Genomic DNA, 130,951 nt, shown 5'->3' on the forward strand with positions numbered 1-130,951 from the left:
CGATATTTTATACAGTGGAGAATATCGGCACTATTGGACTTCCGCTGTTTGTCGATGCTACAATCAGGCCCGATCGGCTTCACTGATGACGTGCCCGGGACCTGTCTACTTCCTGAAGATGACAATTCTTCATGTCTTTCGTGCTCAGGTGGCCTTTGGGCCTCCCAGGCACCTTTCCTCCAGTGGACTCTGTCCCTCAGCCTCCACGCTCCTCTGCTCATCCTGAAAATGAATTCACATGCACATCTCTGAGTGGCCCAGCAGCACATTAAGCCCCCCCCCACCCCCCACCTCTCCAGTTCAGGAGGCATCCTATTGGAAAAAAATGTCCCTTTGCGGCTCGCTGGCGAAACATCAGTTTGACCTTTTCCTCTCTGCTGCGTTCCCACCACCGCGCTGCTCATTGGTTTAGATCAGGGGTGGGCAAGCTTATTCTTAAGTTCCTCTGAGGGTGTACAAAGAAAAGTCAGGTGGGACTCCATTGGAAAAACCTTTTTTTTTGCGCACATGATGTTTGGTTTTCGAGGTTCGTGTGGAGAGTCATCAAACTTCGCCGGAAGACGACACCCACGCGCAATGTTTGCTCATTTCATATTGCCTATCTGTCTCGCAGATGTGGTTTTAATTTGGTAGCGAGCCAAAATGTTTCTACTTTTGATCGTAGGGAAAAAAAAAAAAAAAAAATGACCCAAAAATGGCCATCTCAAAGCAGAATGGCAGACTTCCTGTGGCTTTCGGTGTACGGCTTCTGAGACTTGTTGGTGGGTCTACTCATGATCGACACGCCTACCAAAGGTCATGGTCCCAAGTCTAATTGACTTTGGGGGCCGAACTTTACAAAATACGACTGTTAAGAGTTTCACGGACGACACAAACCAGCCATTCGCTCTGGTGTCCACGGCTTTCTTAGCATGTCATTTGTTGCTATGGGCTGGTGGGGAAGACTTATTGCGGTGGGGGGGTTTACGCAACGCTGGCTGCTTGGCGGAGGACAGAGCAAGTATAATTGGGGGCCATTAGGCCGCTCGTGCGGAGCCAACTTGTAGATTGAGAACGCGGTGACCGCACAGTCCCACCGCCCGTGCCCGTGCCCCCTACCTGCCTGACTTCCCCCTGCGTGACCCTCCCCGCACGCCACCAACCTCCCCGTGTCCTTTGTCTTTAAAGAAACCTTGACTCGAGTCATGGACAGACTAAAAAGCCATCAAATAAAATTTAAAAAAAAATAAAAAAAGGCACGTTTATGGCACTTGGGGGCAAGCACTTACCTGCCTGACACCACCCGCACTGCTGAGAATTATTTCAATTCAGTTGTTTGTTTCAAACTCAAGGTTCATTAAAGACGCACAGTTACATTTCTACTTCTACGATCACTAATCTACTTCTACTGCGCAAAATACCTCTTCGAGAACTATACAGCGATTTATGACAGTGTTTTATAAATAAGGATGGAAATGTATTCCAGTAAAAATTCACAAGCAGCATCTAAATTGCTACACCGAAGTAATTCCTACGGCATCAATGAATGCTAGCTAGCAAGCTTGTAATATCACAGAACATCGACAAACGATGCACGATTCGCAGTTCGGTTTCCAGAACAAACTGCGTCAACTCAAGCTGAAGCTCAACGAACACAAGACAAACGCGACAAAAAATATTTGCGGTTGTGACAAATAAAATCGAACCTTATGTGAATCAAGGTAAGCTCGGCTAAGATCGAAGTGATAGTGTGTCAAGCTTAGCTAAAATAAATGCTAACTTCAAGTAAATCACGCTTAGCTAACATCAAATTGAGTGTGTTAAGTTTAGCGAAATGAATGCTAACTCGACGCGATTGAAGCTAAGCAAATATCAAAGTGATAGCATGTAAAGTTTAGCTTAAAGTGATTCATGCAATGCTAAGCGCTAATCGATTGTATGTTAAGTTGAGCTAAAATAAAAATCAAGCTACAAAATAGTTTCTAAACCATTTTTTGGAAACACCTTCAGGCACTCCGCCACCAGATGGAGGCAGTCAACTTCACAACATCCGGCCACCGCCAGTTCGTGTGGTTTTCTCACAGGTGTGCTAGCATATTTTATTTTCTGTGCAACTATTTTGTCCCATTTTCTTTTCTAGCCATCGCTCCAGAGAAAGTGAGTGAGAGGAAAAGAAGTAGCAGATGTTGACCAGTGAATTAAAGCTTGAACTCAAGGAAAAACGAGCGTTTTTTTGAAAGACGTTCGGGTTTTTTGAAGGTGAAAAGGCAAAAAAAAAAAAAAAACTGTGATATATATATTTTTTTACGTTGTTATTAGTGTAAGTTTTATACAGTAAATTCTGTACAAAACTATTTTTCATATGAATAAAAACATTTTTGGGGGGGGCGGTCTGGAACGGATTAATGGCATTTCCATTCATTTCGATGGGAAAACCTGATTTGAGATCTTACTCGTCTGAGTTAAGAGCGCGGTTACGGAACTGATTAAACTCCTAAGTCAAGGTACTGCTCTATCGTGGCTGCGGAGTGATTCCCAACACAGCCTCAGCGTGGGTCCAAAGGTACAACAATGACTTGCTTTCATGGAGCCGCCATCATTTTATGGTTTGCGCTGATAGCACACGACGCACAACAAACGACATACACGACAACATACAGTATGTACACTACATTCCATTGGATCACATAATCATACCACCGTGTGTTTGCTTTTTTCCGTCGTTCGTTGACGCAAAGGAAATGAGCCGAAGTCTTCCTTCCTTCCCTCCCTCAAACGAAACCTTCTTATCTGAGCCGAACCCTTTATGGACCATCGCCTCGGCGACTCGTAATCTCATCAGCTCGTGATCCCGCTGGTGTCAAGGATAAAAATCATCAATTCATCATAAACACATGATTTCGACAAGCACGCAGAAGCAGAAAACGCGCTGCACTTAAGTAGGAGTACCGATGGTCACGTGCAACGAGACTCTGGTAAAAGTGGAAGTGCTGACTCTTACTTACTTATCTACTTAAGAAAGTACAGAATCTCTAAGGTTCTTCAACATAAAAGTACTCATTTATTTTTACTGTCAATGATATGCAATATACCTTTTTGTTCCCCTAGTTTTGCTAACTTTGTGAAGAGCTAATGACAACGGAAATAGTTGTTCAAGACGCCACCAGCAGATGGTGCCAAAGCAATATCTTTTTATTCGACACGGCTTCGGCCTGAGCACAAAAAAAACGACGATTAGTTGTCCACTTTGTAAGTCCCGAAGGTCTCGTTCGATCAAGATCGAAACCGTGGCGGACTTTTCCTCTCTGCACTCCGCGTCGCGTCATCGTACGCGGGGCTTGAAAAAGTAAGGAGCCTATTTTGACAAAGCGAGACAGCGGTTTTCAAACGTAACGAGTAAAAAAAGTCGTCTGACAAATAAACGCTCAAATAAAGTGCAGATACCTGAAAAATCTACTTCTGCCGTCAAGAAGTATTTGGACTTGGTCGCTTGCCAGCACTGAAGCGCATCAACTTATCAGAAACGCGATTGATACGAGCACGCTCCAAAATAAAGTCACTTTGCTAACATCGAGAGAAAAGTGCGCGTTTGTTGAAAATGTCCCCTGAAAAACCTCATCGGCCGGTTTCGGGCGGCTCTCATCTCCCGTCCGATGGCGGCATGTGACGTTGCGCAACATAAAGCCATAAAGCTTTACGAGAGGCCCGCGCGACGTCGGCAACCGAGTGCTGATCGGCAGATTGGTTGTTGGTGGGAATTTGCTTGAAAATGCCGTTAGGGGTGTTTGTTTTCCGTCTTGTGTCATTGGAGGCCCAACGGAGCCTTTCGTCAGAGGTTTTCATGTAAAACCGTTGCGGTTTGAGTGGCTATCATTTCATCGCAGACATATTCCAAATAGTGGCAATTATGCTGGGACGTTGTTGTCGCTCAACATTCTTGCGGCCCTGCTACTGAAACCTTTTGGGTCATCTAGAGGGAGAGGAAAAACAAGTGAGCTCCATGACTCAGTCGAAAGAACTTCATCACGCCGAATGCAACGCAATCCTGTTGGCCATATGATCAGAAAAAAAGATATTAATCATGGTTTTCTTGTTTCTTTTCTTTTTTGTCTCGACCAGTTAGCATAGCAGCCGACACAGCTAGCATGTACTCTTTAGCAAAAACGCGAACGTTTGTATTGATTTGCGAGCCTATTACTGTAATAAGAGAAATACTCAAATTAGGTTCAACTTTCTTGAATTGTCGAGAATTAATCCAGCGATATTTTTGAAAGGCGGTGGGTGCCTCGAGATACGAACGGCGCGACTTAGGACTTTTACAAGTTGGACGTTGACAAAATGTTGCTGCGTAATCTGTCGTCCAATTTTGGAATGTCCAACGAGCTGGTGCAAGTCAACAAGATATTGCAAAATGTCCCCCCACCCCCCCACCTGAGGCCCTTTGGTTCCTTCCTAATCTGTTGAACGGCTCCATTAATGAAGCTAATGGCACGTGAGCGATACCGCACCTGGAGCGAAACCGCACGGGGTGACCGCCTCGCACCCTCGCTCCAGCGTGCAGCAAAGCAGACCGGGTAGGGAGGCAGACGAGGGGATGGGGTGCGGTGGGGGTTCATTTATGAAGCATGTCCGTCGTCCCCCCCCCGTGGGTGCCCTACACACACAAGGACAAAAAGCACACAGTCAGTCAGACGCGATCATCCACCGTTGACTTATAATAGGACGTCCATTAACCTTTAAGTTTGTATGAAGCCTGTCAGGCTTGGCTAACTAGCTAATGTGTTACAGATTTTGTAGTTTGACAGATTGCAACACTGTAAACTCACAACAGTGGACAGCGACTCCAAAAGTTGTTTTTGTCTATATGCGTGAGTGAGTTGTCAAAGTTGTATGTCAGTCACCACAGTGGAACCCCGACAGAAATAGTCCACTTCTGTCTTTCTTCAGTTTGACGCTTGCGGTTTTGAGTTGTTGTTTTTTATTTTTATATATACTTACAGTGGCTGACCAGTAGGTGGCAGCATATGGGGTGACACACTCGCGTCCACTGTAGTGACTGATGTGCAACTTTGACATGAATGCTCATACATACGGAAGAAAAGCTGTTCTATATTTAAAAAACAAAATAGTAATTGTTTAACATTATAAGAAGCTCTCGTATTTAATTTATTCACAGCGAATTGAAATTTTCCCTAGTACGTTATGTAGCGTGTGACGTACATCTCAATGAATTTGTTTGCAAAGGGACGCTTCAGTTAAGAGGACAATGCTGTCCTCTTGTGGTCAGTGTTGGGACCACACGGAAAAAGAAGTACCCACCACCTCACCCCGAAAACGACACATTATGAGAAAAAAAAACATGATTTTTAGATCGACATTATGAGATTAAGTAGTTTCTTTGTTATTTTACGAGATTAAAGCCGTAACTTAAGTTGTATTTTACAGGAAACAGTTCTATCACAGGACGCCACACTTCTTAAAGATGTAAATTCATCATAGTATGAGACTAAATTCTGACTTTTTCAAGGCGTAAAGACAACGTAGTATGGCATTGAAGCTGCACTTTTGAGAATACAAAAGTGATGTGACAAAGTATTAAAGAGTCATCGTTCTACAAGAATAGCCTTATTTTATCATGAAATGACGTTGTCATTACAAAAAGTCGATTTTTTTTGTCTGAACAGTCTTTTTTTTTTAAGAAAACAAGTTGTTGAATGTTTCGAATAAGGCTACAGTCATTTCTGCACAAAAAAACTCATATTCCAAGATTGTAATAAAAATTGAACAACGAAAAAAGCAACATTTGAACAAGTGAACTTCACACCACCTTTTTATTTTTTATAAACATTTTTACACCATATCGCACACGACACCACTTCAACAGATTACTTCTATTCCCGTGAATGATTCCACTGACATGTTCATTTCAAGAAACAAAACCTTTTCAAACGACGCATTTGTGCTACGTTTTCCGCAGTAATGCCCCCAACAACAAAAAATAAACAACATGCATACTGACAAAGTAAATGACGCAATTTGCCAATGTTGGCCGCCCACGCATGCGTTTTTAGTTGGCATTTTGTTTCCTTCGGCATTTTGTTGACCCTTCCGACGAATGACTCATTTGTTGCGTTTAAATACGCCCACTATCATCCCTTACTGACTTGTTCTAATAATGTTTTCCTCCAAAAGCAACTGGGAAGTCAGAAGCCAGTAATTGGGATGACCAAGCAGTGAATCTATTGTAAGGCTAGGCTATGTTAAGCTAAGCTAAGCTAAGCTAAGCGGCTAGATAATCATTAGCTTCCTGAAGGGAAAACTAATTGAAAACTGTTTGCTTACCTCGTTGAAAAAGAGATGATTTAGATATTTTTCAATCTTAGACTATGTTATTGTTGGATGAAATATTGGATAGAATTTCTGTTGAAAAAGTTGATCCAAAAACATTAGCTCCCCCTTGCGGAAAAACAGAAGATTTAAACATTTCGGATCCATGTTTGTTAACACTAGCCTCACTATGCTAAGCTAACTGGCCAAATAAAGTATACTGATAGCTTACCTTGTTGAAAAAGAGATCATTTAGAGGTTTATCATCTTAATACTAGGCTACACTAGGCCCAGAATCAATATGCTAAAATAAAATATCCAACCGAATAAAAGCATAAACTTTCTGTGTTTAACTTGAGAACAAGACACTTTTTTTTTTTTTTTTTAAATCTCACATGAATGCGAAACTGACTCGGCAACAGTCGGGCTAACATTGGCCAATGACACACAGCGGGTGTGATGTACAACCCAATTCCAATGAAGTTGGGACATTGTGTTAAACATAAAAACAGAATACAATGATTTGCAAATCATGTTCAACCTAGATTTAATTGAATACACGACAACGACAAGATATTTAATGTTCAAACTGATAAACCTTTTTTTTTTTTTTTTTTTAGCAAATAATCGTGAACTTGGAAATGTATGGCTGCAGCACGTTCCAAAAAAGCTGGGACAGGCTCATGTTTACCACTGTGTTACATCACCTTTTCTTTGAACAACATTCAATAAACGTTTGGGAACTGAGGACACGAATTGTTGAAGCGTCGAAGGTGGAATTCTTTCCCATTCTTGCTCGATGTACAGCTTCAGCCGTTCAACAGTCCGGGGTCTCCGTCGTTGTCTTTTACTTCATAATGCCCCACGCATTTTCAATGGGAGACAGGTCTGGACTGCAGGCAGGCCAGTCGAGTACCCGCACTCTTTTACGACAAAGCCACGCTGTTGTAACACGTGCAGAATGTCGTTTGCCATTGTCTTGCTGAAATAAGCAGGGGCGTCCGTAAAAAAGACGTTGCTTGGATGGCAGCGTATGTTTCTCCAAAACCTTTACGTACCTTTCAGCATGAATGGTGCCTTCACAGATGTGTAAGTTACCCATGTCATTGGCACTAACACAGCCCCATACCATCACAGATGCTGGCTTTTGAACTTTGCGTCCATAACGGTCCGGATGGTTCTTTTCCTCTTTGGCCCGCAGGACACGACGTCCACAATTTCCAAAAACTATTTGAAATGTGGACTCGTCGGACCACAGAACACTTTTCCACTTTGCGTCGGTCCATCTTGGATGAGCTCGGGCCCAGAGAAGCCGGCGGCGTTTCTGGGTGTTGTTGATAAACGGCTTTTGCTTTGCATAGTAGAGTTTCAAGTTGCACTTACGGATGTAGCGCCGAACTGTATTTACTGACATTTGTCTTCTGAAGTGTTCTTGAGCCCATGTGGTGAGATCCTTTACACATCGATGTCAGTTTTTGATGCAGTGCCGCCCGAGGGATCGAAGGTCACGGGCATTCCGTGTTGGTTTTCGGCCTCGCCGCGTACGTGCAGTGATTTCTCCAGATTCTCTGAACCTTTTGATGATGTTATGGACCGTAGATGATGAAATCCCTCAATTCCTTGCAATTGTACGTTGAGGAACATTGTGCTTAAACTGTTGGGACTATTTTCTCACGCGCTTGTTCACAAAGAGGTGAACCTCGGCCCATCTTTGCTTGTGAACGACTGAGCAATTCAGGGAAGCTCCTTTTCTAGCCAATCGTGGCACCCACCTGTTCCCAATGAGCCTGTTCACCTGTGGGATGTTCCTCCACTTTCTCCGTCTTTTTTGCCACCTGTCCCAGCTTTTTGGCAACGTGTTGCAGCCATAAAATGATTATTTGCTAAAAACAATCAAGTTTATCCGTTTGAACATGAAATACCTTGTCTTTGTCATGTATTCAATTAAATATAGGTTGAACATGATTTTCAAATCATTGTATTCTGTTTTTCTTTATGTTTAACACAGCGTCCCAGCTTCATTGGAATTGGGGTTGTATGTAACAATTGGCTGGCTGTGTACTCGTTTGAAAGAATAAGTAAGCTATACGAAGCTTAGCTAGCTGGCTAAAATATTGACTTTCTCCAAGACTTCAACATTTTCAACCCTCCATGTCTGTAATAGTCGGCCTACTTGCAGTGCTATGCAGAGCTAAGCTAATTTTCTGCTGCCAAACTAATAAAAATTGCCAGCTTTTCGGTACTAACAATAACACAAAGGCCACTGTTAACAAGTCAACAATTATTCTTTATTTCGATTTTTCTACATAGTTTTGGTTTTTTAGCAACAGCTAACTGTAAATGATGTGCGATTGTTCTCGAACCGGATAACGCCAACTTTTACAACGGCGACGACAACAACAACATGCTGGAGGCAAACAATCTGTTTAAGAACAGGAAGACTTCCCTATTAAAAAGAAAATTCACAGTCAACGCTAACATTTAGCTTGTGTCAGCATTGCTAGAAAGGTCAGAATTCGGATCAAACAACAGAGTCAAAATACTCGGTCTTTGCGGTCCGAACTAAGAAGCGATGCCACGTTAGACCACACGAGCACCTGATGCGAGCTAGCTGCAGAATTTTGCAATGAAAAATCATCTTACGGGACACGTACGATACATAGCGTGCGCTTGTTTCGTTAACATACACGAGGAATGTGAATTGTGCTAGTCGTCTGGAAAACCCGCGGAGACGCAGAATGATCAAAAGTCTCGCAATCGGATAGTCGAACGACGCTGCGAGACGATCGGATCTCCAAGCGACAAACCAAAGCGCTCGAAAACGTCATCGCTTCACATTGCGGGGGGGGGCAAATAGTCGCGCAGAAACTTACAACGAACAGTCACGAGTTCAGCCATCATCTGCCATAGCAACAAATGAGTGCCAATCATTACGATGGGGTGATGTTTTGCCGACAAAAGATGAAAATGACATTTATCCGCGACATTCAAAAGAAAACAAAAACCTGCTCCATTTGGTAGAAGTGTGGCAAACCTTTTTTGATTTTAATCAAATTAAACCAATGAGTGCAATCGCTAAGATGCAACGATGTTTCGATACAATGACAAAGACGAAAACTGTTGTACCGATTATGTTAAATCAACTCACGCAAAAGGGAACTCGGGGCATTTTCGAAGAAATTGGAGCACTGTTGTTTTGCATTATTAAGGAATTAAATAAGCGCTAATCATTATGAAAATGCTCCGACCATTTGGTAGAACCTGTCCAAACGTATTACCGTTTTTTTTTTTTTTTTTAATTTAAATAAGCAAATTAGCGCTAATCATTATGATAAGGCGCTGACATGACAAAGAAAATTAAAATTGCTGTTTAGGATCCCGTTCAACGACAAATTGCAAAAGGAACATTTTTAACCGACATCTTAATCCAAATTGGAGCACTCGTTTTTTTTTTAATGATTATTAAATAAACAAGTTAGTTTTCATTTTTTGAGGTGTGACCGTTTCTGAATACAAAAATGACGAAAATTTGCGTTTGCATTAATTAAAAAAAATTTAAATGACTCAAAATCCTCTGACGTCTTCTACCAAACTTGGGCACTGTAGTTTTGTATTAATAATTTCAGGAAATAAATGTGCGCTAATTTGAATGTGCGGATGCTTCAATATGACAATGATGTGCGCTGTTCAAACCAAATTGGAGCACTCTCGTTGTTGTTTTTGAGTTCAAACAAATAAATCAGCTCTGTTTAGTTGTGGCAACGTTTTGACACAAAGAGTAAATCGGCGTTAATGAACGCGCTCATCGACAAATTTCAATGAAAACAATGCTACAGCCATTTATAGAACATATCTGATCTTTTGAAAGTTTTGTATTTGAATTAAAAAAAAAAAAAGCTTTATGATTAAGATTGGATTGTTTCAATACTACAAATAATGATGTTAATTGTCAAATTTGGAAGGAAACTTGGAACAGATCCAGAATCTTCAAGCAAACTGGAGCACCGCCGTTGCCAATCGTGACCATGTTTCGACGCGACACAAAAATAACGTCAATCCAAAATCCTCAAAAGGGAATGGGGGACACACACACTTCCAAAAGTTCACACGCGGCGATGCTCTGATTAAAAATCCCGCTACTCAATAAGTTTCAAATGAAAAGCACTACATTCAACAGCCTTCCTTTATGACCCGATCGGGGGCCGCCATTTTACCTCCTCAACAACAAGATTGACAAAACCAAAAAAAACGCGTTGCACTGAAAAGGCAACCGCCAACGCGTGGTCTCGGGCGTACGCACGAAATTAAGACGTCGGCCACGTAGCGTCGCATCATTTTGTTATGTTGTAATTATTCTTAGAGTACGAGATGCGTTAGCCTCCAAATGCTTCGAGGAGAGAGAAAAATTAAATACAAAAAAAACCAGGAAAAACGGGGTAAAAAGGAAACTTAAAGGTCTCAGCCCGACTTGAAGAGCAAGATGGCGACTTGGCCCAAGTAGAAGTAGATGAAATGTTTGGTCTCGTGAGTCACGTAGCTGCCGAAGTTCCGACCCACGATGCAGTGCCAGGTGGGGTTGTACTTCTTGTCGAATTCCTGACAAACCAGCACAAGATCCACATCGGCGTATTAGATTTCTCAAAAAGGATCCGTCTTAATGCCAAAGCTGCGCATCAGGCACCACAGTGGGGGCATTTGTGACTTGTCACTTGTGCTTTTCTTTTACATGCATGCGCACTAAGCAAAATGCTTTTGAGTAACGGTTCACTCTCGTAGTGACGGATGCACAACTTTGACACCGACTCAGCCACGGAGAAGAAAGTAGCTTTTGAATTACTGTCCGCTGTGGTGTCGACAAAGACCGAATCTTGCAGTTGAGAGCTTTTTGAACAGCTGTCCGCTGTAGTAAGTGATGCACAACTTTGACAGGACAGCAAATGCTTCTGTGGTGACTGATATCCTGCTTTTTGTCTTGAAAAGCGCTCACCTTCTTGATGTAGGCGGCGATGTCCTTCTCGATGTTGTACTTCTCCATGGCCTGCGTGGCGCAGTCCACTGCGTCCTGCTGCATGTCCTCGGACATGTCGGCGTTCTTGATGACGGCCTTCCTGTCAGTCATGGCGACGAGGAGGAGGAGGAGGAGGAGGAGGAGGAGGCGGCGGCGGCTGGAGGCTGCGCGAGGAAGAGGGAGCACGCACGCACGCACGCACGCACGCACACTGTGACGGAGTGCAAATCGACACACGCGACATGTCCATCAAACGCACGCTGATTATTAGCCCGACAGAGCTAATCGTGTAGCCGTTATTGTGCGTATATAAACTTTGGTTGTTGCTTTTGTTTGTTGTTTTCTAAACGCGTCACCGACATGACTTGGTGAAACTTGATTCAGGTGAAGAGAAACGACTCGGTCAAATCATCACATTCACATTCGGTGTCGCCGCGAAAAAAGAACGACGACCACACGTTAACGGAACACACGAGTTACGTTTTGGAAAGACAAAAAAACAACACCATTGAAACAAGACATTCAGTTCGATATTCTCCTTGCAATGACGGAAAATGCGAGCTTACCTTTGCTTGACGCGGAGATGAACGAAGCGTCCCAAAGGTGCCGCCCGTCTTCTAATTGCAGTTGATTTTGGCCCAAAACGGACAACGAGCGAGTTGTAGAAAGGTACGTTTGCGTTGCCCTCCCACACAGCGCCCCGCCCCGCCCCGCCAATAGGAGGCTGCGGCCTCCTATTGGCCGAGTCGCCGCCTCGCCGCGCTGCGCAGGCGTCTTCCAGCAGCGCCTCTATGCCGGCATCTTATTTCCTCCCATAATGCAACAGCCGTCCGTGGCGTCCGTGAACATTTACAAAAGACTATTTTGCTAACATTCCGCTCATGATTCCATTGATTCAATGTTGCATAAATACACATTTAAAACCCTCTTCGTGGTTGCGCTAGCTCGTTTTTACCATACAAAACGGCCACGATAGCTTGCGGCTAAGAAAATTAAATAAGAGACGCATGATGGATCTTTTTCAGGTGTTTTATTGAAAACGCTAGAAGAAAAAAAGGTTAGATTATGCAAAGAAGTCAACATTGAAACTAACTCCCCCGTATGAAACCCTCCCCAAATTTTGATTTGGATTCCCTCATACCAGGCATCTACGATTCCATCCTTTGATCCAACTTCCTGGTCCTCTGTTTTTCTCTCGTCAATTTTCTCGCCATTATCACTGAAACATTTTTATGAAAGATAGGCAGGTGGCAGGCTATTTCAAAATAAAAATAAAGAAAAAAAGTTGCTCCGGGAGGTCCCCCGTTAATTAGTTCTGAGAATTTTGTTGGGAAATCCTGGAAAACTGATCCCGTTCCCGTGCATCCATCCTTGCCTATAATCCCTTTCCTAAAAAATCGATCCAGCTCCAAAGGATTGCGATCCACTGAGCCACTCCTCTCCAATCAAAACCTTGAAATACCAGGAAGAAAATCAGAGGCAGACCGTTAGAACAGAACGTACACAAAATTGGGGGCAAGGCAAAAACAAAAAAATGCCAGAAAGAGCAGGATAGCCACACAAAAAAAAAAATAAATCCCTAACATTGCATCAAGTCTGATTTGAAAATCAAAGATGTTACACTGCAATCACAACACTTTTTTTTTTTTTTGTGCGTGTGTCTGTGTTACAGGCCAGAGAGGCGTTTGAAAACTATGACATGCACGACAACAACAAAGCAATGACGTGATTGACGGAATGTGAAGCATACCATGGCCTCCATTTGATGTCCTATCCTGACCATACAAATGAAATGCGCTCCACCACAATTGGTTTTTATTCCCAATCACTTTAATCCTTCTCTTCAGAAGTCTAAAGGAAGACACAAGGTAAAATACAGTTAAAGCGTTGGTGTCTCGGTTTGGCCAAATATCCAATGATAAGAAGCCTTTTTTCTTTTTTTTTCTTAAAAGTTACAAAAGCATTGTGCGGCTCAACATAATTGGGAGGGGGGAGAGAGAAGGGGGAAAAGGGGGAGGAAGAAAAGAAGGGAGGGAAGAGGGAGGGGGCGTACATCTACAGACCAAGTTTAACCACAAGGACAAAAAAAAAAAAAAAAGGAGCCATTAAAAACTGTTTTGGGGATTACATCTAGGGTTGCAAAACGGCGGGAATTTTCAAGAGTTGCAAACTCGCCGTGGGAATTTGGGGCGGAGCAACGCAATCAAAGCGGGAAATGACCAAATTGAAGCTTGGTTCTTCTTAAATGTTTTCTACTTTGGCGATCATGTCGAAGAGGAGACGATGTTTTCATACAATGAAGGCTCTAATTGCCGTGACTGGTCACGTTAATTAAAAACAAATAAAATAAAAAAAAAACTTCAAAGGACATTCGAAAACGTTCGGACATCTTTTGCCAACCTCGAGCACTAAATTTTGTATGACTAATACAAGAAAATACAGGTGCACTCGTGAAGATGTTTTTAATATGACAACGATAGTCGATGTTAAAAGGAAGCAAAAGTTCAAATAGTCAACCAAATTGTTGTTTTTGGTTAGAATAGCAAAATTGATTCTAAATGTCCAGATGTTTTTATGCCAGTCATTATAAAAAATGCTACAACCATTTGGGGCAAGATATTGTAACTTTTTTCCTTGATGTGAATAAACAAATTAGTGCAAATCATTAAGATGTGCTGACGATGCTAATCGTCAAACGTTTCCAACATCACCAACCAAACTGAAGCTCTGTCGTATTTTTGACACGACCGACAAATTTGAGCACTAAAACTGGATTTCACGCAAATACAATTGAATATCTTGCCTAACCCTCAATTAAATGCAAATGATTATTCTCAATGAATCTAGATGTTTGTTACGCTTGAGTAATATTCACCTTAACCTTGTTTTTGTTCTTCAATTAGACTTTAATAGAATATGTAAATATTGATAAGGTTCTGCTCACAACTCCATGGAAATGCTTTTTAAGTGTATTTTGCATGGATGTCGTCTGTTTAGGGCAAGACAAAATGTTGGCGTTTATGCTCGATAACGATACCTTTCCCAAATTCCTCTGCTCCAACTTCCCACGGAAGCGCACTGGACACGTTCCGGAAGTGTGCCGGAAATTCCCCGGCCCTTTGGCAACCCTAGTTACATCACAGGACGGAAGGGGAGGAACGCCACCGGGTTTTCTAGGAGCGGGATCGGGATCGAGAGCCGCTGTGTCGCGGCGAGTAGCGTGGCGACGCCCGTCCGCGTCCTCGGGAGTCGCTGCGGCTGCGGCTGCAGCTGCGGCTGGGACTGCGACTGCGACTGCGGCTCCTGCTCCGGCTGCCGCGACTGCGCGAGCGGGATCGTCCGTAACTCGGGCTGCGGGGACCGTCTAATTTCACGCGAACGTACGCCGTCTCTCCCTGGCGGCACACAACACAACTGCACATTGTAGACGGAAGGGCGCAAACGAGGACGAGGGCCCGGGCGTGGCCGAAAAGGGGTACTCACCTCGCTTGGCAACACCCACACAAATCCACAGAGCCAAGAGACCAAAGCGCTAACAACATACCTCGTGCGAGCGGAATTTGGAGTTGTCCAGCTTTCGGACGGCATAGGTCATGTCTTCCTTGCGCACAAACTCGACGACGCCGGTGCCGTCTCGGTACACGTCGGCGTAGCACACGTCGCCCGCCTCGCGCATGTGGTCCTTCAGGTCCTGCCAGCTGCCGCTCTGAGGGAGCCCTGAACACGCAAGACAGCGTGCGAGAACGCCACGCTTTTCTTTAGAGCCGCAACAATGACTGGATTAGTCGAAAACAGACCGATTATCAAATTAATCGACAACTATTTTGATATTCAATTAATTGGGGCTTCAAACCAGGATTAGGGTCTCAAGGTAAACAACACATTGACAATAACTACGCATCAAATTCATATTGCACTTACACGACAGTTAATGATGCCAAAAGCTTTCCCACAAAGCCCGTGGCGCATTTTTAAAAAGTATACGACGGCAAACGTTGAACCCCTGGGACGGGAAAAAAAAAATCTATTTTTATTGTTTTCTAACTCTTGTTTGTTTCCCACTGCGCTAACATAATCACCCTGATACGGATTTGTCACATCTGCGGCGGCAACAAAATGCGCGGCGCTTTTTATAGCATCAAAGCATATTTGGCCTCAAATATTTTGTGTTGTCTCACGCTGCTGCCACTCATCACACACACACACACACACACACACACACACACAAATCCTTTCATCTCAAATGAAAAGCACTTCAAAGTTGTCCAATACATTATTTCATTAATAACTCCTTGAGAGTGTACATGTTAAAAGTGAAAAGTTTTTATTGAGACAACTAAAATTCAAACAGGACACGGCGCGACGAGTCGTAGTTGGCAAGACAACGGGGCGGGCTTACCGGACACAATCACCCTGTACTCGGAGCGTCTGGACGGGGGGCCGTAGCGGCCTCTGTGGGCTCCGCCGCCGGCCCCGCCGAAGCTGCCGCCTCTGGTGCCCCTGCCGCTCCGGGGGAACTCGACGCGCAGCCGGTAGCCGTCGTAGTCGTACCCGTCCCGGCCGTACACCGCGTCGCCGGCGTCCCTGGCCGCGAAAGCGTAAGTCGCGGCGGAAACGGGAGCGTTAGAAGCACGTATTGTTGCATGTGCTTTCACAAAGGGTTTGAACTTATACATTCAAAAACAAATGTCCATTGTTTTTTCTTTCAAAAGTGCCCCCCCCCCCCGCCGCATAATAGTGGTAATGCGGCCTTTTGCGATGGCGCACACGCTCAGTAGTTGTCATGCGGGTGGGAAGAACATCACCTCATCGACGTTAGCACCAACGTTTTGGAATAAAGCGCTGCAAGGCTAGTAGCCTGGTGGTTTACGTGGAGCCTTCTATTCCGACGAGCCCAAACCGAATGAAAATGCTCTATATGAACACCTCGATCAAAATAAACGGGCCGAATGCGAATGGAATTTCATTCAGTTTCACACAGTTGTCGCCAAACCGATCAGAAGTAAAATGTCACCATTCGGTAAAGAGCGCATGCTTCGTCAGGATGTAAATGCGCAATGATGCGCACGCCGTAAATATGGCGGCACCCGACAGAGATCTTGTTTTTAACTACTTCTAAGTTGTTTTTAATTAAGCTTTTTTTAAAAATAAATCTATAACAACAATCAAAACTACTGTGCCGGATGGACGAAGGACCTCCATGTTGATATAGGACACGACGTTCACGACAACGCGCGCGTGTCCGATGAAATGTAGCGCACATCGCGCAGACGCCCGATCGGAATCGATCACGTCGCATGCAAACAGCTGACCAGAGATCTTCAATCGAAATGATTTCACTCGGAATGACAAAAGTAAGCCCGGCTACCGCGCGCTCGGTCCGCTGAAGACGAGGCCGCCACCTGTCAATCAAATATACGTTAACGTTCGCCCTGCTCCCATATTTTTGGGCCCAGCGACTGTTTGTGTATGGAGCATGGAGAATTTTGCCACATTTGACGACTGGCGAGTGTTACTGCTGGGACAAGTTCTCTACAACTCCAATGTAGGGAGGTCCCAATCCAACTTTGCCACTTCCGATCCAATACTGATATTGCAACGTTGACTTTAGGCCCATATCGGTCCGATCCGATATCAGCGATAATCACACATCGCTTACTAATTTTGTAATATGGAATGTTAGAAAAGGTTTGATCAAGTCAGAAAACAAGAAAAATACAACAACAATAAGAAGAAAGAGTACAGTTGCATCAAGTCAAACTTTGCGTATTATCAAACTCGGTATGTTACTAAATCCAGAAAAACGACCGTCGTTTTCTTTCCATTTCACTGTGCCGGAAACAGGGTACGTGAATTTAGCGGCGGTCGACTAAAATCGCATTTTCTCATTGTTTCGCGCAAAGTAATTATGATTTTTGACATTTTCAATACGGTTGATTTTTTTTTTTTTGGGTGGTTCTGACAAAGATGAAATTGTTCCTCGATTTTGGCGTCGAAGAAAAAACAAAATCATAATAAAAAAAATTAAAAAAAAATCACACATTCATAGGATTCGTGCACGACAGAAACATACGCGTCGTGGATTCACGACTATTATTCTGGTTCTCGGCGAATTTTGAAGTGAATCTCACAATGCGCTTGCTCTCCGTTTGACCCGGAAAATGAGATTGCTGGAGCGGATGCCATGGCCAAATCTGAAAATATTAAACATCACATTTTCAACCGATAAGACTAACAGCCGGGCTTTTATTTATTATTATTATTATTTTTAAACCAACGAGTCAAGGTTTTGGTCACAAATTCCCTCATTTTCATAGATTTCTGAGCAGAGAATTTTCGGCATAAGAAGTGGCATCAAATGGTTAATCACGATCGGATTCTTAGAAAGTAGGGCCCATTGTGTTCGTGGAACATCCAACGAGATCCTCCATTTTGATTTAAAGGCATTTTGAACATTTTGGTAACATAACTACATGACCAGTCATGCACGATTGCCTATTTTACACATACAAAGACAAAACCTTTTAGCGAGCACTTTTGCCATTTTTTGTTGATAGTGTGACAGTACGTTAAGGAAAACTTCGCCACTTACGCTACGAGGCTAAGCAGAATCAAACAATAACGACGTAATAAGTGTTTGGTCTGCTCCTACGAGAAAAATGCTAGCAGTTAGCCACAAAATGGCGGCTCACTGGCTGAAGGCAGCCAAGCTCAGCGAGCACCAGCGCCTCACCTCGGGTCTTCGAACTCAATAAAGGCGAACGGCGGGCCTCCTCTGCGGTTTTTCAGGTCGATGTCCCGAATGGTGCCGTACTTGTAGAAGACCTCCTCCACGTCTTTGGTGCGGATGTCAGGCGGCAGGTTGCCCACGTAGATTCGGCAGTCGTTGTTCCCCGCCGGGCCTCGCACAACGCCAGACATCGCGCTTCGTGGACGGGGCTCGTTCGCTGCTGCTAACTCGACGAACTTCTCTCAAAATCCCACCGGTTGTGCCGTCCCGAGCGGAGATAAGACGTTCAATTCCCCGCAAGAGTGGGGCGGGGCGGAGGTTCAGTCACGCTCCGTGTGGTTGTTTTGTTTGCGTTGGACGGCGACGGCGACGACAACGACGAGCATCTTCGCGCGTGTGCATCAGCCTTCCTTCACTTTCCCTTCCGACGCGTTATAAAAATTCCCACATGGGTTCCAGGCAGGACACGCCCCGCTGCAACACGATTGGCTCCTGCGTCGCGGAAAAAGGGTAGGCGACGCAGATGTGAAACATGCGTCACATTTGTACCAAATCAAAACAAATATCTTTGTTATGGTTAGGTTTGGGGCTAAGGTTGTTCTTAAAACGGTTTAGGATGGGTTAATGTGAGGATTAGGGTGCATTAGGGTTAGTGAGAAACATATTAACGCCGCCACACTATAGTCGTTTTTTTTCCAGCCTGGAAGCGGTAGCGCGTGTTCAACCGGGATACAACAGCCAATCATAGTGCAGAGCGTCCTGGAGCCAGTAAAATTGGAGCAGGGCGTGTCCTGCCTGGAAATAAAGTGGGAATTATAATACCGCCTCTCCGACACTCACCGGACTTCCGGAGTGCAGCGGAGTTCACGAAAATTCAACTACTTCCGCGTAACAAAGTAATCCGCCGCGTACAGCATCGAGCTAAACAAACAAAAATAAATTGTTCTGACAAAGAGACTTCAGAACACACACACATATATATATATATATATATATTTTTTTTTTTAATCTATTCTCAGTAGCACCTTCCTACAGCCAGCAGAGGGAGCGCCCACTTCCTCAATGAAAATGCAACTGTTAATAGCCACGCCTTCAAATCCTAATTGCGTCATTCATTTGCGCCACTGAAGTGCAGTGAACGCCTTTTGCGAATTAAGAACATTCCATGAATTTGCTCCCCTGTCCAAAAATTGATAAATGGTGTCATCTGGTATAAAAGATTGATCACGAAAAGGTTGTCTAGAATGAAGCCCATTTTACCTAAATGATATCATGCGATAAAATTTTTTTTGTTTAAATGTAGTTTTCATGGGTTTTAAGCGACTGAAAGTGTCAAGGATGTAGCCAAAAGGTAAAAGTTGATCTGAACAGTATATTATTGATGTTACAGTTGGAAATGACGAAATCAGACAAAAATCCTCACCCTTGGGAACTTTCCTTGCATTTGCATTAATGCAGCTAAAATTGGTCAAGAAATAAAAATACATAAATAAAAAAGAGGGACACAAATGTTTGTATGTCAATATGCCAACACTTTTATTAGGATTTTTTTTTTTTTTTGTCATCACAGGCTGCAAAGAACACCGCATTTGATGGGTTTTAAACTACGGTTAGGCTTTTAAATGAGGGTTAGGGTCTCCAGCCAGCGTTTGGGTTATGTCTTTAAATTAGGATTTCAAGTCAAAGTTAGGGTTTTAAACAAGGGTTATGGTTTTATAATAGCACCTACTATCTCAATTATGGTTTCAATTTGACGTTTCAAATCAGGGATAGGGTTGCAAGCAAGTACTATGGTTTTAAATTCATATTTAAAGCCATGGTTATAGTTTCAAATTCAGGTTTGAAGACACTTTTAAGGTCTCAAGTTAGGGTTTCAAGCCTGTTTAGGTTTCAAAGTAGGGTTCAAATTAAGGTTTCAAATCAGGGATAGGGTTTTAAACCAGGATTAGCGTTAAAGACAAGTTCAGGGTTTGGGTTGCAAGGTAAGCTTTCAAGCAAGAGTTACGCTTCTACATTAAGAGTTCAAGCTGGGGTTATGGTTTCAAAAGTAGGGTTCAAAGAAACTTCCAGTTAGGGTTTCAAGCATGGGTGTAAAAAAAAAAAAAAAAAAAAAAAAAAAAAAAAAAAGGTTTAGGGTTTCAAGCTGCTTTAAGGACTCAAACAAAGCGTTGGCGTTTCAAATGAAGGTTTCAAATCAGGGTTAGGCTTTCAAAGTAGCGTTTACGATCTGGATTGTAGTTTCAAATGTTTGAAGACAAATTTAGGGTCTCACGTTAGAGTTCCAAGCCTGCGTTAAGGTTTTAAACAAGGTTTTGTATGTTGGTAACATTTAATAGAAATCGCCAAGACTTTTGTCCTGGCGGTCAAGACAGCAGGATAAACAAACGTGTTTTCCGACATGCGAAGGGACTCGACGGCACGACGACAGGTTTGTACGGCGTCCCGGCGTCAGGGCCGTCGTCTTCAGTACGAGTAGCGGGATCCGTAGACGCCGTGCGCAGAATCGGCGTAGTTGTCGGCGCCCTTGTACTTTCCTCGACACGCCAGACTGTTGACCTGACACGCGCGCGCGCACACACACAAACACACACAACACGGGAAACATTCGCTCGCGTTAAGGCTTCCGAAATGCGGCGTCGCTGTACTTGCGTAGATTTTTCAGGCATCTGTGCTTTACTTGAGTATTTATTGCTACTTGCGCTCCTGACATCTGAAAACAGAAGCCCGTGCTTTCGACTCCTACGTTGTCAAAAACTGAAAAAGCCAACATATCCAAATATTGCTTGGCTGCCATCTTGCGGCATCTTAGGGCCAAGACACTTTGTCGAAGTGAGGGGGAGACGCTCGATTTCGCGATGGGCTTTTGCCGCCATCTTGTGGCGTCTTTGACAAGGAACGCTGTTAGCGCTTGCGTGTCAAGGAGTCGAATCGGTGTTTGTACTTGATCGTTTTTCTGTTTGCAAATGAAGAAGCCGTTCTGTACTCGCGCGCCCTCTGACCTCGGCCCTCTTGACGAACTGCTCGGTGGCGGCCTTCTCGTTCTCCTTGTGTCCGCGCCAGGCCCGCAGCGCCGAGGCCTGCAGGGCGCGGCCGAAGGAGAAGGTGAGGGTCCAGGGTTTGGCCAGGGGGCAGTTGACGACGGCGTTCAGGTGCGCGGACGCCTCCTCCTCGCTCTGGCCGCCCGAGAGGAAGGCCACGCCTACCCGGGGACGCCACGCGTTTAGTCGAGACCTTTTCGCCGCCGCGTCGCCGTTCGGGTCGGGGCGGACTTACCCGCCACCGCCGGGGGAACCGTGCGGCGCAGGGCGGTGAGGGTCGCCATGGCGACGTCCTCCGGGCTGTACTTTTTGCTGCAGCCGTGGCCCGGCGTGACCATGTTGGGTTTGAGCAGCGTGCCCTCCAGGTACACGTGGTGGTCCGACATGGCCCGGTAGACGGCCGACAGCACCTGGAGTCCGAAAAGCCGCGTTTCGTGATTTCGTACGACTTCGACCCGCCGCCGACGGCTCGCTCACCTTCTCCGTGACGTACTGGCAGCGCTTCAGGTCGTGATCGCCGTCCGGCAGGAGCTCGGGCTCGACGACGGGCACCAGGCCGTGCTGGAGAAGAAGGAACATTCAAATTCGAAGTGGCGAAAGCGCCGCTGCCTCGGTCACGCGACAGAAAGTTTGGTTTTGCAGCGGCGCCATCTGAAGTCGACGCGACGCCGAGCTGACAAGTTTGATGAGCGCGCTCACCTGCTGGCAGATGCTGGAGTAGCGTGCCAGGACGTTGGCGTTCTCCGCGATGGCCAGCTTGGACGGGTTGGCGTCGCCGATCTTCATCACGCAGCGCCACTTGGCGAAGGAGGCGCCGTCTTTTTTGTACTGGGCGCAGCGCTCTGACAAGCCGTCCAGTCCTGGGGGGAGGGGGGGGGGTGCAAATTTGACACACCTTGAGAGTTGTTGTTTTTTTTTTTTTCCTGGCGAGGAAGAGGAGACCACCGAATGCCGGCACATTTGCAGCTCTCACCCTGGGTGGCGGTTTCGCCGCAGGTTCCCGCCAGAGGAACGACACCCTTGTCAACCTGAGCAGCGGAAGACAAACGCAGGCGCGTGAACTCCGACCCCTGGGCAATCGTCACGCTGTCCGCCTGCGAGCGGCGTGGATGATCTCGGCAAAGGAGAAGCGCTCGCTTGCAGATTGAGACGGATTTGCGGGCAGCGGACCTCGGCATTCGCGCGGATTTTTCTTCTTCTTTTCAATTTGTCTCCACTTTTTTTCCCATTTTGGGGGGGGCGAACAGACAACCCCAAAAACGCTCGTTGGCGGTTTATCCTCACCTAGTCAAGATTTTCTGTGATTTAAAAAAAATACATCTTTTTTTTTTTTTTTTTTCCCTCAATGCAATTATAACGGGTGGCAATTATTGCCAGATTTTCACTATTAGCACTATTAATGCTAATAGTGAAAATTAGCTATTAGCTATTTTTATTTATTTTCTGGTCTTTTTTGGGGGGCGAGCCAACTCCCGAAAGTGTTTTTGGCAGCTTCTCCTCACTGGAATTATAACGGGCATGAAACTGTACCGAAAAAGTTCATCTCATTTTTACGGGCCGCTAAAAAGCGGAGAGTCGCCCGTAAAAATACCCGGCGGGCCTTAGTTTGGACAGCCCCTCCCGAACCTAAGCGTGACCGCACCTTGACGCCGACCAGGATGCCTCTGTCCCGGATCATCTTGACGAAGCTGACCCCGCCGTCCGAGTGCTGGTAGAGCGTCTCGTGGAAGAAGATGACGCCGCCGATGCAGCCGTTGACGCGCTCGTCGGCGCCGAAGAGGATCTGACGGAACTGACGGCGGTTCTCCTCCGTGTTCTCCACGCCCACCTGGGCCAGACGCTTGGCCATGCTGCCTGCCGCAAAAAAGGCCGCGCTCCAAAAGCTCACGCGCTTCCCAAACCAATCGAGTCGCACCCGGCGAGTTGTCGACGTACCCACTGACTCGTCGGCGGCCAGGATGCCCTTCCCCGGAGAGACGATGCGCGCGGCGGTCTCGTGGAGTTCCTTCTTCTGGGCCTCGGACAGGCCGGCGAACTGGTGCGTCATGTCGACCGACTGCGGCGCTACCGGCAGAAGAGGGCGCTGCTGAGTCATCGCGTGGAATACGATCGAGAAAAACGGAATCTCTTCGAGCATATGACTGTGATCGAAATGATGAGGTGAGTTGGAGCGAACACACGAACTTATATTACGTCGGAAACGGAGTTCCACACCTGCGGTATCGGTCGACCGCGATATAGCAGGCGACGTCAAAAGACGATTCCATTTTTCATTCGTTCAACATCGATTTTTAACCGCGTTCATATTATTTAGTATTGAACGATTGACATCAAATATGGTCGCCAAGTTTGATCAAATACAAACATCTACAAAGATTGTACCATTTCAATAGTGATAAACTAATCAGTAAGTTTTTTTCAATGCGATAAATTGTTAAAAAAATAAAAAAAAAACACCCAAACCCTTTATTATAGAAAATCAAATCCAATAATTAAAAATGTAAAAAAAGCAACAAGAAACAAATTAAAAAAAATATATAAAATTCCACCATCCATTTTCCGGAGCGCTCCTCCTCACGCGGGTCGCGGGCGTGCTGGAGCCCATCCTAGCCATCTTGAGGCAGGAGGCGGGGTACGCCCTGAACCGGTCGCCAGCCAATCGCAGGGCACACAGAAACTAACAACCATCCGCACTCACATTCACACCTACGAGCAATTTAGAGTCTTCAATTAATGCATGTTTTGGGGATGTGGGAGGAAACCGGAGTGCCCGGAGAAAAGCCACGCAGGCACGGGGAGAACGAGCAAACTCCACACAGGGGGGGCCGGAGTTGAACCCGCAACCTCAGAACTGCGAGGCAGATGTGCTAACCACCCTGCCGCTGGGAGAGAAATTGCAATGAAAAAAAAACAATTCCAAAAAGAAATAACAAACACATAAAATGGAATTCAAAATTAATAACAGGAGAAAGAGGCCAATAAACACATCACACATTACACAAATCAAAGATTTTTAAATTGAAAAAAATATCCGGATTTTCCGAAATAAATGAAATATTAAATATACACATTTTACCTTTACAACATCTAATTTGATTTAAAATGAAAAGTGCAAAATTAGGCCAATAAACCCATCCATTTTTTTCCCCACAAAATAAATTACACAAATATTTTTAAAATGAAAAAAATATCCGGATTTTCCAAAATAAATGAAATATGAAATACACACATTTTACATTTACATCTAATCTGATTTAAAATGAAAAGTGCTAAATTAGGCCAAGAAACATCCCGCTTCTAGCTTTAATTCAAATGAACCGAATCAACTAAGCTAAAAATGAAGTCAAAATGAAAACATTTTCCAAAAATCTAATTTATTTTAGGATTAAAAACTGAAATGATAAGACAATAGACACGTCCTATTTTAAGATTTTACAACAAAAATTATATAATATCTTGAAAATTAACTCAATGAAAAGTGACTCAAATAATGAAAAAATAAATAAATAAATAATAATATTAATAATACAAAAAATTCCGATCTAATTTTCAGTGAAAACCAGCATTGATATATAAAAGTAACTACTGCGATGGCTTAAAATGCTAGTTGAAAGTTTACTCACTTGGTCATTTACTTTGGGGGAAAAGAAAAAAAAAAAAAAAAAAAAGCAGGAAGCGGTTCCTACCTGACAGGAAGTGAAGCTCGCGGCGGTTCTCTGTGACGGGACGAACGAGGACGATGGCGGCGTCCTTTTCACTGCATCCGGTGCTGTGGGCGGAGCTTGCGCGCCCCGTCTCTCACGCCATATAAGGGCACGACAATTCGGCAGAAAAAAAAAAAAAAAAATCATTTCAAAAAGCCAATTAGCTGTCAATTAAGTGCGACATTATCAACCGTTCATGTTAAATGTGGCATTTATTCAGACGTCCGTGTGCTAAGTTGTTGAATCAAAGAGCCTAAAGCAACCCAATTCGGGCCTTTAGCCGCGTTGCTATTTACGGCTACGCTAATTAGCTCAAATGCCCCCTGGGAGGCTGTGGTCAACCCTCCTGCTAATCGGGTCCTCACTCAGCCATCCTCACGGGACTTTCCAACGCTCGCAGCGCAATTCCGCAACTTCAGGTTTCAAGTGTGCGCGAGGGATAGGAAGTCAGAGCTTTTGAAAAAAAACAAAAATGGCGTCACACAGAAGGTACTTCCGGATGTCAACGATCGCTTCTACTTGTTCGCACAGAAATTGCGGGTTGAGCAAATTCGGATTTGTTTCTATGAGGTGTGATGACACTCGTATCCGCAACTGAGGCGTAGTGAGCATCTCCAGCTTCATAAATTGGATCCCGGTCGGTATCGTCTCGGATGTCGAAGAAAAAAAAAAAAAAAAAGAAACAAACCGGGATGACGAAAAAAGTTGGGAGTCCAAACATCGGTCAAATATATCAAAATTTCATGACCGACGATAAATGACGTTCACTTGTTCTAACATGCAGATGCGGACAATGCGGTGATACATTTGAAATAAATATGAATATGGAGAGCAATAATGAGTATATTTGAGCCGCGGACAACGAGAGTGGGCCAACTCCATTTTTTGTCATTTTGCAGGAGAAGAGATTTGTAGTTGTATGGCTGCAGTAAAAAATCTGGGCGGTTTATATTTTTGGTGTAACACACGTTAAAAGATCTGACAAAACCAACCGGCAATGTCTTCTCGTCAAAACTCACCTTCAGTTTCATTGGCGTGTTCTTCACGCATCGGCAGTATTTTTTTTCGCACTTTTACCCACAGCTGAGGAACCGTCGTCCTCTTAGTTGCTGCCGAAATGAGTTTGACTCCGAAACGACGTCTGGGCCCCACCCACGGCGGGTCAAGCGTGGCTGCGCGGGCGCCCACGCTGGAGATTTCGTGCTGCTCCCATTCACGAGTGCGAAATAGATCAAGAACAGCAATTACATGTGGACGCTTCCATTGGGACGCCGTCGCTGTCAGACAATTAAAAGCACGTAATGACCCTGCTTTATCTAGCGCTCCTATCGAGGCCGCCCTCATTGGCTGGCTGGCTCGGCCTCCTCTAAATGGGTCGGCTCGAAGTTAGCCGTGACGCACCCTCGGAATCGTAGTTAGATGATTTGCAATTGTTGCGTTTGGTTGTCTTTTCTGTGCGAGGCGGCAGGCGTGCCAAAGAAGTGGGACGTGGCTGTGCTCAGAACGAGCCAATCGCATTTGCACTCGTGTGAAATGGGAGTCGGCGCACACCTGCGACCATTCAAAGTGCGTCTGAGGAACCAAAAACTAAAGTTCAGGTGTTCAAGAGGGCTTTTCCTGACATGTTTTGCTTTCTAGGCTCTTAGGATTTTGCACTTCTATTTGGAACTGTTCGCAATTGGCCCCAGTTCCAGCTGAAGATAAACAGCCCGCCCAGACGCAGGCTGCTGTCGCCAGCTGTCGTGTTCTTTTGGTGGAGAGCAGCTGGAACTGGGGCCTCAGTCAAGGCGGAGGCAGGAATCGTATACAGTTGGCACAAAACGTTCAGGCCTCTGCTGGAAAGAAAAAAAAGATGTCAGGAAAAGCCGACTAGAACAGTTGAACTTTTGTGGTTGTTAATCAGAGGCACTTTGAATGGTGCCGGGTGTGTGCTCACTCCCATTTCACGAGTTTGAATTTCACTGGTTGATTCTGAACACAGCCACATCCCACGTATGAGGCTGTGCACACTTTTGCAACCTCAGTATCTCAGTTTTTTTTTTTTTTTTAACGTACCCTCTTAAAAACAATTGTTTTCGTAACTGATTTGTACAGCTTATACTGTAGGCCACAATGGTGGAAAACAAACCATTTATCTTAGGTCTCAGTTTTTTTTTACATCCATTTTTGATATCCACTATATGCATCATCAAATGTTTTATATTTATAGAGGTATGTAACTAACAAGAAAACGAGAGGTGCCTATGGGTGAAAAAACAGCCATTGTGAAACTTTCACAAACTGTTCCAATACTTTCGGAGGGGAGTCTACATACGTAAATAAAAACAAACGGCAACTTTAATCAATTGACTTTATTGTATAAAAGAACAAAGTAGAAAATTCCAGTAGAAACGTTTTACAACAGTAAAAAACAAAACAACAACTGGATGAGTTCAGTTGATGGGCTGTTAACAATGTCGCCCAACGGGAAGCGATCGCGTCATTAGCAAATGCGCGGCTAGCTAACGTATCAAAGCAAAGTGGTTGTGGTAAACATGCTAAACGTCAACAAATGCCTCAAAACAGAACAAAAGTCAAAAGTGCACTTTGATCGAGAGCACGTCCAGATTTCTTTGCGTGTCAATTCCTGCACTAGTTACGTCTTTCCATCAGGCTAATGTCGTCTGCTAATTTGCGGCTTCCCGTTTTGTCGCGCGCAGCAGGAATGTCCGAAACAAAATAAATTAAACAGCATCATAGAAAACAAGACGAACCACAACGACAACAACAAAAAGCTACAAATATGCTACTGCAAAATAAATTATCTATCAAACAATCATTTTAAAATGTGGTGAAATACTTTGCTGGGACCCAAATCAAATTGTTTTTTTTTTTTTGCTTGAAATACATCTCAAATCCACTGGATTTATTTTCTAACCATCGTCGCAAAACTTTTTTGGGGGGAGGATCGGTAACGAGTATTTACATTCTCGAAAGTCACAAGATGGAGGACCAACATTGCGTGCGTGTGTGTGATTGGTCAATACAAAGGCACTGCATGTGTACAATGAAACCAAACAATTTCATGTGTGGGGGGAAGCTCATCTGTGGAAAAAAGCTAATTTAACAAAACCGAGCTAGCCATTAGCTTTAGCATCAGGTGTGGAATTTCAACATTTTTGATTCCACTTTCACAGTTGACAAAATAAAAAAACAAAACAAAAGCAACAAACAGGCGGCAAGTGCCGTCCGCGGTCCAAACCAGCAGACGCACCGACGCCTTGCACCCATCTCGTGCTTGCCATGGTAACCCAGCCGGGCCTACGCCATCCTGTAGAGGGCGCTGAGGGTCCGCGCCGCCAGGTTGAGGAAGCCTCGGCCGGCGTCGATCCAGTCTTGCCAGTGGGGGGCGTCGTGCTGGAGGGGAGACACACACAGCGTGTTAGCATGTTCGGCAGCTAACATGCTAACCGTATTAGCGACCCACTCGGAGGACCTGAAATGGAGACGACACACAACTGCACAAGGCCAACACGTGTCCCAACAACACGCGTGTATCATCTGTGTGTGTATTATTTTGTGTCTATGATTTTTTTGTGCGCAGATGATTTTGTGTTTGTCCGATAAGTGCAACAATTAATCGATGAATCCACAACTTTTGATAATTGATTAACCATTCAGACATTGTTGGACTTAAAATCGTCTGCATCCTCTGATGTCAACCTCTAAACAGTAAATATTCTCTGATTTCCGAAGTCCTTCATGAAAGAAGACTGATCTTCTTTTAAATGAGGCTAAATGGTTTTTGACCGAAAAAAGGTAACTGCTAGCATGCTCATGCTAATCTCGCTAATCGTTCAGCATTTTGCGGTCTCAAATTCTGTACACCAAATTTATACCATACACTCTAAGGATTGGAGTCCATCACTTATAAATGAGAATAAAAAGCATGTTAATAGTAAAAATAAAATCAATAATAATAATAATAATAATTATAATAGTGGGGGTGGGGGGGGGGATTATTATTCGATTACTCGACTGGAATGGATTCTAAAATGAGTTAATAGTGACAACCCTAACACGAGGACGGTCAAAAATGTCTATAGAACACACACACACGCACACAAACTATCAGCCTAGAGCACGTAAACAAAGATGATGTCATCGCCTGCCTCCCTCAGACATGCAGCGTCTGTGCGTGCGCGTGTGTTTGAGGTGGGGGAGGTGTGAGGGCGTCTGTTGACAAGTCGTCACGCGAGGAGAAGGAGGAGCGGCGAGGAGATAAGGAAGACAGCGCACTATGACAACGTTTGGTCTGAGCAAGCTGAGCTCATTCATAATAAAGTCAAGACCACACACACGTGTGGGAAGATGAGTTACTGATTACAACAACAACAACAACAACGTCCACGTGCCAGCCTAAAAGTCACATGGATGCCAGTCGCATGTATCTTACAATGACCTTTGAACCCTCACTCCATTTGTCCGCCGAACACACGAGAGAATCGCAGCATAATGTCACTCTATGATGTCACATTGTGACGGGACACTATGATGTCATGAGGGGTGTCACATCATGACGTCATGATGTGATGTCACACTATGACGTGACACGATGACGTCATGCTATGGCGTGAAGCTGTGATGTCACTCTATGATGTCATGTCCCAACGCCACGCCCCGACGTTAGGCTAGGACGTCACATTACGTGATGTCAGAGGTCATGCAATGATGTCACTTCAACACGCTACGATTAGGGCCCGGCAGATTTTTTGGGAGGTCGATTCTGATATTTGGCAGAAAAATATTCCGATAACCGATTAATCCGCCGATGAAGTGAGAACAATATATAAAGAATGACATGAGTTTTTTTTTTTTTTTGGTCCCTTAACGCTTACAACAACAAAGATATGAACATTCGACTGCTTTCCAGTACTTTGTCCTTTCACACTTTTATCCAACTGAGAAGCATTTTTTTGATTTAGGCCATAAACGTAAGCAGTACAGAAGCAACATTATGAGTGAAGTTATTGGCAAAACATTATTTACGCGTGATGCCCTTTCACATTAAATCGCATTCCTTCAACTGTTATTTTCTTTGCCTTGAAGTGACGACTTGAAAGTAAAAACCAGAGTCGCCTTTGTCAGATGTCAAAATGTGTCCTCTTTGGGAGAGTTGCAGATGAACTATATGACGTGCAGGAAGAGAGCTCAACTGAAACGGGAGCCATCTTTTTGGGTTTCCATTAGATCGTTTATTGTTTTGTGCAGTGTGGCTGTTTTGGTTTTATTCTGTATTTCCTGTATTGTTGTTTGTTTGAATGTCTTGGTCTTATTTTTTAACGTGTAAAAATAAATATCTTTTCACAAATTCAAATAGATTTTTAAAGAATTGCAAAAACTTGATTTGAAAAGGGCTGAAAATCATATTTCCCCCCCCAAAATGAAAACAAAAACCAAACAAAGATGTTGGCCATTTGAAATGGGCTCAATACTATTTTCAAAAACATAAAATAACAAAAAGAAATTATTATATATTATAAAATTAATTAATTTTGCTAATTTTAAAAGGGCTAATACTCATATTTTTTAAAAGTAAAATAACAAAAATGACAAAATTAAAGTAAATTAAAAATACAAATCTAGTCTATTTTTGCCAATTTGAAAAGGGCTAATGTCAGCCGACATCAATTAATCGGGCAGGCCCTAGCTATTACGTTATATAACGATGTTGCAACATTACGCAATGTTATCTTACGATGTCAGATGTCAAACTATGATATCGAGCTATGATTGCACAACAGCATGCATCATGGCGTCACGCCACGATCTTACCGCTCTCAGCACAGAGGCGTTCAGTTGGTCGCCGATGGTCCTGAGTTGCCGGGCGACGCCCGCGGTGTCCACTCGCCTCGCCTCCAGCGTTGCCTCGCGTCCGGGAAGCGGGCCGCCGCCGGCCGGGCGCCCGTCACGTGGCGGCGCGTCCGGCAGGCGGGCGCGCCGACGGGTCGCCTCCCGACGTTGCCGCTGGTCTGTGCAGGAAGGAGTCACAAACAGGAAGTTTGACTTTTTTTTTGTTGTTGTTGTTGTTGTTGACTTATGACTTCTTTTCTTCTGCCCGGTTACCACGGAAATGGTCACCACGGTAACCTGGGCAGCTTTTGGGGCGGGAGGATTAGCAGAAGGAGACTAGACGGGAGAGAAACAAACAAAACGGGAAAAAAAAAAAAAAAAAACAGAAAGGGCTGTGGCTTGTTGCCAAGGCGACTGGAAGACGGCACGCTCCGTCTTGATTGGCAGTTGGAGCCGGGCGCTGCGCTCTGATTGGACGACTCCCCAACTAACTATTTCTCTACAGGGTGGGTCACACATAACTCACTTGATTGTCGAAGGTTATTAACACAGAATCTTATAAAACAAGGATTATAATAATACATGAAGACATGAACAAAATACAGTCATGTTAAAAACAACATTCAGTCTTGATGAAGCAAAATCCTCAAAATTTAGAGGTTTATTGAAAAATGTTATATCAGCATTTGAAATGGCGAAAATGATGAGAATTTTGTTAATTTTTGCTCAAAATTGTTTTAAAAGACACTTATGAAGATTGTTTTCAATAGAGAATGGATTTAAAAGCAACATCCAAGTAAAGGACTATTTGAAACCCTTAAATCAGTCATGTTATACAATTATTTGAAAACAATATTTTATTGATGACTTTTTTCAAGTTCATCAATTATTGTTAAAAACCTTTATTTTGAGCATTATTTTTTGCGTGTAAGCAATACAATAACAATAAATTAAGCATATTCAGAAATATGGCTAACTAGTGAGTCACCCTGTGGTGTACAATATTCTCTGCAGACGTCTTCCTGAATAAATTGTCAGTTATGTTTATTGGACAGAAAAGCAGGTTAATGATAGTATTTTGTGAATTTTAATTGAGCGTTCGGGTAAGCGTGTGAGGTGGCAGGAAGAGCGGACCGCCGCCGCTGTAGGACAAGTCTCAACATGCCCAACAGCAGCGGGAGGGAGGGACGGCAGCAAAGCGGAAAAGCTGCAGGAAGTCCAAGGGTTGGGGGTTGGGGTGGGGGGCGGGGGGGGGGCACACAGCAGCTGAGCCACCAACATGTCACTTCTTTACAAGGTGCACAAACTTCCCCCAAGTTTCCATTCAGGCCAAATCTTGCGATAAACACAAGACAACAGCCAATGGAATTCTACTTTTCCCAAAAGAAAATGTACATGGCATCGAGAGAGAGAAAAAAAAAAAGGTCAGGAAAATATGGGTGGATAAAAACTAACATTATTTTCAATAATCTAGTTTCATTAAAAATGAAATTAGAAGTTAAACACATTCTTCCCATGAGTTTTTTTTTTATTTTACTGAAAATTATTTTACAAAAAAAGTACAAGTGACGTTAGTAAAAAAAAAAGAAAAAGTTTTAAAAATGGTCAGAAAATGTCATTTTATTCACAATTCAATTAGTAATTAAACATACTTTTTCTTCCTACATTGGTTCTTTTTATTTAAAAAAATACTGAAAACTAATTAGGAGTTAAAAATAAATTTTATTAATTTTTTTTTTGCAAAAAAGTACAAGCTACTAGAAAATCGTGTTTGTTTGAAATATGAAAGAGGTTTAGTATTATTATTTTTAAAGACCTCATTTAGCAAAGACAGCATGAATAAGCTCATTTACTAATTAATATTCTAAAAAAATACTCTGACTGCATTCATGTCACGAGTACTAATTCGGTGCGTCCAAAGTGCGGCCTGATGTTTGTTTTTAATTGAGCCACTGTATATTATATCAAAAAATAAAAGAATAACAACAGCCTGCCGTTTTCTGCTGTAAGACATAAAGCAGAGACAGGGTTTGCATTTTTCAGAACGCAGACGTCAACTTTTGTTTCCATCCGCACGTGCCAACGACATCACGCGCTCCACAAACTGGTCGGAGCACTTTTGGCTCGCACTTGCGTCAACATCGTACGCAAAACTACGTCAACGTGCGCCTCAGCGTGCCACGATACGGGCACGAACTCATGTGTCTCACGTGGGGCGGACGAGGCGCGGAAAAGCAACCGCCACGACGACAATTAAAACAATTAGCGCCTCGCTTGTCAAAGCGCGGCAGGCGAGCCATCGGCAACCAGAGGGCGCACCGTATTAAAAGGCGCAGTCTCAGTTACGGGGTCTGTTTCTGTATTTAACACATACACGAGACACACCGCAGGCGTGGTAAAACATACGCTAGCTTAAAACATACACTAGCATGCATGCACGCTAAAGCAATGTTTTGAAAAAGGCAGCGGGAGCAAAACTGAGTTCGGTTGTACTTTACTGAAGTATTAGTACAATGTAGTCGCGTTATTTTTTGATCAATCCATCAAAGTCTTCGTCTTCTGTATCCGAAAATGAACAACTGGGCGAGTTCTCCTTCAAACGTGCCGGGTTCCCTCTCGTCATTGTCGGAGTCAGTCTCGTTGCCCCCGCGGGGGGCTGTTCAGCAACGATGCCGGCTTTCGCGAAAGCTCGGCCAACGGTCAAAGCGGATCCCTTAGCCCTGCCATCCACAATCCATTCGCATATGGTGGCTTAGTTTTTCACAACTGGCTGTGAGATGGGCGCAGCATGGAGTCACAGATCAACAGGGACAGTGACGCGTGGGGAAAAAACATCCGGTCTCTTTACGTACACCGCTCTCTCATTTTCTCCTGGTCCGTCCAGCCCTTTTGATTGGCCTTAACGATGAATTCGGCTGGAAACTTTTCTTTAGGCAGCGTCTCCCTCTTCCAAATCACCATAGGTGGCGGTTTCTGTCCATTACCATGGCAACCAAGCGCAACAGTAAAAGCCGACTTCTCGTGCCCCGTCGTGCGTATCGCAAGCGCGGTGGTCCCCTTCTTCTCGACTGTGTGGTTCACCGGGATGTCGAAAGTGAGCGGCACCTCGTCCACGTTGGTGATGTGGTCGGGCCGGATGCGTTTGTCGGCAATCTTTTTACTGCAGTAGGAGCGGAAGATGGCTACCCTTTGCTTGTAATCCGCCGGATGTTGCTGCGCCACGGTAGTCCTTGCCCGGACGGGTAGATGGCGCCGTTTCATAAAACGAAAGCACCAAGACGGACCTCCATGAAAATGTTCGATTTTCATTTCTTCTGCAAGCGTTATTGCCCTCAGTCGAATGGTGACCGTAGAGACCCTTCTCCCGGCTGTTCTTTGCTCATGAATCCCTCTCTTCGTCTTCTTGACTTGCCGAAGCTCGTTTTCCTGCTTCCTCCACTTGCAAAACCATGGATCGGTTGATCTTGAATTCTCTCGCGGCTGCTCGATTCCCACGTTCCTCCGCGTAACTGACAGCTTGCAGTTTAAACTGTGCTTCGTAAGAGCCATTTTCGGGGGTCCTTAGCCAAACCGCTACGTACCTAATGGGGACGCGCCGCATTATGAGGCGCCCCGTCCATTTTGGAGAAAATGGAAGACTTTTAAGTGCGCTTTATAGTCGTGATAATACGGTAAGTCCAGAAATGAATCATGGCAATCATCCAGCCACGTGAATCCCTTCTTTTCTACCGTGCTGGTCTTTTACCGGTAACATGTCTTTTGTTTTGCTTTTGTTTTCGGATGGGGGGTACACAATGACATCGGAGACATGAAAGACCCAAAAAGCACAAAAGTGGGGTTTTTTGGGGGGGCGCGCGGGGGGTTGTGACATCTCAAGAGTATTTTCCCACGGCTACAAACATTAGCGCCGGTTGCGTCTCGCTGCTAACGTGCGGTGTGCGTCAGCCTAACTTGACAGTATTAGTAAACAAAAACTTTGACAGTATTGACGCCACATGATTGGTTCGGCGCGGAGCGACTCACATTATTATTGGCTATTCGTATTGTCTGTCGGAACATGGACGGAAAAGTTATTTTGAGATAGGCTTGATTTAACGTTTTATTACGGCGGCGTCATAGGCGCTAAAGCCCGAGACGCCCACGGAGCACGCCAGCTCGTCGGCGGCGGCCCCGCCGAGCGTTATTCAGAAACGCGCAAGCCGGCTGCGGTTTTTACTTGCGCCAGTCCGACATCCTGTGTCGGACGTTTTTTTTTTTCCCCCGGTGACCGAATTTTCGCTGCATCCCAACTCAGAAAGTAAGTCGTGCTTTAACTTAGGTGCCGGTGCATCTGCATGCTAATATGTGAATGTTATTTATCATCTTTCACGAAATATTGATTGATTTGACAGCTGCTCGGACTTAGACCGCTATTCATCCTTAGCACCGCATTGCCTGCGTTAACCATTAAAGATTTCAAACAAGCAACGTAGATTTATATTGATTTGTAAAGCCAGTTGTAAATACGCCCTTATAGCCCTCGGTTATGTACCCAGACGATTATGTTCCGTTCTACCTGTAAATATTCCCACATTATACTATATCATACATGGATCTATTTGCACTCTCTGTACATTTGCACATTGCAGCCTGTGCATGCGCATTACGCACACACACGCAATGACCTTAAAACCCGATATAGCCCACAGCTATGGGCATACTTACAATTATATTTTGGACAACTAATGCAGTCGTAGCGTACCCAAGTGTTGCTATTTAACATTTTCACTTCCACAATGACGACGGTGACTCCAATCTTTTAGTATTTGACGTAAGCATCCGTGTGCCCTTTTTGGAGCACATTATCCTGTCACCGTTCGAGATTCTACCTGATTGTTCTCCCGAGATGGCGCCCCGCTGGCCGGCCGGCGAAGGCGGTGGCGTGGGCAGATTGGCTTGCTCCTGGCGGTTCTGCTGCCCGTTCTGGTGGCGATTGTTGGGCGAGGAGTGCAAGAAGGAGCGGCAGGCGCCGGGGTGCCGGCGGGGCAGGGGGCCGCTCGCCCCTCCGGCGGCCTCGCCCACATTCTCCAAGGTCGCTGCACGTGCCATCTCGCCGCTAGTCTGGAAAAAAATTAAATGGAAATAAAGAATTTTGACTATTAAATTGGTTAGTAACCACATGACTACACTAAACATCATACATTGTGATATTTCTGACTGCTTTTCTACTTGATTGCAAACTTTTATGTCTACTTTTTTTTTACTTTAAAGTCCAAATATTTCTTTGAAAACAGGTATTTTTCCACAGCTTGACTAGTGTTTAAATACACTATATCTATTTGCAACGAGTACTCGAATACTAAAATACTCGATAGCTGCAGCCCAAACTATATCCAATGCATTGATAAAAAGAAAAAGGTTTTAAACAAAACCAAATGAACCAAAAAGGCCGAAATAGATTTTAAAAAATAATTATTTTACAAATCAAATGTTGAAAAAGTGTTACTTTGTGGTCAAAATAATGGTTGAAACGCACAACAACAACAAAATTGATTTAAAGATTTCAAAATTGATTTAAAGATTTCAAAATTTATTTTTTACAAAAAACCCTGAAAATTCTATTTTTAAAATAGAATTTTCAGGGTTTTTTGTAAAAAATAAATAAATACAAATGTTCTAAATACCACTTGATGCACCATAAAATGTAAAATTTTACATGTAGATAGATTACATCACATTTGCATCTTGATATGATTATAACTAAAAATATACTTTAAATATTGCCATTGTAATTATTTTTGTTAAATTAAAATATATGTATTTCTAATTTTAAATTTTTTTGTATGAAACTCGGTACAAGAAAGAATCACTGCCCAAGTGATCAGTTTAGTTGCATTGAATCTTTAATAACAAATTACACTTAACTTTTACATGCAATACATTTGAATTGAATCATTATCCAAGTACTTTTCCCCCCTATATATTTTTTTGGTTTTGTCTTTCTACATTTAAGCGCAGTGTTCAAAATGTTACAGTGGCTTACAATAACATTAAACAGACTTTTTTTTGGGGGGAGGGGGGGCTTCTGTCTCGTTTTTTATTTTTACTACTACTACGCCACTGTCTTGATTTTGATCGAAGTATTTGTTTTAAGATGCTTGTCGCCGTAAAAGTTTTAAGAACAGCTGACTTTTTAAGTGTGCCGAAAATGCGGAGAATATTTGCTCTTTTTTACTTTTTTCTTTTCGAGCAGCATGCCCTCGATCCCAGCTTGCCCTACATTTCCCCTCCTCGGTCGCCAGGGGGCAGCACGCCCCATTTTTCGGATTTCACACTGTTTGTAAACATAACGCACGAGAGACCGTTTTATTGGTTAAGAATTGAGTTTAAAAGAAAACACACACGCACTCGGTCTACTCCGTATATCGACATAGAGAAAAATTTACCGCAACATTTTCGAGTGGGGTTAACTTGAATGGAGGTAAAACGCCGCTGCAGTGCTCGTTAGTAGCCTGGCGAGCTTGTTAACATAGGGCTAGTTTGGCGGTGTCCGTCATTTGGTGACGTCGGGTGGCGGCCACCATTTTGCCATCTTGCCTTACCGGTAGGTGATGTGTCTCCGTGTTGGCCGGTGGACGGAGGCGCAAACCCGGGGCCGCTGCGAAAAAAAGTGTCATGCGCTCGGTTGGAGAGTTTCACTTCATGTCAGGCGAGCTCGCTCGCTGACTTTTGGCTCCGGTTGTCGCGGTCTTGTCGAAGATTGTTACGAGTCCATTCGCGCGGCCGCTACCGACGAGTGCTTGACATGTTTGGCCCGCCGTTTTTTTTTTTTTTTTTCCCCCCGACTCTTTGCCGCCGGGCGGGTTCCCTCGGTTTTATAGGATCATGCAACATCCGGGAAGGAGTTTCAAAATAAAGGTTTGACTTGACCGACGCGCCATACGAACAACAAAATGTGATTTTTAACAAGTTTCGTTTTACGTGCAATGCCATTTGTGAATGGAAAATATTGTAGGAAATGGAGTATGAAATGTATGAATGTATGAAAAAAAATACAATAATAATAGAAAAATACATATAACATGTTGACCCCCAAAAAAGTTTTTTCAGTTCAATTTTCAATAATTTCATACATTTTCTTCAAGTCTAATTCGTTTTGGGGAATTTAGGTACTGTGTAGAATAATTGATATTTGTAAAACTTAAAAAAAAACACCAAACAAAACCCAAATTATGTAAATATATATATATATAATATATATATATATATATATTTTAAACTGACATACAAAGTACAATTAGAACCACACTGTGAAGACTGTTGTATATTTAATAAAATAAAAATGTGTATTTTTAAAGAAAAAAAGTAGGATATTTTCAAGATACAAAGTCATTTGTTTTAGAGAGTAAAACACTAACGTTACGAGAACGAATATGCAACTTTAATCTAAAACTATATGTCTTTATATATATATGACAGTGCCATGCACATGTTTTAATGCTCAAACTATTGTTGTGTTCCCCCACACTCCATCCAAATAATTGCATTTTATCAATCACAACACGTTCACGTGGTTTTGTGTCTTTCTCAACATTACAGGGCGTCCACGTGTCGTGCTTTTACTTCGGCGCAGCCTCGACTTGACTTCCGGTGTGCGTCCCCCCTCTCCAGCCGACAACAAGTGCTGACATGCTCCCTGACGCCAGCTGCTGTCTCCGCCCCCTCCTCGCTTGCACACCTCCTTCACATCCTTTTTCCACTTTTTCTTTTTATTGACTCACACGTGCGTGTCACTAGCTCAACTCCTTGCATGCAAAGTGTCACTGTCATCAAAACGGGGCCTGCAGGAACTTGCATGTTAACAGTTGCTTTCCTCTTCGGCATGTAAACAAACCTGCACGCATGCTGAGCTTTGACCCCCAACCCCCCGACCCTGCCGGCTTTCCCCTCCACTTGCAAACAACGAGTCAGCCAATGAGTGTCAGGTTTCTCCGCGTTGTGCTCCACTTGTTCGGCATATGTAGCAATAATCAGCGCTTTTACATCAGGGCTCGAGGCCCAATCGAAGGCCGTAAGAGGCACGGGGATCACGGTGCGAAAACAGGTGTCGTGCCACGTCACTTAGTCGAATCGGGAATCCCCGGACGCACACGCCCGCTACACGCACACACGTGTCCGAATGCCCGCAGTCGGCCTCATGCTAGTCAGCTAATAGCGTTGTTTTCTGGAGCATTGTATTTATCTGAGAAGACAAAGGCGTACATGTTTGTGCTGCATTTCCAGGAACTTCTTCTTTTTGGGTACTTCCGGAACCATCCCGGAGGTTCCGGGACATTTCAAAAGTACTACCCGGCAACTAGCATCGCCTTCTTTAGGCCTAAATTTAGTTTCTGCAGTTGACCACAAGCACTTACCTTGGAAGTAGGAACTGTTGTGTGTTGGGACCGTTTAGCTTGTGTTGCAATTGTCTAAGTTGTGTTCTGGAGTCCCACAAGTGCCACAAATAAAAGTTTGTGACAACGCTGCTTTAAGAATGCTCAACGCTGCAGATGCCACACCCCGAAGTTTCTTGGAGCTCTCAAAAGTACTCCCCCCAACCCCCAACTTCTTTTGAATTACGCCGGTATTCAGCCTAAATATTGCAAATTCTTGGGTACAAAATTCCTGAAGCTGAAATGTGCGCGGCGCCAACCATAAATGGCCTTTTAAAACAGAGAAGAAAAAAAAAAAAAGCTTTATTGTCATGTTCATCTTTCATTGTTAGTGGTCTGCAATACTGCCAAGTGCTAGTGTCACATTGCAGATGCCAATATTTATATTTTGCAATTATTAAGGTGACTGCATCTCGGGAACTAATCAGCGAAGCGCAAAATACAGTAATAATAAAATACATAGATCCATAGCTTTATCCCCAGCCTGCTTTTTGATTGATTTATGTATTTTTTTTAATGTTTACACTATAGTGACACATGGCAGGAAAAAGCCATGTCACTTGGAGTAGTAGTAGTAGCAGAAGTGTTTACAGTGACATCACCGCATAGCATTAGCATCACAAATGACTCGTGACACCCCCGCCGTGACGACCTTTGACCCCGCTCCCATTGTCTACCCCAGCTGCAGGGCAGAGAGGGAAGAAGGGGGGTGGGTTTTTGTCTAATCATCTGGAAAAGACCCCCCCCCCCCCCCTACCTCTTCCTCCTAACCATCCATTTCCTCGGGATGCTGAATTGGGGTTTGAGGGGGTGGAGCTTCAGTCAGGTACATGTCTGGGCAAATGTCCTCTGCCAGCGTTTCACACAAATAAACAAGATTATGGGTCGGTAGTGCTTTACTCTGCGTTGTGCACCAATAGAAATATTGTTCAAAATAAACAGACCGAAAAAAATATATAAGAATGGACCCTGTTAAACACAGTTGGGAAGTAACTAATTACAACCCCAATTCCAATGAAGTTGGGACGTTGTGTTAAACATACATAAAAACAGAATACGATGATTTGCAAATCACGTTCAACCTATAGTTAATTGAATAGACTACAAAGACAAGACATTTCATGTTCAAACGGATCAACTTGATTTTTTTGTAGCAAATAATCATGAACTTGGAATTTTATGGCTGCAACACTTTGCAAAAAAGCTGGGACAGGCTCATGTTTACCACTGTGTTACATCACCTTTTCTTTGAACAACATTCAATAAACGTTTGGGAACTGAGGACACTCATTGTTGAAGCTTTGTAGGTGGAATTCTTTCCCATTCTTGCTCGATGTACAGCTTCAGCCGTTCAACAGTCCGGGGTCTCCGTCGTCGTCTTTTACGCTTCATAATGCATAATTCATTTTCAATGGGAGACAGGTCTGGACTGCAGGCAGGCCAGTCGAGTACCCGCACTCTTTTACGACAAAGCCACGCTGTTGTAACACGTGCAGAATGTGGTTTGGCATTGTCTTGCTGAAATAAGCAGGGGCGTCCGTAAAAAAGACGTTGCTTGGATGGCAGCGTATGTTTCTCCAAAACCTGTACGTACCTTTCAGCATGAATGGTGCCTTCACAGATGTGTAAGTTACCCATGCCATTGGCACTAACACAGCCCCATACCATCACAGATGCTGGCTTTTGAACTTTGCGTCCATAACGGTCCGGATGTTTTTTTTCCTCTTTGGCCCGCAGGACACGACGTCCACTATTTCCAAAACCAATTTGAAATGTGGACTCGCCAGATCACAGAACACTTTTCCACTTTGCGTCAGTCCATCTTAGATGAGCTCGGGCCCAGAGAAGCCGGCGGCGTTTCTGGGTGTTGTTGATAAACGGCTTTTGCTTTGCATAGTAGAGTTTCAAGTTGCACTTACGGATGTAGCGCCGAACTGTATTTACTGACATTTGTCTTCTGAAGTGTTCTTGAGCCCATGTGGTGAGATCCTTTACACATCGATGTCAGTTTTTGATGCAGTGCCGCCCGAGGGATCGAAGGTCACTGGCATTCCGTGTTGGTTTTCGGCCTCGCCGCTTACATGCAGTGATTTCTCCAGATTCTCTGAACCTTTTGATGATATTATGGACCGTAGATGATGAAATCCCTCAATTCCTTGCAATTGTACGTTGAGGAACATTGTCCTTAAACTGTTGGACTATTTTCTCACGGACTTGTTCACAAAGAGGTGAACCTCGCCCCATCTTTGCTTGTGAATGACTGAGCAATTCAGGGAAGCTCCTTTTCTACCCAATCATGGCACCCACCTGTTCCCAATTAGACTGTTCACCTGTGGGATGTTCCAAACACGCGTTTGATGAGCATTCCTCCACTTTCTCAGTCTTTTTTCCCACCTGTCCCAGCTTTTTGGGAACGTGTTGCAGCCATAAAATTCCAAGTTCATGATTATTTGCAAAAAACAATCAAGTTGATCAGTTTGAACATTAAATTGATTGTCTTCATAGTGTATTCACTTAAATATAGGTTGGCCATGATTTGCAAATCATTGTATTCTGTTTTTAAAAAAGGCTTTCTCTGCAGCCCCTTTCACGCTGCCGATAAAGGCCAGCATTTTTCCATGTCACTGGTCTGTACAAACACTGACAAGGAATGTGGGTAGAAAGTCGACCAAGAAATGTTACGGATTCAGATGTACTATCAGAGCCAAAACAGAGAAAGGACAGGCGTATGTCGCCCCTTTCATGCTGCCTGTAAAAGCCAGGTCACTGCCCTGTAAAAATGGCACCAACACGGAATATGAAGACAAAGTGAATCCAGCAATTTTCCGCCTTCTGAGGTAGTATCAGAGCTGTATGAAAGACGGGACGGCATACGTACTCCCTTTCACACAGTGTGCAAAAGCCGGAGAGCTGTAACAGAGGTGGGTGTGTGGAAGGGTGTTCCGCAATCCAGGTGCAGGGGTGTAAAAGTTGAGCCCCCGACGCTCACCTCTCCTGACTCGACTATTTTATACGTCAGACCAATGTGGGATGCTGTTTTGCTGTGTGAAAGTGCGCGCAGTTATGTCAATTTCCTGCTGTTTCTTGGCTCGCTGTAAAAAGCTGGTTCATCAAACAGACTCATATGATGAGAAAATTATGCATGTATACGATAAGTTGTAGGGCTGGGAGTATCGAATATTTTTAGAATCCCAAAGATTTTTCCAAATAATGGGATAAAAATTGATTTTGCATTATTAAACATCAGTACCAATACAACATATGCATGTGAGGTGCAGGTGTTATTTTTTTTCCGCTGGGGGTCACCATCCTCACGTTCTACAGTGTAGTATCTGTGACTCGGAATGTGTGTGAATTAAAAAGGCGGGGCCTGTCCTGGTGAGTGACACGGGAGTCAACGAACGAGAGTTGGCTGTTGTGTGCTCGGGTTAGCGGTTTGCTGTTAACTCGCTAAAGCGTTCGCAAGTCTGCGTGCTGAGCGACTCGTGAGCTGCGGCTGTAACAGGTCGCGTGTGAATGCGCTTATCCCGTGTTGGTTTTGTTTCGAGGAATCAAATTATTCGAGTTATTCAAATAGCTGTTGGGGCGCTAAGTGAAGTTGCCAACAGGTGGCCTAGCGTGCACCTCGTTGTCATTATTTCATGTGCGTGTGAACGGGAATCATTTTAGCAATGCAAAAACGTTACAGTGAGTGGCTTCAAGGTGGAGGAAACTTTAGCGCTGCTGGCTATTGCATCTGTAAACTGCCCGGATACACGCACACAGCCATTTCCATTCCCCCCCCCCCCCCCCCCCCCCCCGTCCCCATCCCCTCACCCTGGAGACGGCCTTGTGTGTAAACAAAAGTGGCCGGCGTCGGTGTCATCTCTCCGTGATGATCACAAGCTCGGGGGCTCCGGTGTTGTCTCCCGGGAGCTTGTTTGGCTCGCCCAACAATGAGATCATCGCCCAGCATTCTCCCTCCTCCTCCCCTTCACCTTCGTCCACGTCGTTCAACAACGAAGCGATGAGCACGGTTGACACAAATGGACGGACGACCACTGACCCGAGCAAACATGTTGTTATTATGTTCAACTTCTACATATGATATAATCACATTGGTAACCTCATGTCAGGGCCCCTGAAGTCACGTGACATCACGATGTAACCGTGGCCCTCGAGTGAGGACATGCTACATATTACACATGCATTAACAACAACAATCCAGCATACAATAATATTAATACAGATATACTTTTATTGTTATTTACAGTTTAATACAGTTCAATGTGCTATATGTGGACACTTTATGATAGATACACTTAAGAGGATAGAACAACCATGACAAATGTAGAGACGTCATTTAATGCATAAATAATTGTCGTTTAAGTGTTTTTCATCATGTATACATTCATGTAATTCATTATAGATAGATAGATAGATAGATAGATAGATAGATAGATAGATAGATAGATAGATAGATAGACGGATTGATTGATTGATTGTCAAGAGAATTTGAAGCTATCTAGCGCCATCTGTTGGAAGATCCCCGTACTACATTTTTTAAAGCGTCCTTGAAAAGGCTTCGAACGTTTACGTTTGTTTATCAGCGAAATGTGGAAAAATCGGCGATCATATATGTAGCTTGATATCGCATCCAGTATGTAAAATGCAGCAAAATACGCGAGTAAAATCATCCCAGACTCCAGTGGGGCTTGGGAAAGGAAAGACTATCCCTTTAAATCTGCCGAGTCTGGCTCACGTTTTGGCAGGAAGTGAGTCTTAGCTAACCCCAAGCCAAATAACGTGGGCACTGTGAGGTGCTGGAAGTGGCAGGGAGCGACCAGAACGAGCTCATCGCCAGCACGCCAAGACGAGGTAGTTATTTATTATGATGATTATTATATTTTTTTTAAAGTACGACTTTCAATTCGACGCTGTCGTTCAACTCGATTATCTTTTGCCGGCGCGTCTTCCGTATCGGCGCCGCAGCTCGGTTCGTGCGGCTCGCTTTGTGTCATGGCTCGTCGTGCTTACATTACGTTCAAGTCAGACATTTCGCCCTCTGGCGAAAGATCGGGAAGGTTCCCTTGCGTAGACGAGGGGCTTTTATCAGATATGTCGTAGTTTGAATTGCCTTTGAAAAGCTTTCAATGGTGTATTTGGCGACTGGTATTCGCCTACTTTTGGCTGGCTGGCCGGCCGCGAATCCTGGTGAAGGATTTGCTTCCACGCATGCGCGAACCTGTGTTGCCCTCACTTGAGCTCAAGATTAGTTTAGCTTAATCTCAAAATAAAATAAAAGCTTCACATGGACTCAGCACGTTCATTAAAACGCATACAACGTTACTTACGTGTCTGTATCATTATTGGCTACACAAGCAAATAAAGTGGGTTTGTGACGAATAGACGTGAAGGAAAGGCCTGTTTGTTGTGTCAAAACAGGCAAAAGCACATCTTTGCTTCACAAACAAATTTACTGTGTTCAACTTGCATGCAGTTACACAATTTCCATGTGAAGACGATATTTAAAGTTATGCAAAGTTGATTGCACTACTGCATTGCTAAACCCTTTCAACTCATCCACTGCCAGTTTGTTTTTAAAGCAATATTGCCAGCAGTTTTAATTCGAGCATATATTTTTTGACTGATCTTTTAAGACCTGCAAAATATTGTGTTCTATTACAATATAAGCACCCAACGTAGCAAGAGAAAGACTCTCTTCTTTCACCAAAATTGGTTACTATCTTTTACCATTTTTTTTTATTTTTTTTTTTTTTTTTTAGTAACCAGCAGTAGAAGATGGGTCGGGTCGAGGGAAAACGCCTGTTTCTGACCAAAAAAGCGGAGAAAAAGAGCTTTAAAAAAAGGAAAGGGCATGTTTAAGAAAAGGAACAATGACTTTGATGCTAATATTTTTTGCTTTTGTGACGCAAGCTTTAAAAAAAACACAAACAAGACTGACAAAGGACTTTAGATGACAAAATAAAAATTTATTTATAGATATCCACCTAAGATACATGCCATGCCTTAGCCCAAGTTGAACGTCAGTGGCTTTTAAAAAAAAAAATATATATATATTTTTATACACGGCATTCGCAATTCACTCCATGAACTGCGACATCTTTTCTCACGATGACAACAAACCTTGTACTACCTACGGCGGCACATGCTCTTTGTACCATACATATATACACATGGTGTGCTTTGAGTGTCCGGTCAGCCTGAACTTGTACCGACTTCCAACGTGTCGTCATTTCTCTCCCCCACAATCGACGTGACAAGCTGAGATTCAAAAGCTGTGCTGATCTCCAATCCAAAGCGATGCGGCGTCACCATTCTAATTGCAGCGGTTTACAAATCTAAATTTCACAGACAAGTTGGAAAAACATACTTGATGAATACATACGTCAGTGGCAATAAACGGTTGGATCCCAGTTGACCCAAAAAAAAAAAAACGTCCACAGCGGCGAGTTGGTTCCTCAGCCATTGACTTGCAGCGAGGCGAAAGAATCACTCGGACGCAGCAACTAGCTCGCTAAACCGTGTGTGAGGTGAACCTGGCCGTGTTCTTCGGAGGAACTAATGGACGTGTTGTCTTTTTGTCAGTGCAGCGCTTGAAAAATAATCAGCCCATCGCCCCGTGTATGACGACAAGACAGAAGCAGCCATGGTGAGTTCATCCCTTTTTCTTTTTCTTTTTCTTTTTTTCATACACCGATGGTCCTAATTAATGTAGCCAATCCCTGGAGGCGGGGATGCACCCTGGACTGGTTGCCGGCCTATGGAAAATTTTGCGTATACTGTAAAATGTTTTGGGACTGGGGTGGGGGGTAAAATGCATGCAAGTATGAGGAGAACGTGTCAGAACTTGGTGATTGTGAGGCAGACGCGCTGACCACTAGCGCTCCGTGCTGTGTCAGTATGGTTCCATCTGTTATCTGAAGGTGTTAGGGATTTAAAATATGTTGTTGTTACCAAATAATTGTATTCCTTCAGGTTTTGAATGTTGAAAGCTGAGTTTGAGGACATTTTAATTCGGGGGAGGCGTCCACTAAACAACACAAGCGGTGAATATTTACAATGCATGGCAATTGAAAGTAGACTTTAAAAATCAGATGAACTTCAAGGAAGTGATGTAGACTTTAACTATTTTGTCATAGGACGTAACACAACATGCGCTGAAGACTCCACACTTGCATTTTCTTACGGAGTGCTTCCACGCTATGATCGGCGCTGCTGTTTTGGTTCGCAACAGATTTCAAATGGACTGGCCTCGTAAATCTTTGTGAACGAGCGCTTCAATGAGCTGCAGTCGTTCTTTTTGCCTTTTGTTGTCTCTTTCTTCTTCTGAACTCTATCTTCTAATACCTCCCTCTCGCTCTGTGTGTGTGTGTGTGTGTGTGTGTGTGTGTTAGTCTTCAGCAGTGGACCTTAAGACCAAGGAGGAGAAGGACGCAGAGTTAGACCGAAGGATCGAAGCGCTGAGGAAGAAGAACGAAGCTCTGGTCAAGCGCTATCAGGTACGTGGCCGCTTCTCACAGAATGGCTGGCGAAATGGATGCCCGCGGTCATTTGATGTTGTGTCGTTGGCGGGCAACAGGAAATAGAAGAAGACAAGAAGAGGGCAGAGCAGGAGGGTATCGCCATCACCACGCCACGGAAGCCCCGCGCCCACGAGCCGGCACCTTCGGACCGCAGGAGGACAGAGAAAGACAACTTCACGGTCACGGTCGACCTGTCCACGTCGCCGGCGGCGGGGGTAAGCCGGGATGTGAAATCGGGCATCTCCTTTCCTGGGAAACATTGCTGTTTCCATTCTCATTACGGCTGCCATTTTTCTGCCCATCATGCGTTGCATTATTCACACAAAGTTGCTTTCATGACAATTAATGGGACATTTTCTGTCTTCAGGGTGGCATTTTTAAACATTTTGGGCTGTTGTGTAAAGCAATGTTTGTAGTCAAGTGTTTAAAAAGTCACTTTTCATAATATTTCCCCCTTAAAACATCGACTAAAGCTTTTAAGATGGTGGAAGTTTGATCGTGGAACAAGGTATGTCTTTTTCCAATACCCCAAAAATCCTCAAGCCGTGTAAGAGATTGTGTTTTAGCTGTTCAGTAGTTTGCTGACTTTAAGCTTCTAATCAGCACAAATACAAATACAGTTTCACTAGTCAAATGCAAAAATCTCATCGTTGTTTTTAACGACGCTCGCGCGCAGACAGCGGCCGACTGTCGAAATTTGAAAACGGGGGAAACGTGAAATATGTCGTTCTCTAGTCCGCGCACTCAACAATGAATAAATCAGACTGTCTGGCATCGGAGCAGATTTCCCGTTGGCTTCACGGAAAGCCGAGCCTGCGTTCTCGTGAGTCTGTCAGCGTGCCTCGTAAAAGATAAACATTAGACGGAACGACCTTCTCTGGCGGCGGCAAGAAACCAGCGCAGCGGCATCAACATAATGCTATAAAGTCCACACATGCGCCGTAATCTCTTTATATCTCGCGTTTATGTTCTGTTGCGTTTGCGTCACGCCCTCGCCAGAAGGTAGGCTGCGCTTTTTTTTTTTTTTTTTTTTTTTAAATTTCATTCCCCCCCATCGCCAGTTTGGATGTGGAGCCTCCAGAAATCCGGCCCTCATTTCAAACACTTTCATTCACCAAATGCACTTCAGGTCTAACATCTGCTGAGTGTACAACTGTTCCTTAAATAAAATAAACCTTGTCGATGAGTCAAAGGCTTCGACTATTAATGAGAGAGGCACTCAGTCCGAGCGAGACCTCCGCCAAAGTGGAGCAACTGTGCGTATCAATATAAAAGTGCTTTCATCAAGGAAAATGGCGCTACGTTTCCTTTTGCTATCACTTCATAATACAAAACTACAGGCACTACAATTTTCCTTCATTTATATCATTCAAGGTTGCAGTTATTATTCCTAACCGGTAGGAGGAGCGGTCACATTGATTGTACGACATGTCTATGTCTAAAAGGCAGGCGATCTTTGACCGGAGTAAACATCAACACATGCAAAATATCGAATGGGTAGATTTACCGCATGTATCCAGAATTTGAAGAAAATCTCTTGGACACGTTCGCCTTTGTTGGATGCCTGTAAATGGACAAATGAGTGCTTCAAAGCAAAATGGCAAAATTCCCGTCTCTTTTCGGGCGTGGCTTCTTGAGACTTTTTCGTGGGTCTACTCATGCTACACGTCTAGCAAATTTCCCGATGCTAAGTTAAACTGGCTTTGGGAGCTGGGTTTTGCAAATATTACCGACATCAGACAGCTTTGTCTCTTAGCCCCCAAATTCCAGCTTTGAGCCACAATGGCCGACTTCCTGTGTCTTTTCGGGCTTGGCTTCGACTCATGATAGACGAGCTTAACAAATTACAAGTTGCAAAGTCAAAGTGGAGAGAGTGCATTCTGCGGCTGAGGGGTGGACACCTTGATTGATCTCCTTGAACAGTAGGCCAATATATCCACATTTTTATTCAGATGCGCACCAAAATGTTCAGCAAAGTTTCATAAGCATCATCATCATCACGCTGTGTTTTTGCATAAGCCGGAAGAGTTCATTAAAAGCACCGGGGGAGGATTTATAAAAAAAAAAAAAAAAAAAAAAAAATGCCACGCTCGACTTCCTCTTTATGACACTAAAAGGCCAACCGCTTCCTGTTTCCTGCAGGATAAGCGGGCGATGGACGACCGGAAGCCCACCGCGCCCCGCGGCCGCAGAGCGTCGGAGGAGGGCGACGGCCCCCGAGGGCCCAGCGACGGTCGCGGCCCCCCGAGGAGGACGGGCCTCGCCTGGGCGACGAGGGGGGGGACCCCCAGAGGGGGGGGCCAGGATAGGAGAGCGCGGGAAGCGCGCACGCCCAGAGATGGAGAGCAGAGTGAAGCGGGAGGATGGAGAGGAGGAAGGAGGGGAAGGGGGGGGGACAGGACTAGCAGCGGGAGGAGGAGGAAGTGGTGGACCATGCGGAGGAGGAGGAGGAGACGCAGGAGGGACACCGGCTGGCGTGGACAGGAAGTCCAAGGCAAATCTACTTCTTCAAAAATTCTAATGTGTTTTATCTTGACTCGTTGTGACAACACTTTTCCTTCTTGCCCGGCAGGAATGGGAGGAGAAGAGGCGACAGAACATTGAGAAGATGAACGAGGAAATGGAGAGAATAGCAGAGTACGAGAGAGGACAGCGGGTAACGAACCTAATTGGAATACTTGGATTTTACTGTTTGCTGTCTGTGCCAGTAGTCTGGTCGCACTCGTAAAAAAATGTTCTGATACCACTTGAGCAGCCTTACTGCATACTATTTGGGCTTCCCTGAGTGTACGATGTGCAATTTGGATCTCATAGTAGTTCTTCAAAAAAGAGCTTCAAGCTAACTACTGACACTACCAGTTCAAGTTTTTTTTTTTTTTTTTTTTTTTTAAATGGGCACAAAACTTTACATGTTGGTGAGAGAATTTGTTGTGAATGGTGTTACCAAACACATTTGGAATACTTACATTTTCGTGTTCGGTGATTGATCCGTTTTCTCAATTCATTCGATTTTATTTGTCAAGATGTACGGTAATTTCTCGTGTATAATGCGCACCCCCCAAGTCGACCTCAAAATTCTGGAAAACCCTTCTACCTATGTATAATGCATTGTTACAATGCATTATTTTGCTTCTACCCGTATAATCAAAACATTAAGTATTTTTTAAGCACTTTATTTGAACATGTATTACTTTTTTTAATTCCTTGCTCTTACTTTGAAATTCACAGCCTTACTTTTATTTAGTAAATGAGAAAACACACCGTTGTGCTCATGTTTGATTACCAAGGCAGAATTTGTAAGATTGGTACAATTCTTTAAAGAAAACATGAAGGGCTAGGCGAAACACATTTAATTTTTATTTTAATGGGATTCAAATTAAACTGTCAAGCATTTCCGAAAGGTATTATCATTAAAAAAAAACCATAAATACAAAGAAATTAATGATGGTTGTTGTTCAGTCATATTTAAAAAATAAATAAATAATAATAATAATAAATAAAATCACAAATTCTGCCAGGCTATGTAAACCTAAGAGCAGAACCGCACATACAGTATATGCAGTCATACCTACGCCTGTCATATTGGAATAAAAGTGTAGGCTACACCTTTTTCATAACCTGTAGGTGCCGGCATATTAGTATGAAAGTGTACACCTTTCTCATAACCTCTAGGTGGCGGTGACATTGGAATGAAAGTGTACAGCTTTTTCATAACCCCTAGATGGCGGCAAACATTTATAAAATATGAAAGATGAAATTTTTTATTTTCCTCTATACCCATGTATAATGCGCACTATTGACGATTTTTGGGGGGAGAGAAATTACAGTAGTTGAAAGTGCGCTGTGAAGTACTCTGCTGATGTGCACTGCTTACACTATCAACATGGCTGGGAACAGGGAGGAGATAGTTTTTAAAAGCCGAGTCACTGTTTACATCCCCCTCCAGCAACTATTCAACCAAAACGATACATTTGTGGCCAGTAGATGTAACGATCGTGCGTGCCAGTATGGGCTCTTGCTTAGATAAATTTGCAGCGCTGACATTTAATTTTCTCAGGCGGATGGCGACAAGCCCCTCCGCAACTTCCTGGACGACCCGCGTCGCTCGGGCCCGGCCCCCGACGTGGACCGCAAGGAGGGCAGCCGGAGACACGTGCGCAACTGGGGCGGCCTGGACTTCGACAACATCAAGACTGGCGGCGATCTCGAGAGAGAGTGGACCGTGAGTCAAACAATGAGTTGGAGAAACGACGCAAATGGAAAAAATGTTGCTGGGACTCAATTAAAAAAACGGAACCAAAAAAAATCATCAAGCACAAGACTTTTGGTCCGGCTGCTCAGTTATGAGTTTCCTGTTTTATGGAGAGTCATCAAACCCCACTGCCCATTTGCAATGTTGAAAACTAAAATGTTTTGCAATTTAGCGTCGTCCATCTGTCTCCTATACGTGTTTCAAATTTGGTAGCAATCGGATAAAATCTCTCAGCCAAGTTTGCTTTTGAAAGGTCCAACTCAACTCTAAAACGGCTACTTCAGACCTAAGTGGCAGGATTGTCATGTCTTTTTGGGCATGGCTTCTTGAGACTGGGCTGAATTTCAGAAATTTCCAGAGTGGCTACCAAGAGTCATCAAACCCTAACGTGGCTGCTTCGACCCAAAATGGCAGCCTCCCCATGGCTTATATAGACCATTTTTTTGTGTGTGGGTCTGCTCACGATAGGCACGATGAACAAATTACATGCTGTTAAGTCACACTGACTTCAAGGGCTGAATTTATAAAAAAAAAAAAAAAAAATCCAGGAGGCTTTACTAAGAGTCATCAAATCCTAAAATGGCATCTTCAAACCAAGATGGCAGCCTTCCTGTGTGGCCGCTTGAGAATTATTTGTGGGTCAACTCAAGATAGAAATGACTACCAAGATTTCATGCTCCTTAGTCAAACTTTGTTCAGGGCTTGAATGATCATCAACGCTGAAATTGGCAGCCTTCCCATGTTAAAAAAACAAACAAAAAAACAATGTTGTACTACTACGCAGAGTCGGCGTCCCGGCCCCAAAGGCTCGATGGACATGACCATGTCCATGACGGGCCGCGAGCGGGCCGAGTACCTGCGCTGGAAGAAGGAGCGCGAGCAGATCGACGAGGAGCGACTGGCGCGCCATCGCAACGCCACCGGGCAGTGGAAGCGGGAGTGGGACGCGCAGAAGACGGACAACATGTAAGAAAAGAAGCGGCGGCCCCTACTGGCACGTGTGCCCGCTACATCTACCAACCACAAATGTCTTTGCTTTGTAAATGTGTTCACAGGTTCAAGGAGGAAGCGAATGCGGCGGCAGTGGGCAGCACGCCGGAGCAAGGTGGCAGGAGAGGTGGGTTACTGTTGCCGTGGTAACACAACACGCCTTATCCTTTGGGACGCTCCTCTGGAGAAGGTCGAGTGTCCTTTTATTGCTCACACTCGCTCGCTGTCACTTTGTCACGCACGCACGCACTCAGTTCACCTCCTTTTGTTTTTCCCCTCCGCAAAGCGAGGCCCATTCAGGCAGACTAGGTTGCGTTTGGCGTGGACAGTGGCGGTCCTGGACTGAATGCCCCCCTACCTGTGCGATGCCCCTAGAACCCCCCCTCCCCCACCATATCCTTGGGCGTCCCAACACTTTTGTCCCGCAGGTACCGACAGAGGCGTCATGCGATCGGCCGTTCATGAAACTCATTAGCTAAGTGGCTGGCTGAATTTCCCCGGAGACCTCGTCAGCGTCCCGGGCCCGGTTACCCACGAGGCATCTGCGATGTCCTTGCCTCCCCCCCCCCCCCCCCCCCCCCCCCCCGGTGAATGATGCGCCGCTGTCTTTGTGTGTCCTCCCTGCAGTCCGAGGGCGCAACTTTGGCAGCGAGCCTCGGGGCGGAGCCTCAGGTTAAACCCCAGCGTGGTCCACTGACGTGTGCACTGTGGTGTGTGCCCGCTTACGTTTAAACACGCACGCACGCGTGTCTCTTTGTGTGTGTGTGTGTTCATGCACTGTTTGCACTCCAATGTTTGCGTGTGTGTGTGTGCGGGGGTGGGGGTGGGGGGTGGGGGGGTGTTATGGGTGTGTGTGTTCTGTGTGTGCTTTGTGGTGTGTGTATGTGGCTGTGTTCTGTGGGGTGCGTGTGTATAGCTGTGTTTTTTGACGGTGCATTGTGTGTCGAGTGTGTGGTGTGCGTCCATCACCAGACCAAACCTGTGTTTTTTTTTGGGGTGTGATTTCACACTCCAGTCCAGCAGGGGGCAGCATTGCCACCACAGTGTCCCTTTACTTCAAGGTGACATTTTCCACTGCCAAATGGAAGTAGTGACACTCATCATGTTGATGGTCACCGGCTGGCTTGGCTTTTTGGAACACTTTCTGAAAGACGCTGGTGATAAAAGAGAAGTATTAAGAGCTTCTTTCAAGTTGTAATTCTTTTTAACGCCACCGACTGCTGCTTTCTGAGCGCGTGCCAGTCCGTACGACGTCCCACGCTGGCCCTTCATTAGCCGAATGACGCCAGTGTCCAGTCTCCTTGGGACTTTTTCCTCTCCTCGCTGATCCCGCTTGCCGCCTTCTCTTGGGAAGCTTTTAATCACCTCCCGGCTCGCTCTTCTCGCGCTTATCTGCCTGGGCTCCTTCATCCCTGCAAAGATTTCAGGCAGTGTGACCTTCCTCTCTCCTGCTCATCCTCATCCTCACCTTTTCCTTTTGTACTTCTTGATTGACGTCGATTTTCTTCTTCTCTTAGTGAAGACGACAACTTGGCAAATCCCGGAAAGTGCGGATGTTCCACCTCTGACGTTTTGTTGCTGGTTGTATTGCCTTCATCGTGCAAAACCTCAGCGTGGTTTACGGCAACCAGGGGTGGGCAAAGGGTGGCCCGCCAGCCGAATGCGGCCCGCTGCGCTATATAGTCCGGCCCACCAAGGATTTATATTGTCAAGAGTTCTGTAATATTTGTCGCATTACACTTTTTTTTTTTTTTTTTTTTTCCTTTAAAAACATTTTGTTGTTTTTTTTGGTCCCAGCGGAGCTTTAATGCAGAAAGCTTTTGATTATTTGTTTATTTTATTCAATTTTCCCCCAGCCCTTACAAAATGAGAGTTATTGTATTATTAAGAAACTATTTAACATACACAAACTTTCTTTTTCTTCCATCGCCAAAATGTGAGCCCCCCCCCCCATCATGTAAACCAACCTTTGTAACGTGTATTAAGCTGCATCTGCATTTGACTTAGCCTCCTGACACGGCGTGTATTATTATTATTTCTTTATTTTTATATTTTTGTACATTTTACGTCATTGTGTCCACCAGCAGATGATGGCAAGCGACCCCCCAAAGTGCCCACATTCGGCGACTTCCTGTCGCAGGGCAGGTCTCAGGGGCCCCGAGGGGAGCGGAGTCGAGGGAAGAGCCGAGGAGGGAAGCCAAGCTACAGGTAGAACAGCTGCTTTAGCTTAACTTAAGCAACGTTACACTGAAACACAACGAATTTATCCTTAATCAATTGACAAAGCAAATCTTGAATTGTGAATTGATCTGAAAATATTCATGTTTAAATATCAAGATTGGAGGTGTAGTCTTAAAAGGAAGCGTGTATGTATGTATATATATGTGTATGTGTGTGTATATATAATATATATATATATATTTTTTTTTAAAACAAACATTAAATGTGGACATGGACTTTTTTTGTAGTATGCACGACAACCGCTGGGAAGGCGAGAAGGAAGACGTGGAGAAGGAGAAAAAAGACAAACCCAAGCGAGAGAAGAAGTCCGCACCTGAGCCGGCACAAAAGGTGGGCCACAGGAAGTAAAAGCAGAAAACGTTCACTTTCGATTTTCCTCCGACCATCGCCGTGTTTTTTTTTTTTTTCGCAGGCGGAGCCGGCCGAAGAAGACGACGACCAGTGGGAAGACGCCAGCGAGGGCGAGGAGGAAGTGTCCGACGAAGACGAGAAGAAAGACGCCGGGAAAGAGGAAACCGGCAAAGACCGAGGCTCCCCCGCGTCGCCTGCGCCTCGCTCCCCGCCGTCGTCTGCCAGAAGCCCCCGGGAGCGGCGTACCCCGAGACCCGATGTCCGCATGCCCCTCGCCCCGGGCGGCCTCGCAGAGTCTCCCGGAGGCGGGGAAGCCCATCAGCCCCTTTCAGCTGCTGGACGGACACCGGCCCGTGTCGGACTGGGGGGAGGAGATGGAGATGCTGTCGCCGCGGAGCAACGTGGGAGGGGAGAGCCCCCTCAAACCCCCCGGTGCTGAGAGCAGCCCCCCACAAAAGAAGGAGCAGGAGGAGACCGCTGAACCCACTGAGGAGGACGCAGGTACTTTAGGATACACAATGGAATATTCTTCTTCAGGGGCATTATTAGGTTTTACGGATCCGGGGGGCTGAGCCCCCACGTGAAGCCCTGATTTTACTTTTACTGACGAGGAGACGACGAAAGGTAGCGATAAAAAGGGATGATCCGATGATAAAGGTCACGAGGTCAGGCTCGTCCTTGAGCTTACAGCCATTTGGCGCGTCAAGGTGTACTTCCGTTTTTTTGTAGCCTACAACGCCATCGAAATGTCTTGCTCTTTTCACGTCATCATCGCACATCACAGTGGCGCTGCGCCCAAATTGAAAGTTTGTCTATCGTCACACCTCGTACAGGATAAAAAAAAAAAAAAGAACCCTCTTTTTCAGTGGCCCCTGGCACCACAGCGCTTCAATCACCTCCAGAAAACACACAAGTCCAGCAGGTTGTTGTCCCGGCATCGGAACCCCAATTTGTTCCCGCGGACGGGCCAGACGCGCGGCCCTGTTTACTCGCGCCGTCCCACGTGTCCGACGGCACCGCCCCGGAGGCCGCTGAACGTGAACAGGGTGCCCCCGAGACCCCCTCGCAAGGTAATCAATTACTCAAGTGTGTGTGTGTGTGTGTGTGTTGTTAAAAGTGACAGCACGCGTGAGAACGGTCATTTTAGTTTGTCTCGTAGACGAAGCGGACCGTTCGCTACCCGCCGTCCTGGTGAGCGAACCCGCCGAAGCGGAAAGCCGAAGCGAAACAGGAGGGGAGATGAACGGCAAAGCTGACAGCGACGACCACAAAGGCGAGGTGGAAACCGACGCCATTGCCACATCGGAGCCGTCCCCCGGGCAGCCCACCTCAGGTGGGCTACTGCTAATTCGCTCATTGATGCACAAAAGCGCTGGGACGGGAGTCGGGCCGCGAAAAAAAAAAAATGGCAGAGGATATAATAGTACGCTGTACTGAAAGGCGGTTGGAAAGAATTCCATATCCGGGCCCTCAGCATACCGCATATGTACGAAGCCGCCTAGGAGTTTGACTTTTCAAATGGGAACCAAGTTTTCCACGATACTCCAACTCATTGTGACGCACCTGTGGTTTGCATACGTAACTGCTCATCATGATTGACTCCAAATTTCCTCGGAGTTCTCATTAATTCCCATGAAAAGTCTCCAAATGGAACAGAAGAGCAACTCCGAAGTACGCAATTGTGTCCCAAGTTTCTTTGATAAGACTGACGATTAATAATTGATGCGCAACTAAGGTCTATTATCCAACTCCTAATGAATTTGCGTTTCCCGTCACATTTGCCAGGAACCCAAAGTGGCAAAGTGAAGTCGCTTGAGTGACGTAATGTGTTTTTCAGCCCATTAGCGAGCACTCCACTCGCGGCTGTGGCGGCGTCGCTCGGGCTAATGGACGATTTGAGAAGTTGTCGCAGCAGCAGCCCCGGCGCTATTGATCTGCTGATTGATTGATTGACACGCCGCAAACGGGTTTCCGTCGGGAAGCCGGCGGGGTGGTTGGCTTTAAAAGACCTCGTTTAGATGAGGAGAAGTCACAAGACCTCGTCGTGGCGCCTCGCGCGGGGTTTTTGTGCCGGCTCGGGGCGGGGAAGAGGAAACCGGAGAAACGGCGAGATGCAAGGCACAATTAAGTTTTTGCCAGGAAACGAGCAAAGCGCCGAAGCGTGATTGGATTTAGTCTCAAGATGGATGAAAGCGGCGTATCCGTATTGGAGAATAATTACAGCAGACTTTCATTTGTGTAAACATCGTTTCCTGCACCTGAATTCAAATCAGCGCCGCTACCTCGAAGCTCCGCTCGGAACGTCCATTTGGTCCAATTACAAACCAAATTTTCCATCGAGGTTAATTCTATTTGGGAGAATTCGCTAACTGCACAGGCCATGTTTTTGAGTCGCATTCTCAATCACAAGTTTAATGTTCGGTGTTAGAAACAAAGCAGTCTTTAACGCAAAGTATCAAATCAGCTACGGTACTAATGGAATGTAAAATGTTGGTTAGACTCACAGATTTGCTCAGATTCAAACCCAGAGCCTCAAAATGGCGAGGCACATCTGCTGCTCCTATGTTTAGCCTTATTCGTCACATGCTAGGATAAGTATGTAACCAAATCACATTATCGATTTTGAGTGTGTTGGTTTTTTTTTTGGTATAAAGAAGACGTGGCGAAAAGCCACAACGGCGCAGGGAACAATTTTCAAACTTTGACTCCAAGGCCGGAGCCCAGATTCAAACTCTCAACGTCCGAACTGTGTGGCGGACGCGCTAACCGCCTTCAATTCAGCAAAATTCTCCCTATTTTTTATTTTTTATTTTTATTTTTTTATTTCTTCACAGACTGAAGACGACGACATCGCTGGTGTGATGTCACATGTTTCCCTCCCCCCAAAAATGGAGGTGGGAGGGGCCTCATAGCCAAACTTCTGGAAATGGAGCTGCTGGAATCAGCTGAAGCCACGCCCATGAGCTCAACCAATCACAAGGCTGCAGAGGCCAATTGGTCTGCAGTTTTTCTTTGCCGTAATCCTGTCAGTAGGCTTCAATTGCTTGAAGACACTTTTATACCACTTTCTATCGCTGTCAAGGAAATATTATGACCAACTGCCCAACGTATGACCGCTATGTCGTCATTCGTATATTAAAAACGTAAGACTGTTTTATCAGCTTTACCGTCCAAATTTTTATTTTATATATTTAAAAAAAAAATATATATATATATATATATATATGTAACTGGTAACTGCAATACCTATATCACTGCAACAACTAGTACTCAGAATGGGTCACGTAAAGTGGGCAAAAAAAAGAATGCCAAATACTAGTGATCCACCAAAATGACCCAAAAGTGCATTTTCAGTTTGGGACAAAAATACTTTTGTCACCGAAATAAAACTGTTGAACGCTTCACTTCCTCTCTATTAGGGAAAAATGATGAGAACGGGAGCCTATAAGGTTGAAAGTACTGTACATGAATACATATTTATAAGATAACCTTTATGTGTCCCATAATGGGGTAATATGCATCGTTTCAGCAGCAATAGTGGATACAAAAAAAAGTACATTGAAGCCATAATTTAGGATTATAGAGTAAGGATTATGTTGTGCAATTGAGCAGTATGCAGAGTTCTTTTTAGCTTATTACATAATGAACTGCAATATCTGTGGTGCGGTAATGTTCTTGATGTTTTAAAAATATGGAAATTGAGACAAATTCGAATTTTTATAGGTTGCCAGCTCTGCGGTCAGAGCCACAAATGCGGTTGGACTCATAATTGGCATCGTCATTTCTTTCAGTTTTCAATTTCGGCAGGAGAATTTTCATTTTGGTGCATCACTACGAAATACGCACATTCAACTTTCGGCGCGTTGTCACGGAAACGGGTTTCAAATCATCTGTGTCGTATGTGCTGTCATCGTGACAGGGAGCTGCTTTGTTTTCTCATGTCTTCAATTAAAGTTCAAAAAAGAGATGGTTTCTGTCGAGCCTCTTCAACGACGAGAAAATCAAACCAAACCCGAATAATCCTCAATAAAAACTCATCAATAATAATAGATAAGAACACTGTAACCACAAACAACAGCATTATGTTGCAGAGCTTACAATAGTATTAAATGCTGTAATTTTGGATAAACACTTAGGCCCACTATGCTACTGTATTTTAATGTTGGTTTCTTGGAGATTTTTATTTATTTTTTATTTCCACCCCTTTCCGTGAGTTCATACTTGCTGTAAAAAGTTCGAGTAACTAACTAACGGAAGCGGAGCCAAAAGTCTGGGAAAACGAATGAAGGCCCAAGACAATGAGCATATTTTTGTGACTTGTGGTTTTCAAATCCTCTGCCTTTATTTAGTCAAATGTTTAATTTACACCCCCCCCCCCCCCCCCCCCAAAAAAATAACAACTAAATTATGTACGAATTCACCTCTTTAGTATGTTGTTTTTAGTGTAAAATGGTGAGTCGTGCGGTTTTGTCGACCTCTCCTTTCATTTCCGGGAGTTGCTTTTAATTTGAAACTCCTCCCGGAAACGAGCGGCCCGCCCCGCGGCGGGCTTGACAGCCGTCCCGTCCGGCGGACAAGAGCCGCCCGGAGTTCACTTGTCCCGCCGCACGCAGAGGACAAGCAGCCGCAGCGCCGGAGCCGGAGCCCCGGGCGGCACTCGAGCGTCGCGTCGCTTCGCGTCGCGGCTCGGACGAAGAGGAAGCCAGGGGCGGGTGAGTTGATGAGCTCCGGGCCGGTGGGGGAAGTGGCCCCGCTCGCAAGATGAAAGCGGCCGACGGGGGTGCCAGCGTCACCGTGGACAAGCTGAACGGCGACCCCAAGCGCAGGCCCAGCTACCCGGGGGAGCCGCGCGCCAAACACGCCAGCATGTCCGCCAAGGTGTGGGTCAAAGTGGCCATGGCCATCGCCTACTTCCTGTGCGTGTCGGTGGCCGCCTTCATCCTGGTGGTCTACTACGTCGTCTTCTGGACGCCCGACCCGCACAACAACAGCACCGGCGCCGAGCCGCACAACCGCACCGACTGCGCATCCAAATTCGGATGAGTGAGGCGGATGGAGGACACGGGAGGCGGACGGGGGTCGTCCCGGGTTTGTTCGGATGGGGGGCGATGCTGAAGGATGCGCCTGATAAGTGTTGTTCTCCTTGAACGACCTCTGGGATTTCATATTGATGAAACCTGACTCCATTTAAACGCTTTATTTACCTTGTAGGACCTCCAGGAATGGATCCCAAGAAAGTGTCCCATTCAATATCTACAAATCCTGACTCAGCACCTTCTGTATGTACCCCCTTTTAAACACAGTTCAACACATGACTTACCTTGAAGGACCTCCCTATGGACACATTTGTGGCACATTTGTAATTAATATTTGGTGCAAGATTTGTCGGTACCGCTCGACGATGCCTCCACAAGTCCCTGAAAGTGCCCTGAACCTTTATTGTCCCACACACACACACACACACACACACACACACACACACACACACACACACACACCTGACGTTTTAATATTTACAAACCCTGACTTGCCACCCTGAAAGCGAGTTCGACACTTTATTTACCTGAAAGGACCTCCAGGACTGACCTCCCCCAAAGCTCCCTATTTAATATTTCCAAATCTTTACTCAGCATCTATGTAGCCACTTCTTCGAGCTTGCACCACGAGCTCCAGTAGTCTGAAGATCTGATGAGGAACGCTTCGAAATGGTTTTCCCAAACTTTTGCAGCCTCCCGGCTCCAAACTTATTAAAAATGTTTTTTTTGTTTTTTTTTTTGTAATCAACATCATGTTTACATACTTGCTTCATAAACATGTAAATGGGAGCCACCGCCCCTCCAAAAATGCATCATTTCTCCTCAAATGTTGCTTTTGATCGTAATATAAAATTTTTTTAAAAAGGAGAGAAATTCCATTGTCTAAAATTGGGATACATTTCCAAATTTTAAGCTAATATTTATCCTTAAAATAATGACACTTGGTCCTAATATATTGGTCATTTAAAAATGCCACAGGACAAAATAAAGCATATTTTTCATGAATATTTTGCTGAAATGTTCATTGTGATTCACTACATGAGCTTTTCAAGATAATAGTTTTTTTACCCTATTTATTTGGGGTTATATTTCCACACACAACCGCTCACGTTCTGTTTCATTGAATGTCTTCAATTTGAACGTGGCTCCCAAATAGTCTTCAATTGGACTTTTGTGAGCTGGGACGCAACTTTTTGAGCTGGGACTCGCAACCCTATTAGAACGTGACCCGACGTCTCACCCTGTGCACTGATTTCAGACTTGTTAGTCGTACTATTCAGGTAATGTCCCCCGGGTAGCGGGTATAGTAGAAGTATACTAGTATCATCTGTAGAGTCTTTGTAGAGCAAGGGGATGGGAAACCGAGCGACGCCTCGGATGCAGCTTCACTTTGCGACGTGATGTCACTTCCTGTGTTCGGAGTGACTGTTTTTGGGCGATTGCGACAATGATGGCGATGATAAACTATGCATTTATTCCAGTGTGGGTGTGGTTATTGTGACGTCATCGCGATGCCCAGAAAGCCGCCTAGAACGACACTGACCTGATAAGTATGTACGGTTATCATAGGCTGGTTTATCAGCAAGACAAAATCCCACTGTTCTTAAATGTATTTCAAAACAAAACAGTCAGCTATAGAGTACCACAGGGGTCAGTTGTTGGACCCAAGCTCTTTTTTATTGTACATTAATGACTTAGTCAATGCATCTACTTTGGGGTATCTCATTTGCTGATGTTGCAACATTGTTTTATTCTGTATCAAATATACAAGAAGTAATGCAAATGGTAAATTATGAGTTAGAAAAAAAAAAATATATATATATATATTTTTAAAAGTGGCTTGATAGCAACAATCTCAAGAAGACACATTTTAGATTATTTAATGACGTAATGACAAATTATGTGTCAGTAAAAAGAGATAAGATGAAAATTCCAATTGTATAGGAAACCACATTTTTAGGAATCGTGATTTATAAAGTGCTTAGCCGGAAGTCTTTCACAAAAAAGAATATGGCAAAAGCCATTGCGGTTTTAAATAAAGTAAAATTTAACAAATATTAAAACTGAGCATGGACAATACTAACAGTTCTCCTTTACTATGCTAGTACAGTATTCTACATAAAACCTCAAACAATGACTGCTATGCAGTACATATTTTGAACACTAGATGACAGCGTTGCACAGTGGGAACCAAGGAACGGAATACCAGAAAAAGCCACATTTTGCGTTAGTGAAACGCAAATTAAATAAATATTTTTGGACTCCTATGTGTTATACAAGTAAAATATATCCCTTGAATTATATAAATCATGTTATGATCTTTTTTTTTTTTTTTTTACTGTGGCTATTGCTCAGAAAGAAGAAAATAGGATGGCAACATAATCAGCCAGATCGCTAGTGATTCACGAAACTAAAAAAAAAATAATAATAAAAATGTCGTGTTGAACCGCTTTCACCGCCTGTTATTTTTTTGTTTCCTTTACGCTTGATGTTTTTCATCTGTTGCATTTGGAGGCCTAGCATGTGTAAAAGCAAAGGATGCTAGGACAAGACTGGAACCAAACCGGAAAACCAGACCATAAGAGACTTCTACCTCCAAATCTCACATCCTTTTAGTCAGTTCTGAGAACTCGAACAGCTTCCAATAAGACACATTCGAAGTCAAATAAAAACAATATTAAATGTGTTTATGTCAATGTCGTGGGAATATTTTTTAAATTATTGTTTTATTCCAAATATCTTCACATTTTTCCAATATTAGTGAATATTCTCATCCTGTACTTTTTTCCAATATTTGAGTATTTTTTTTTCTAATCAATGTGCAGTTTTTATCTCACATTTTTCTATTTGTAACGAATATAGGTTTTTCTAATATTTATGTATTATTGTCTAAGATTTTTCATCATTTTTTCAATATCTTTTTATCGTTTGTAATATTTTTCCAATTTGTGTATTTGTTTGTCTGATATTCTTCAATATATTATTAAATTTTTCCATCTCAAATATTTCTATTTTTTTAACACATATATTTCCCAATACAATATTTGTGTATTTTTCCTCGAATTCTTTCACTTATTGCCCAATATTATTATCTCTATATTTATTTATAATATTTCTGGGGTATTTATGTAATTTTCCGATATTTGTTTCAACATTTGTGCATTTTTTTCCTCGGGTACCTTTCCATTTTTTCCTATTTGCGTGCCGTCGTAACCGGGAAACGTCGTATGTCGTTCCGGTCAAATCAGTGGTCGTTGCCATGGCAGCGGCCTGCCAGTTTCCCGGATGTAGTCCCCCCACCATCCCGCCCCCTCCTGACGCTTCCAACATGGCGTCGGCAAAGTGAGACTTTGGGCTAATAGTTTGTTCTCAGCTCTGGTAAAAGTCATCCCGGGGCTCTTTTGCGCTCTTTGCGGCGCCACGGACTGTTCACCGGGGATCTTACGTGGTGAGCGAGCAATCTTTTTTTCTTCTAAAATGCGCAGCTTTAGCGGCAAGTTGTGTCCAAGTTTGAGGTGGAGAGGGGGGGGGGGGGGGGTGCTTTTCTCGTCCGTTTACCTGCTAGCTGTTGCTAACGTTAGCCTACTACCATTCCGAGTAGGACACTCAATCGCTCACTTTTTTCCGTCGTTTGTGCCACGCTACAATGTCACAAAAATGACATGTAATTGACGTTTAAATCCTCCTCAGCCGGTTTAGGGTACTTATTAAAAATCGAAGAAACACTTCCTGGTGGAGTTGTCGGACCAATAGAATTACAGCTGTTCATTTTCGACGACGTCTAAAAGCTAAATGACAAAATCTCTTCCTGTGTGTGTGTGTGTGTGTGTGTGTTGTGTGTGTGTGTGTTGCGTGAGTACCGTATCACGCATTCCCGGCATGCCACAGATTCACGGAAGAGGGGATGGTCGCCCCCCATTATTTTGACATATAGCCTGATACTGTTATTGACAAGGGATAGCAAGCACACTGGAACGTTTCAGAACTCAAGGAAGTTGAGAAAGCCTCCCAAATTTTCTTCCTACGTTGACCCAGCAATTTCCCGGCTTCGGTGGTAGTATTTGTGCTGGAATAGACACGGAAGGCGTATGAAGCCTGGGCAAATTTTGGATTAACGCTGTTGCTCATCCGTGTCTGTTTTCCATGTCACTGTTCCGTATTAATGGTCCTTGGGCTGAAACCATTAAAAAAGTCAAAGGAAAACGTCCACCCAAGTGGTCAAAAGTAGAAGAAAATAGAATTCATACAGGAGTTCCTATGGTCACAACTGGCACTCAATGCACAGACTGGCTAACCATGGAACGTTTTTGTGTAATATCACCTCTAGAAAATCTGTTTAAAAAAAAAAAAAAAAGCCTTCGAATTAGATTAAAACTATAACTTCTGCGGGGAAGCCCATCTCTGATGGCTGACAAGTTACAGTTAAGAAGATCCACTAATGAGCTGGTAAGGGTGGAAATTCCGAATGGTTCTCCAAAATTACCGTGATATTTCAAAGTTGCCCGAAAAACTCAACTTCAATAGCGCAAATGGAACATTATTGGTGACAAGAGCAGTAGAATAAGTCATGTACCCTTGTCATCTATTGTTTTTTCCTCAATTTAATTGTTTGGGAGGATTTTAGGGGCATTTGAAGTGCTCGTTCCATGTTTTTGTTTTTGTTTTAGAAAATTCCACAAAGATAATGGCCACTTTTTATGTTGCTACTTTTTTAAAGCCACACATTAATCGTCAAAGATACTAGTGTAGAATGTGAGGATGGGCACCCCAAGTGGACAAAAAAAATACCTGCTCCTCACATGCACATTTTGCCTTGGTAATGTTGTTTTAATAACAAAAAAACAATATTTATCCGATTAATTGATGGGTTAATAGGTAAAATACTGAATTCTAAAAATATTGGATAACTGCAGGCCTAAACGGTAGCAACATGGAGTGAAGCAAAGAAGTTGATCCACCATTTTTATGACTTATAAGGTAGTACAGGAAGTCCTCGATTTACTGGCGACGTAACACGAATTTCCGCGTAAGTCGGATTTCACCGGTAAAGTCGAAATTTACGGCGAAATACTTCTGTTACGGGTATTGTCCCACGTGATTGTGACAGCAAGCTCAGTGTGTGTGGGCGTGTGCGTCGATGTGTGAGTGAGACGGGACTGCGCAGGCGTCGTCTGGCGGGACTGCGAAGGAGGAAGGCGTGCGCGCCGGTGCGAGTGTGTACAGTAGCAAGTGTAGGGACGGCGACTGAGGAAGAGAAGCGATTAGTGGAGGAACCGTTGACGTCGAATGTGCAGAGGAACCAATAAAGCCATTAAAGCAGAAAATCGGTGCTTCGTGCGTTTATTGTTGCCGCCACCCATTTGCTGTTGCTAACCAAAACAGCAGCACTGAGAACCCCAATTCCAATGAAGTTGAAATGTTGTGTTGAACTAATTAATAATTACTTAACTAGTTTTGAATTAATAAAAACACAATACAATAATTTGCAAATCATGTTCAACCTATATTTAATTAAATACATTACAAATCCATGATATTTAATGTTCAAACTAATAAACTTTATTGTTTTTAGGAAATAATCATTAACTTAGAATTTTATGGCTGCAACACATTCCAAAAAAGCTGGGGCAGGGTCTTGTTTACCACTGTGTTACATCACCTTTTCTTTGAACAACATTCAATCAATGTTTGGGAACTGAGGACACTCATTGTTGTAGCTTTGTAGGTGGAATTCTTTCCCATTCTTGCTCGATGCACAGCTTCAGCTGTTCATCAGCTCCGTTGTCCGTTGTCGTCTTTTACGCTTCATAATGCGCCACACATTTTCAATGGGAGACAGATCTGGACTGCAGGCAGGCCAGTCGAGTACCCGCACTCTTTTACGACGAAGCCACGCTGTTGTAACACGTTGAATGTGGTTTGGCATTGTCTTGCTGAAATAAGCAGGGGCGTCCGTGAAAAAGACATCGCTTGGATGGCAGCATATGTTTCTCCAAAACCCGTATGTACCTTTCAGCATGAATGGTGCCTTCACAGATGTAGGTAGCCATAGTGGAGTTTCAAGTTGCACTTACGGATGTAGCGCCGAACTGTATTTACTGACATTGGTTTTCTGAAGTGTTTCTGAGGCGACGTGGTGATATCCTTCACTCATTGATGTCGGTTTTTGATGCAGTGCCGCCTGAGGGATCGAAGGTCACGGGCATTCCGTGTTGGTTTTCGGCCTCGACGCGTCCATGCAGTGATTTCCCCAGATTCTCTGAACCTTTTGATGATGTTATGGACCGTAGATGATGAAATCCCTAAATTCCTTGCAATTCTACGTTGAGGAACATTGTCCTTACACTGTTGGACTATTTTCTCACGCACTTGTTGAGAAAGAGGTGAACCTTGCCCCGTCTCTGAGCAATTCAGGGAAGCTCCTTTTCTCGCCAATCATGGCACCCACCTGTTCCCAATGAGCCTGTTCACCTGTGGGATGTTCCAAACAGGTGTTTGATGAGCATTCCTCCACTTTCTCACCTGTCCCAGCTTTTTTGGAACGTGTTGCAGCCATAAAATTCTCAGTTAATGATTATTTGCTAAAAAAAAAAAAAAAAAGTTTATCAGTTTGAACATTAAATGTCTTGTCTTAGTAGTGTATTCAATTAAATATAGGTTGGCCATGATTTGCAAATCATTGTATTCTATTTTTATTTGTTTAACACAACGTTCCAACTTCATTGGAATTGGGGTTATATTATTTCTGCGGATGTCTATGCGCGTTAATGCTGGGGGGAAAAAAACTGTTTCAAAGCTTATTTAGTATCAGGAGAAATAAAGCAAATCTCGGAAGGGTAAAAAAATGTTTTGAATAATGTCATCATCATTTACTTTTATGGAAATCTGAATTTTGTGAATACAAATCTGAGATTTTACTTTTAAGGCCGTTCCCCCATGTTAACGCTTGAGTTTGTGCAGATTGGTCTTATGTTTTAATGTTAGAACTTGTTGCTGAATTTCTGTGGCAGCACTGCCGCCAGTCGCAGAATTGTTTGAGCGGTGGCCCCCAGCACCGGGGAGGCATGAAGCGGCAAGTTAAGCTGATGAAATAAACACACCGAGAATCCAGTCAGTACGTAAGCAGCACAAAGGCTGGGAGGCACGGCCAGGTTTGTTGCCTTTGAAGGGCCGGATGGGGGGGGGGGCGTTCACTGGAATGACCACAGGAGCCAATATCAACACCCCACCCCCTGCACCCACCCACCGCCACAGTTGGACATTCAGGAATAAAGGCAAAAATACACAAAAGATACGCAAAAACATTACAGAGTCAGCGTGAACTCTTATCAAGGCCGCTAAACGCTCCCGCTGCATTCCTCTGTGTTGTCGTCAGGCTTTTTTTCCCCTCCATCACGTACATGTGGTGGTAATGCTAAAAGACAGAGTTTCAATGCCAATCGAGAAAAGTCAAGGTCGGACGTGCTCTTTACAAATGCACAACACACAGCGTTAGAAAGTTCGACATGGTCTGACTTGGGCCTCAGTGGTGTTGTAACACTAGGGAACAGGGGTGGGAGTCAACAAGCTGTTTGTTTTTGTTTTGTTTGTGTGAACGTCCTTTGAGAGGAATATTCCGTATGTCTCTGCGTTTCAATGTATACCACAACACGTCTATTGTCTCTCGGGATGCACCATCACCGTGGCCTTTAAACACCATTAAATGGTTTACAGTATCTGCAACTTTTCCCCATTGAGGGACTAATAAAGGTTTTCTTACTTTATGTATACCTTGTGTAACCATAAGATGGAGGCAGACATTTTCTGGCTTCAGAGGTAGTATCGGTCATAACAGGCGAAATGGTGTCTGCAGCCCCTTCACGTTGTCTGTAAAATCTGATGTGCTCCCCATGTTGCTGTTCTGTATAAACATAAGTTCTCATTGACAGTCCCAGGTACGATAAATGGAATATTCTCCTGATGGTAAACTAGGGAAAAGTGCCTGGAGAGGCAGAAGTCCTACATATGGCATTCATTGACCTGGAGAAGGCCTAAGCTCGAGTGTGAGAGCGGAGTCCAAAAAGTATGCGAGGATAATCGAGGAATCCTATAGGAATATCACAACTGGAGTAACAAGCATTGTGGGAACAGCAAATAGTTTGGAAATAAAGGCTGAAATCCATCAAGGATCCGCTCTTCGCCCACTACTTTTCAACATCGTTTTTGATGTTGTGATCAAAGCTGTTAGGAACCCACCATTGTATTAAATTTAAAGCGCCAAGTACATAAATAAGTGGTTCGACCAACCTTGATGTACCGATTTGGAAGCAGCACCACTGAAGAAAGTCGAAGAAAAGAAGCTTGACGTTACAGAAATGAAGAAGTCCAGATTGATGAATGGAAGTGACTAAAAAAGGGAGTCCGGAGAAGATAACCCGTTTCAAGACATTACAAGAAGCGAGACTGAGGTGGTTTGGATGTCTGATGTGGACAACTGAAGGACGGCATGTAGTGATGGAGATGGAAGTAGAAGGGACTTGAAAACAAGGAATCAAATGGAAAGACTGCCAAATAAGATGTCAAAAGGGAAGTGGATAAAGGGGTTCAATCCCGGGTTCAATCCCCGGCCCCCGCCTGTGTGGAGTTTGCATGTTCTCCCCGTGCCTGCGTGGGTTTTCTCCGGCCACTCCGGTTTCCTCCCACATCCCAAAAACGTGCATGAATTGGAGACTCTAAATTGCCCGTAGGCATGACTGTGAGTCCGAATGGTTGTTTGTTTCTATGTGCCCTGCGATTGGCTGGCAACCGGTTCAGGGTGTACCCCGCCTCCTGCCCGATGACAGCTGGGATAGGCTCCAGCACGCCCGCGACCCTAGTGAGGAGAAGCGGCTCAGAAAATGGATGGATGGAAGAACATTTGGAGAAGGGTCACACAAAACGGCAACCCGGAATAAATAAAACTTGGAGGAAGAAACTGTTCTCTATAAATAGTTCTGACATGGGATAAGAGTACAAGTTTTTCCGGCTTCGGGGGTAGTATCAGAATTGTAAGTCTCACATAGCATTTGCAAAAGCCAGAAATCTCTTCGCTTTTCTTATGTCGTTGTTATGTATAAACAAACAGTATGGGTGCGACGGTACAGGTGACCCGACGAGCGGTCAGTTCCTCGATTTTTGGGCCACATTTCGGTTCATTTTCGGTACGAGTTTTGTGGATAAAAAGAACAACTTTTTTCTCCCTCAAAATGATCTTGGCAAAAACTGGATTTCCTAGTAGTACTGAATATTAACAGTTATTTTAAGTTGCGCGTGGGTTGATTGGCTGCAGGCATGACCGCACGCGACGCTCGATTTTGACAACCTTGAACATTGAGCAGTTTTCTTGAACCTCACATCGTCAGCCACAGAAAAGATTTGCAGATCTTGAGGAATAAATGCTCCCACTGCGCGGTGTGTCCAGCAAGCGTTCCGTCAGAATACGAGCACAGAGACGCCGGCTACAGTGCACGTTATGTGCGTGATTGAAAGTTGCCCGAGGATCTCATCGTGAGTCGGTGCGCTGCTGCCGTGTCGTGAGTTGATGTGAGAGATGCTAACCTTCCTGAGAGCACATTTGACCTTGTGAACTGTGTGCGTGTGTGAGTGTGTCATAGGCTATCTCACATTCCTCAACCTGCTGCTGGAAGCTTACCGCCATTGGCTACGTCCCTGCGTGCTTTCGTTTAAAAGAAGCCACGTGATTGGCCACTCCTGAGCCAACCAGTTTTTGTCTTTTGCTGAATTTTTTTTTTTTCTCCTTTGTACTTAAACTAACATTTGTCACATTTGTTTGTTTGTTAGTTGAGAAGGAAAGTGACTTGTGGTGGATGTTTGTGTTAGCTTGTACACGTGAGATTTTACACTTAACTGAATGGCTGCCGAAAGTGACTCATTAAGACTTAAATGTTGAGCAGCCACTTGTCATCAGCCTCCGTCAATGCTGATAGCGATTAGGTTGACCAGTTTGAAAATATAACTCATGTTCGTTTCCCTGGTACGCCAACTGTGTTGAACCATCAAAAATATATACAATATATGGAAAAATAAGACCTAAATAAATAAAACAGAAAAAATAGTTGAAGCCTAATTTTTATAGGTATTTTTGAAGCTTTTCAAACTTTAAAACAGTCAATTTCACCTGCAAATCTAGAAAAATATTAATTCTAAGATATTTTAATGATGTAAAAATTGTCTTGTTGTTTTTAAAAAAATTCAAATTTCAGGGTTTTCAACGAACGTTTTGCACTAGTCCCACCCAACTTTTCTTTCTTGGGTGCACGAGCACAAAAGTTAGGTGCACCCAAATTTTCGACCGCATCGCATTGAACGCCGCAGTTTTACAGGTTCCCTCTAAAATAAATAAAATAATAATCATAGCTGCCTGTTTTTTAGGCAACATTGACTGGTAAATGATTATCTAACCATCTGACTTACATGAAAAGTGTTGGTGCTTCAAGTGCTCCATGTCAGAGCGTTGGTTTGGACCTTCGGACAAATCAGGCCTTAACGTAACATTTTTCAAGAAGTTTTGAGTTGTTCTTTTCATCTTATCATCCTTCTCTCGATTCACTCGCTCGATGTCACAAGCCACAGAGGATGCAAGGGGTAGCTGACCAAATGTTGCCTGCCTAAAAATACAAACAACTTTTGTACAGCGAGGCGTACATTTTGAACGTCTGACAGACCATCCACTAACATTTTTGTCTAGTGTCATCAGCGACGCCTGGCGCACGTCTCGTCACGATTTAGTCATCAAAGATTATTATGCTCGTCATTTGTCACGTCGTCGTGAAAAAAAGGGCCGTCAATCACGTCATTTCGTCATCATCGTCGTCGACAAAAACAACACTGATGGACAGTTTTGTCATTGTGACATGCTCATGCAAATCTTCTGAATAGATTCACCATCTGGCCGAATCGATTCACCTCGTGGCCAGTGGGGGGCGCTTTGTGTGTGATTCGTGTTGTGTGGACGGAAGCCGCACGTCACCAAACAACGAAATGGTGACTAAAGCGAAGCACAGCAGCAGCATGAAGCGAGGGGCTTCTACTTTAAAATCTGACGTTTGGGCTCATTTTGGATTCCTCTGTCAATCTGGAACACAGAAATGGACAAAAGACACTCGAACAACAGAGGCAATAAATGAACGGAGTTTGACGGTGAAAGTACATTTGTGTCACAATTTACTTGTAATTATTTGTGTATTTGTACTTCTTACTGAATCAATACCGGGGCTTTTAAATCAATATCGAATCGCAACCGAAAGAATCGACGTTGAATCGAATTGTGACCTAAAGACTCAAAATCAAATCGAATTGTGGGGTTCTTAACAATGCCGAGCCCTGAGAATGTATATATTGTGTGTGTGTGTTTATTCATCTTTCAAGTATTTTTTTAAATTAAATGTTCTTATTTGTATTTAATTTACCCTTATTGTAATCCTTTTTGGGGAAATTCATAATAGTACAACAATTATTTTTAACAGTGATGCAGTATTTATACTTTGTTCAAAATATTATACTCATTCCCATTATCACGTCTGCTTTTACCTCAATGTTGGGTTTCATTTTTTTTCTGCTTTCACAGCAGGTCACATTGATCTGGAAACATTTGTGAGGCTCATCAATGCAACTATTGGGACAATATCCGATTGCTCTATGAGACTGATCACAATGAACAATGTTTCTGATTCTGTTTGAACAACTGTAGTGCATGTACACTGACAGCCTCATCATCTTACCTTATTAGCTAAAGGAGAGTGGCAAAATATTAGATGCAGAGTACTTCCGTGTTCGACAAGTTGTCTAATTTTGTCCTTGCTGATCTTTTCCAAAGGGGAGTAGTTTGGGGCGTCCCACCCTCAGGTGTGTTTATATGACCTTTGCATGACACTGACATCTTGCCTGCTTGTCCATATATGACAGAGTAGAAATATCCCTCTTGGGTCCTTTTTAACACGTTTTGTAGCATTTTGTTCGTCCGCCCTTGTTTGTTGTTCCCATTTTGAAAAGCTAGGAGCAGACGAAAGAGGGGGAAAAAAAAAACATTACTACGTGAGTAATGTAAACTTAGTCAGTAGTACGCAATCGTGTGATCTTGTGTTTATGTTCTGGTAAAATGACAGTCATCTGTTTTTACTGTCAAAATGTTGGGCCCAATAACAAAGGTGTAAAAGGACACCCGTAGAAACTTCCCATTATAACTGTAGATGATCGCTTGTGTTTTATGGAAGCCCGTGAACTACTCCTCTCCGTTTTGATTATTTTAGTTCAACGTCTAGTCTTAACACTGTCCACATTTTTTTCATTTGCTGATGCCAAAGTGCAGGTTACAAACGTGATTTCGGCAAGTGGCTGCCTGGCTTTGAAAGTCAAGTCGTGGCTTTGTCGTGGAGTACGTTTTCACAAGGACAAGCGCGATGAGCAACCCTGTATTTCGGGTTGTTTACATTGGCCTTATCAGCCGACGCCGGTGCCATTCTGGCCTTCAGACGGCGAGCTATGCGAGATCGGCCTCTGAAGAGCCTCTGACTGAAAATAATTACGTGCCGGCGAGGTATTGTGCGATGAATGTTTTACCGCCCTCGATGATAGGTTGCAGAATAAGTAAAACTCTGAGCGAGTGACAGGGGGAGCTCGTGTACGTCGGTGTTAAATCATTACCAAGTACTGTGCATCTGGAAGTATTCACAGTGCTTCATTTTGTTTTGCTACAGCTTTATTACAAAATTGAATAAATGGAAAGTGAAGTGCTGTGAATACCTTCCAGATGTTCTCTCCACTGGAACCTCTGTGGTCCGGCACAATCTGTTCTTGCAGCGAGTAGGAGCACAGTAAGTACATCGTGGCGATGTTGTGTGAAACACGTTTCTATCTCTCTATCCATCCGTCCATCCATCCATCTATGGAAATGGAATGAGGTCAGCGTGCTCATCAGATGATTTTCGACATCCTTTCTCACTGCTCGGCCAGGCGAACATGCAACTGGGAGAGCGAGGGGGAGGTATCTGTGCAGGTTGAGGAGGGGGATTGTGGGCAATGAGGAGTACAGTATTCCGCCGCGATATTGTGGAATTTGAAGCTATCGTTTTTTTTTAACAATTCATGCAGTATTCAGTCAAGTCCAAATTAGCGTTGCGCACCTTCAGTGTAGTACTATGTTGTCCCACGACATGCCGTGCAGCACCGAGCGCCCCAGGAAGAGATGCAGCGTAATTAACAGCAAGTAGACGAGGCAGAAGATCCTCAACTACTGGAATTTCCAGAGATAGTCTTTGTTCCCACTGAGCAGAGAGAATTTGTTATGCATGTTATGTCTCTGTGTTAAAGTAGCAGTTGTTCGAAGGTTCATAACTACCAAAACATCGATGCTAATTTCAGTTAGCCCTCTAAGGCATTTCACATCATAAGTTAGCACTAAGCTAGCAGCCCTTTTTATTTTGGTGTTTAAATCTACGTTTCATTCTCTTTTGATTTGTGTCAGTTTTACAGTAAATTAAGAGAGGGAGTGACAAATAGAGAAATTCAGGCCTCTATATTTCCTTCTTTCACGTTCATAACTCAAAGCTAGTATATTTTTTTTCCTGTTATTTGGGGAACTGTGCCAGCCAGTCTTCTTTTTCTTTCCTCAAAGTGAATTTACACGATAGTCTCCCATTTCTTGACAGCAAGAAACTGAGAACGGGTGCTGAAGAATACATGTAAAAGTGTGTTTAAGTTTGAATGGGTTTCAAGCTTTCGGGAGGGGTAACACCGAGTGTTTTTAAAACTGTTTTTGAATACAGTATGGCCTCTATTGCGGCTGGGGCTGGAACTGATAAACGGGTTTACTGTCGATGGAGGTAAGAAGACGTCTGATGCAGTCACGAGGGAGGTTTGCCGTCTGCGTGTGAGCTGTCGACACGCTCGTTAGCTGGGCAGAGAGGCATGTTGCAGCAGAGGCACCCAGACACTTTCACTGCGAGCTGTTAACTCTAAATGTACGTTTTAAAGTTAATTATAGTTCAAGAAGCCCCGTGGTTAAGCACTATCAACAGACTGACACGTCTTTAGCGCTTTGTCATTAAAGTATTGCTATCCTCAATTGTTCTTGGTCTGTCACTCATGCTCTGCATTGCTAAATTCCTCTTTTTTTATGGTTCTAGCCTTCATGGTTCTCACTTTTATTGTCCGAGCATCCCTGTTCCTGCCGTTAATGTTTTTAGCCTTCATTATGCCGCCTTCCATGGTCTGAGACCATTATTGATCCTAGCTCACGTGGTCCTGGCCATTCTCCACAGTCCTCTTCTTAATGGCCCTAGCCTTTATGATCCTGGCTCCCATCATGCTTCTTGCCTGCATGGACCTAGTCTACCTGTTCCTCCCCTTCAAGGTCCTAGTCTTTATGATCTTAGCCCTTACGGTTCTCTCCTTCATGGTCTCGGCCTACCTGTTCCTCTCCTTCTTGGTCCTAGCGGTCACGGTCCTAACTTTTGTGAATCTGACCTCCATGTTCCTCATCTTTGTTGGCTTGTGGTCTTCTCCTTTATGATGCTAGCAATCATAGTCCTCTGCTTTTGGCAAAGTCTGCATGCAGGTGCTTCACATTCTCACTGCATGTGCTGAACATCTGTGTGACACAGTCATCCATTGTTGTTCTAGAAAAATTTGCACACCATGAGTGACGTCGTCATTTCTCCTCCCCGCAGCTCTGATGCTCGGCTGTTTGCCGCCACGGCCGCCGCCATGTTCACCAAGAAGAAGAAGTCGCGCATCCAGATCTCGGCGCCGTCCAACTTTGAGCACCGCGTGCACACCGACTTTGACGAGCAGGAACAGAAGTTCGTGGGCCTGCCGCGCCAATGGCAGTCGCTCATCGAGGACACGGCCAAGAGGCCCAAGCCCTTCATCGACGCCACCGTCATCACCACCGTGGACCCGCACAAGGTGGGACCGGTGCTGTGGCTTCAAAACTCATTACAGTGGATTTTCAAGTGGGAACTTACTATCCTACACTAGTCATAAAGTCACAATTGCAGTATATATTTGTATCAAAAGCACTTGTAGGCCAGAAATATGAAACAATCAAATGAAATACAGTAATTACGGTGCCAGCTGAGCCTGCCTTCTTGGACAGAGTTTTCTTTTTTCCTATTGTTTCCCCAATAGATATGTATTTTTTTCTGTTTTGTTTTTTTTTTTTTCAGTATGGTATTTTGCACCTTATATTTTTGCATGTATTTGTCTTAAACTGAGGACCTCCTGAAATTTTGTATTTTGTCAAATATTTGTTTTTTTTGCCTTTTTTTTAATCCATTATTTGTGTAATGTTTCTATATTGTTCAGATTTTTCATTTTCTTCTAATAATTTTATATTTTGTGTCATATTTTTCATTTTCTTCCCAATTTTCTATTTTTCCAATTATAGTGTATTTTTACGTCTATTTTTTACTAATATATATATATATATTTTTTTTTTTTTCTCTCGATATTTGGATTGCCTATATGCATTTTGTCTATTTTAAAATGATTTCAAATATATTTATCTTTAAATTATGTTTTGTACAATTTTTTCCATTTTTGAAGTTTTCTGAAATATTTTTATAATTTCTCATCGTAAACCAAGGACCAACATGCAATTATTTAGTACATTTTTTTGACTGCTTTAAATGTTTTTCTTTTAAAAATGTTTATTGATGTACTATTTTTACATATATAATTTATTTTTTTATTTTTCGGCTAATCATTTTTATTTTTCATATTTTAAATAGTTTGTGTATTTTTCATTTTTTTCCCTATTTTTCCTATGTTTATTTTTTCTTCTAGTGTGTTTCTCTTTTTAATTTAGTATTTAAAAATTGATTTTTTTTTAAATTTTGTAAATTTTCTTTGATTTTTATTTATTATTATTATTTTTAATGTATTTATTTTTGTTCGTAAGGCACTGAGCGTGTTCCTAAGCTCGGCACCTAGCATATCGGAACTTGCCCGAGAACGCTCTGAGTAGACGGCTCATAATTGTTTAATTCTTCTTTGTCTTCAGACAATCGTGCGCGGCAACAAGCTGGGGGTGGACGGCTCTCTGACTTGGCTTCTGGACGAGTTTGACAACATGTCGGTGACCCGCTCAAACTCGTTGCGACGGGGCAGCCCCCCTGTCCAGCCTCGCCAGGAGAATGGAGACCCCCACCAGCAGCAGCCCTCGCACTCAGACAGGTGAGTCGGAAAAATTAAGATGCAAAGAAATTTCCCAAAACACTTGGGGACTACTTGTGCATTTTCGTTTATAGAGAACGCCCCAGGCCGGACCCCCAGGGCGTAGGTGACCCCCGCCACGGTCAGCACGCCCTGCGCGGCTCTCAGCGAGGCGACGGGGTCCTCGCTCGGCCTCAGCAGCGACCCCGAGGCCAAGAGCCAGGCCGGGGCCACAGAGACAGACCGGGTTCTGGTCCCCCGCCGCCACCCCCTCACAGAGACAGAGAGCATCAGGACCAGAACCAGGTTAGACCCCGGATGGAGACACACGACACACCTGACCCAGTTTAATTGTATATTTTGTTTTGCCTAACATCTTTGTATTTTAAGATACCGTATTTTCCGGACTATAAGTCGCTCCGGAGTATAAGTTGAACCAGCCAAAAAATGCGTAATAAAAAAGGAAAAACATATACAAGTCACACTGGAGTGAGTATTAAGTCACATTTTTGGGGGAATTTTTTTTTGGGATAAAATCCAACACCCAAAACAAACATTTCATCTTGAAAGGGAATAGGCTGAATAGGTGTACGGTATGCTAACGTAACACATTCAGCGAACGTTACATGACGCAAAAACAACGAACTGAGAACGTGCCTGGTATGTTAACGTAACATTTGAACAGTTATTCAGATAACTATAGCATAAAGAACATGCTAACAAGTTTACCGAAGCATCAGTGTCACTCCAAATCACTAAATCCAATGAAATCTTCGTCCTCGGTGTCACTTCTAAACAACTCCGCCAACTCCGGAGGTAGACGATGCGCCGCTTCCTCTTGTACGTCGCTTTCGTCAGGCCCAGAGCGCCCTCTTGCGGTTGTCAGTGTGAAAATAACGTGAAATTATATAATAATGCGTTAAGTCGCTCTGGAGTATAAATCGCACACCCGGCCAAACTATGAAAAAAAAAAACTGCGACTTATAGTCCGAAAAATACGGTAATTTTCGTAATTTGAATTTGTGTAATAAAATGTAATTTTAATATATTCTCAAATATTGTGTATACAGTTTGTGTATTTAATCTTTTCTTCATCTTTTGGTGTATTTTTTGATTCATATTTCCATGTTTTAAGGAAAGTCATAATTGTAAGTAAAACACTTTTAGGCAGTAATTACAAAACAATCAAATAAAAAACTGTAAGTACACACGGTCCTGAGACCATCATAAAGTGAGGACACCCCGTAATTTTGAGTCATATTTTTTGCCCAATATTTTTGCTTTTCATATTTTTCTATTTGTGTATTTTTTGTCTATTTTCTTAATTTTTGTAATATTTCATATTTTCCCCCTCGTATGTTTTATTTTTCCAATATTTATGTATTTTCTTGTATATTTTACAGTATAATTTTTTAAACAAATGTTCTATTTCTTTCTAATATCGGTCTATTTTTCTCAATAATTGTGTATTTTTCTGACATTTGTGTACAGTGGACCTCCGCTGTTCGCAGGGTTTAGGGACCTAGCCTGACTGCAAATCACACAAATCTGCTAACAATTTACGCTCTTAAAAATTGCCACAATATGTTTTTTAAACGCGGGAGTTTCCGCAAATAAGGGACGATTGGTTTCCCCCAAAAATCAGTTAATAGGTTTTAGAATAGAATATAATTTGCGAATGCGGAAATTCAAATATGTGGGCAACCACTGTATTTTTTTCCAGCATTTCAGTATTAATATTTTTCATAATTCTTGTTTATGCAGCGTTCTTTATTGCAACACTTGCTGTCTTCAGGATCAGCTGGTCCCGCCGCGACCCGCATGGTGAGCACAGGCCAAAGTCCAGCTACCGGGTGCGGGACGGCAGCCCCCAGTCCCCCCGAGAAAAGAGGCCTCTCTCCGGGCCCAACATCCGCACCCCACATCTGCCGGTGACCGACGGGGTGATGAAGACGGCACAGCAGACGACGCGGCCGTTCAACACGTATCCTCGAGCGGAGAGCGACGGGGGACGCAGCCCCACTGGGCCGGTAAGCAAAAATATGCTTGTTGACATGTACACGACAAGACAACATCTGAATGTGCGAATGTGACGTCAAGCCTTCGCGGTCTTCTTCATAATCCTCGTCGGTGTCTTGATGGTCCTGGTCTCGCTTTTTGTTTTCTCGTTTTTGTGACAATGCTCGTCCGTGTCCTCCTTCCAGCCGGTGCATCCCCACGAGTCATCCCCTCAAAATGGCCCCTCCATCCCCCGGCGAGGCTCTTCCGGCTCCAAGCCCCCCGTCGGCCACCCTCACCACAGCTCGTCGCATCCCGACGTGACGCCCGAGGCCGGCCAGCAACCGCACACCCCTCACCCCAACGTGCCGGCGCCGCGGCCGCCCGCCCCCTCCGGCCTGCCGCCGCCCCCCGAGGCCCGCTCCCCGCAGAGGGAGCCGCAGAGGGTGTCCCACGAGCAGTTCCGGACGGCTCTGCAGATGGTGGTGGATCCCGGTGACCCGCGCACCTACTTGGACCACTACATCAAGATCGGAGAGGGCTCCACGGGCATCGTGTGCATCGCCACCGTCAAGACGACGGGAAAACTGGTTGCGGTGAAAAAAATGGACCTGAGGAAGCAACAGCGCAGAGAGCTTCTTTTCAATGAGGTAACAGCTAACAGCCGCAAAGTAAAAAAAGAGTCCGTTTTGTAACATAACAAAATGTCGAAAAAGTAAAGCACTGCGAATAGTACTTTGCCCTCCTCACCGTCTCTCTGTCTGTCTTCAGGTGGTGATCATGCGTGACTATCACCACGAGAACGTGGTGGAGATGTACAACAGCTACCTGGTGGGCGACGAGCTCTGGGTGGTCATGGAGTTCCTGGAGGGCGGCGCGCTCACGGACATCGTGACACACACTAGGTGAGAGCTATCCCGAGCCATCTTTGCCCATTGGAATGAACAGAAGTGCCTTTGATATGTACAAACCCCTGAAAAAACACCAACAAAAGTTTTTGTCGTGTTTTGAATCAAGAAAAATAGCACTGTACAGTATTTTACGTCATAAAAACATCCAGTAGTCATAATGTAATTAAATTTAATTTACAGAGTTAAACAATTTGTGCCTGTCATCCTTCCGCCCGCCTCCAGGATGAACGAGGAGCAGATCGCCACCGTGTGTCTGTCCGTCCTGAAGGCCTTGTCGGTGCTGCACACGCAGGGCGTCATCCACCGCGACATCAAGAGCGACTCCATCCTGCTCACCCACGACGGCCGGGTACGACTTCCCGGGCGTCTGTGGCACGCTTTCGTCAAAATACCCCAAAGATCAATAATTACACCACGCCGTACACTTTGGTATCACGTAAATTTGCCCTACTTTGACATCACAGTGGGGCAGAAGGGCTCGCTCACAGGCAGATTTTCAGAAGTAGGCACCTAAGCAAAGATTGACTTGGTTCTTGAAGTTCACGCTTGTCTCATTTAAGATGGCTGGAAGAAATAAACTGTCTTATACTCACCTTTTTTGTGTGCGTGTGTCCAGGTGAAGCTGTCCGACTTCGGTTTCTGCGCTCAGGTGTCGAAGGAAGTGCAGCGCAGGAAGTCTCTGGTGGGCACGCCGTACTGGATGGCGCCCGAGCTCATATCGCGACTTCCCTACGGACCCGAGGTATCGTTCCCGCCTCCTTTTTCACCTGATGTTAGGACCTCCAAGAAGACCCTCGTTCCACTTTGCGTGTCTGTGGTTTCCCCCCATCCAGGTGGACATCTGGTCCCTGGGCATCATGGTCATCGAGATGGTGGACGGGGAGCCGCCGTACTTCAACGAGCCGCCGCTCAAGGCCATGAAGATGATCCGAGACAACCTACCACCCAAACTCAAGAACCTGCACAAGGTACAGTCACTGCTAGATAACGAGTGGACAGACACATTTGGGGGGCAGGGGGGGGCGGCGACGTCCAAAGAGTCGAAAATGTATTGATTTATTTTAATGGACTAAATGATTAAACTTTCTATTCAGTAAAGATTGGTAATCGCCTATTCTTCAGTGGAAGCCATTACACATCAGAGTCAGGACGTTTTACCATCGTAAAGCCTTTATTAACTGTACGGACGATGTTTGTGTTAACATTTGAACAGTCCATGAAAGAAGCATTCTGAGTTCCTTTCACTGGAGCTCGCGGGCAAATATTTTGGACATTTCCAACTTTGTGGGAACAGTTTGGAGATGGCTCCTTCCTCTTCCAACATGACTGTGCATCAGTGCACAAATCAAGGTTCATAAAGCAACGGATGAGAGTTTGATGGGGATGAACTTGACTGGCCTGCACAATCCTGATCTCAACCCGATAGAACACTTTTGGAAAATTGGAGCGGAGAGACTGGCAGCCAGGCCTTCTCGTCCAGCATCAGTGTGTAACCTCAGAAATGCGCTTGTGGAAAAATGGTCATAAACTCCCATTAAAAACACTCCTAAACCTTGAGGCAAACCTTCCCAGATGAGTTGAAGCAGTTATAACTGCAGAGGGTGGACCAATGTCAAATTAAACCCCGTGGATGAAGAATGGGAAGTCACTTAAATTCATATCTGAGTCAAGGCAGGTGAATGAATACTTTTGGCAATATAGTGCGTTTGTATTCTTTTTTTTATGGATGTCATATTGTATGTTTGTTACATGATTATTTTTGGATATGATTGTTTTGCAGGTGTCCCCGGTGCTGAAGGGCTTCCTGGACCGCATGTTGGTGCGCGACCCGTCTCAGCGCGCCTCCGCCGGGGAGCTGCTAAAGCACAGCTTCCTGAGCAAGGCCGGACCGCCGTCCTGCATCGTGCCCCTCATGAGGCACAACCGTGTCAGATGAGGACTACTTGTACAGTTTGGCCTTTTCTACTGTTGGGGGTGGGGGGGGGGGGGGTGCGTGCATGGTTGCTTGTTTGTTCTTCCCTGGATACAAAGCAATAATTTTGGCTGAGTTTGTGTGTGTGTGTGTGTGTGTGCGTGCGTGCGTGTGTGTGTGTGTGTGTGTGTGTGTTCACGACTCAAGCACGAGTCTTACTGTTAATGGAAAGAGCACGTACTGTAACCTGCCTAACCTGGAACTTTTATTATTATTTGGACCCGGCTTGGATTTTAAGAGCGGACGGGAGAGCCTTGGCCTTGTCTCGGTCCCGGTTTCTGTCCCGCCGGGACTTTTGACTACTGAGCGACGCACGCCAGCGGGAAAACGAGCAAAACATGAAGTCAAAGGTAAACACTGGAGTTGATATTGTTGCTTTTCTGTATGGGAATATGAGTGTCACTGTCATGTGGTCCTGATTTGATTTTAATGTTTATGATGATTTTGGTATGATGATGATGATTTTTTTTCAAGCACTGTCAACACTAGAAGCTGCACACACACTTACACACTTATACACACACAAGCCACAACATGACTGCAATGTATTGAATTAGACACAAAAACAAACAAGTCTTTCAAACATATACTGTAACAACCACTTATACACACACACACACACACACACACACACACACTGGTTGTCATGTGGCTGCTAGGTGTACATACATACTATTTTTTTTATTAACTTTTTAGATCACACGAATTTTGTACAAAAAAAGAGAATAGATGAGGCTGATATTTGATCTAGCGATGATGAGTTGTGATATCTTTCCAAACGGTGCTTCCTTTTCCCTCGCTGACGTGAACAACAAACGTGATTTTATACCAAACAAAAGCAAGCATGGGTTTGGCGTGTAGCACAGAACATACGTGTTGTTATTTTTATACATGGACTTGTGCTTCTCATGTAGCAGAACGAGCTGGTACGTCCTGGTTTACCTCCCAAGCAGCAGGGGGCAGCGTGCCCACCTATCCTTTCTTTGTTTCTTTTTCTTGGCTGGAACGGAATGTTGGTTCACTTTTAGATTTTAGCTCCAAAACACTAACCAATCAGCGAGTCGGCAATTACGTTGTTTTTGTTTGTTTGTTGACTCGCGACTGAAGCGACAATCAGGTTTACTTGAAATTGGTAACCCCCCAAAAATGAAGAAGACACTAAGTTATCTACTCAAATTCAATTAATCAAATTGTATTTCAGTTCAGCAAACATTGACATAAAAAATCCTTGGTGGAGGTAATGAAACAACCTACATTCTATTCAGGCTAATGTGTTGCAAAAAAAAAGGCTCGCTAACTCTAGTTACAACAGCTAGCAAACTTTACATCAGGACGTTTTGGACTGTAGTTGTGAACGTACGAAAACATTGAAAACGCCAAAATGGTGTCCAATAGGCAAGACGTAACTACATTGTGCTCTATGCTGGCCTGCTAACGTGTCCCAGAAAGAGGCTAGCTAACACTGACTACTACAACTAGCTAGTTTATGCGATTTTAGGCCATTCTTGTTTGCCAGTGTTCCTCATGCTTTGAAAACATTTTCTCATATTTTTGAGTGACAAAATGGTGTCCGTAAAGTAACTAGGCTAGCTAACACTTAGCGACTGCAACTAGCTAGTTTTACGCCACAAGACCTACGATACCACATGTACGATAACATTCCTCGCACGATGAAAATGTTTTCTCGTGTTTTGTGCAACAAGATGTCGTCGAAGTAGAACATAGTTACATGCTGACATGCTAACTTGTCACAGAATAAAGGCTTCCTAACATTGGCAACTAGCTAGTTTTACAACATTTTAGACCGTGCTCATTTATGACATAATTTCCCGCATGTTGAAAACGTTTTCTTGTGATTTTGAGCCACAAACTGACATGGCTGTGTCTGAGAACGTGACTAGGTTAGTAGCTAACACTGGCAACTAGAACTAGTGGGTTTTATGTAATGTCCCACGACACTAAGACATGCGTCAACATTCCTTGCACGTTTAAATGTTTTTCGTTTTTGTGTAACAAGATGGCGTCTAAGAAGTAGAAAGAACATGGCGACATCGGAGAAAGTGACCAAGCTAGCTAACACTAGCTAGTTTTACGTCATGTCCTACGACACGTACGACAACATTCAAAGCACAATGGAAGTTATTTCCTTGTTTTTGAGCAACAATCACTTCCCAGTGCGAATTGTCTTTCATAAATATTCCCCGTGGATCTTGTTCCCGAATGTTTTCTTCCGTTGCCAGTGTCGCAACGGTGTTGCTGTTGGGGGTTTGAGTGCCTTCCTTGCCTAGCGTGGACGCTCTGACGTCATCGCTGGCCAAATGATGGGTCATCCTGGTTAATCCTGTGTAAATAGAAATCGAGATGAACTGTTCCACTTTTCTAGTTGATGATGTCATCAGCGTCTGTCTGTGTTGTCACTGGGATTGGCGAGAAAATAAAAACACTTCGCTTTGAAAATCCGATCTTTTCTTTTTTGGGAAAATACTCATTATGAATGTTGACTATCCATCTGGTTATCTGTCTTATCAGTCTATCGATTGTCAAAAAACGATGTCGTACATGTGCCAAGCCTGTATGCAGTGCTGTGGTGCTGCCCAGAAAATAACAGCACAACGCACAGAAGACGCCAAACTGCAGAAGAAGACAAAGCCGGTGACCAAAACAACAATTGACCACAAAGTCCTGCTTCTGCTGCTTGTTACTTTACACTTAACTACATCACAATATTGAATGTGTGTTACTTTGTGCCACAAAACTACTACACAGTCGATTAAGACAAATATGTCCAAATAAGTACATGTTGTTGCACCGCCCTTAATAATTATACAAATAAAATGCATTGTTTATAAATGTGTTTCTAGTTTCATACACTTGTATTGCATCTTATTGTGTAAAAAAAAAAATTATAATAATTTCCAGAGTTGGGGCTACTTCTTTTTTTAATTTTTTTTTTTAACTTGTCTAGTTGTTTACAATTTAAATTGGTACAGAGTAAAATACTTATCGTACGTTATAGTCATATATGTAGTACAAATCACGTCGCACAAGGAAAAATAATAGTTCGTTGTGGCAAATCGCGTGGCCAACTCGATGACGTCATATTGCGCATGCGCAGATCTGCTGTTGGGCCAGTTGAAATACATTTTGAAAGGTTTGCCGCACTGCGTTCAGGTACCCTGCAATTGAAAACTAAATGATTTGACCTCATTGAAAAAAGAAAAACGGATAATACGACGGTCATTTGCAATTACAAACGGTTCATTAATGAGGAAAAAAATACTACGGAGAGCTTTTGAATTGAGGACGTTTGCTGCCCCCAGGTGGTCACTTGAAGAGCTGCAACTGTTGACTGCTCAGGTACCCAGAACAGTCATAAAATATTAAATGAAATTAGGTGCTTGAATTTAAAAGAAATATATATTCAGGTGTAATTAATCATCTTAACAAGTCTGTTTAATTGTCACGCTTCGCCCACGTGGTCTTCGGTGTCAATTAGCAACACGTGTGAATTAATCACCGGTGGCATCACATTCGTCTCCCAGCACTTCCGGTGTTGGAAATCGAACCTTGGTCACGTGACGGATTTGGCCTCAAGTGAACGCGAGGAGGCCGTTGTTGCCATGGAAACAGCAAGACGACTGCACGAGGCGGATGGACGCGAAGAGGCTTCGTCAAAGCAACGGAAGCCACCCCGGAAGCACAAAATGCTCGATTTTCAAGTGGAAAAACATTCCCGCCAGAGGAAATGTGTGTACACCACGTTCAAACGGCAATCAAGCCAAATTAGTCGATTGAACGTGTTAGGGTTACAAAATTTGAATTTCAGGACCATGGTAGGATGTCAAAGTGAGGTTTTAATGCAGTGTTTGAAATTAGGGATTCATGCCCGGTTTGTGATTTAAAAAACGGGTCACAGTGTGAAATTAGGCATTCAAAGCTGGGTTAGGGTTTTCAAAACTAGGTTCAAGCCAGGGTTAGTATTTCACATTAGGGTTTTAAGCTTTGTTCAGTGTTGCGATCATGAGTTGGGCTTTCAAATGAGCGTTTCATTCCTGGTTTTGACTTTCTAATTAGGGTTTCAGGTTTAGTGAAATGTTGCAAGCAAGGGTTCGGCTTTGAAATGTGGCTTCAAACCTGGTCTACGGCTTTAACAAAAGAAGAAAAGAGTTTCAAATTATGTTTTCAAGATAGGGTTTGGATTTGAAATCTGGGCTCGGATGTCCAGACAGTGTTCATTAAGGTTTCTTATTCGGGTCTCCAGCCACAGTTCAGGTTTCAAACCAGGAGTTAGTGTTCTGAAGTCCTACAAATTGACTAAATGCATCTCAGCATATCAGCAATCTCCTGATCCCGAAATAAAGAACGTGCGCCTGCGTCTTCTTCGCACTTAGTCTGAAAGTCCTCAAAGCGGAAGTATGGCTCCGTTGGCGGGCGCTTGACTTGGACTCAGTCCGCGAGGACAGTGTGAGGAGGCGACAGCAGGTAAAGGTGAGAAGAAGCAACAAGAGAGAAGGAAGGAAGAAGAAAGGATGGACGGAAGGAGCGAGTCGGACAAGAGGAGGATGTTGATGTCTTCGTGCGGGAGCTTGTACGACAGCAACAGCCTGCTCTTGCAGTACTGCAACAACAACGGTCAGCACGCACACGAACACACGCACACACAATGTATACGAACAGTCGACAACGCATATGGTCATTTAGAATTTCCCACAGTCAAATTGTCAACAAACGCCCCGCAACCTATACAACTGAATGCACACAAAGCAGCTGCAAATGCTTCATTGCATCCCAAATGTCAGCGAAATTTGTGATTTGGAGCTGCCAATCCAAATGCGAGGCCTCGACGACGATATTTCCACGCTTGTGTGTCCGCGAATCAGATCACAATCGCTTCAGTTGATTCCACTGTGTGGGCTCAAGTTGTCATTTTGTCATTTTGGTGGCGTGGGTGTCCAACGTTAAATAAGTCACGTGACATTTTCCGCGTGTGTTCACATCTCACGAGGAAACCGACCCCGGTTGCATTTTTGACACCAGTGATTCCTATTTATTATTATTATTATTATTTTTTTTTTTCATGTTTACACTGTCACTCAATGCATGAATTTCATTGATATTTGAGTGCGCGCGCGCACACCAAATCCCCTGTACGGCGAAGGTCTGCTGCGATGACGCAGCAACAGGTGGCGCTGTAGCACTGAACTCTGCGGCGCTTTTAGCCAATTAGAAGACATTACAATTTACATGCGCGCATTCGTTGTTCTGAATGGGACGTTCAATGACCTTTGTTGAATGTAACCTTTCGTATGGGTTTTGTTTGTGTGTCTTGAATGTTACATTTGGGGCACTTTTATTGTTTTTGCGTGCTATATTCAATGAGCGTCGTTGTTTTGACTGTTACATTTAGGGCATGATGTTGTTCTGTTTCAAGTACAGCGAGGCATCCTGGTTAAAGTAAGCCCTTTTAGTAAAAATAAAAACTTTTCAGCTGGTAGATTCGGGAGCATAAATGTGCTCGTGTACTCTCATTCTGGTTTAATAGATTTAATAGTTTTCCAATACTTCAATTGGATTTTTCATTTGACTCAAATAGGACTTTTCATTTGTCGGACTACGTCGTCTTTATTTCCGAATAGTACACGGAGTAACGATTTGATTTTGATTTGCGTGTCGTTCGTTACTGTCAACACGAATGACAAATCGGGATTTATTTTTAAACGTCAAATTGATGCGTTGCAATTAATGTGCTTGCTTTTGCATGTTGCATTCAAGGCACTTTGTTTTTAAGGCAGAATCATGTTTTTTTGTATTGGATGTGATTTGGACGGTGTACCTAATGACTTGGCCGGTGAGTTTAAAATAGGATTGGTTGGTTTTTGGTCAAATTCTGTGATTGATTGACTGTTTTCCTCTCTGCAATGATGTTTTATATGGGATAGCGCCACCTGCCGGTTGTTTGGAGATGTGCAGCCTCAGAGCCTTTGTGCTCGTTGATGATTCCCTCGTGGTGCGTTCAAGTACCTCACCAGCCGACTGGACTGTTTTCATGTCCTACGTGTACTCGTGAGGTTCATTTGGGGATAAAGATGTGGTAATACCTCCTCCCTCCTGACGAGGCAACAGTGAGGCACGAGCCTCGATGCTAACAACTGAACAAGAAATGGTTGCGTGCGTGTGTGTGAGCATGCATGTGTCTGGATTATGCTTGCATATGTATGAATTTGTATGTGTGTATTTTTGCAAAATTGCAGATTTGTGTGCCTGTGTTTATGCACAAGTGTGTGTGTGTATTTCCATGCGCGCGTGTGTTTTCATTTGTTTAATTTTTCTTGTACTTATGCTTCTGTTCTGTGTGTATTTGTGTATGTGTATTTTTTTTCCTGTTTGGGTGTGTGTTGCTGGTCAGTGTATATGAATTTGTGTGCGTGTGGTTAAAGCAGGAAGTGGGCGTGGTCACAAAGAAGGGCGTGATTGGGTGGGGAGGGGGGCGGGGGGGGTCAGAGGATAGGGGAGGGGTTTGCACTGCGCGGCCGCGACGCCCCCCTCGCTGTTGCTCTGCGGACTCGTTGATGGAGAGCCGACAGCAAAGCGGCAAGATGGCAGGTAGGCCGGACCGGCTCTACCTTCATCATCGTCATCATCATCATTATTAATGTCCACATTCCTCTTCCTCATCGTCATCGTCTTTGCGTTCTGTGTGCTTCCTGACAGTCATCATGTGACCTCATCTCACCTCAACACCATCCTGGTTTAAAATGCGGTGCCGGTTGCATTGCAAGCAGACGTGTGTGTGCTTTGTGGCTGTGTGTGTGCGTGCATGTGCGCGCACGCATGCATGCGTGTTTCAAGGTGATAAAGATCAGCAGTCTCCAACCTTTTTTTGCGCGCCTGCCGGGTTTCACGTACAATAGTCCACTGCTGTCATTCGTGTCCTTGCTACATAGCAAATGTTTTTTAATATATATATATATATATATATATATATATATTGAGTATATTTACAGGCAAGTACCCATTTAGTTTCCCACTTTCCTTGTAGTACCACGTTTTGCCACAACACGCCGGGCACCACTGAATTCTACCGGAAGAGATGAGGTCTAAACACGTCCGCCTTCCAACGTGTCCTTCATAATTGACATAACAAACCAAAATTGACCACCTCATTTTTCTCTTCTACTCAAAAGCTGTGCCGTTCTCAAATCCACAGCGACGCAACGGCGCCCTCTGCAGGGATCTGGTCATCATTACAGAGCTATAGAAAGCTGACTTTCACAGATGAGCGGGGCGAGACCCTCTTCCATGTCTTCTTGTTGAAAAAGGGACATGATCAATTATTTGGTGTCTGCAAACGTTTGTATTCCACTCGGCGAAGATAAACGCTATTTGCTGAAAAACTCTTCCGTTTTTGTGCTCTTTCAAAATGACTGAGGAAGTTATTTTAAAGTGATACATGTCAACTGAGAGACGACCTTTGCATGTCAGGGAGAAGTTGAGTTTAACCTGGGTTGTTAGTCGACGTCATGGACAGTGTACAAAAAAAACAGTGTACATTTTTCAAAATGATGTTTTAGTTTTTGCCTCTGCACAATTTTGCTACTAAAACAATTTGTTCAGGAAAATGCTATGTTATATTAGGCCACAAAAATGTGATGTGGTATTTAAAATGTGCTATGTCCAGAAAAATGCAATATTTTGCCAGCAAAAAACGGAATGTTTGTTGAAGAAGAAAAAAAAACCTGCTACATTAGGCTATGAAAATATTGTTTTGGCTCTTAAAAGGTTATTAGGCAACACAAACTTAATATTTTTCTTTCAAAGGCTATCGATTGCTCTTTGTTGCCATCAAATGTAAATATTTGTGCACGATAATGCAATGGTCGACCAGAAAAAAGTTGTCCTAAAACGTAGAAGAACAAAAGGAAAGTGAAAAGAAAATAAAGTACAAAAGCTACAAAATCTCCATTTTCGCCACTTTTCAATTCCTGTAAGTGTCCCAATACATTTGCACAAATATTTGAATACATTTGAATAGTAAGTGTGAAAGCTAATCTTGAATATTGTCCCTCATATTAGCGTGTGTGTTGCAAAACGCAAGAATCTGCTGAATGTGAGCGAAAAGGTCCGCAAAAAGGGACAAACGGTCCAAGTCGTGTCGAAAACCTTCCGAGCAGAAGTGGGATGTGCGTGTGTGCGCCCTGCGTGGATTTAAAGAGACAGTAGCAGCGATTGTGTTCAGCAAGAGAAATATTTTTGGAGAGAGCGTTTGATTGTTCATCTTTCACGCGTTCACCATCTTGATGTGGTTTATGCAAAGGAGGGGCCGACTACTTCCTGTCCGCTTTATCGCTCGTTTCGGATCGGACCGCAAGGCCGCGGGCATCGTTGAAGTGTTGAAAGAGCTCGCTTGTGTCGGAGTGTAATCTGCGCATGCGAAACGTAGATTAAAAATGTCGTTTTTTTTTGGGGGGTGGGCGGTCTCGTTAATATCCTTCGCCATTGCTGATGTCATCATAGAGGAGGGTCAGGGTTTAGATTTGGGGGTAGTGCGTGGAGTTTAGGGTTAGTGTTGGTTTTGTAATACACTGTATAGAAGGGGTGGAGTTAGGGTTCATAAATTGTAAAGCGTTTCTTTCAAGAACAGAAGAGTGGCTTTGTTTTCTCTTTCGTCCGACTCGTTCAACTCCATCACGTCGTCGTATTGTTCTTCAGACACTGTGCAAAAAAACTTGAAACCTTTCACCAACGGACACAGACATGCCAATCATGAGTAGACCCACAAAAAGGTCTCAAGGACCCGTGCCGGAAAAGAGCGGAAGTCTGCCTCCTTGGTTTAAAAGGCCCACCAATGTGACTCGGGCGCACACTCAAGAATCTTAAAAGAATGTAGCCCCTGAGGCCACTTTGATATAGCACCATGTAATTTGGTGGGCCTATCCATTACAAATAGACCCACCAAAAAGTCTCAAGGACCGATGCCCCAAAAGACACAGGAAGTCCGCCATCTTGGTTTGAAACGGTCCATTGACATTGGTGGCATTCTCCTGAATTTGGAAAAGAATTCAGCCTTGAAAGACATTTCAACTTCGAAGCACGAACTTTGTCTCTTACAAATAGACCCAGAAAAAAGTCTCAAGGATGCTCGAAAGTGCAAAAGTCGACCGCCATTCTGGTTTGAAGCGGCCGCTTTGGGCCCATTCTGTCCCTCCGCCAGCTTCGGGACTGAAACGTGCGTTCTTCCCTGTAGACGACACGGCGTCGGCGGGCAGCAACATGGACACGGAGGACCGCGTGTCTCACCTCGAGCAGCGGCTTCAGCTTCAGGAGGACGACATCCAGCTCCTCAAGGCGGCTCTGGCCGACGCCCTGCGCCGCCTGGGCTCCTGCGAGGAGCGGAGTCGAACCTCAGAGCGGCCGGGGGGCGCCCACGCCGCCGGGAGGAGGTCTCTGCATGGCGCAGCCCCGCCCGCCACGGGTAGGTCTTTTCAACCTATGTTCCATTGAATACAATACAAAAACACGATATTTAATGTTCAATCTGATGAGTGTTGTTGTTTTTTTGCATTCTCTCATTTTCTATCTGGTGCCTGCAACATGATCCAAAAAAGCTGGAACATATGAGACATAATTAGATGTACAAGTACTTTTGGAGGGGGTACGTGGCGTGAAAAGTTTGAGAGCAACTTCCATTTTCGGTCTCGTGCGTCTTGTAAACATCGTGAACAACAGAGGGGCTAATTAGCTTCTCCGCACATGCTTGTTTTCGCACTGAGGAACGCGAACGTGCTGCCGTCGCCATGTTTCGTTATTTTGTCACTCGTAACCCGTCGTAGCAGTGAGGCTGACGCTATCTTGCGTTGCGTCGGTTGTTCAGTCCATCAGCTACTTCAGACGCTTCCTTCGAGGCCCCTGAGCAACGGATACGTACAACACAAACGCCTCCTCTCGTCACCGTCCTCGCCCAAGAAGGACGTGCTGCGCTCCATCAAGAGGTATCTTTGTACATTTATTCACGTCGACATACATTTTCTTACGGATTTCTTTACGGTGTCACGCGTCTGTTCAGGAAGAGCATGTCCACAGAGCGCCTCACGGCGGTCAGGAGGGAAGCGGCGGCGGCGGCGGCCGAGAGTCGAAGTCGAACAACTTCGTCCGGCGGCTCCACGGGTGGAAAAAGGTCAACAAATACTGAATTGTATTGCACTATACTCTTACTTACTAGCATTTTAAAAAGTGCTTATTTTTTTTTTTAATATATATATATATATATATATATATAAATAATCCCTCAAGGGAAATATGTAAATACATGTAAACCAATGGTTTTCCTCATCCATAAAACTTTTCTTGTCACAAAAGTGTAAAAAAAGAAGCTGGTAATATTGATAGAAATATGTAAAATAGTGTATTTGAACAATCAAATCATCATTCTTTCTCTAAATTCTCTTCTGCATCGTTAATTTCAAAGTTGTAATTTCGAAGTCCATTCATTTGAATGCAAATACGAACAAATAAAAATGTTCAATGTAAGTGTAAAATAGTTCATTTGAACAATTAAAGAGTAAGCATTCTCAATTTTAAATTGTATTAGTTCTTTGAAGTTAGAAATAAAATAACCAAGGATTTAATTAAATGAATGTTAATTGTACTTGTAAATAGTTCATTTTGAACAAAAATAAAATTGTCATTTTTACATTTAATTCACAACTGATTTAACTCTAATCAATTAAATAATTGTTTAATGGCAAAAATAACATTTTAAATATATTTGATCATTTATTGTAAAAGTATAATTGTCATAATAAATATATGATCATTTGAAAATTGTATTTACAATTTATTCTAATGAATCGATTATTTAATAAGGTAATTACAAAATGATAAAATCATTTTTAAAACATTCATTTTAGTAGAATAATAATTCATTCTCCTTTTTAAATTGTACTTATTTTATTTCAATTAAACAATTATTTAATAAAGTTAATACAAAATAGTAAACGTTTACTATTGTATATTTTATTTCAAATAACTCAACAGATCTTTTCATTCAATAAATACTCAAACAAGATCCTCAATACTGGGAGGCGGGAGAAGAAGAGCGAGAGAAACTGCACACCATGACGCAACATCTTTTCATCCAATTCGTCTGTGAAGTAGCCACATGTCCGAGGGTCTGCGAACGCAGCACTCTTGCTCACTTTCTCCTCACATTTGCTCGACAATTCTGTGGGAATTTAACAATATGACTTATTTGTGCGCGTCCTTAACTACATGAGATGTCCAAAACATTTGCCGCAACCTGGCGCACGATGTAGTTGTACAATAATAACAATCATTCCCATTTTCCGGCATGGAAATTGGACATTGGGAGGTGGTGCAGTGGCGGCGTCACATTTCTCATGGAAAACCGGCGAGGAGGAGTCAAGCGGGCTCGCTTGATTCAGGAAGTGGCTCCTGATTGGGTGACGGCAGCATATGAGTTGGCAGGGCGAAGGAGGAAGTGCGCGAGTGTTGCTCAGCGACACACACACACACACGCACGCACGCACGCGCGCACACACACACTCTCTCTCTCTCCTGTCACTGTCACGGTTTGTTCTAACGGACGCAAGCAGCCATGAAGAAATCTAGCAGGTAAACTTTACCACCTTTCGTAACTTCAAATCAATATTCTAGTCAGTACATTGCATCACTGTGCAACTCGTCTCCGCGGAGAACGAGGTAAAGTTGACGGAAGTTGGATTTTAACGAGAAATGTTGCGTGCAAGTGCCCGACGGTTGTGCGTGTCCGATGTTGGTCCGAGGGTAATTTGAACTTTTAATTGCAGACGGCGCGGTTGAGACGACGCGCACGCGCACAGTTTGTTTTCAATGTTTTTTTATTTTTTGTGTGGAGGTTCTTGTGTTGCAACGTTGTCTCACAAGTTGTGTTTTGTCGATGTCGTCTCGCGTGTGTGTCTGTGTGAGTGTGTGTACATTATTTATACACACTGAGGTTTCACTAATTGACTGGAGCCAATGCTCGAAGGCATCCGTCTGGGCGCGCGCGCGCGCACGCACGCACGCACGCACGCGCAAACATACACAGTGGAAGCGGGTAGGATTGTGTTACGTTCAAGTGCTCCTTGCACGTTTTGTTTCTTTTTGTTTTGTAAAAATTCATGTGGAAATCATTTGCTTTACTGTATTAAATTCTGTTCTTCGGATGTGATGATTACATCACACACGCTCACATGCATGCGCGCGCGCACACACTCAGACAGACACCAAAGTATGAGCTCGAGTGCTTTGTGCGGTTCTTGCGAGTCCATTAGAAGCAAAGCGGCGATGCACGAACCTTCTCACATGGCCGACGATGGGAAACAGCAAGTCAGAGTCGCACCCTTCAAGTATGACTTCCATCAAAACTTAAATGTTAATTTGATGCAAGTGTGGTTAAAAACAAGAAACACTAGCTGCAATCCAGTGTGACAAGAAACCACAATAAAAAAATTAAAATTAAAAAAATGAATGAGTTTGGTGCCAACTCAGCACAAACGCGTGTGTGCGTGAGAGAGACATCGTCAGTTTTTAATGCAGTAGAAGATAACGAGGAGCACTTGAACGCGACACAAAGTGCGTGCATGTCTCTCCAGTGAGGGATGATATGATGATGATGATGGGCACACATGACTGCATATTGAACGCATGCATCTGATTGGCTGTGAGAGGTGCTCGTCCAGTTGGTGCTGGTGTTGGGCCCGCCGCCTGGACCAGAGCCCACTGACTGCGGCCCAGTGCCCAGCGTGGCCTACGACAAAACAGGTCTTTGTGTTTGTTGAGTTCTTGAGTCTCTCTTTTGCTCTTTGCCTGGTGTCGAATAAGCGTTTCCATGGAAACCTCCTGGAAAAAAAGTCAAACTTTCATTCCAGTCCTGACACAGGGCAGAAAAACAAGACAATCGGTGTCACTGAATGTGAGGCTAACGGGCTAAAACTGCTTGTTTGGCTACCATGCGTGAGGCTGAACAATAATTTTTGCTAACTTGCTAGAGGCTAAACAGGACATTTGGATCACATGCTAGAGGCTAAAATGCTAAAATAAACGTATGACAAACTTGCTACGTTCTTGGATGCTAAAATTGACACGTGGCGAGTGTGATGTAAGGACTCCAATGCAGCACACGAATCACTGGAATAGTGCGAAAGGATTTGAGTAAAGACTGCATCTCAACTATGACGGGTCAATTCAAAACCAGGATACAGAGCAGTCAACTTCACAGTCGCGAGGGTGAGGCTTTGAAGATAGGGAATTTGTCTTGTGCCAAAGTGATGCAATGCTCCGTAATCCATAGATGGCAGATCAGATTTCACAGTTGTCTTAATCCACGGTTCACAGAGAGCAAAACAAGAAAACTGTCACTTTGTTGACTTTGTAGAACAGGCAAATGTGTCTCGCGGGGTCATGCTATTGTAGCTTGCATGTAGGACAGTCAAACGCTCTGACAATGATTGCGTCATCAACGAAGCCTTATATGCTGGGGCATCTGCCTGTGGCTAGTAGAACATGATTGGCTGGCTGCCATGGCAGACTGTGACAAAAACTGCATGTTCGGCTAACATACTACAGTCTAAACTGTACATTTACCCGTGATGCTAGATACTAATATGCTATTTTTCCAATTTCAGTAAATCTAAAGAATGCACCTTCAATACAGGTAACAGGCTTTTTGTGTGTTTTAATGTATTTTTTTAAAAAGTATTATAATAACAAAAGTATTTTTTGTAAGAATAAGAAGTTGAAGTCCGTACCACCGCGATCGCCATGTATCATATCCGCTCTCTCTGTCTGTCTGTTTGTCAGAGGACGGCTACGTGAGGATGTTTCTGCGCGGCCGTCCTGTCACCATGCACGTGCCCGACCAGCAGAGGGACAGCTACAGCCTGGACCATAAGGGGGCGCTACCGGGCCGCAAGCTCAAGCTGGAGTGGGTGTATCCTTCAATGGAGACGCTTGGCTATGGCTATGCGAAGTAACCTATAACCTGGAGTGGAGTGGGTGCAACAAACTTCATACGGAGATGTTATGCTGTACTATGCGCTCCTATTGTTTATTTTCCTTGACTACCGCTAAAGCTACGGCTACCGCGGGCGCGACTGCCGCTCCAACTTGTACCTTCTGCCCACCGGAGAGATCGTCTACTTCAACGCCTCCGTGGTGGTCTTGTACAACACTGACGAGCAGCAGCAGAGACACTACCTGGGACACAATGATGACGTCAAGTGGTGAGCTGATAAGATGCACGTATAGCTCGCATGCCTAATGCTAACCCACATGTTCAGCTAATCTGTTTAGAGGTTAAATTTTTACAATTAGCGATAGTACTTTTTTTTTAATCCCTTGGGAGGGTTCCCTGAGGGACATTTAACGAAAATGTTTCGGACAAGCTAGAGGCTCAAGTACACTTCTATCCAACTTGATAGACCCTAACATGCTAAAAACGCATACTCGGCTAACACGCAAGAGGCTAAACCACAGATTTAGCTAACATGCTATATGCTGAGCATCACATTTAGCGTATCGTATACCGTAATGTGCTAAAAAACGATGTTTGGACAATCGACTAACATGCTAAATCGTTTCTCTTCTCAGCTTAAGTGTGCATCCTGACATGGTTACCATAGCAACAGGGCAAGTGGCGGGAAATACTAAAGATGGAAAGGTACATGACACATACACTATCATGGTACTGGCTAACATGCTAAAAATCATTTCACTCTAACATGCTAAAGGCTAAACTGTACCTCTGGCTAACATGCTAAAATTGTTGTTGAATTGAATTGTTGAAATTGCATGTTCAGCTAACAGCTAGCGGCTAAACTGCCCATTGGGTTATCGTGTTTGGGGGTCACATGCTAAAGTGTATATTTGCGTAACATACAAATAGCTAACTCACTAAACTGCACATTTGGCTAACATACTACATGCTAACATATCCAATTGGGCTCTTAAGTGAACATGCTAGCGGCTAATTGGCAAAATTGACTAATTCAATAGCAGCTAAACATTCTCTAGCCTAACATGCTGGACCAACTGGATATCATGACAAAATGCTTGTCACTTACATAGTAAACTGACTGTTCAGCTAAAAATGCTAGCGGCTAACATACTCAAAACGGTGTGTGTGTTTAGCTACTAGCTCCTCATGTCCGCGTGTGGGACTCCGTGAGCCTGAACACGCTTCACGTGCTCGGCATTGGCGTGTTCGACCGAGCTGTCACCTGTGTGTCCTTCTCGAAGTCGGTGAGTAGCGCCACCTATTTTTTAACTTCCCTTTTGGTCAAAGTTCCAATGTCTGACGTCTTCCCTGTAGAATGGCGGCAGCTTCCTGTGCGCCGTGGATGACGCCAACGACCACATTCTGTCCGTGTGGCACTGGCAGAAGGAGAAGCAACTGGCTGACGTCAAGGTAAAGGTCTGACATTGGTCTTGATGTTCATTTTTTTTGGAACGCTTAACGTGCCCTGACATCTTCGCAGTGCTCCAGCGACTCTGTGCTGGGGGCCGTCTTCCACCCGATGGACGCGAACCTGATCGTGACCTGTGGAAAGTCGCACATCAACTTCTGGAACCTGGAGGGAAGCACGCTGACCAAGAGACAAGGACTCTTTGAGGTAACCATTACAATAACAACATCACTTTTGTTTTGCTGCAGCGAAGCATTTGTATTTATTTTCTTTCACTAATATTGGACATGTTATGGTTTTTAAAACAGAGGTAAAAGGTTGTCAAAAAAGTGTAACGGCTAGAATAGAAGTGGGTTTTGGACCCAGCCTTGAGGTACGTCGCACGTCTTAGATCACTTACAATCCAGTGTCAAGTTGTTGAATGCAGGCTTTATGGCTTTCAAATAGTTTTGAAACGTCAAAACGGTAGCAGGGAGAAACCAAGTGGGCTTAGGACTGAGGTTCGAGGTACTACAACAGGTTTTGTTTTAGATAAATTATTGGTTATTAAGTTTTTATTCGTCAAACAAGCTCCTTAAAGTCAATTTTAATGGCTTCAGGAATGGAAAATGAAAGATGAAGTTGTCAAAAATTAGCATGGAGATTAAAAGTGGGCTTCAGACTGAGCCTTAACTTACTCCCAGTTTTTGTCCTTGAATTATTTTTGTATTTTGTCCGAGTTCTGATATGAACTTGATTAATTTAGGCTATTTTAAAGTACAAGATGAAAGGTCAAATCGATGAAAATAAAAGTGGACTTGTGGTACACCACGTTTAAGTTTTGTAATCGATGACTAGTGTCTCATTTTGTGTTGTGATCAAGCCAATGACGAGTTGTCTAATGTTTCATGGCTTGTAAAATAGGTGACACATTCTCAAAAAGTGGAGAATAAAAGTGGTCTTAGCAGTGAGCCTTGAGATACTCCATGTTTTGTCTTGATTTATGATGAGGCAAGCTATATTTTGTGTTGTTTTAGCTCATAGCCTTATAGCAAATTGTTTAATGTAGTCTAGGACCTAAAATACAAGATGAATGGTCAAATTGTCAAAAGAGAGAGACTCAAAGTGGGTTTAGCATTGAGCCTTGTGGTACACCGTATGTCTTAGATCACTCATACTTTTTTCTCTCCGAGCTATGATCAGTCTGAGAGGAAATGTGAATATAAAATATGTATATTTTTGTCTTTCCCTGTAGAAACACGAGAAGCCCAAGTACGTGTTGTGCACGGCGTTCGCCGAGAACGGAGATGCCATCACCGGAGACTCGAGTGGAAACATCTACGTGTGGGCCAAAGGTACACCACGTCATTTATATACACGTAAATAAATACAGCAAGTGTACTATAATGTGTGAGCTGTGATTGGCTGTCGTCGTGATGGACAAACAGGCGGAAATCGCATCAGCCAGGTGTTGCCGGGGGCCCACGAAGGCGGCATTTTCTCCATCTGTGTCCTGAAGGACGGCACCATGGTGTCAGGAGGAGGGAAGGACCGCAAGGTGGTGCTGTGGGACCGCGAATACCGCAGGCAGGCGGACATGGAGGTCAGGATGAGTTTAGGATTACAGTGTACCGGTGTTTATCGCAGAGGATATGTTCTATAGACCGAGGGCGCCAATGATGAACCGCGATGTAGCGGGAGTTCACTGTATTGATTTTTATGAGAAACTAACTTTTTTTGCGTGCGTGCATCAGGCGGGTGACACGTTTGGACCTGTTCGGGCCATCGCGGAAGGCAAGGGGGGCGAACTCTTCATAGGGACCACCAAAAACGCCATTCTCAAAGCAGCCTTCCCTGACACACTGATGCCCATCGTACAGGTAAACAAAAACAAAAACAAAATGTAAACACCCCTAGAATAGAATATGCTAACATGCTGAACTGCACATGTGGAAAAAATGCTAGCAGCTAAACTGACTGCTTGGCTAACACTGTAGACTTAAAAAAAAAAAAAAAATTGTTTTATTTGGCTAAGATGATAGCAGCTAACATGCTAGAAACTGAACAGCACACTTGACTAACATGCTAGAGGCTAACATACTAAATTGACTGTTTGACTAGCATGCTAGAATTTAGCATCTAGAGGTTAAAGTGCCCATTTGGATAACTGGTAGTAAGTAATTGACACTGACTAAACTAACGTGCTAAAAATAACATGCTAGCAGCTAGGAAGCTTAAAGGACTGTTTTGCTAACATGCTAAAAGCTAAATTACCCATTTGAATAACATACTAGAGGCTAAAATGGTAAATTGACTGTTCGACTAACGCGCTGAAGGCGAAACTGTATATTCGGCTAAAATGCTTGTAGCTAACCTGCCAAATTAAGTATTGGATGTGTGTATTTACAGTTGTTGTTGTTGTTGTTGTTGTTGTGCGCGTGTACCCCAGGGTCACACGGACGAGCTTTGGGGTCTGGCTGCGCATTCGCGTCTGGATCAGTTTGTCACCTGCTGCCAGGACAAACTGGTTCACCTGTGGGACACAAACACCCACCAGCCCATCTGGACCAAAAGCATTGAGGTTATGGGAGGGGGGGAAAATGCATTGAAATAAAAATGTCTCCTCAATGTCAAACCGTTAGAATTGTTTTGTTTGTTTGTTGCTTGCAGGATCCTGGAAGGTGTGCGGGTTTTCATCCAAACGGAGAGGTTCTGGTGGTCGGCACCATGACTGGAAGGTCCGCCGTCTTGTCATCCTTATGAATGCAATTATGTTATTAATATTGGAATAGCGGATGTTGTTCGCACATGCACACTTTGCGTGTCTGTCTATGTTCGTCTGGACATTTATTTATTTGTTTTTATATTTGTTTGTTTGCTCATTTGTGTTTCTTGTTTTGTTTTGTATGCTTTCAATCTTTGTTCTTCTATTTGTGTGTTTTTCTGTTTGTGTGCACATCTTTTTTCGTGTTTGTGTCGGTCTTTATTTGAATTTTTTTTGTATTTATCATGTATGTCTTTTTTCTTAGTTTTTCTGTTTGTCTGCTTGATTTTGTTTGTGTTTTATTTTTTTTGAACGTGCATTTGTGAGCTTCTGTTTTTTGTCCGTGTCTGTTGTGCATGTTCATGTTTTTCTGCTTGTGTGCGTCTCTGTGTACTTGATTGTGTTTGCTTTTTGTTTCTGTGCTTGTTTTGTGTTTTTGTGTGATTGATTGTGGATGTGATTTTGTTTTTGTCGCAATTGTCTTTGTGTGTGCGCATTTCAGATGGTTAGTGTTGGACACAGACACCCGTGACCTTGTGTCTACGCACACAGACGGCAACGAGATCCTCTCCAACGTCAAATATTCTCCAGGTAAAACCTCAATAAAGCCTCCGTCTGTTAGCATTTGATGCTAACCACAATGTGTGTGTGTGGTGTCAGACGGCAACTTCCTGGCGGTGTCTTCTCACGACAACTTCGTTTACATCTATGCTGTGACTGAGAACGGACGCAAGTACAACCGTGTGGGAAAATGTAGCGTAAGTACAAAAAAGGCCGCGGAGCAAACATGTCATGTGACCAGGAAATACCTTTTTCTATTTGCTTTGTTTGTTACTGGCTTTATAGACATGAAATCCGCTGAGCATCTAATCGAAAACGCATCGTGTGACCAGGAAATAGCTTTGTCTATGTCACTGTGTGTTTAAAAAAAAAAAACAATTGGGCTTATTGGTACAAATTCTCCCTTTTGTCAATACCTGTATAATAACCTCACTGTAGGTCAAATGATTTAATAATTCCTAATTTACTGTTTATTTTGTTCAATTGGACTCTTTGACATAAAATCTTCCTAGCATCAAGAAACACGTCACATGACCAGGAGGAAAAAAAAAAAAAAGGCGTTCAGCATGCCTGAAGATGCGGCTTTAGCATGTGTATCTGGTGTAAATGTATATTTTATAATTTAAGGGGTCTGAATATGACCCCTCAAAAGTCACTCCCTGGAAAGTTTGGAAAAAAGTGAGGCCCTTTCACTACTTTTAGCAAGTGAAATGAAATTGGGTGGACTTGTCTTGTCCATCATAACTGGATGCAAAAAAAAAAAAAGTGTCACGGAGCCATGCCCGAAATTGTCGAGGAAATCGTCCATTCTGTCCCAATTCCAGGGCTGGTACTTGGAGGGAATTCCCCCAAATGAGCCCCACCCGGAAGCGGGTATCCTAGACGGAGAGGCCAAGCTAAATTGTCGACAATTTGAGTTTTCGTCATTGGGTGCGGGCAGAACATGGCGTCATTCGAAGAGTCTCAAAAACTTGCCCCTGATACCAATTCCACCGATTGTCCTGAAATCGGGTGGACGTGTCTATTGTGACGGGACGCGCAAAAGTGCCAAAATCCGAAACTGAACAGTAAGTCTTCCATATTGGTTCAAAGCAGACATTTCGGTGTATTTTCTTTCTGCTTGCAGCTCAATGGTTACGCTGATGATGATGATGATGATGATGATGATGATTTTTATAATTAGTTTCTACGAATGAATGCGGATGTTCCTCAGGGTCACTCGAGCTTCGTGACGCACGTGGACTGGTCCGCCGACAGCCGCTACCTGGTCACCAACTCGGGAGACTACGAGATCCTCTTCTGTGAGTGGCGTCTTCCACTTCCAGCGTGTATTTGCGCGTACGTCCACGCACACTAAAGGTGTCGCGCGTTCCAGGGGAGGCGCCCGGCGGCAAGCACGTGACCAGCGTGGACGCCGTGCGAAACCTCGCCTGGGCCACGTCCACCTGTACACTCAGCTTCAACACCTTTGGTAAGCGAGGCCAGCTCGGACTCATGATTATCGACGTGTTTGTATTTAATCAACCCGAACGCACACAAACATGTTTACACACTCACCGGACTCTTCGTTAGGTACGCCGATACCTAAAAGATCGAATACAAGCTAACAAAGGTCGTAATGGCGTGCGAGTCGAGGTGTTCCTAATATTTTGACCTTCAACCAGCCGTCGCTGTGCCGTCATTCGGTCGTTGTGCTCATGAGGACTTTACGAGATGATAAAGATAAGAACAAAATAACATGTCTTTGAAAAAGAATATATCAAAAAGGAAATTGTAGTGGTGCATCATGAGAAGGTTTGTCTGTTTGTCTTTAAAGAGGTCCAACGTCAATTGGATTTTGTCCAGACTTCATAATCTACGATGCAATCGAGTGTGTGCCGCTTAGGAGAAGCGAAAGACGCACACGTGGAGAAAAAAACGGACCTTGTCAAAAGGCAGGCATTGACCGGCAGCCAATCGCAAGGCGCCGATACGCAAAAAGCATTGAGGCAAACATTCACACCTTTGGACAATTTGGAATCTTCAAACATGCTAACATGTCTTTGGAATGTGCGAGGAAAAAGCCACGTGAACTAAAGCTGAGATTCCAGCCCAAACCCTCAGAACTGTGAGGCAGACGCCAGAACCGTTTGTGACCGTTCAACCTTTGGACACATTGTCTTGATGTTGACACATTTTGCTCCATCCAGCAGATCTTCCGGCGTGTTAAAATCGTGCGATTGATGTGATTTTCAAAAAGCACACGTTTTGGTCTTGTGTTTATCAGGAATTTGGCCCGACGGCGCCGACGGCACCGACATCAACGGCGTGTGCCGGTCACGCGACGGCTCGCTGCTGGCGTCGGCCGACGACTTTGGCAAAGTGCACCTGCTGTCGTACCCCTGCTCCCAGCCCCGGGTCAGTCCTCCCCAAATCTTAGAGGGCCTGAAATCCTTTTCTCAATGAGTCGGGCCCCGTCCGATCATACTGTTAATATTCAACATTTCAACATTTCAGTTGTATTCGAACTGACAACACAAATACTAAGCGCATAACATCTTGTTTTGAAAGACAAAGTGTGGCTTACTTGGCAACCGATACGCCACGTAACACACTCTCATAAGACATTCTGCCGCGACAAGTCGTGGCGAATGGCGAGTGCTAGCAAGGCACTTAACGTTGACGCGTGCGTCGTTACTCACTTTGTCATTGAAGCGCACAGCACAATGACTCTTGTTAAGCCTTTCAAGTATCCCTGATGCACGTTTAGAACTCAGGAAGACTTTTGAGTCAAACGCCGTCATCCACAATCGGTCCAGATGCCTTCGTTCCATTAGTGCTACGCTAACCTTTGAACCCTTGTTAAAAATGACGTCTCGCAGGCGCCGGGCCACGAGTACGGCTGGCCACAGCAGTCACGTGACCGGCGTGGCCTTCCTGCACGACGACGGCCGCCTCATCTCCACCGGAGGAAAGGACGCCAGCGTCCTGCAGTGGCTGGTCGCCTAGGTAACGACCTCCTGTCCACCGGGGGCGGCGCCCTCTCCTTTCACTGCGCGCCCGCTGACACACGCGTAGGCTGGAAGAAATGAATGTTTACTATGGTGCATTAACTCGTTTAGCGTTTAAAAGCAGGATGTGAAATGTAACGAAAAATATTAGCATTAGCCCACTAACCGTGCCTGGATGACTTTTATTATGTTAAAAATCCTCAAGCGGCCTTGGCTTGTTAGAATTGTTGGCTGTGATGGGCTCCTTTTAGAACATTGTAGATGCTAATAATGCTAATGCTAAAGTGCTGTTGGAGGCTGAATCTTGCAGATGTCACACGCACACAAACGCGAATGTAAACGACAACAAAAAGTGCGTCATGTCCCTTTAAGAGCAGCCCGGTTGCCTTGTCGCGCGTCGCCGTGGAGATCTGCTTTTTCTTCTCCGACTCCTTCTTCCTCCCATCCTTCTTTTTCTTCTCCTCCTCCTACTGCACTTCTACCCCCTCCTTCTCATCCTTCCCCTTTTCTTTCTTGTTCTTCCTCCTCCTCTGCCTCCTTGTCTTCCTTCTCCTCCTTTTCCTGTTCTCCTCGTCTTCTTCCCCATCTTTCTCCTCCTCCTCTTCTTTTTCTTTTTCCTCCAGTTCCTTCTACTGTTCCTTCTCCTCCTCGTGGTTCCGCCATCTCCTCTTCCTGGTGGAGAAGGGGGAGGTCGAGAAGGAGGATAAGAGACGGGCAGAGATGGAGAGGAAGGAAGAGATGAAAGAGGAGCAGCAAGAGATGGAGGAGTAAGAGATTTGAAAAGGAGGAGAAAGAAAAAGTGGGTAAGGTGGAATGAGGAGGGAGGAGTAAGGGGACGGAGAAGAACGACGAGGAGGTGGAAGAGTAGTAGAAGAAAGTGGAGGAAAAGGAGAAGGAAGAGGAATTGAAGGAATAGCAAGATGGAGGAGGAAGAGGTGAAGCTTCTTCCTCCACTTTCTCCTCCTCCGCCTTCCCCTTATCTTCCTAAAGGAGGAAGAAGAGAAGGTGAAAAAAGAGGATGAGGAACGAGGTGGAAGATGTGGCGAAAAGGGAGGCGGCGGCGGAAGAGAAACTTCACCACCTCCTCTACCCTCTTCCTTCATCTCCACCTCCTCCTCCCCTCGGTCTCTTCGATCTTTTCTGAGCCGCGGCTGGCCAAAGCGCAAGATGCGCACCGGGCGACGCTACGGCGCAGCAAGTGCATGAGCAAGTCGCTTGGAAGAGGTCACTAGAGTTCATATATGCGCTAGATCCCAATATGTGCGCAATTCCGTACATCCGCGCGGCCGTGCCGTTTTAAAATCGACGCGTGTAATATATAGTTTGCGGGATTTGTGCGATGTGGGCGTGTCACATGATTGACAGGCAGCTTAACTGTTCGTTTGGCCTTTCGGTTTGTTAATAAAGTTTTTACCCAACTATGAATGACATTTGGTCCCTCTTTTTGTCTTCTCATCGGCAAAATTAAAAATGAAAGCATTCGTAATGGTGATGTTTATGTACAATATTGAGAAGTTGAATATGAAACTACTTTGCATTTCATTCCCCCCCGAGTCAATTTTTGGAGTGGAGACCAAAATGTAAAACAGTGTAAAAATGAAGGCATTTTGAGACCGTTGATGAGCTACGAAAGAGGAACAATGAAAGAAAAACACTTTGTGAATTGTGAATATTGACACTGCAGTAACTGTAAGTTGCACTAGAGGGAGACAGATGTGGCTATGCGCTAAGGGGCCGTTTGCAGTCCTAAAACCGCTAGCAAGATTTGAATGGAGCCTCGCTTCATGAAGAGTTCCCGCCGCCCTTCTGATTGCCAGTCTCGTGCCCAGTCGTTGGCAAACGAGGGCCGGGCAGTTTTTGGGCGCTGGGTATATTTGGTCAACAACAGGTCAGTAGGAGGGCGAGGGGACTCCGCCCGCTGAGTGCGCCTGCGACATGCGCAGAAAAGGATTGACACCTCAAAGGTCAAGCCTTCTGTCTCTGATTGGTTGTTTTTCTCGGACGTGGTGGTTTCTTAAACTCATCATGAGAGGCACAAGATGGGGCTCGAGAGTGCTGATTTAAAACAAAAAAAAATATATATTTTTTTTTTCCCCCCACCGATTTTACTCGTGTCAGTTTTAACAAATATAGCATGAGGACATTTATTTTTTTAAACCCTTCAACAATAAAACAAGCATTGGTACACGACATGGACAAAAGCATCCAGACGCACTTCTTCGACAGCCAATACAAGCGGGTCTCTTCGTCCCGCTCGCCTGCGGCCGCCTCGTTCGCGCTGCGCGTTACGCACGATGTTCCCAGTTTGATGTGTTTTTGAGAAGGTACAATCGATCCGAAAAATCTGAGGTGATCAACTGACCCGATGACCCCGTGAGAACGGTGACGTCACCGTTCATTCCAAGCCCGCCAATATGGACTCGCGCCACCGTTGTGGATGTTTAACTTCGATTTCAAGTCGAGCGCCGTCCAATTCCTTCTTTTTCTCTTGTTGCTAGCCGGTGTGACATAACCCCACCAAGAAAGTACAACGGTCTCCATTTGTGTCCCCACGAGATTCGCGAGCACGAGGTGTGCTTGAGCAAATGATTGACGGACTAAAAAGTCACGCGCGCCCCCGTTTATACAGTGGATCCCCGCGCACTCGCCGTTCGGCACCCGCGCAGTCACCAATTTGCTTTTTTTTTTTTTTTTCTTCATTAAAAACAAAAACAAAACCAAACGTTTTTTCGTAAATTTGGGGGGAGGGGGGACCGACCCCGAAAACATTTATTGTCGGTTTATCCCCGCTTGTTGGCAAAATGTGGCCTGGTTTGAAAAAAAACATTAGAAAATGTGCGTGTTTGCATGTGCTTGTGTGTGTAGCATGAGGAGAATCTAAAGGAGGTTGCATTTGGAACAGGAAGTCATGTCGCAGCTGTTTTACGCCTCCCTCATTCAGTCACCCTCACCCTCGCCCTCGTCCTCTGCGTGTCCCTCCCTCCTAACCCTCCTCCCTCCTCCCCTTTTTCCCTTTCTGTCCGGTGCGAGCGTGCAGGCGGTCATCACCTCTCAGCTCACGTTGACTCTTGAGCACGCCACCCTTCATTCTTTCCACTTGACCGGCGCCAAATAGCAATCGAACGTCTTCATTTCTTCTGATTCGAAATCGATGCTGGATTTGAACGCTTTACTTTTGCGCTTGCCGTTTGATTGGAGGCGGACAACAAAATTGAATGTGAGTACGAATTTAGTCGATCTTTTTATCCAGCCGAACTGTATTACGCTGCCGCTGCTGCTCACGTGAACTTTTTCATATTTTGCATCTATTTATTCATGTCGAATGGACCCTTCCCATGTCCATCTGTCGTACTTTCCAATCCTGCATCTCCACATACTTTTTTCTGAAAAGATTCCGTATTCTAAATGGCCTATTTTTGTTACGCCGTGTTATGCACTTTGCTGCTTTCTATCAATCTCTCCCCAGGATAAGCAGACACAAATGGATGGATGGATTTTTCCTGGTGTTTTAACGCACACAAACAAACAAACAAACAAACAAACAAACAAACACAGATTATACAAGGTTTCTAATCTGTCTGTAACGTGTTTGGTCAAGGCGAATCAGTATTTAATGATTGTATTTGCTGGACTTGTGGCACACAAACCGGTTCGGTGTTGCGACTCGGATTAGACCGGTTGTGTGCGTTTAAAAAAAAAAAAAAAAAAAAAAAAAACAAACAAGAAAACCTGTCCACACAACAAACACAAAAGTTTGTTGTCGGTGTCAGAAGTCGAAGAGGATGAGCACAAACAAGCTGGAACCCAAATTGAGCGCAGTCCAAATACCTCCGCGACTTGTAGCTAGCCTCGGGCTCCGCGCGACACAGATGCGCAGCGCTTTTGCAGAGACTCTGCTTCTGCCACCGCATTGGAGTTCATTCGGTCGTTTTGTTCGCTTTCTGGGAAGGAAAAACACATTTAAAGCCCATCAAGACAAAACAAAGTGCAAATCCGCTCATGAAGGCAGCGCTTCATTTATTAAGCTGCGTGGCGCAATGACACATCACCAAAGGCTCTTCTGTGCATCCAGCAAACCTAAATGCAGCTCAGCTTACCTGTTGCCTTCGATGTGATATCACGGGCGTCAAACTTTGCGGGGAATGCGGCTGTTTCTGCACGATCGTGCTGGCTGTTGTTTGAAAGTGGATCTGGATCTTCAGTCAATAACCATAAGTATTGATTTGTAAATAAACCGATATTGACCATATTTGGACATGAGGACGGCACCCAACAGCGGCAATATAGTCCAGTACAGGGTGGGCCAAACGGAGGGAGGAACCCGGCCGGGTTGGGGTTCGTCGCTCGGCGGTCGGTTTCAAGCCAAGGTTCGGCTCTCGCGAGCGGCTTGTGTGTGTGTGTGTGTTGATCTGCAAAGTTATTCCTTTTACCATCCTCCTTTCCAGGCTTCCTTCCTTCCATTCTTCCTACCATCCTTTTTTAACATCCTTCTTGTCTTCCTTCCTCCCTCCCTCCCTCCTTCAATAAGTTCATTTGAAACGTATATAGTGCACACACGACCTTACGACTATATAGTACGTCGCCTGTCGCACTTATGCTGTCGTGTATAGATGACAGTCGTGCAACACGCACAGAAGACAATGGCAAGAGCGCGTGTGCGCCCGCGCGCGCACGCATGTCTGGTAATGGCGAATGTTTGCCGACGTTCCCGACAATCAACAATGAGTCCTCAGTTCCTCCTCCAGAATTCCCGCTTTCCGCATTTTTCCCGTCTTCGCCGCTCGTCTTTGTCCTCAACTCGACACGGTCGCCTGTCAACGTCGTCTTTTCTTCTTCACGGACGATACGGCAAAGAACAAAATGTGCTCCTCTTATTTGCGCGAGGTGGGCGGTCAGCATGTATTACTCCTCTTGTTGTTACTTTGGTTTGTAGGGAAGTGTCACCTCATTGGCCGGCTTTAGTTCTTTTAGATGTATGTCGCGGTAGTCGCTGACGGTGTAGCGGTCCACTGGCCTGACTTCGGCGCGGGCGGCGCCGGTTCAGTTCCCAGTCAGTGACGGTGCGAACGGTCGCCCGCGTCTATATGTGCGCTGCGACCGGCTCGGGGCGTCGCCCGAAGTCAGCCGCGACCCTAACCGGGATAAGCCGCGTTGAAAATGGACGCGTGCGTGGATATGTCGTGGTCAAATCCAAAGAAGTTGACGCTTGATTGAAAAAAGTGAATTGCCTGTGAAGAGGATTAGCTTAGGAAAAGTGTTGTTTTGACCATCCATGTGTTGGTTAAGAAGTTCTAATAATAAAAGTAAAAAAAAAAGAGAACAAATACATGAATGTCATTCTGTCTTTGTTAAAAGTTAAAGTATCACGTAATGAGTAGAATTGAGACGTTTTGTGATGAACAAATTACTTTTAAAATGTCAGTCCTAAGATATGAGCAGTAACTCTACGAATGGGCTTTTAGAAGTGAGCCAAGTCCAAGGCCCGTGCACTGCGCGACCTGTACGACATTCAACAGTTTTGCGATGGCAATAGCGGATTCCTTCGATTGACCTTTTTTTTTTCTTTTTAATGGCAAAGGAGTGAAGCTTGAAAATGTGAAGCGCTCACACGTGAAAGCGTCTGCAGCGTACAAATGGAGGAGAAGCGTCTCCGCGGTCGGAAAAGATGTTCCGAGAAATTGGAGCTGCGACTTCCACGCCGGACGCACGCGCGCGCGCGCACGCACGCACGCACGCACGCCTCGCCAGATCTGTTTTGCAACTAGAACACTCGAGACGAGACAAACAGCATGGCGGCTTGATGAGAGGAGATACAGGGGGTTCTAAAAAGTATACACACCCTTGTTCAGATGCCAGAGATCAAGATCAATGATTTCAAAGTTCAGATGTCCTAGTAGGCTTTTCCTGGCATTTGTATGAGTATTTTTATTTTGGTCTGTCTCTGTTTGTGCTCACACTGACTGCTATTTCCAAGCGTTCCCAATTCCTTCCAACTTGACGAAGGCCCGAGTTGGGCAGATGTTACGGCGTCACGTCTCATCGGTGATTGGACAAAAGCAGTTAAGAAACAAATTCAAAATGAAAAGTTAGTGTGCATATGTTTGTTTTAATATCAGTAATACCTTTATGATTAACGATAAATTCATCAACCAATTATTGAAGAAGATAGCGGAATAAAAAAGTACATTTGAAAGAAGCCAACCTAAGGTTGAGCTCGCCAACGCCCCCGAAAGGTTTCTTGGCAACCCATGAGGCCCACGCGTGACCTCGAAGTGATTTCCGCCACCGCCGAGCATTTTTCCGGTCTTCTTTTTGTGTGTGTGATGACGCAGCAGAACAGGAGGGAAACACGATCGGAACCGCGAAATGGTCAAGCGCGGCATGATGGCTACCCGCTGCGTGTCACCATGTACTTTATGTACTGCTTGCTTGTGTGTTTGGAGCATGCTCAAACGTTGCGAGGAACGCACACGCAGAACGGCTGCCACGTCGCCGACTGTCGAGTCGCAGACGGGAGACGCCATTGATGTTTTGCAGGGCGAGCGATACCGAAGACGAGCAGACGATGGATACTTAAGAGCTTCTGGGGTTGAGTGATGATGATGATGATGATGATGATGCTCCACAGCCACGCTTGTGCCGGAACCCGTAACACAAACTTAAGCAGTAGCGGTAGCGCCGCCCGCCCGCCTCACCACTCGTGTCCCGTTCCGTCCGTTCCCTCCGCGCCGCATCACATCGCGCTGACTGATCCCCAAAAACAGCGCCACCTGGCGTTGATCGTGGGTGGGCACCTCCCGGCACAGGACAGCCGCGACTTCCTGTACTTCCCGCTCGACGACAGCTCGTGCTTTCGGTCTGAGGAGAGTCGCCGCAGTTGCTGCTTCCTGTTCCGGGCGAGTCGTCACAGTTGTTACTTCCTTTTCGGTGATGTGCCAGTTGTGACGGGTACATCCTGCCCGAGGAGAGACTTTACTTCCTGTACTTTATTTGAGCGACAGAGAATCGTTACTTCCTGTTCGAGGAGCGACGTCGCTTCCCCTTAGTGGAATCTCGCTACGTCGTGTATTTTCTCTCCGTCGAAACGTTCCTTCTTGTTCGAGGGGAGCCGCTCTAAACCGTTACTCTTTGCTCAACAGCGGCTGTTACTTCCTCGTTTTTACATCCGGGCGAGGAAAGCTGCTAGTTCCTGTTCGTGAACGGCGTGTTGTCGCTTTCAAGTCCAGTTATGTTAACGCGCTCCGTAAGTCACATTTCTTCTCTTTCACACGAGCGTCTGTCAATGACATTGAGCCAATTGTCCAACTGCTTTGTTGTCGTGGCGATAAGACATCAATATGAATTCTTCTTTATTGAATGTGAACTCGCGTGAGAGGTTAATGGTTTGCTTTCAAGTCGAGGAGAGTTAGGTGGTCTTCGTGAATCCACGCTCACTGATTTGAACGTACGATTGAAATAACCTCCGAATTCGAACCGTGCAGTTGTGGGACGATTACAAATTAGGCATCAAGCCTTCGTGAGTCCCGCGATAGGGGAAATCCGGTATCGGGAAATTCCTGACTGCTGATGTTTTTCTCGTGTTGTTTGAAAAGCATTCATGGTGATTCAATGAAACTTTAATGAGCGGCTTGATGGGAAAAAAATGGGGTTTATTTATAGCGGGTACAAATGTATCCAGCAGGCGGGGATGTTTGGAAACTCATCTTGTTTTGCTTTAAGTCACATGAAAACTTACATTTTAAATGATTCGTAAGTCTGGCTTCAATAAAATGTACTGGATATTATTGTCGGTGGCATCCCACAGGGAACCTTTCTCAGCCTGGGAAATTCAGCCCCTGAAGACAGCTTAACTGAAATTTGGCCATTGTGTCTATCATGAGCAAATCCGCAAAAAAAAGTCTCAAGGACCCATGCCCGAAATGGAACAGGAGCTATTTTGGCTATTTCCAGGCAAGACTCCCCGACACAAAGTTGCCCTAGAGATTTAGCCTGATTGCTACTAAATTTCAAGCATGTATACTAGACAGATAGACGACAGCAATTTGTGAGGAATTGAAGTTTTCGTCTGAGTTTGTGCAAATCATAGAGGCTAAGTTTGATTGCCATAAAACACCAAAGTCGTAATACACTCTACGCTATATTGCCAAAGGTATTTTCTCACCTGCCTTGACTCATTTATGATTTGAAGTGATATCCCATCCGATGTCCATATGGTTTATAATATGATGGCGATCGACCCTTTGCAGCTGTAAGAGCTTCAACTCTTGCGGGAAGGCTTTCAACAAGGTTTGGGTGTGAGTTTATTGGAACTTCTTTTCCCGTTCTTCCAGAAGCGCATTTGTGAGGTCACACGCCGACAAGGCCCGGCTCACTGTTCACTCGAAATCAACCCGCAGGTGTTCTGTCGGGTTGCGGCCAGTCAAGTTTATCCGCACCGAATTCTCTCATTCACGTCTTTATAGACCTTGCTTTGTGCACTGGTGCACAGACATGTTGGAACAGGAAGGGGGCTGTCCAAAATCTCTTGGTACGCTGAAACATTCAGAGTTCCTTTCGCCGGAGCTCAGGGGCGAATATTTTGGACATGTCCAACTTTGTGGGACCTGTGCTGAGAACGGGCCCTTCCTCTTCCAACGTGACTGTGCATCGGTGCGCAAATCAAGGTTCGTAAAAACACGGATGACGGAGTTCGATGTGGTGAACTTGACCGGCCAGCGCGATCCCGACCTCAACCCTACAGAACACTTTTGGATGAATTAGAGCGGAGGGACTGAGAGCCGGGCCTTCTCATCCAACATCTAACACGCAACCTCACAAATGCGCTTGTGGAAAAAGGGTCATAAATGCCCATAAACACTCTCCTAAACCTTGTGGAAAGCCTTCCCAGAAGAGTTGAAGCTGTTCTAGCGGCAGAGGGTGGACCGATGTCAAATTCAACCCGATGGATGAATCATGGGATGCCGCTTGAATTCATATCTGAGTCAAGGCAGCTGAGCCAATACGTTTGCCAATATCGTGTATGTCAGCGCATGATTTGTTTTTGGGAACAATTCATCCCCCAAAGCCTGTTTGACTTAAATACATGAAATTTGGTGAACATATCGAGCACGAGTTGACCCACAAAAAGTCTCGGGAAGCCGAGCGTGAAAAGAAAAAGGAAGTCCGCCATTTTTCTTGGAAGCATTTTAGCGTCCTGCGAAGACAAACTCCTCCTCGAGATTTTGTCTGACTGTTAGCAGATTTCAAGCAAATATGCAGTACTAGACAGATGGATGACACTCAATTGTGAAACATGAGAGTTTTGGTTTTTAGGTTTGGGTGGAGCACGGCAGAAAAGTTTGATGCCTCACCATAAAAGAGGAAACTAATGTGTAATTGTTTTAATTCTGCAGTTTAGTAATAAGCCAACGTGAAAAGGTCAAAGAAACTTTGACAAGTTCCTACTATACTCGGGAATTTGCTGAGATGACCAGCGATCAGAAGCAGGTATACTTATTTTATTCATGTATTTAACCTTCATCTATCCAGGAAAGCAAATTGAGAACCGATGCCCATCTGGCCGCAGACAACGGAGGAAAACAAAACAAAACAAAACAAATGCAAATGCAAATACATGGACGACAAACTGCACAGTTTGCTACAGTTCCATAATACGTTAATATGACATAGCCATTATGGTTCAAATGCATCCATTTTGGTGGAAATTCCAGCGCCTCTTCTGTACGTCGCCCAAACAAGCCCCAAGATGGGCGATGCCAATCGGCCAAGCTTTTTCTCGCCTATGCCATCTGATGCGGCGTCTACATTTGATGATCAATTGGAAGATTTGCCATGAATAACAGGACAGAGTAGACTTTTATCACCGCTTGTAGCCTGAATTTGTGTTTGTAGAATGCACGACAAAATGAACGCCGGCATAATCAATTGACTGACTGTCGGTCAAACCGATGCCGACGATGATCATATCGCTTTTGAAGTCACTTCGGTTGAGTTGGCGTGATCGCACATTTGTAATGCGCTGCGGCAGGAAGGCAGAGAGGGAAGGAAAAAAAAAAAAAAAAAAAAAGTGTCCGCGTGTCTCTCGTCAGACTCAACCACAACACGGGCAAGCAATCAGACGAAAAGTCAGAACACAGGAAAGGAGACAGGAAGCACGCTGACAAACGCACGCGAGCTGAACACCGTTGTACCGCGTCCTATTGTGTCACTGCAACACAAGGACCACAGACGAGAGGATTCGAGTCGACTGGGTTCTTCTTGTGCTCTCGCTCGCACGAGGTTTTGTGTGAAAGGGCTCACATTTCTCCTCATGTTGTGTATGAAAACATTGTGTAACCTTCCATTCAGGTTCACCTCCTTTGTTTGAGGTGCGGCTTTTCGCCAAGCCCCGCTCATGTTTATTGGCTTTAACTCGCAAGTGTGCGTGTGTGCGTGTACATAGCGTGTATTAGGAAGCAGGCTGGTCTTGTCCGGCGACAAATTAGATGCTGCGCACGAAATGAAATGACCCTCTAGATATCATCATCATCATCATCATCTCACACACACGCTTAGCATGAGCGTGAAACGAGCATCCGCAATTGACAAGCTGCACGCTGAAGAACACTTCACTGGGTACTTCGTCTCCACCGAGATCCGATACAAAGATCACGTAAGCTTTTCCGATGGTAAATCCGCCGAATCAAACTTTGACGTGACATCAGACGGCACAGGCCAAAAGTCTGTCTGGGACGTGTTCAGTATACCCGCTTCCGGTTGGGGGCCCCATTTGGGCGAACTTCCTCGTCAGAGTCCGCAATGGTTGAATGGAGGCAACTGGACTGTTCTTGTCTGCTAACCCAAAATGGTTACTGCGAACCAAAACCGCCGACTTCTTGTACAATTTCGGGCACGGGTCCTTGAGACCTTTTCGCGCATTCTGCTATGATAAACGTGTCCACCCGATTTTGTCTTGATCAGTGAAAGCAGATTTTCCAGGGGGCGCTACTGAGTGAGTTTAAGTGACCTTCAACACGAACATTTCCACCAGGATGCAGGCGCTCGCAAACAACATTGCCGCGTTTCCAAGCATGTTATGTCCCAGAGAAAAAGGCCTTTAATTCCTCAGAAGCTCAATAAAGACTGTTCCTAATATGTAGACGATTTGTTTGGTGACTGGCTTTGTGCCGAGAGTTTGGTCTTCCGCACAGGAAGTGACGCGCTGGAGCAGTTTACCGATGTCACCGTGTTTGAATTTCCCCGTCTGGCACCGCACCTGAAATTCCACAAATGCTTTTGCAAGGATTTAAGCGGGCCAGCAGGAAGGCAGGAAAGAAATGTGTGTGTGGTCAAAGTCGTACCTCAATCGAAACACACACGCTTCCATGTTTACAGCGGAGTTGCCTCCGAAGCGAGCTATTGCTGGTAAGGCAAAATGGTGTTGCTGGGTGTTTGCGTGCGGGCACGTAATTGGTGTGGGCGCGCACGATGAAATGGGAAAAAGACTCAAACTGAAACAATTGGACGGAGAGCGCCGCAAACATTTGTGCGTCCTACGCAAAGCACCTTAACACGTGAGGTCAGCTGACTCCGTGCTTTGCCCTGATTGACTACGCATTTATATCGTTTTTACCAACACTTATACAGTATCTCCTTATCGATACAAGTAAAATGCCCATCCTGATATTCGTTGATATGGATACTTGAAATGTCCTTCCAAACGCAAGTGCGGAATCGCCAATAACGATATTCATCTAATACTGCAATTGATACAGACACTTTACATTTGGATATTGATACCAAATATGATACAGATGGTTTACATTTCCTTCCTGATACAAGTAAAATACTGTAGAGGCTGGCGTCAGCGATAGTCATACTTTACAAATCCTTACCAATACAAACAAAACAGACACCGGTATTACTAACATGGATATAAAATACTTTACAATTAGTTACAGAGTCAAGTAAAAGTGAAGCCGGTATCGCCGATAGCGACATCGTTGCCGAGACTTTTCATTTCCTCGGAGGCCTTCCGTGGCCCACTTAGTGCTGAGCTAAATCGATGCGGTCCGCCTGTGTCAATGGGCCAAATGCGGGTCAGGTTCTTCGTGTTAAAAGTGAGCGAGACCGTCAGGTTTCACTTCCTATCGCAGTTGTGCAATTGCGCTGGACTTCCCGTCTTTGTTTGGCTCTGAGCACCTGGGTCTGCCCGTGTCTATTTATAGATCGCACATTGCTAACATGCTTGATCCTTGAAGGCCTCTCTGGAGTTCTTCGACGGGAGACCCAGCCCGGCGGCCGACGTTCTTGTCATGCGGAGACGTGCAATTTCTCAAAGTTTCAAGCGGGTCCCAGGGGTCTTTCACTTTTGTTTGTTCTCCTTCCGCTGAACAGTCCACTTTTATTTGGTCTGACTCCGTCGTGTTTTCTTTTCTGTCCTCGAAAGAGTAGCGTTCGTCTCGGAGGTGTAGGTAGACAGTCGAGTCTTGACCCGAGGTAGTTGGTCCGTCTGTGTCGTGATTTGCATCTGCTCGGTGGATGTATGATACGTCATCGGTGCATTGCTCACTGCACCAGACTGCATACACCCGATTGTTTTTCTGGGTACGGGGTGTCCGGTCTTTGGGACGTACCAGCCTTTGTCTCAGGGTCTTACCGGGTTTGAAGTGTACTGGAATGTTTTGTTTTGAGCGCATGTCTCAGACAGACCTGATACATAAGGAATGACAGTGCTGTTGCTTCTGTCTCGCTCTTCTTTCTCATCCACTTTGCTCTTGTGCCTTCTGAAACTAACGTTCACAAACAACCAGCAAAGGTAACCACAGGTTCTGAGGGGCTCCCTCATGGGTTCTTTCTCTTTGGCCTGTGGGCTAGAGGGAACCTTATCAGCTCTGTGTTGGAAGGGTTCTGATAACGCCCAGTTCGTGTTCCAGTTGGGTGGTCGAGGTGGAAAAGTAAGCGTTGGTCAGTGTGTGGGGAGGCCCCTGTCGTCTCCAATGTGGACGCCGCAGTCCAAAAAAGGCAACTTGTCTTTGACGTTCTCACGGCTGGGCTTGATTATCATTCTCTGAGTGCCGGTGAAGGGGTGTACCTCTTAGCTTCTGAGTTTAACCCATGTGTCATCCACATACAGTGGAATAATGGACAAATAGGGGTCATCCGACGTAGCCGATAGTCCGTTACATTAAAGTAGTTTTTTCTTTTTTTTTACATATTTTCAGAAATGGGCAGAAAACTAAACATTTACTTGTGTGATTTTCTGGCACTCCAGACATCCTACGTTTGTATTCTTTCATAATACGTCCCCTTTTAAAAGAATACACTACAAATGTTAGCATTCATTAAAAGATCAAATGATGTCACACTTGTTGGAAACATGACACAAAAGAATTCTAAGAATAAAAGCAACGAGTCTGCGGCCCCTTGGGTTGTTAGTTTAGCTCTGTGACAGCGAAAACTCCTGACGCCAGACTGAGCGTTTGTTTGCTTGACTGCTCTGACGCTGCCGGGTTTTAGCAAACAAAACTGTACAGGCTGATGTGCGACTCCACTATAAACACACAACAACATGCGCACGCTCGCGTTCGAGTTTCGTTTAGGCTCTTTGGATAAGCACTCCTGGCTAAATGAATCATAAAATCGATGGTACGATCCATCCTTCCTGCTTCTTCCCAGCGACTCAGCGAAGATCAAATGGAAGGCTTGATTCCCACTGCAGGTCCACGTGCCACAGTTGACATTCAAGAGCTTTGTGGGATTTGGGAGATTTTACATTGTGACACGGACGCCATGCGACTGTGTTTATATTCACAGAACACGTGATGCACAAATTGCATGGAAAAGGGACCCCAAAAAAAGAATAAAGCTTTTCACGAAAATTCACTGATGGAATTCATAAGCAAGGTTTTGTGTAAAGATGTGTTTTTAATGTTTGTGTTAATTTGGTATTTTACTCATAAGATTAAAAAAAACAGATGTTTATTTTTATATTTTAACTGGTGAATAAAAGTACGGTATTTGATTTGACTCATTATAAAATATACATGTTAGACAGTATGGCATTTGGTATGTGTTGTGTATTTATTCTTGTGATTGTGTCTCATTTTTTTTATGCATGCTTTTCTGCACAATGTAAACATACACAACACGGCTATTATTATTCATTATGTTTTTAAATTCATATTTTTCTTGTAAATATTTGGAATATTAAATTACTCATACAAATACAAAATAAAATAAACCTTTTCATTATAGTAATATTTGTATTATTCACCATGAAACAATTGTATTATTTCATGACATAACTGAGCCAACAACTAATTAAGAAGTATGTTCATTACCAATTTTAGGGGAAAATGTATGAATGCAATAAATATGGATTTAACATATTTGATTTAGCTCATTAAATAATAGGTAAGTTACTTATAATCACATTGATTATAAATAACACTTAATGATAATTATTGTTTTATAATTAAAATAAACAATTGTACATGTTTGTATACACATTACCTTTTTATTGACTTCCTCTCGGAATCACGTGGAAGTCTTTAAAAATCAAAATGTGACCCTTAAGCACAAAAGTTTGTCCAGTCCTGCTGCCTGAAATGTAATTCTAATAGAATTATGAATCATGTTTGTGTTGTAGGTGGCGAACAAAGAAGGCGCGTCAAGCCATCAGGCGTCTTCTTGCGAGAGCATCGACGACGACTTCAGACACGCAGGAGCACGCGCACACACACATCAAGAGCACTAATCTCTAAAAGATTGATGAGGTACGGTCAGGCCCCGCGAGGCCTGGTCCGGCGTCGATAAGGCGGCTTCCATTTCACCTCCATTCGACCCTCCTTCGCCGCCTCCTCCAATCAGACGCGCCGCCCTGACAAGCGGCGTGGCAGAGGCGGCGGACGATGATACATTTCGGGCCCTCGGACGGGAATCGGGAGCCATGACAGGCCGCGGAAAGGACGCCTCGGCTCGGGCCGGCTGGGAGGAGGAGGAGGAGGAGGAGGAGGAGGAGGCCGGGTTGTTGTTAAAATGGCGGACGAGCAGGAAGCCGCAGAGCTGAGACTGACTTAACACGCACGCAAACACACTCAGGACAATGTGCAACGTCTCCTTCTGTAATGTGGAAAGCAAGGTGGATCAGTTCTTCCAGCCCACGCTCTACATCATCGTCATGGTGCTGGGCCTGCCCACCAACTGCTTGGCCTTGTGGGCCGCCTACTTGCAGGTGAGCAGCTACAAAGTCGAGAAAAGGCTCTCTCGCTGCGTGCGGCGTGCACGCCGGGCCACTAGTGGCTGCTCTAAGCACAAAGTCAAAGTCAAAGTCACCCACGAAAACACACACGAGCAAGGATTCCATACAAATGGCTGATGAGTTTATTTGAGAAACAGGCAGCAAATAGTTTCAACCTTTTGGGCTTTTGTTTTTGACTGGATGGATTATTTTTAGTCGTTCAGTTAAATCCTAAAAGAAAAATAGCCATCAGTTTAACTTTATTTATAGAGTCCTTTAAAAACAACAACAGCTAAAATAAGTTGCTGTACATACTGTTGTGCTCATAAGTTTGCATCCCCTTTCAGAATTTGTAAGATGAATGTCAAATATGGAAATCCTTTAAAAATGTTGTTTTTATTTATGTGATTCAAACTGAACTAGAAGACAAAACATAGCAATCGAGGAAATAAAGAGCTTGTCCCCATTCAGTCGTATTTTCCTTCATATAAATTCTGCTAGGGTGTGGAGACATTTTTAAAATAAAAAAATAAAAAACTCGGTGACACTGAAACTCTCCCCGTCTGCGTCTTGAGACAGTCGTAATGTTCGCAGACGAGCGAGAGGAACATGATTGAAGTCCCCAGCACCCGCTAGCACGAGAGCAGCGGGATGCCGCGAGTGTCTTCGCAGCTTGCGGACATCACTCGCGTTGGCCGCAGGAAGCGCAGTTTGAACGTAAGCAAACAAAAGCCGTTAGTTGGTCCACCTGGCGAGCGACCTCCCATCCCTCATCACCATCCATGGAAAGAACGATTCCAATCTATCCAAGTCACTTCTCTCTTTCACTTCACTCCACTCTTAGGAACAGATGTCGCGTCGCCTCAGTGATGCATTCCCAAGGCGTCTTTTTCATCTTGATTTCGTGTCACCTTCTCCCGCATCCAGGTGCGGCAACACAACGAGCTGGGCGTGTACCTGATCAACCTGTCCGTGGCGGACCTGCTGTACATCGGCACGCTGCCGCTGTGGATCGACTACTTCCTGCAGCGCGACGACTGGATCCACGGCCAGGAGAGCTGCAAACTCTTCGGCTTCATCTTCTACACCAACATCTACGTCAGCATAGCCTTCCTCTGCTGCATCTCGCTGGACCGATACCTGGCGGTGGCCTACCCGCTCAGGTTTGTCAAGGTGCGACGCGTCAAGACAGGTACGTCCCATCAGTACTTCCATATTGTTCCATCTCACGGTATGCCAATGCTCTACCCACTTCAGGTGTATTGCATCGTCACTTTATTGTGATATCAGCGTTACCGTTGGCAAAGTGTCGTGATTTTATATCGCACCCCTAATGTACACTGAATGGTGTCGTCGTGATACAGTATATCGATATCGTTCCTTCTCCTGCTATAGTATTGACATGCCAACATCAGATATCATGTTTCATCTCTGTATCGTGATATTAGCTCTTTGTTTCCAAAGTATCTTGATTTTTCATCCTGACCCTAATGCACACTGAAGGGTGGGGCAAAATATCACGATACAGGCTACTAATATCATGATAATGTTCCCTATGCTAGGCCAAAATCAGATATGTTGCATTATAGTGATATTGGCATTATCGTTGGCAACGTAATATCGTATCCGATCTCTAATGTACACTGAAGTCTGGGGCGAAATATTCATATCACAATACAATACCGTATATTGTTTTGACAATACAGCGTAGCGATGGCATGATATCATTAGCTCTGTTTTACAGTACTGGTATGCCAATATCTGTTATGATGCGTCATCGTTATGTGTAATCATACAATATTAGTATATTAGTATTATCAATGGCACAGTATTGTAGCCCAACTCCTTATGTACACTGAAGGGTGGCACACAATATCAACATCGCGATACAGCATATTCACGTACCAAATATCAAAATCGCCATGTATTGGGATATCTCGGTTCACACATGATTCACCGTACAGTAGCAATATGCCAATATCAATATCAATATCGATACTGGCCAATTATGCATCGCGATATTGTAGGAGGGTGTGACCATTTATTGATATCGTTACCACTCATGGTCCAGTATCGATACGGCAACATCAGATGTCGCTCGCATTTGTCGTATGGTGATACTCTTGTTACTGTTGCCAGAGTATCGCGATATTGTATCGCACCTCTAATGTATGCCGAAGGGGGACAAAGGTTTTGGGCCGGCTCCAGTTAGTGACTGCCTGTCTTTTCGTGCCCCGTGCAGCCATCTTGGTGAGCGCCACAGTGTGGCTGATCGAGATCGTGGCCAACTCTGCGCCGCTCTTCCACGACGAGCTCTTCCAGGGCCGCTTCAACCACACTTTCTGCTTCGAGAAATACCCCATGCAGGACTGGGTGGCGGGCATGAACCTGTATCGGATCTTCCTGGGCTTCCTGGCTCCGTGGACCGCCATGTTGGTGGCTTACCGCGGCATCCTGGCCGCCGTGCGCTGCAACGTCTCCACCGAGCGGCAGGAGAAGGCCAAGATCCAGCGGCTGGCGCTGAGTTTGATTCTGATCGTGTTGTTGTGCTTCGGCCCGTACCACGTCCTTCTCCTGGTGCGGAGCGTGATGTTTCTCAGGAAGCCGTGCGCCTGCGGTTCGGAGGAACGCCTGTTCGCCGCCTACCACGTCTCGCTGGCGCTCACCAGCCTCAACTGTGTCGCCGACCCCATTTTGTACTGCTTCGTTAACGAGGGCGCGAGGCACGACGTGGGCCGCGCTCTCTCTGCGCTGCTATCGCCGACGTGCCGCAGGGGTTCCGCTTCTTCGCCGTCGCAGGCCGACGTGCTCAACGCGGCATCCGTTACCTTGGAAACGCCTCCGGCGGCCAAGAACCAGCCGTGCGTCTACGTGGGCCGAAGCCAGGCAAGCGGATACGAGACGGAACTGGTGGCGCTCAAGGAGGAATGTCTGCAGATGAGCATACTCGCCGGCAGGAAGTGACGCTAGACTGGAGAAGAAAACGTGCTTTTACGTGAGGGTTTCAAGCCAGGGTTGCGGTTACAAAGTAGTAGCAAGGCGACAAGTGGCTGCCATCTTTGTGAAATTGCCTCAAAAACATGGAATGGGCGGCCTCTAAAATCGTCCATAGCAAATAAATGGACAAAAAACAATTGGTTACTAAAGTACATAACATATTCCACTGCTCTTCTTACGGATAACGTTCCATTTGCTCTATCGAAGTCGACTTTTTCAGGCAAGCAGTAGTAGTTTTGACATGTCCCATTATCTCATTTTCAAACTTCTTACTGCGTTGTACTCAGGTTGAAGCGGCCATTCCAAGCAGACTCTTGTCACATTGCTAAAGTAGCATGGCGGTTTAAAATGAGGGTTTCAATTAAGCCAGGGTTTCATTTATGGTAAGGGTTTCCAGAGAGGGTTGGAATTTCATATTTGGGTTCCAAGGCAGGGTTAGGCTGCCACGCTTTTGTGTTTCTGTTGTGAGATGTTGTGATGGGGTACCAAAGTAAGGCCAGATTTGGCCCCATCCATTGAGGTACCAAGTGAAGTGGTAGGGTTCCAAACGGGGCGCACACCAGACCCATCAGGAGGGACACTTCCCAAACGCAAAGTGGACCAGGCGGCTTGCTAGAAGCATGACTGAGGCGGAAACAACACTTCCTGTTGGAGATGAAGTGAGATTACTTCATCAGCGTCTTTCGGGCAGGATTTGTGCGGCGATTCCGCTGGGATTCGTTCACGCGTGAACGCTGACTTTCCTGGCGTGTCAAATGATGCCCGCACTTTTAATCCATGCATGGAGACTCTCTTTGATGTTTATCCGCTTTTCTGACGTCGAAAGTCAAGATCGTAAGTTATTCATTGTTTTGTTTATGAACAGAATAAACCGTATTGTCACCTGGCCAACTCGTCCTTGAACCGGTTTTCCATGATACCCGACATCAACTGGCTGACTTTGGTTATTCATTATTTGATTATTATTTATTGATATTGATATTATCATATGCCCTGCGATTGGCTGGCGACCGGTTCGGGGTGTACCCCGCCTCCTGCCCGATGATAGCTGGGATAGGCTCCGGCACGCCCGCGACCCGCGTGAGGAGAAGCGGCTCAGAAAATGGATATGATCATATAAATATCCATTGATATTATTTTCCAGTGATTGCAATTTAGACTAGAATAGACTAGATTCGTAATTCTTGGTCACTGTCACAGCGACAATGAAAATAAAGGGTTGAACATTAGGGTATCAAATTGAGTTTCACGTCAAGGTTAGGGTTTGAAATCAGGGTTTCAAGCCAGGGTCAAGAGTTCAAATTAGAATTTCAATTCAAATTCATCTTTTCAAATGAGTGTTTCGAGCCATTAAAGCCAGGGTTCGGGTTTTACATTCGGGTTTCAAATTAAGCTTTCAAGCCAAGGTTACTGTTAAGCATTAAAGCCAGACTTAAAGGGTTCCAGATTACGATTTCAAGTTTAGAGTTTAATGCCAGGGTTAGGTTTTCAAATAAGTCCTTCAAACCAGGGTCGGGTTTTCACATTAGGGTTTCAGAATATTCGTATTTTTCACTTTTACAGTGATGTAGCAAAGTAGCAAGTATTCATTCAAACTTACTAAATCTACTTCAAGTACAGTCGACAAAATGAAACGTATAATATTTTGTGTGTGTGTCATTTTTAAGCATAATAATATAAAGTGAAATGTAAGACATGTTAAGGCTCCGCAGACACCCTGGTCACTGTGCAAGAAAAGCATATACAGTACATACGAAAACGTTGTGCAGAGACACATGATTGTCATTGGAGAGCGACGGTATGTTTATTTTTGGGTAAATATTTTAAATACACAAACATGTTTAATCATGCTGTTCCAGCTACAGAATAGGCTCCATTCATTCCTCCTACCAGCGTGACCAATGTGACCCAGAATCCATTTGGAGATCAAAAGCAGAAAAACAACATCACTGCAAACTGGAACTGCAATAATGCGAAAATATCGTGTTAGATATTGTAGGGCTGCGTGATAGGTCCTTCAAATTGTAATCTTTTTTTTTTTTTTACACACACACAAATCATACTTCTAATTTTGATCTCTTTTTCCCCCACTTTCCGTCTCCTTTCGGTTTCCAGCCATGTTGTGAGGGTAAGCAGTGCACATCATCAACAGGGATGCGCTTAGGACTACTGAAGCCAATAAAAAAAAACATTGGCAAAAAAGACAAATAAATAACCTCAACTTAATCAATAAAATCAATGAATCACCCCGCCCTTGGATATTGTATTGGATCACATTAGACCAGTGATTCCCAACCACTGCGAGAGATCATCAGGCGTGCCGCAGGAAATGATCTCATTTCACTTAGTGCTTTTCTTCTTTATCATTGTTCATCTATCTATGCCAGCGACGTACAGTGACAGGCAGCGCTATTACATGCACTTCAACTCAATGGCAGAAGGTCCATAATTACAGAATAAGTACTAATTGCAATTGACACCCCCATAAAAAGATTTAGGCGGCACGGTGGCCGACTGGTTAGAGCGTCAGCCTCACAATTCTGAGGTGCGGGGTTCAATCCCCGTCCCCGCCTGTGTGGAGTTTGCATGTTCTCCCCGTGCCTGTGTGGGTTTTCTCCGGGCACTCCGGTTTCCTCCCACATCCCAAAAACATGCAGTAATTGGAGACTCTAAATTGCCCGTAGGCATGACTGTGAGTGCGAATGGTTGTTTGTTTCTATGTGCCCTGCGATTGGCTGGCAACCAGTTCAGGGTGTACCCCGCCTCCTGCCCGATGACAGCCGGGATAGGCTCCGGCACCCCCGTGACCCTGGTGAGGAGAAGCGGCTCAGAAAATGGATGGATGGATGGATGGATGGATAAAAAGATTTATAATTGCCAACAGATGGGACACGTTGGTGGCAAAGCACTACTTTTGTACAGATTCAACTCCTCAACTCCATTTCGCATAGTCAAGACGCCAGCAAAGCCCTTCACCATAGTTGTTTATAGTTTGCCTTGGCTTAATAAAGATTGTGAAACACTGAAGTAGACATTGTAGGTGTACCTAATTAAGCGTCCCCGAGTCCAAACAAGTGTGCTCCACAGGTAATAAGGCCGCCTTGGAGATGATTCCGGTCCATCCTAGTGTGCGAACGCAGTTGTGGTTGTTCTACAGGGGGAAGAAAATCACAACTTGCTGTCAAAGACGGCCTCAGCGGGGTCAGCACGAGGCCTGTTAATCTCAACGTTGGATGCGTCGAGGTCGTCGGACATTCGATAGACGGCCAAGAGGACGTCGGCGTGATGGACCTTGAACCTCCCGCAGGCCTTGGTCAAATCATCCCCGTCACTTCCTGTCTCTCAGCGAACATGTTTTTGTTTCGGACGCACACAATAAAGAAACTTTCCCACGGTCCCCAGGCGGCTCGCATGCTGAGCAAACAAATGGCCGTCGTACAGAATATCGACCTACGTGACTTTTGGTGTTTGCCTTACCCCCAAAAACAACGCATACCCCAAGATGACTTAAATTACAACTTGGAAACTCGATTGAACTCTTGAACATAATTTGAACAATATTTTAATAACCTTTAAAAAAACAGTCATAAAAAGGAGTACTTCAAAAACAAATCACATTCTTCCTGTATTAAATTGAAATAAAAAAAAAAGATCACCAAATCAAAAGCATACTGAATGTTGTCCAACGCCGCCATCTTGTGTCTGATTAACACAATGCCACAGAAAGGACATATGCAGACATTATTTCGCTGTCAATAAAAAAAAAAGAACATAAATCATGCCCCCATCATTATCCTCTATTAGTTCGTAAGTTTACAAAAACAAAAACTTTACCATTAAACAGCGGCAACGTTAGCGTTTCTCCATCATTTGATTGTCAGTTGACACCAGTCAAATGTATTGACGTCAGTGACTGCCATCACCCACAAAAAGGGAATAAATAAAACTTTATTAACATTCGAATAGTTGACAAACTGTTTTGCCGCGAACTCTCCCACTTCCTGCTTCGGCGTCTTCGTTAGTCGCTAAGCTACGAAGCTAATTTGACAATGTTAGTGTGATCGTTGTAAAATAAATGATTTTAATTCGACAGGTAAAGGAACTAAATAATCCAGGTAATACTATCTTCTTCAAAACCCATCTACAGAGTTGTCAACATGGCGGCATCACGTTCAAATCTCAATGTGGCCCTCTTGAAGGTAAGGAACAAGCACAAAATGGTGGCCTCAGTTAACAGGTGGACATGTAAAAGTATGTAAAATTACGTGGCGGGCCTTGCGTTAGGTACGTGGACTTTCAGTGGGGACTTAAGTCACCTCTTCATAGAACCACTCTCATGTCGCAATTACGCAAACCATCAATACTAAAAAAAAACAGAACAAAAAAACAACACAATATAACAACAGGCAACTGAGCCCCTTACATAATTCAGAATCAATATTGAGCCAATAACATTACATGAACATAAAATATTTAAATAAAATGAATCCTACTCACCAGCCATGCTGATTATTAAATGTATTGCGATGTATGTTTTGCTAGTCGAACTTGGCTGTCACAGATTTTGCTCTGACCAACCAGATCACAGAAAAATGCTGATGTCATCGATGGCCATTTGACTACCTGACCTGTGTGTGGACAAGTTAGAAATCTGATTGTTTTAAGTAGCAGTCCCATTGCTAATATAGTTCAAGTTACATGGTCCAGCAGCACTACGGATTTTAAAGGCCTTAGGCAGATTACATCGACATGGCGACACAAAGAGACGGAAATGTGATTGCACAAAAAAAAAAAATAATAATCTAACATCCACGTACAGTAGCGGAGGCAGTGCAACCGAGAGAAGCATCAGAAAAGGAAAAGAATAGACTTGGAAGTAAATTAATCCAATTTCAAGGAACAAATATTAGCGTTTAGGTTGTAAATGTAGGTCAATACTTCTGATATTGTTTAGGCCATCAGATAAACCCTTCCACTGGTAAAATATAGACTCTAATAAAGAGAGTAAGAGACCATTTCACTGTTAAAATTAGAACAGAATGGGCAAATATTCAAGCAAAGTGATTAACATGTCAAATAGGAGTCCAATAAAGAAAGTCCAGCGCAAATAAGATAAACAGTGAGGAGGAGAGTAAAATTATATTTGCAAAAACAAAAATTACAAGACAGTCATCTATAGGACATGCCTTTGAAAATAGTCCTAACGTTTCGCTCTTATGTTGTAGAGTTACAAATAGATGTTTATATTTATGTAGGAATATTCTAGAAGATGAGTTAAGTGAATTTCCCTCCTGTGAGTTTAATAAAACCTTGTTCTCCTTCAATTTCAACTTTGAACCGATTCTACTTGATGCGTAATTTAAAAAAAGATAGGTGGGATACACACACATTGGATTTTTTTTTTTTTTTTTAGGTTCTCGTCAGTCATTTTGTGTGTCGTCATCCTTTCAATCTCACAGAGTGCTCCCTCCTCCCCGTCCTCCTCGCCATCGACTCTTCTATCGATCTTTGCTTGCGCACCAGGGAGGGCAATCATGTAAATGAAGTGGGGAAAGGGACAGACTGGACGTCATGTAAATGTCCTCCACTGGATCAGGAAAGCGTCCTGTCGGTGAGTTGAAAGAGGAAACTGAGGTCATTGTTCTCTCAAAGTGGAAAGCATCCATATCGAATGGCGCCAGAATATTGTTATGTTGTTTCCTTGTACCGAACCAGGAAGAGGAAGCGGATTGTTGAAGATTCATTAATATCATGCAGGGCAAAATAAAGATCTCGCCATTAGCGAAACTCAAAAGTGCAACAGAACGTTCTGGGCCAACCTCTGATTTGTTGAAGGATTTAAAACTATACTAACCATAAAAAGTCATGGAAATACTGCTACAAATAATAATTTGTCATCGTGCAGGCAATTAACATTTTATCATTATTTGCTGTCATATGTGTAAAAAGAAGAAAATGCCTGTATATATTTGTTTTCTCTTAACATCCCATCGTCCCATGTTGGCGCTGCTCCTTCTTTTGGAATGAGGGTTGCAGAAAAAGAAGGGAAAAAAAGCCTCAATCATGCACTTTAATCCTTATTCGCTAAACTGAGCTCCTGTGTGAGGTACGTCGAAGTCATGAACTCTTTTTGTGTGACTTTTGAGGCCTGTTTTATTTCTTTTCTTTAAAAAATTAAAATCAGGCAATGTATCACAAAGTCAAAAATACTGTTTATTTAAAAATAATGCACACATATTTTAAAAAAATATGTTCATCCAAATGTTTAAATGTTACATGAAAAATAGGAATTCTGCAAATATTGGGAAACAAATATTAGAATAATAACATTGGAAAAATATTTGAATACAAAATAAATCTGTCAAAAAATGATCAAAGTCTTTTCCATTCAAATATTTAACATAATTATGACTATAGTACTGCAGTAGCGTAGATTAGAGATTGATTTAAGGCGCGTTGTGGTGTCCAAATTCAGGTTACGTGGCCAGAACTCTAAACGGAGGACCTCCCTGAAATAATGAATGCGCTGCTCTTGCACCTGGCTACCTACAGATGGCGACAGAGGATGAATCTCTGAGAAGTGGAGTCTCTTCAAAGAGACTTTAGATGGATGTTACCTGCACAGATGATTTTGCGTGCAAAGTAAAGCGCTGTGTTAACTAACCTGCAGCTTTTAAACTGTTAATCCTTTATCTTCTCCAGCTTCCAGACATGGTGTTGTGCTGTTTGGACTCTCCCAGGGTGGAGCAGTGGGTGACGCAGGTGTCAAAACCAGCACATCTGCTCGTGAAAAGGCCAAAATACTGCCGGGCCAGCGTGTGTTTTTACTGCCCACCGTCCCGCTTGACTTTTTCCACATGGCGGCGGCGTTGGCCGGCGGGAGCGTCTGGCGAAACATCTGGACGGAGCATGGGAACGAACGCGAAAGGCGCCCGCTGCCGCCAAGCGGGCCTCAAACGAGCTGCCAGGTGGTCTCTTCTCACAACTCCGCATTCTTTCGTGATCATGGGAAATTGCGTTATACCGAGATATATCATATAAGAATAAGAACGTAACAAAAAAATAACTTTCCCACACTCGCAGCCTTTAAACTCATTTCAACTTATTAAAACACATCTACACTCAAGAAAACAAACTTTGTAAGTAGTCCTTAGCATTTGTTTTCACTCTCACTGTCAAGAAATGAAAGACTGTCGTATAACATCACAAGGAACTACTGTATGTTGAAGTGATTTGAGGAGCTTCCCTTAGACAAAAGTAGTGTTTTGCCATCATCTTGGTGCCAATGTTGAAGTGAGTTGAGTATGTCTATTTCGACAAAGTGCCACCTCGTGGCATCAATAAACAATTAGAAACCTTTTTTTTCCGGGGCGGGCATCATTTACTTGCCGATTTTGGCTAGCCGCAGTAGGGCTCGGCCGCTATCCTCGGGCAATAGCGGTGGAACGCTCGCGCGAAACGCCATCGACGGTCTAATGGAAATTAGCACGGGCGTTGTGGTCATTCGAAACCTTCGAACAAGCGCAACTTTAGCACACACGGAGCAGCAACACACACACGAGCAGAGCATACCAACGATACTCACAGGCACATGCCGTATGCGTGTGCGTTTGTGTGTGCACGCAGGCAATGTCACCTTGACTACAAGCTAGAGGAGGCGATGAGGATGCATCTGTGCGCTGGACAGCGGAGAGAGAAAGCGAGAGCGTCTGATAGTCTGCGTGCGTGACAAATAACCGAGGAGGAATAGCGAGGAGGTTCGGGCGCTCCCGGGAAGATCGAGCAGCGACCGGAGATTCACCCGCCGCCGACATGTCAGCGCACTCAGGTGGGTCACGTGACCGCTCACATGGCGTCCATCTTCTGTCGTCGCATCACATTGCGCTTCGTCGTTCAAAGACATTGCGTGCTTACGTCACTTTCGGGATTTGGATGAGTTTGGTGTAGAAGAACGAGACCGTCGGACGCCTTTTGGGGTGAATGCAAGAACGGAGATTGCCAAGTATGTTTTTATTCAAGTGTGAATGACACACACGCTCATTTGCCACACAAACGCTTCAAAAAGATCAAATGTATTGTGCCTAAAAGTTAAATAGAACTGAATAGTACTCAAATGTACTGTGCTAGATTCTAAAACGTTTAAACCACTGGCACATGATGCAAAGTTTGAAAAAATAAGAATTCAGTGATTCTTTCATGTGCCGCATACCAACAGTGGTACTAGTGCCACACTTTGAGAATTACTCCTTGGTGGGCAAAGTATGGGCAGCAAGCTGCAGACATTCCATAATTGATTATTTATGATGGGGGAAAAAAGCAACATCAACTCAAAATACATTTCACATTTTTTTATTCAATGAATAATGAATTGGTTCAATATTAAAATAATTATTGGATAGATTTATATAACAAAGTATTGTATATGTATAACCTAGAAGTTAAGTCAACAATAATAAAATACAAAGAGGATAAATATATATTTCGATGTACAATAAATTAATTCATTTTTTAATGGACTTAATTTTTAAGTGACATGTATATGTCTTTTTTTATTTTAGCAATATTATTGCTTGATAAAATTAATTGCAAAATATGTTAAATGTAACCTGTATTTAAAATTGTTCATCCAGCCATCCATCCGTTTCCTACCGCTTATCTGATGTCGGGGCGCGGGGGCAGTAGCTTTCGCGGGGACTCCCAGACTCTCCCCAGCCACTTCATCCAGCTCTTCCGGGGGGATCCCGAGGCGTTCCCAGGCCAGTCGAGAGACGTAGTCTCTCCGGCGTGTTCCGGGTCGTCCCCGGGGTCTCCTCCCGGTGGGACGTGCCCGGAACACCTCACCGGCGAGGCGTCCGAATCAGATGCCCCGGCCACCTCATCCGGCTCCTCTCGATGCGGAGGAGCAGCGGCTCTACTCTGAGCCCCTCCCGGATGACCGAGCTTTTCACCCTATCGCCAAGGGAGAGCCCGGACACCCTGCGGAGGAAACTCATTTCGGCCGCTCGTATCCGGGAGCTCGTTCTTTGGGTCAGGACCGGCGGCTCGTGACCGTAGGCGAGGGTAGGAACGGAGATCGACCGGTAAATCGAGAGCTTCGCCTTTCGGCTTAGCTCCTTCTTTTCCACAACGGACCGATACGAAGTCCGCATCACTGCAGACGCCGTTCCGATCCGCCAGTCGATCTCCTCGCTCGTAAACGAGACCCCGAGATACTTGAACTCCTCCACTCGGGGCAGGATCTCATCCCCGACCCGGAGAGGGCACGCCGGCCTTTTCCGACGGAGGACCACGGTCTCAGATTCGGAGGTGCCGTTTCTCATCCCAGCCGCTTCGCACTCGCCTGCGAACCGCTCCGGTGAGAGTTGGAGATCGCGGCTTGATGAAGCCAACAGAACCGCATCATCTTCAAAAAGCAGTGATGCAATTCTGAGGCCACCAAACCGGACCCCCTCTACGCCTCGGCTGCGCTTTGAGATTCTGCCCATAAAAGTTATGAACAGAATCGGTGACAAAGGGCAGCCTTGGCGCAGTCCGACCCTCACCGGGAACGAGTCCGACTTACTGCCGGCAATGCGGACCAAACTCCGACACCGGTCGTACGGGGACCGGACAGCCCCTATCAGGGGGTTCGGTACCCCGTACTCCTGAAGCACCCCCCGCAGAACGCCCCGAGGGACACAGTCGAAAAGTTGTTCATTTAACTAATATTTTTCTTTTATGTACAATCAATGAATCAATCATTTCATACATCCATCCATTTTCTGTACCGCTTTATCCTCACCAGGGTCGCGGGCGTACCGGAACCTATCCCAGCTATCTTCGGGCGAGAGGCGGGATGCACACTCTGAACCGGTCGCCAGCCAATCGCACGGCACCTATAAACAAACAACCGTCGGCACTCACATTCACACTCACACCTACGGGCAATTTAGAGTCCTCAATCAACATACCACGCATGTTTTTGGGATGTGGGAGGAAACCGGAGTGCCCGGAGAAAACCAGTCTTCCACTGTGCCGCTATTTAATACATGGAATTTAAAAATATTGAAGTATATATTTTTCATTTACTGTTTTATTATTTACAATAAATCAATTCACGAATTAACTTATTTTGTTTAATTTTGAATGTACTTTAAAATGGTTTATTTTACTAATATTTTAAACCAATTATTTAATGAGATTAATTTTGAAAAATCTTAAATGTGTACTGTGTGTAAAACTTTATTTTATTTTTTTTACTAATATTTGTATTTTATTTACAGTTGATTATACTAAATGTGTAATGAGCTGAATTTTAAAAAGGTGAAATGTATTTGAGAAATTGTTTATTTTACAAACATTTTTCAATTACAATAATAGAATAAAAAAAGAACTTATTAATTAACCAAATGCAACAGGATTGTTGATCATGTAAATATATACGGGTGTTTATTTGATTTCGGGCACTTTTGATTTTCGTTTTTCTCAAACATAAAATGTCACAAAAACGATATATACCTA

General features: G+C 44.3%; 8 protein-coding genes across 13 annotated transcripts; 4 read left to right on the forward strand and 4 right to left on the reverse strand.

The window, feature by feature from the left end:
- Positions 1-5,807: 5,807 nt before the first annotated feature.
- dynll2a (dynein, light chain, LC8-type 2a) lies at positions 5,808-12,002 on the reverse strand. 2 transcript variants are annotated; one of them, XM_061681308.1, is made up of 3 exons: positions 11,881-12,002; positions 11,294-11,478; positions 5,808-10,902 (listed from the first exon to the last, which is right to left on the reverse strand). In XM_061681308.1, the coding sequence occupies exons 2-3, from the start codon at positions 11,423-11,425 to the stop codon at positions 10,765-10,767; spliced, it is 270 nt and encodes an 89-aa protein (XP_061537292.1). In that variant the 5' UTR covers positions 11,426-11,478; positions 11,881-12,002; the 3' UTR covers positions 5,808-10,764. The 2 variants fall into 2 exon arrangements, with proteins under 2 accessions (XP_061537292.1, XP_061537293.1); XM_061681309.1 differs by having other exon boundaries at positions 11,294-11,525.
- Positions 12,003-12,094: 92 nt separating this feature from the next.
- srsf1a (serine and arginine rich splicing factor 1a) lies at positions 12,095-18,460 on the reverse strand. 3 transcript variants are annotated; one of them, XR_009768884.1, is made up of 5 exons: positions 18,048-18,460; positions 15,714-15,898; positions 14,859-15,031; positions 14,352-14,709; positions 12,095-13,165 (listed from the first exon to the last, which is right to left on the reverse strand). XR_009768884.1 is itself a non-coding variant. In XM_061681306.1 (4 exons), the coding sequence occupies exons 1-4, from the start codon at positions 18,233-18,235 to the stop codon at positions 14,488-14,490; spliced, it is 768 nt and encodes a 255-aa protein (XP_061537290.1). In that variant the 5' UTR covers positions 18,236-18,460; the 3' UTR covers positions 12,097-14,487. The 3 variants fall into 3 exon arrangements, 1 of the variants encoding a protein (XP_061537290.1); XR_009768883.1 differs by having other exon boundaries at positions 12,100-12,766; positions 13,065-14,709; XM_061681306.1 differs by having other exon boundaries at positions 12,097-14,709.
- Positions 18,461-20,477: 2,017 nt separating this feature from the next.
- aldoca (aldolase C, fructose-bisphosphate, a) lies at positions 20,478-24,795 on the reverse strand. The gene is made up of 9 exons (XM_061681349.1): positions 24,769-24,795; positions 23,018-23,146; positions 22,725-22,936; positions 22,056-22,110; positions 21,782-21,942; positions 21,560-21,643; positions 21,318-21,492; positions 21,044-21,243; positions 20,478-20,600 (listed from the first exon to the last, which is right to left on the reverse strand). The coding sequence occupies exons 2-9, from the start codon at positions 23,127-23,129 to the stop codon at positions 20,508-20,510; spliced, it is 1,092 nt and encodes a 363-aa protein (XP_061537333.1). The 5' UTR covers positions 23,130-23,146; positions 24,769-24,795; the 3' UTR covers positions 20,478-20,507.
- Positions 24,796-27,122: 2,327 nt separating this feature from the next.
- On the reverse strand, positions 27,123-37,418 carry bbc3 (BCL2 binding component 3). The gene is made up of 4 exons (XM_061682516.1): positions 37,200-37,418; positions 35,487-35,718; positions 30,601-30,797; positions 27,123-28,182 (listed from the first exon to the last, which is right to left on the reverse strand). The coding sequence occupies exons 1-4, from the start codon at positions 37,272-37,274 to the stop codon at positions 28,087-28,089; spliced, it is 600 nt and encodes a 199-aa protein (XP_061538500.1). The 5' UTR covers positions 37,275-37,418; the 3' UTR covers positions 27,123-28,086.
- Positions 37,419-43,807: 6,389 nt separating this feature from the next.
- On the forward strand, positions 43,808-57,544 carry ccdc9 (coiled-coil domain containing 9). The gene is given in 17 exon segments (XM_061682510.1): positions 43,808-43,886; positions 45,618-45,681; positions 46,427-46,531; positions 46,612-46,770; positions 48,698-48,949; positions 48,951-49,049; positions 49,128-49,211; positions 50,613-50,777; positions 51,592-51,773; positions 51,863-51,924; positions 53,882-54,005; positions 54,266-54,368; positions 54,451-54,657; positions 54,659-54,890; positions 55,256-55,459; positions 55,549-55,722; positions 57,224-57,544. Coding segments are annotated over 16 exon segments (2,160 nt in total). The 5' UTR covers positions 43,808-43,886; positions 45,618-45,678; the 3' UTR covers positions 57,229-57,544.
- Positions 57,545-62,740: 5,196 nt separating this feature from the next.
- pak4 (p21 protein (Cdc42/Rac)-activated kinase 4) lies at positions 62,741-83,327 on the forward strand. Its single transcript, XM_061682297.1, is given in 12 exon segments — positions 62,741-62,873; positions 74,131-74,368; positions 75,465-75,637; positions 75,712-75,922; positions 77,412-77,423; positions 77,425-77,646; positions 77,821-78,264; positions 78,386-78,519; positions 78,748-78,874; positions 79,142-79,267; positions 79,359-79,493; positions 80,306-83,327. Coding segments are annotated over 11 exon segments (1,941 nt in total). The 5' UTR covers positions 62,741-62,873; positions 74,131-74,167; the 3' UTR covers positions 80,462-83,327.
- Positions 83,328-84,955: 1,628 nt separating this feature from the next.
- eml2 (EMAP like 2) lies at positions 84,956-102,317 on the forward strand. Its single transcript, XM_061681989.1, is given in 23 exon segments — positions 84,956-85,129; positions 89,742-89,969; positions 90,369-90,486; positions 90,561-90,671; positions 94,162-94,190; positions 94,337-94,466; positions 94,609-94,758; positions 95,126-95,195; positions 95,666-95,776; positions 95,847-95,942; positions 96,013-96,147; positions 97,175-97,274; positions 97,368-97,522; positions 97,674-97,799; positions 98,369-98,500; positions 98,590-98,657; positions 99,186-99,274; positions 99,344-99,441; positions 100,458-100,545; positions 100,620-100,715; positions 101,511-101,641; positions 102,106-102,126; positions 102,128-102,317. Coding segments are annotated over 23 exon segments (2,490 nt in total). The 5' UTR covers positions 84,956-85,026; the 3' UTR covers positions 102,233-102,317.
- Positions 102,318-105,249: 2,932 nt separating this feature from the next.
- gpr4 (G protein-coupled receptor 4) lies at positions 105,250-121,337 on the forward strand. Of its 3 annotated transcripts, none has more exons than XM_061682587.1 (4): positions 105,250-105,451; positions 116,864-117,448; positions 118,382-118,646; positions 119,697-121,337. In XM_061682587.1, the coding sequence occupies exons 2-4, from the start codon at positions 117,320-117,322 to the stop codon at positions 120,416-120,418; spliced, it is 1,116 nt and encodes a 371-aa protein (XP_061538571.1). In that variant the 5' UTR covers positions 105,250-105,451; positions 116,864-117,319; the 3' UTR covers positions 120,419-121,337. The 3 variants fall into 3 exon arrangements, with proteins under 3 accessions (XP_061538571.1, XP_061538572.1, XP_061538573.1); XM_061682588.1 differs by lacking the exon at positions 105,250-105,451 and adding an exon at positions 109,205-109,477; XM_061682589.1 differs by lacking the exon at positions 105,250-105,451 and adding an exon at positions 112,324-112,885.
- The last annotated feature ends 9,614 nt before the right edge of the window (positions 121,338-130,951 follow it).

This window comes from Phycodurus eques, chromosome 7, assembly GCF_024500275.1.
Source record: "Phycodurus eques isolate BA_2022a chromosome 7, UOR_Pequ_1.1, whole genome shotgun sequence".
NCBI lineage: Eukaryota > Metazoa > Chordata > Actinopteri > Syngnathiformes > Syngnathidae > Phycodurus > Phycodurus eques.

Excerpts from the sequence above, each read along its gene's own strand:
- dynll2a (XM_061681308.1), bottom strand. The coding sequence starts at position 11,425 with ATGACTGACAGGAAGGCCGTCATCAAGAACGCCGACATGTCCGAGGAC. Across the intron at positions 10,903-11,293 it reads TCGCCGCCTACATCAAGAAG|GAATTCGACAAGAAGTACAA; the intron begins GTGAGCGCTTTT and ends CTGGTTTGTCAG.
- gpr4 (XM_061682587.1), top strand. The coding sequence starts at position 117,320 with ATGTGCAACGTCTCCTTCTGTAATGTGGAAAGCAAGGTGGATCAGTTC. Across the intron at positions 117,449-118,381 it reads TGTGGGCCGCCTACTTGCAG|GTGCGGCAACACAACGAGCT; the intron begins GTGAGCAGCTAC and ends TCCCGCATCCAG. Across the intron at positions 118,647-119,696 it reads GGTGCGACGCGTCAAGACAG|CCATCTTGGTGAGCGCCACA; the intron begins GTACGTCCCATC and ends TGCCCCGTGCAG.
- aldoca (XM_061681349.1), bottom strand. The coding sequence starts at position 23,129 with ATGACGCACCAGTTCGCCGGCCTGTCCGAGGCCCAGAAGAAGGAACTC. Across the intron at positions 21,943-22,055 it reads CGGCGAAACCGCCACCCAGG|GACTGGACGGCTTGTCAGAG; the intron begins GTGAGAGCTGCA and ends CCCTCCCCCCAG. Across the intron at positions 21,644-21,781 it reads ACTCCAGCATCTGCCAGCAG|CACGGCCTGGTGCCCGTCGT; the intron begins GTGAGCGCGCTC and ends CTTCTTCTCCAG.
- bbc3 (XM_061682516.1), bottom strand. The coding sequence starts at position 37,274 with ATGACACTTTTTTTCGCAGCGGCCCCGGGTTTGCGCCTCCGTCCACCG. Across the intron at positions 30,798-35,486 it reads CATCTCGGGAGAACAATCAG|ACCAGCGGCAACGTCGGGAG; the intron begins GTAGAATCTCGA and ends CTTCCTGCACAG. Across the intron at positions 28,183-30,600 it reads ACGCCTCTGTGCTGAGAGCG|CACGACGCCCCCCACTGGCA; the intron begins GTAAGATCGTGG and ends TCTCCCCTCCAG.
- srsf1a (XM_061681306.1), bottom strand. The coding sequence starts at position 18,235 with ATGTCTGGCGTTGTGCGAGGCCCGGCGGGGAACAACGACTGCCGAATC. Across the intron at positions 15,899-18,047 it reads ATTGAGTTCGAAGACCCGAG|GGACGCCGGCGACGCGGTGT; the intron begins GTGAGGCGCTGG and ends TTTCGCGGCCAG. Across the intron at positions 14,710-14,858 it reads CCAAATTCCGCTCGCACGAG|GGAGAGACGGCGTACGTTCG; the intron begins GTATGTTGTTAG and ends GTGTGCCGCCAG.